General features: G+C 49.6%; 6 protein-coding genes across 9 annotated transcripts in view; 4 read left to right on the forward strand and 2 right to left on the reverse strand.

The window, feature by feature from the left end:
* The first annotated feature begins 10,611 nt into the window (after positions 1–10,611).
* LOC135829492 (uncharacterized) lies at positions 10,612–32,069 on the forward strand. The gene is made up of 10 exons (XM_065341897.1): positions 10,612–11,459; positions 15,657–15,825; positions 23,388–23,497; positions 23,862–24,922; positions 25,411–25,571; positions 25,883–25,988; positions 26,589–26,634; positions 27,062–27,144; positions 27,414–27,569; positions 28,318–32,069. Exons 1-10 carry the CDS (start codon positions 11,162–11,164, stop codon positions 31,222–31,224), a joined length of 5,097 nt encoding a protein of 1,698 aa, XP_065197969.1. The 5' UTR covers positions 10,612–11,161; the 3' UTR covers positions 31,225–32,069.
* An 8,788-nt stretch (positions 32,070–40,857) lies between these two features.
* On the forward strand, positions 40,858–45,571 carry LOC135830124 (tripeptidyl-peptidase 1-like). Its single transcript, XM_065342515.1, has 2 exons — positions 40,858–41,904; positions 43,859–45,571. The coding sequence occupies exons 1-2, from the start codon at positions 40,984–40,986 to the stop codon at positions 44,651–44,653; spliced, it is 1,716 nt and encodes a 571-aa protein (XP_065198587.1). The 5' UTR covers positions 40,858–40,983; the 3' UTR covers positions 44,654–45,571.
* Positions 45,572–46,819: 1,248 nt separating this feature from the next.
* LOC135829658 (vinculin-like) lies at positions 46,820–68,188 on the forward strand. Its single transcript, XM_065342049.1, has 20 exons — positions 46,820–47,121; positions 50,295–50,402; positions 50,665–50,836; positions 51,167–51,282; positions 51,618–51,752; positions 52,764–52,949; positions 54,025–54,130; positions 55,248–55,420; positions 55,683–55,775; positions 56,132–56,204; positions 56,811–57,025; positions 57,480–57,591; positions 58,276–58,337; positions 61,281–61,416; positions 61,931–62,019; positions 63,308–63,449; positions 64,035–64,218; positions 64,557–64,686; positions 65,115–65,205; positions 67,149–68,188. The coding sequence occupies exons 1-20, from the start codon at positions 47,065–47,067 to the stop codon at positions 67,298–67,300; spliced, it is 2,532 nt and encodes an 843-aa protein (XP_065198121.1). The 5' UTR covers positions 46,820–47,064; the 3' UTR covers positions 67,301–68,188.
* Positions 68,189–71,317: 3,129 nt separating this feature from the next.
* On the forward strand, positions 71,318–92,080 carry LOC135829495 (tyrosine-protein kinase ABL1-like). 2 transcript variants are annotated; one of them, XM_065341900.1, is made up of 11 exons: positions 71,318–71,862; positions 72,456–73,234; positions 75,977–76,030; positions 76,788–76,949; positions 77,645–77,691; positions 79,687–79,877; positions 80,101–80,253; positions 80,984–81,073; positions 83,325–83,357; positions 85,551–85,589; positions 88,633–92,080. In XM_065341900.1, the coding sequence occupies exons 1-11, from the start codon at positions 71,769–71,771 to the stop codon at positions 90,540–90,542; spliced, it is 3,552 nt and encodes a 1,183-aa protein (XP_065197972.1). In that variant the 5' UTR covers positions 71,318–71,768; the 3' UTR covers positions 90,543–92,080. The 2 variants fall into 2 exon arrangements, with proteins under 2 accessions (XP_065197972.1, XP_065197973.1); XM_065341901.1 differs by lacking the exon at positions 83,325–83,357 and having other exon boundaries at positions 71,319–71,862.
* Positions 92,081–93,628: 1,548 nt separating this feature from the next.
* LOC135830084 (protein Aster-A-like) lies at positions 93,629–97,552 on the reverse strand. Its single transcript, XM_065342472.1, has one exon. The coding sequence runs from the start codon at positions 97,274–97,276 to the stop codon at positions 94,580–94,582; it is 2,697 nt and encodes an 898-aa protein (XP_065198544.1). The 5' UTR covers positions 97,277–97,552; the 3' UTR covers positions 93,629–94,579.
* An 8,262-nt stretch (positions 97,553–105,814) lies between these two features.
* The window catches only part of LOC135829415 (uncharacterized), a 9,292-nt gene continuing 7,606 nt past the window's right edge, over positions 105,815–107,500 (reverse strand). For all 3 annotated transcript variants that reach the window (XM_065341826.1, XM_065341824.1, XM_065341825.1), the window contains one exon: positions 105,815–105,968. The gene's annotated coding sequence lies outside the window, so the exon portion shown is untranslated. The remainder of the gene's footprint in view (positions 105,969–107,500) is intronic.

Here is a 107,500-nt window from a genome sequence, read left to right on the forward strand (position 1 = left end):
ACAGGATGCTGAGGAGAGACACAGGTCGATAATTCGAAACAATTGACTTGGAGGACTTCTTGTGTATGGGGGACACATGGGCTAGTTTCCAGGAAGCTGGCTGGACCCCTGCTCTGAAGCAGCAAGAGAACAAGCGAGCAGCAGGCTCTGCCAGCTCCCTGTGGCATTCCTTGAGGACTCTAGCTGATATGCCATCGGGGCCAGTGGCCTTGTGCGGATTTAGCGCCGCTAGTTGACGACGGACATTGGCTGGACGAAAGTGGATGGCTGTGATCTGAGGTGCCGAGGCATCACGTTGCATAGCAGGGAGCTGATCAGAGGCAGAGAAATCGTTGGAGCCGAGGCTGCACTTCATGGCAAAGTATTGGGCAAAGCACTCGGCTTTCTCCCCAGCAGTGGTGTGCTCGTGTCCAGATCTGTCGACCAGGACATGGTATATTGCGTTGGCGGCTAACACCAGCAGCTCGCTTAATAGCTGTCCACCATTGCTTGTCTTGCAGGGAGCCAGATGACAGCTTTATACAATGTACATGTAGAAGCTCGCTCCTTGCATTGCTGTTGGGCAGTGGTAGCAGGTACATGTAGTACCCTCCAACATCTGAACACACGTACTATACATGTACATGACGTACAATGTAGATGTACTTGTACATGATTAGTATTACTTTTCTAATGAACCTTGTTTTTGTTCAAAATTAATACGGTAATATAATTATACAAATAATCTACGTGGAGATAAAAGTTTAATAATAGCAATGAAAAGTATGAATGCCGCAGACATCACCACGCAACATGACAATTTGTTCAAGGTTTGGTTTTGTGTGTTTCCAAAATCGATTTTCACGTTCCGATCATCAGTGGAAATACGGAACTAAAGAGATCAAGGGAAAAAAAAGTTAAAAATCCAAAGAAGTGTGACACATGACGGGTAACTTGTGGTAAGTTTTACAAAAAGTGAGAACTAAAATAAAGAGTAAGTGTGACAAACGGGCATGAACAGTGCAGAAACAACTCATGAACACGGGGTGCAAACTCACGAAAATAACCTAAGTGCTAAAACATGTTCTTTTTGCTTACACAAATCGGGCTTATGCGTACGAATACAAACAGCTTCAAGGACCTTCAACTGCTGGACATAACGGGCACGACACAGTACAGAGAAGTGGGAATCATCATACACACTCAAACAATCGGGACGAGATAACAAATGCAAATACACAGCTGACTTCTTACGAATTTCACCCTCATCAGCTCCATCACCTTCCCTGCCACCTGACTCCTCCTCGTCCGTTTTATCACCATCACCACCAGCCGTCTCACCGTCATCCGCCTCGTCTTCATCCGCCGCCTCGTCATCACCCGCCTCGTCGTCATCTGTATCCTCGCCGTCATCCGCCTCGTCGTCATCTGTATTCTCGTCATCCGCCGCATCATCACCCAACTCATATTCACCACCAGTCAGTCGTCTGATACCATCCATGTTCTCCTTCCTACGTCTGTCCCGTGCCACTGTCCTTACCTCATCTACGTCCCGAGATTGTGTTCCGTTTTGCCCCCGGCTTCCGGTCTCCTTCGATGCTCCGCGTGGGCCTTGGCCATTCCTAGCATATATTTCGGTTGAATAATTGGCGGTCGACCTCCGTGGTCTCTGGACCCACGGATCAAGCGCCGGAGGGTGCTGCGGTGTCCGCACAGCCGGATACTGTGTCAAAGAAATGGGCTCAATGTCTGTGATTGGCGGTACTGTTGTTGTTGCCGACTCCTCTTTAGTTCCGTATTTCCACTGATGATCGGAACGTGAAAATCGATTTTGGAAACACACAAAACCAAACCTTGAACAAATTGTCATGTTGCGTGGTGATGTCTGCGGCATTCATACTTTTCATTGCTATTATTAATATAATTATGTTGTTGGTTGACAGCATGTAACAAGGTGGAGGACACCGTGTTCGGAAACACAGTGACCTTACTACAACTACAACCATCCACGGTGGGTAGAGCCCCGGTCTGTTGAGACCATCCCAACTTACATGTATCTGAACGTATGGGTCTTAGACCCGGTTCTGACCCTCTTTCTTTTAGGGGAGTTTTTTTAGACTTCTCCTAACGTCAGTCGTGTATTCTGTGATCGCTCCTGGATGTCTTCTTGATAGTCATAAAAATAGTAGCTATTCTAAACCTGAATTGTGTTTTAACTCTTTTTTTCTTCCAACTTCTGCCCATGGCGTCCCTCTCTCAGCTCGTCAGCTGTCAACAGTCACTGTCACCACCATGACACTGTCGTGAGAAGGTGCTCTCTGTAGACGAAGTTGGTGATGTTCCGACGCGGCCATGGCCCAGTAGGCCTTCACCACCTCGGAACACCGCGGCTACACGTTGATTGTCCCCCGCTAGTACCACTGAGAACTAACTAATGTTGTTGATGTTTGAGGTACATGTACATGTAGTTGTTTAAAATTGAAGGCTAAAAAATGTACTTCGAGAAGTAGAAGAAATTGTAGAAGAAAATTCAAGTTTTTTGTTGAACAGTACTACAATGTAGATTACGTCACAGCAACAAAGTAAAGCACTTGACGATCAGCTCAGACCACCTGTAGTTAGACCGCTTTGTCAAATATCGTACTGGTCTCGTCATCGTCCAGTAACAATCGACATTCTTTGTTCCGTTGGGACTGTAGCTTTTGCTCGTTTTCGTTGCGCTTGCCTTCCCCTCTTTGGTCTTTCCATAACCTTGAACCTTCCAAGTTGGAAGGCTGTCGGTTAGCGCTACGGAGATGTGTTGAAGTTAGGTGTCAGGACGTCGAATGTCTCAGTACTCTGTCAGTGTTGTGCCTAGTTATTGCACTTTCTGACTGTATATAGTATCATGTTACAGTGATGGAGAGTTACTCTTAACTCGTATCCATAATTATGTCCTTTTCTCTTCTACATTTATTTATGGCTCAACATCCGAGTTTCAAATTATTATTATTATTATTATTATTTTGCTTGTTCGCGTTGGCATCAACCTGCATAAAGCAGGTATAATAGCCTTCGCTTAAGCTGCCATAAAAAAGAAAGCTCGTCGTAAGCGAGAGGGCTAGAAGGAAATATAACGATAACGAGATACAGAATACAAATAAATCCAATGAGTTCAACGTACAATTCAAAACAAGAAAGAAAGGGAAGAAAAACAGAGCCGAATCTACCGATTGATCCATCAATCGACAAAGGGGACTAATCCGTTAATGTTGCAAAGTAGAAGCTGATTATAGTTGCAGATCTCCAGGCCAGGGCCAGCATATTGCCGATTCTGGATAGGTCTCCGCAGCATTTGATGTGGTATTTATCATAATGTTTGATAAAATTGTTAGAGTATCTAGTGTAATTGCATCCGTTATTATTGTTAAGGGTATCTAGTGTAATTGTATAACTTCAGCCATTACACACAGCACACATTAGTTCCTTCCACTTTCGACGATCCTGGGCATATACATGTAGTACAGTGCTGCCAAATAATTTTCGCCCCAAATCGGACACCCTTCACCGCCAAAGCTGGCCACATGGTGCGAATTTTCTCCTCGGCAAATTTTTTACAGAGAATTCAAAATATCGCCTAAAACACCATGAAAATTCGCTTTGTTGCCATGGTAACCCCGGAATTGTCATGAATTTTGTGAATGACTAGAACATAACACCAAAAAATGAAAACAATTGTATGTGTGAAAAAAACGCAAAAAAAACAAACAAACAAAAAACAAGAAAATACTGTCCTGCCGGCCTCCCATCGTCTCCAAAACCTCACAGTCACAGCCGGCCCTCCGAGATTGACAACTCTCGCAATGCATTCACATTGAATGAATTTTGTAATGATGAGTGTGGTCGCACACTGACTCTGTACAGACTGTCAGCGTACATGCCATCCAGCCTGATCCAGGCATGTTACTTTGCACTTCCACAATCCACAGCCAAGCGCTAGCCTTTTTAGAAGCAAATGTTGGGTGATTTGTGCCTTCAGTTGCGCTGAAAAGTGAAAGTACAGGACTTCTGCATAGGGAAGTAATGATCTCCGACATTTTTGCTGCTTTTCGGACGTTTCCCTTTTCGGACCGGTTTTCGGAAGAGCCTTCAAAAATCGGACGGTTTGGCAGCACTGCTATTATTATCATTTTCTCTCTCTCTCTCTCTCTCTCTCTCTCTCTCTCTCTCTCTCTCTCTCTCTCTCTCTCTCTCTCTCTCTCTCTCTCTCTCTCTCTCTTTCTCTCTTTCTCTCTCTCACTCTCTCTCTCACTCACTCTTCCTCTCCTGGGAAGCTCCTCATGCTCATTCTCCCTTTCTCTGTCCATTTCCCCTTCCTGATGCGTAGACCAACAGTTACTGATGAACCCGAGACCGGCACTAGATCGGGGGAGGAGGTTGATCTACATCAGTACATGTACCTCATCGGCACGCATGCCAGGCTACTCTGTACTGTGTTGTCAATGTAACTAATTGTTCGCTTGTTCAATTAAATTTTGTCTACCTCCCCTTTTTGCTGGCCAGTGCTTTGTAGTGAAAAAAATAAAATAAAAATGTACTATAATAGTCAAGTGTCAAGTAAAGTCGGCGGAATAGCGCGAGCTCCGGTGTGGGGAGCAAACCCTTTCTTACAAATCATCGCCGAAGTCGCAACAACTACTTCATGTACTATAACCGCCATTGTATTATACATGGAATAATGTGGGTATAAGTTATGCGATCCAGTCCACCAGATTTTGAACAGTCAGACGTGCACAATCTAGCACAAAACTTTTCGGCACTAAAACTTGTGTCTCATGTACATGTATGAAACATCCAAGTAGCGCGAAGGCCGTTGGTTAGTGCTATTGAGCAGTGCTCAAGCTGACTTTCATGCGTGGAATGTCTCAGTACTCCTCGTCAGTTTTGTGCTAGAATGTGCACGCTAGTGTGTCTGACTGTTCAAAATCTGGTTTAGTTGGTGGACTCGATCGCCTAACTTGTGCCCATATTTTTCCATGTTTAATACTTAGTAGTACTTCTTATCAACCACCACACCGCACCGCGCGCTGCGCTCTCCGGCCGTGGTGGTGGTTGATAAGAATCTGGACAAGGCCGAATACTGCTACTTACTCCTCTTGATCTTAGTACCTCTTGGACACAATAATGACCGTCATTGCTTTGCTTTGAATCGTTTTTTTCTGTTTTACCTTCGTGTTCTAAGGCCCTGGATGAGTAGTGAGTAAGGGTGTTGAGCATGGTGATTGGTGATTGGTGTAACAGTACTCCGTAGGCTATGTGTAGTGCAGTACTGTACTCAGGCCGGTGTGTCGTGCATTCACTAGTCACTGACACTGGATGGAGTGGAGGGGCTACTGTGGAGCTGCTAGCTGCCACACCATTAAACTCCCTTCAACTAACTAACTGCTACTTCAAGGTAGCAGTACTGGAAAACGGGTGTCAGATTTAGCCAAAATATCAATTTCATGGGAACTGCTTCAAGTGTGATTTTTCTGAAAGAAGGAATACCAAAGGCTCTACAAATGAATTTTTTGGCATTCGAACCAGCCAAAGCAGAGATATGGCCCTTCAAAAACTGAAAATACCCGTCAAAATTTCAAAATTGCACTGATCAGCTGATCGATGTCAATCTATTTCGAGAGGGTTTCTGTACAATATCAGCGCATCTTTGCCAATCTCGGCGTGATTCACACTATCTGTCCAGCTAAAACCAGTTTAGAGCTGGGCCATGGGCTGAGTGTCGCGATCGCCACATGCAGCGCCTGCCTGGCCCAAGCTAGCTGGCCTGGCTGGCCTGCACTCAACCCACGCAATTGTATTTTCAAAAATGATAAAAAAATTCTTTGTTCTCAAACTGTTTGCCAATGCGACGAGCGTTTGTCATCGACGTTGCAGCTCCGCGCTTGAGTTGTTGTGCTGGCGCTACTTGGTCAGGAGACGGGTGATGAACACAAACGAAGGTCGCTCAGCAGGCCAAGGAAAAGCAAATTTCCTAGAGTTACGTCCAAGCTCGTTTCAAGTCCTGAAGTATTTGAGCCAATTGAGGGGAGTGAAAGCGAACACTCGGCGAGTCGCAGGCTGATGGAGCTGGTGAGGGCGTAGAAGATGACTCTGATCTTCCAGCTGATTTTGTATTCAGTGATGCCTCGTGTGATAACGATGGAGATTAGTCTGAAGAGGATTGCGATGATATTCCATCAGGAAATCGAATTGTTCACATGGAGAGCTTACAGCAATTGGTGACGTCAGCGTGTGTATGTAGTAATTATCAAGAGGGCAACCTGACTATCAAAGATAATTTTCGTCATGGCCTCGCCTCAACAATTAGTTTGCAGTGCGAATCGTGCTGCTCATCAACCAGTGTAGCCCTGGCAGAAAGACACCCACTTGCTGAATTGTACGATATAAACCGCCGCCGCAGTGTGCTTGCCATGCGCCTTATTGGTAGTGGACGAGAAGGTCTGAACAATATCTGTGGGATATTGGATATGCCGCCTCCTGTTAGCAAGTCCAATTCTGGGCACAGCGATGCACTACACACTGCTGTGGAAACTGATGCTAGGGACAGCATGAAGAGTGCTGCACAGCGTCTTCTTGTTCGGCGAACAACAGAACAGCATTCCCACCCGGAGCATGTTGCAGTTAGCACCGATGGAACGTGGATGAAGCGCGGATTCTCATCAATGTTTGGTATGCCAACTGTTGTGTCCTATGAGACAGAAAAGGTTCTGAACGCGGAGGTGCTATCAAAACACTGCAGTGGATATAAAACTTGGAAGAACAGATGGCAAGCAAGAAAGATTTCTAATGCTGAGTACGAACAATGGAAATGTTTTCGGCTGTGCTGGAAATGATGAGCTGCTCTAAGGGTTCACTTGCCAGCTCTGGTCTTCTCAAGTTGGATGAAGAGAAGCAGTATCACAGGAGGAGAAGGTCCAGTGAGGAGCAAAAGTCAGCCAGGAAGAGAAGAAGAGCCATTCGAAAGGGATTTGCTGACACGATACAGCAAGCAGAGGTAGTCACATACATTGCTGGAGGGTTCTCAGAGTGCCAAAAGTTAGTGTTTTTTGGCCTTCCGACCAAACTTTGGTACACTATATCTCCGGACTGGCTCATCACAGCCCAATAAACCTTATATGTAGATTGATCAGTGGAAAATTTCCCAGATGCTGAATATATTTAAAGCCATAGTTTTTTGTTTGGCGGATGTTAGCTGCCTTAGTAGTAATAATCTTTTTCGACGGTGACGGGCGTCTTCACAGATGATGTTGACTGGGTGGTGCTATTTGTGTCCTATCTCCAATCTGTTCTATTCAGCATCTGCTACTGTTGTAGACTGTCGCTTGTGATGCACTTTTAACACTTCAGCTGATATTATGTTGCTGCTAGCATGTACCAAAAATCTGAGATGACGGCATTTTTTTACTCTCCAGTGCAGTGAACTTTTGGGACGATGCGAAGTAAATAAGTTCAAGGTAGTACTTTTATTAGGTGGTGGCGTGAATCATGAATCTGTGCTCAAAATTTTGTGGGAAAAGATTCACAGACGCCGAAGTAATACCCGATTTTAGTTGTGTGTATTTGCGAATGGCATATTCCAGTACTGCTACCTTCAAGTACTAATACTAGTTCAAGTACATGTAAATAATTGTAGTTGAAGTGTCCTCTCAATCACTGGCTTGACACAGAATACTGTTATGTGGTTATGCCCAAGTCCATGGTGACAGTACACACGACAGTCCGTGCGAAGGTACTACTAATATACTACTGATAGTAATATTAATAGCAAAACTTCAGAGAAAGAAACTTTTTGTTTGTTATGTTTTTTAAACTGTTGGCCAGTACATGCTACTACAGTAGTGCGAACACTCAGGGACAGAGCAAGACTTCAGAGAAAGAGACTTTTGTGTTTGCTACGTTTTTTGTTGGGGGTGAGACATGGCCTTGTTAGTTGCCATACAGGCATACTGCCTGGGGTGTGAGCGCGCCTCTTAGTGGCACCGAACTGGACACGATCAGGCCGCAAACTAGGCCTCTCTAGGGTCCAGCGGATTCTGCCTGCAGCAAAATTGGCAGAATTCGGTACTTTTTCTGGTTAGTTTCATGCATGTTTGGTATGTGGATAAAGAAATGGAGCAGACGTCGAGGAATTGCCCGCCATAAGGTTTGTATGGTACTGCCAATTTCACTGCTTTTCGAGCAGAATCTGCCACCTTTTCGAGCAGAATCCGCCGGTCCCTACGGCACAAACTGTGTTCTGTTGAGTGGTGTTACTGTGAGTTTCATCATGGCAATGTGGCGGCCTCCTCTAGTCTTGGGTTGAACACCTTCGTAAAACGCTGGCAACTTTGCTTTGTGCTGTAAAACATCAGTTCACTTGTAAACTCTTCCATCAGTCCTGCTTACAGGTGCAAGGAAACCGCTGCAGTGGAGTTGGAGAGTTCGTAGGAAAAGCATAAAAAGCAGTACCGGTACATGTACTAAGAAAGTACATTGTACATGTAATGCTGTTGTCCATTTTTCACCCTGCACTTTATAAATCAGCGCCCTCAATAAACCAGCATACTAGTGGATTATAATACTAATTTTCAGTAACCAATTTCCAAATATCCCCCCTCTTCATGGCCATGATGACCGCTGCTCAGGCGCTGCACCAATACATCAGATTTGCTAACCCAGCAACCCCCTAATTCAGCAGAATGTCCGCAGCACAAGATGGTGCTGGGTTGAAAAGGGACCACTACTGAATACTGTACTGTCAAATTAATGATCAGTCGTAGAAATGAACTGCCTGAGAGAGAAAAGTGCTAGACCCACCAGGACTCGAACCCACGGGACATTGCTTGTCATGAGGAATGCTCTGTAACTGTAAGTCTAACCATCTAGACTGGAGCACCAGGCCCAACCCAGAATGCTGCCTTGGCTGAGTGACTGATTCTTTGAATTCGAAATCCTTCAAAACTTCAGACTAGTATGTACAGTACTTATTGTAGGTACGGAGCCAGAGGTAACACAATGACTATGTACATGTACATGTAGGTCAGGAGCACTACAAAAGAACGTTACTGTAAATTCACAAATTTTTCCGTGTACATGTACTTTTATTTTCGGTACTTTCGGTGCACCTGCTTCATGCCTACAATTTACAGTGTACGTACAAGTACAGTCATGTACATGGTGGAATGCGCTGCCTCCATCTTGTCGCCTGGCCGAGTCGCCTGCTTTGTTTCGCGCTCACACAAAGTCTCATTTAGGGTTCCCAGTAAAAAGGCAACATTTGCCTGTTGGGAAATCCCTAACAAAATAAGAAAAAAATAAATAATAACATGTACATGTACATGTAAATTTCAATGACCCGAACCAATACGAAAACACAGAATCCTACACTGCAATAGGGAACTGCTTCTCTGTACCTACATGTACAAGTAATATTTCTGTTCACCTAACCGATATTGCGATAACCGGGCCGTTTGCCCTCATACCGAAATAAATATTGAGCACCTAAAATTAATTTCTGAAATAAGAGTACATGTACATGACTGTTTCTCCTCGAGCCTCCTCTCCTGATTATGCTCGTTCGCCCAGGTTTGCCTTGGTTGAGCATCCTATCCGGTTACTCTCAAAGTAATTAGTTGATTTGTTGTTTTTAAACTTCATTCCGATCGGATCGGCCAGTGACTCTGAGCTCCGCCGAGGAGATCTAAACAAGATCGGAACAGCAAGCTGTCTAGACATGTGTCATGTACTAAGGGTCCTAAATCAAATTTCTCTACTGGCAAACAATTAGTAGCCTGGCGGGTAATGCTCGGAAAAGTAGCGTTTTCTGCTCGTATTCTGCCCCAGTCTGCTCGTATTCTGCCCCAGTCTGCTCGTATTCTGCCGGATTCTTACGTGCTTGTGACCACAATGGAGCCGTAAATAGGCGCCAGCAGCCCTCTCCGCACTTCGTAGTGGTTCTGCAGAGTATCTGCTCCTTCTTCTGCATTTTTCTGCCGAATTCTGCTCGAAATTCTGCCGGCATTATCATGATTATCCGCCAGGGCCTAACGCTGCCCAAGACGCCCACAGCTCTGGAAAAATCGGTCTCCGGACAGCTAACTGATTATCATAGGGGGCGCAAACCTCAACGTGAAAGCCCCTTCACAACTCCCAGCTACTAGTTTCATGGTTATCCTGGCACTTGACCGTTCACCAAGTCCGCGCTGGATGATGTATACTGCAGTACTGGAACTGGCACCTCCGTCGGCTCCGAACCAGGGAGTCGACCAGGTCGACTCCCTGCTCCGAACTAACGGAGTCTGTCCATCTACCCCACTGTATCCACTACACTATCCTACACCGCTAGTCGATCGGCATCGATCTGCCACTACTGTGACGTGTGAGTACTAGTACTAGTAGTAGTAGTAGTACTGTCACTAGTACTAGTAGCAGTACAGCGCGCTAGCGTGTCATCATCCGCTGGGCTGTGCGTGCACTGCGTGGCCGTGGGGCTACACACAGATCAGTACACTTGGAGGCTCGCGACGCGAGTGTCACAGCCCCAGCATGTGATCTGCCAGCTCCGAGTACTACAGTACTATCAGTAGCTTGATAAAGCCGTGTTTCTGCACTCGCGATTTCACATTTCGTTGTCGAGTGCCGTTGGCGGTGATGGATCAGAGAATCCAAGAAAGCAATAATTAGTTGCTGTACTAGTTGGCAAAGTCGGGGATCGCGAGGATTTGCAGCTGTAGACATTGTTGGTGCTTAGGACAGTAAAACGCTGATCTCAGGGCGCAGGTCTCTTGCCGACTTACCCAATATTGGCTGACTGGCATTCGCTGAACCTCCGTCGTGTGTGTTCCCGTATCGGCCGTGTACTTCACCATTGGACGTGACGACGCTGTTTTTGGCCTGGTTTACGTCGAGTAGATTCTCCTAGCTCTGCACGCTGATCTCTGTCTCTGCTGTGCAACCTTCTTGGACAGGGCTGTAGTGGAGGAGTACTGCCGTGTGATCCTGCCTGAGACGTTCCGTCTATCCTGCTCCTGCATACTGAGCAGTCTGCTGAACTGCACTGCACTGCCACTAGTCTAGAGCAGTGTGGCCTGTTGCTTGCTCTCAGGTGACTGACGGTGCACTGCCGTACTGAGTAGTAGTACTTCTACTAGCAGTGACCGAGATCATGTCCTCGCGACGAAAGAGCTCCTGCACTACTCCTGACGGCGAGGAGGCGAAAGCAGCCGTGGCCAAAGAGCAGCCCGACGGTGCCTCCTCAGCTGGCGAGGAAGAGTCGGATGAGTCGGATGAGGACTACGATTTTCTGTACAGTCTGAGTATTGAGTTGACTCACGCGTACCGAATACTGCAATGTTTGACCGTAGACAACACAGCGTGGCCTTTCCTCCATCCAGTCGACGTGGAGGGCATGGGCCTTGCTGGCTACCATGAGGTCGTGGAGCGGCCGATCTGCTTCAAAGAAAGTAAGTACTGCTAGTGCTACGAAGCACTCACTGCGGATATTTGCTTGCCTTTCTCGTCAGGTGCTTTCTGACACTCCGTGCTTGTGTGTACGTGTGTGCGTGTGTGTGTATGGTCGTGCCTACCGAGTCTGCATCGCCCGTCCACGCTCCGGGTTGTGTGGCTTTCTCTCCTTCTGTTTGTTGTTCACGCGTTGTTGCCTTGTTCTGCGTGTGTTATGAGAGATACACGGCGAGTCCGTAGCAGGAATTCCACCCGCAGTCTCCTCACCAGTTTTTTTCTTGTAGTTCATCGTCCTAGCAGCTGCAGCATTTGGTACTTGTGCGGGAATGTTCTTATGCTTGCCCTCTACTGGTGGACCATGGCGATGTTGAATTGCGTCTTGGACTGTGCGACAGAACTTACTTCAAAAAGTCCATCGTAACGCACAACTAATAATAATGACGTGGCGTTTGCTGATTTGGACCCTACACTGCATGATTGCCCCCCTCGCCCTGCTACGTGTGGCTGCGTTGTAGGACAGTTTAGTATCTCCTCCTCCGGTTCTCGGTGGGAGCAGCACTGCTGTTTCTCGCTGTCCTGTGCTCGGTCTGCGCCGAGTGGCTACCTTGCAAGTGCAGTGGCGATTGTTGTCGCGTATTTATTGTGGTGACGTGAGTAACTGAGTTGCTTGTGGCTAGTCCTCCACGCGTTTCGTATCCTGAGTCCTGACTAAACGTGTCCATCAGTTCGCCTCTACTTGTGGTAGATCTACGAATCGATGACTCTGTAAATCGGTACAATCATTTTACCAACTTTTAGATGTGGATATTCTTGTACTACCATATTTTGTATTTATAGCCTATAGGATTACCCAGAGGGCCAGAGGCTCGAGGCTTGTCGATCGAGGGGATCACCTATTCTTGCCGTCTAGTGTAGTTTGGTGCAGTCGCTCGTGGCATTGAGGTTGTACCTGACCGTGGTTCTCCCAATCCTTCCGTAGCTTTGCTACGCTTTATCTCACTCTGTGTCTGCGGAGATTGTGAGCGTCTCAAATAAACCTGCAGTCGTCAGTATCACTATCAGTTGTGATGTAGATAGGACTGTACGAGTAGTAGCCGGATACTCTTTTTCTTGGCGTTGAGCAAGAGGTGGTTTCCCGCAGTGCGATACATGAAATGCCCGTGGATTGCAACCAGGTGGAAATTGGCTTTGCCGTGACGCTGGCTTCTGCGTGGCTGCATGTTGTTGCAGGGAAAACTGTACAATCATAGTCGTTGTATTTTGGACAGGAGATCTGCATTGGGAGCCGTCGCGCGCACTACATGTGAAGGCTTTGAGGCTGGCCGAGTATCACCGGCCACTAAAACATCGCATCTCTCCTTGCTTTCATCAGTTCTGGTCTGTCGTCTCCGCGACCACCGGTTGCACGACCGTGCCTGGTGTGCGGCCAATCGATGGAGAAGTAACACTGAGTTTCCGCCCGTGGCGCATTGAGGGACGTGTGTCGTACACTGCACTACACTACTCTGTTCCTGATTTTACTCTACATACAGTCTATATTTTATCCACGGACACTGCGATTTGCTCTCTTCTGGGTCGGCGTTTACACCACGCTTTTCATTTCTTATTGACGCCGCGTTTTGCTGAGCAGTTCCTGTTCAGAACTTCTGGTTTTCTGCGCGGAATGTATTTCTTTCCTCTCTGCTGCGAATGTTGTAGTGTAGGTGGTTTTGGCCTACACTACATGTAACCCGGGTGCGCTTGCAGTGTCTACAGGACCTTGTCCTTGTTTGAGCCATCGAGCAGCAGGCATCTAGCTAACAACCTTCACTTCTAACGGGATTGTGTTGCTTTGAGCTTCGACTTTGACTAGACTCGGAGTCAGAGTGTTGGACTATCGTTACATGTTGGAGTGGTGTACAGTCATGTACCTAAAATCACCTTGCAGGTAGTGAGCAAATCCGACTGTGAGCTCTTTTCGAAATACTTAGTACAATGCACTTATGCTCTCGAAGTTTGCCTGGAGTTCAGTGTTGGGTGGCACGACTGCCGTCACAGACTCCACTTTACGCTTGCTCGTCTGTACTGTAGGTCGTGCCCGAGTCAGCCTTCTCACGATTAGAATTTTAGAGCGTGAATGGGTGCTGACAGTGCATTGTAGATGGTTGTCGCCTCGCGCAGTCTTGAAGTTTTACCGGCTGCGTTTGTAGTTTGTAGTCCTGCATCGCCGAGGCGAGAACGAGATCGAGAGCACAGTCAGTCACACTTTTCCAGCATTTTATCACAGATGTGTCAAGCGGCAGTGCACTTTTCGCTGTGGTTCGGGACCAGGTGTGAACTTTCAGACCAGCTTGGAAATACTCCTTGCGCTGGTCGAGCTGGAGAGTAGAAGCGAACAAAGAAGGAGAAATCCGTGTAGGATGTATGCACGATTTTGAGAGTGGTTGGAGTCTGCTTGATATCTAGATCGTAACCCAGCGCGAAGTAGCCCCCCCCCCCCCGCCCCCGTAAGTAAGTAAGTTGCGCTTTGTAATTGTACATTCTCGGCGTGAGCTGTGAGGACGTCCGCTTTTGTCAGTTGTTTTGGTGTTTCGCGCAGGTCCTATTTGGCATGGTGCTCGTAATGGATAGCAAAGCCAGTAAAATGTTCTGTACTTAGCCTAGGTACGCATGGTACATGTACCACAACTAACTGATTGAACCCGTTTTGGGGGAAGATCTTCGACTTCGGGTGACGTAGCGTAGGGCTGTAGTGTAGAAAAATGCAGCACACGTTCTCTTGATCTTGAACTTGAAGTTGAAGAATTCTTCGCTGACGCGTATCGCTGCTTCCTCCTTCAGTCAGTCACTTCAACGAGCTTTCTCGCGGCTTGGGTGCTGGATTTGTGCTATTTTTTATTGTGCAGCCAAACTGATGCTACAAAAGAAATTCGACGCTCTGGCTGGGACCACTCTCCCGTGACCTCCTTTATCTTCTTGTAACACATCCCACTAGCGGTAATAGTAGGTCGTACTTTTCTTCCAGTTGTAAGACCAGTTTGGACCCGTCGTCCGCTGCAGCTCACTGCTCAGCTGAGAGCATGGTCGAGTCTGACAGCTTCACTTCACCGCGATGCACTGCGTGCAGGTCTTGATCGCGTGCGCATCTGACACTCAGCTTGCAAGCTTGGCAGCAGAGCTCGAGTGTGTCACTAGCACTGTGTGTGCGTGCGGTTTGCTGGCTTGTCAGCCTTCGAGCTGGTTCACGCCTGTTTCAGCTCTAGCCTCTACCTCTACTACTGAGCTCTACTCTACCTCTTCACTTGTGTGAAGTAGTTGTGAGTTTTGCTTGTCTGATCAGCTGAGCGCGATGGAATAAAAAAAAGAAAAAGTGAAGTAACAGTTAGTTCGTGCATCTGCGTTACCACCGGCTTATTGTGTTGAGAAACGCAACCAGCTGCTTAGACTAGCTAGAGAAGTATTAGTTAGTTTCGCTGGTGCCAGGCCGCCACCATGCCTGATTACAAAAATACTAGTATCAGGGATGGAGTCAGACTGGTAATCCGTGTTATGCCTATCCTTTTAGACCTTGCGTGCGTTCGCCTGCGAAGATTATTCCGAATAATTGATCCGGATTCTCGACGCGCGTGTGTGGAGTGACCACGAAGATCAGCGAGTGAAACTAAAATTAATAAAAATTATTGTGTCCAGTTCGATCGAGATGGCCCTTCCAATCCAGGCTTATCTGCTGGCACTGCGCTCGACTGCTGTACTGGTATGCTGCGGAGGTGGCTTTTCACGCCTCGTTGAGCAAGCAGGAGTACGAGTGGCCTCTACTACTAGTACTGGTAGTACTCCAAGTCAAAGTACATGTAACATCTAGTACTAGTACTAGTAGATATCTACAAATGACTTAGTAAATAATTTAAATCAGATTCTTTCTCTTTACTGTCGACATGTCGAGTGTCGGTCTTCACTTTGAGTTTGAATGAAGCCAGCTACTGAGCTAGCTCCAGTGCCAACAACCCGCTTTTGGACTGAGTTCACTGTCTACAATGTCACGTTTTGTAATGATTGCAATTAGGCCATTTTAGGGCCTTTTTGTCCATATTCCTTCTGCATTACCCGACCTAGTACCTGACACTCACTTCAAGCGAAACCGATTGCTGGTTTCTTTTGATGGTTTTTCAGCTGATAAACCTGTCTCTCCTCCCCCGTGTACGCGTGTGCCATTGCAGTCGAAAACAAGTTCCGCACGGGCAAGTATGAGAGTCTGACGGAGTTCGTGGCGGACGTTCGCCTGCTGCTGTACAACTGCTATCGCTTCAACGGTGCGCAGCACAGTATCTCAAAGATGGCACAGCGCATTGAGCATATGCTGGAGCAGAAGATCGCCTTGCTGCCCAAGTAAGTGATAGTGATTTCTGTTCATGCAGTGCAGATGTTGTGGAGTATTGTTGATCAAAAGAAGTAAGTTAGTTGATGTGCGCGAGTAGAATCGAGCGTTCTACTGCTTAGTTCCTCTGTCGCTTTTACTGTTTTAGACCTACGTAGTACGTGTCAGAGAGACGAATGTTGTACTAGCTCTCCGTTGTTCATCCCAAATCTCGCGCAATAATCAGCATTGGAAATAATTCAAGAACTGTGTTGTCGCGAAGTCGGTACGATTACGAACCTCTTCTTTGGGAATCAGTCCTCTGTCGTTTGTACGTGTTTGACTTCGAGATCCAGAGACGAGTGAAATTTCATTTGAGTTACGCCGACTGTATGCGCGGTGAGTGAGTTGAGTTTGTGTTTGTTGCCGGTCCTTGACGCGAAACTCGAACTAGCGCTATGTACTATTTTGTGGCGTACACGGGTCTTGTCTACGCTGCTCCTCCGTGTCTGGCCTGAGAATGGGAGGAATGTGTGCAGGCGCGCGTGCCACAACCATCCGCTTTGTAGCTTTGATTATGCGATAGTTCAGCGATTTTGCTTGTATGATGAGTGGAGTTGTATTGTGGCTTGAGTTGAGGTTAGTCAGTGAAGTCGCAGCCCTGTCATCTGTGCAGTAGTGCATGGTTCCTCACACTCACTGAAGTCCAGCCCGAACGAGCCTGACGATGATTATGTTGTCTGTTGGGTGTTTGTAGTTGTACACCTAGCTCTTGTGTGTTGTCAATGCAATGCTGATTACAGTTGGCTGTGACTGATTGCTGATCAGTTTCTGTATTCTGGCATTTGATCAGCTGTCAGGCTTGTCAGCTCAGTATTCACTGTTAGGGTAGGGTAACTAGGGTCCCCACTCCCTATTCACTGTATTCAGGCTAGTTCAAAGTAAGGTTAGTTAGTTGTCACTGAGTGTGTGCACTGGTGTTGTCTGCTGGGCCCTGGACTCAGTCCTAGCCTGGAGCATGTGGTGCTGACTGCTGAGGAACAGTTTGAGGAACAGTTTGAAGTGCAGGCACATGTACAGCCTGACTCAGTATGTTATCAGTAGGAGGTTAGATAGTGCAGCTTTCCATTCAGCTTGGCGCGGGACACAGACACTGTAAAATCCACCATTGTCAATCAATGAAGCTTCAGAGCTTCCAAGCTTCAGAGCTTCCAAGGGATAAAAACCGGTACCTATTAGGTGAGGTATTTTATCCAAGGGGTGTGGAAGTCAGGGGAGGGAATACTGTGTGTCAAATCATTGAAAACGGATACTGGGGGTCCTCAGAAAAGTGCTTTATATCCAATGCGAAGAGGAGAACTCAAAAGTAGCGACTTCCGCAGGTATCAGTGCATGAAGTTGGTTGCATGGATGTAGCCAATAGGCCACTGTAGGAGCTGAATCTGGGCATTGTTCCTTGACGGTGGTGGCCTTCCTGCGCGGATGGCAAACCGAACCAGGATGGGGATGGTTTTTTAGTTGCTCCTAAGTGGAGCACATGCTTCCTGCCATGACTTGACACTTGACTGACTTACTGGCTGCAATCCAGCACATGCAGAGCCGGCGATAACAGAAGAGTAGAACTTTTATGTCCCAGGTACTGCAATTCTACGAACTTTCGGTGTACTTTTATTTTCGGTACTTTTCTCCGTGCATCTCTTTCATACCTAAAATGTCAATAGCTGCACAAACACTGACACGAATCATCCAATAGGGACCTAACCCTTTGCCTTCTCTGTACTTAAACTGTCTGTTCACCTAACCCTTTGCCTTCTCTGTACTTAAAATGTCTGTTCGCCTAACCCGTTGCCCTTGGTCCTTTGCACTTGGTCCTTTGCACTCATACCCAAGATTTTGACTTTTTGAGCACCTACTTGAAGAGGTCTGAAATTAGAGTACTCTGCAGTCTGCACTGAATTTCACTGTACGTTGCATGATGACACTCTTTGCTCTGGGAAACAGGAGGTCTCCAACACCTCTTGTCCCTACCCTCAGAATTGGCTATGAGCTATCTTCACATTTTCTTACTTTTAAACCCCAACCACCTAAAATCAGATTCCACCCAAACTAGTATTTCAACCTGGCTGCATCAGCCCCAGCCGGAAGTACATATTAGAGTAGTAGTAGATGAGAGTCCAAGCTATCAAACTGGCACAGTTTGGTATGAACTCACAGCACTGACTTTGAATTGAGATTTCACGGCCAGGACAAACCACTTCTGTAGCTGGAAGAAGGACACAGGTTGTATTCCCTACTCATAGGAAGTGACAGGAATTTCAGATACGTGTAGGTGTAGCTCGGAAAGTTTTTTTTTTGGGGGGGGGGGGGCTGCTGTGAATAGCGTAGTATTCCTTTCATGCAACAATCACATGGTTCATCAGTTGTTAGGTGTTTGTGCAGATGTGCGTGTGTGTGTGTGTGTGTGTGTGTGTGTGTGTGTGTGTGTGTGTGTGTGTGTGTGTGTGTGTGTGTGTGCAGATGTGTGTGTGTGTTTGTGCGCGCGCGCGTGTGTGTGTGTGTGTGTGTGTGTGTGTGTGTGTGTGTGAGAGAGAGAGAGAGAGAGAGAGAGAGAGAGAGAGAGAGAGAGAGAGAGAGAGAGAGAGAGAGAGAGAGAGACATCGATCTTCGCCGCGATCTCTTTGGCCAGGGTACAGAAACTAAAATATAGAAGGAAGAGAGAGAGAGAGTGTGTGTGTGTGTGTGTGTGTGTGTGTGTGTACGTTTGCATGTCTGTGCGTGGCATGTACACACACATGCGTGGTGTAGTAATGAGTATTGCACTATTGGCGCTGGAGAGGCTATTGACATTGACACTGAGAACTACACTCTAACAAGGTGGCCGATTGTGGAGCTGGCATGGGTGCTTAGCCTGCAGCACCATCTGTGCCTCCTTATTCAATTGTGACTAATTAATCATTAGCATTCCCTGTGACTGCAGAGAGTGGAGATGTGGGTGTTTTACTGGGATCCCGATCCTCCATCTTGAATCGCCTAATTGCTCCTTGTGAACGGGCCCTAATTGATTTAGAGCGAGAGGCCTGGTGGACACAGGTTTTTGTTGTTGCTGGTGCTGCAGCCTACACCCTGGGTCCATCTGTGTCTATCTGCGTCTCAGACTCTGTGTGTGGGTGTGGGTGTTTGTAGATTTCTGAGGACTTTGGAAAGACACAGTGTGAACTGTATTTGAAAGTATGGACTTTTTTTTACAATAGGAGGATGTAGGTAGGGAATCACAAATACAAAATTAATGCAGTTGATAAATCTTAGAGAACCTACAGAGTTCAAGGGCAAGAACTTACTTTTATGTGGCCTGACTGAGGGTTTAGAAAAAGCCATAGGAAAGTGAACTGGACCGAGTGCTCACGCTCACGGAGCTGAAGTAGAGCCAGGCCAGTGCCAAGGCAATGGAGAGGCACACATGCATTGTGTTTGCTGTCGCAGAAATCTGAGCGACATTCGATCCTTGAGATGATAAGTAAAGGATCTAGGAAGGACGGCGCGCGCTCAAGAAGAGACAGGTCAGTGCTAGTGGAGAGCCACGCATGCATTGTGTTTGGTGTCACTCAGAGAAATGCATGCGGACGTGGAAGTGGTGATGAGAAACAAAGGGCAGCACCGCTGCTCCAGGCTCCAGAAGGAGAAGGGAGACAGGTCAGTGGCAGTCACGGGAGAGTGACACAATGTACTCTGCTCAGTGTCAATGCCTGGGCAATGTTTGCGACTTGCGGAGGGGGGGGGGGGGGGGGGAATATGGACTAAGGGGCTGTGGCTCCACGGGCATGTAGCCAGGGCGTACCAGATGGCGGCGTTGCGGAAGAGAAACGAATTCTTAGCGTGTTTTCTCACTCTAGGGAGAGTTTAGGCAAGCTCATCGGATGATGGTGAATCCCCCCCCCCGCGGAAACACTGTGTATTGAGCAGGGAGTGGTGCTTTTCTGTTGTGGAGTCGAGGGTTTGATGGATTTTTGTGTGCTCTGGATCATGGATGGCAGCAATGAGTTAGCCTTGTGTCGAATCGATTCGACGAGGAGCAGACTTACTCACTAGCGGTCCTAAGGTAATGGACTCGCTCTTCGCCATTGTTAGTTGTGCATGTGTGTGTGTGTGTGTGTGTCCAGTGTAGTGTGGCTCCGTGTTGTTACGCGAACACAAGACACGAGCCGTTACCTGCTGTGTGCAGATCATGTAACTGCAGTATTGTACCAGAGCACGACACGATCAACCACCAGGCGCACCGGGGGTCCGCATCCTGTCCAATGCCCGTTCCACGATTGTTCATGTCCACCGCCGTGTGCTGCTGCTGGTGGTGGTGGTGGTGGTGAGCTCATGAGTGAGAGAGAATGCCGTGAAGTAACAGGTTGTGGCTGATTCGCTGATGGCTCCGTTCCGGCGTGCGCCCGCAGCTCAACGTGGAAATACTCAGTTTGTACCGGCCTTGACAGGTGTTTGTGGATGACTCGCATCGTAGCAGTGCCGTGTGTGGGCACTCTGCAATCATGTCGATCCAACCTGGACTATCATGTTTTGAAGTGTGCACAGAAGATGTGGCAGGGCTGCCTTGAGCAGTCTCAGCAGTTTTCACAAGGACTTTCCCAAGACACCATTGCATTCTTGAAGTGTGTACGGAAGACGTGGCAGGGTGACCTGAAGCAATCCAGGCGGCCTTCGCACGGACTTTCCCAAGGCCTTTTCCGCATAGGCGGTGGGCACGGACTTTCCCAAGGCCTTCTCCGCATAGGCGGTGGTTCATGGTTAGAGCTTTGAGTGTGCTCAGAGTGATGAGGGATGCGGAATTGCTTGACACCGCTCCCGTAAGTGTGGGTTTGGCAGAGCTGCGTGTCAGGAGAGTCCCCTTTGGAGAGACAGACACAGCATATATCCCGTGAAGGTACTTCACGAAAAATCCGCTCCACGCACATTTCGAATCCCCCCCCCCCCCCTCATGGTTTTTCGTCAAGTCCAGTGTACTTGGAGTAGAAAGGTATCATTCTGTATAGTAATTATAGGCTCTGAGAAAGCAGGGTAAGACGGAGAAGGGGGGGGGGGGGGGGAGAGACTAAATGAAACCACTTCCCACTCCAGGCCCACTCTGCTCTACTCTGCACTGGCTGTACTTCCCCTCACATGTGTTACCAAGACTTTGACAAAACACTGCTGTGTGGCTAGCATGTTGACAGGAAAGTGCTAAGTAAGTAGTTCACTACAGCTGCCGTTTGCACGCCTGCTTGACTGTAGCATCGGCATCAGGCCCATGGTGATAACGTATATCTGTGATTGGTACGGTCCTGCCTGCCTGCAATGCTGCTTATCAATGCTGCTTATCAGTGCAACTATAGCATCATAATTACACTGTCAGCACAAAAAAATAACGGGTAGCATGAGACTCTGCTGGGCTGAGTTCTCCACATTCGTAGGAACGCCACCTACCCCAAGGATCAAAGCGCAAATCCAGCTCCTAAAGTGGTGGGAGGTGAGTAGACCAGCCCCACCAACGAAGTGGTTAAAGCTCTGCAAGGCGGCGAACAGGTCCCAGTTTTAATTCGTCAGGAGCTGTGACTCAGTATGGAGAAAGACAGGTGGGCCTGCACTACGCAGGAGTTGTAACCCCCGAGCACACAAAGTGTGAGAGCGCTTCCAAGCAGAACTTGAACCTGGTACCCTCTGTTCCTCAATCAAGGTCTTAGACCATCCCACTGTGCCTGCCAGCCAGGGGGGGATGCAACATGTGCTAATGTGGGGTTGGTTGGATTGCACAGATGTAATTTTGTTGATGCCGTATGCCAGAGCAGAGGTTTGCCATGATGGAACTGTGCATTCCCAACCCCGGGCTGGCTCGACTGGGTGTGCAGTGCGAAAAGTCCCATTGGACTCTCACACAGAGTGATTGTGTGTGTGTGTGTGTGTGTGTGTGTGTGTGTGTGTGTGTGTGCCTGCCTTGAAATTAGTTGAATTTGTTGTGACTGTTACTTCAAAATGTGTAGTACTGTACTGTACTGGAGTAAGAGCAACAGCCTTGATTGGGAGTAGTGATTTCTAAAGTACATTTGCCACTATTAACCTGTGTACTTGGTGTGTAAATTCTGGTAGCATGGCCTGCTCAGTGAGTAATTAAGAGTAATTAAGAAGATAATGGCATGTGTGTGTGTGTGTGTGCCGGGGTTGAAGATTACTACTGACACAAGCCACTTAGCTGGGGTTGGGTTGTTTGCGGGGCACCTCTCCAAAAGAGTTCTGGTGTTGGCATGGGGGACTTTCCGCATGTAGAGAGACACCCTGGACTGGAGTACCTCCCGTCACGCTTGGAGCAAGGCCGTTTTCTGTACTAACTATTAGTGTCTTGTACAACAGCCTGTCTCGCGTAGAAGCCTGGTTTGAACATGAGCCTGATTTGCAAGCTGCACCGGCATCAGATAACTAGCCTGGTTTTAGTGTCGACTTACATAAAACAAATACCTGGTTCGAATAGAAGCCCGATGTGGATAGAAGCCTAGCCCTGACATTGGTCTTTTACGGGAATGAGCCCTGCTTTTATGCACGACATTACCGTTCATGATTGTACGCTGTGGCTGTGTGCTACGCTGTGCACGTGCGAGTTCTGAATTTTCGATATTTTTTGTCGGCAGCAACCCGCTGTGGAAAAACATACCGACGACGAAACCCCGGTAGAAGTAGGGCTGTCAGCACCGTGTCTATAAACGAGCCAAGTTCAGATGACGTGCTCCCTCGTTGCTTGGACATTTGCAGGACCGGCGGTGGAAGCAGTTTTTGATTGGTCCGGGCATACCCTAGTCTTTCATACAGTTTGTGTATGATATGTGGAGGGTACTGTAATTTCGAAAATTTTCTGTGTACTTTTATTTTCGTTACTTTTGGTGCATCTGCTGCATATCTAAAATTTCAAAACACCGAACAAACACTAACACACATACGCCAATAGGGAACTGCTTCTCCGTACCTAAATCTTCTGTTCACCTAAAGTCCATTCAGAAAAAGATGAGCGCTGGCCTTGGAGAGCTCCCGTGTTTGGTGATTTTGCCAGTGCCGCGAGATTCGAAACTTGAAAAAGGGGCCGAAAAAGGTACCTCAACTGGGGTTTGAACCGCAAATGTACTGTTCTGCAAGTGGAGCGCACGGGTTGGATTTTCATGGCCTTTCCCCAGTGCTTTGGGGGCAAAACCTGGCCGAAATCCTATTCTTGTTATGGCTTGCTTTTTGGAGAAATCGACTTCAAAAACACAATTGGAAGGGCATTCCATGGGGGATTGGCAAGAAAATTGTGACAAAAACTCAAAATTTGACCCATTTATGGCCAAAAGCTAGGATATAATCTTTTTCTGAATGGACTGTAACCTGGCTTTTTGCCCCGATACCGAAAATATTGAGCACCAAAAATTATTGAAAACAGAGTACACAATATACACGTGACCTCCTCAGCAGTAAACGCACGCTGCTAGCCGAAATGTTTGTCCGGCCATGGCGTGACCAAGCGGACCGGTTCTGTCGGGCCTGCATTGTACTGGTAATCATGTGTGACGATCTGCTCTGTGTTCTGCAGACAATATCGAGACAAAGCGTCCCTGCTCAACACTCTGATGTACATCGACCCGGAGCGATACGAGGAAAAGAAGAAAAGCGCCGAATCGGCCGCCGTGATGGAGGCAGCAGGTGAGGCGTGTGTGTGTGGTGTGCGTGTGCGCGCACGTGTGTGTGTGTGTGTCCCATATGGTGCAGTGGTATGTGTAGGCAATTTCCAATCGAGAGGTTGCGGGTTCAATTCCCGACGATTATGGTCGCACATGTCTCTGTTTGTCTTTCACATTCTCCTAGCTCTTCTTTCATTCTCCTGGGTGGCTACCAACAGCCAGTGCATGCCAGAGTGTGTGGTGTGGTGTGTGCGTCGAAAAGAATAGAAAAAATTGAAAATTAAAAATTTCGAATTAGAAACAGGGATAGGGATGTGTAGGTGAAAGTAAGTAAGTGTTTTTGTGTGTCTGTGTGTACGTGTGTTTTCCTTCTCACGTACATCCAGGAAAGCGAGTCCGTCAGTCGCGCACGTCCAACTTGGTCACTCCGCCATCGCACTCTCAGCTGCTGCAGCTGCTGAAAGAGTCCAACAGTCTTCAAAAGCACCACGGCCAGCACCACCACTACCCGCAAGCGCCAGTTGCGGGCACCAAGACCAGAAAGCACGAGCAGAAATCTCGCTCCACCGCCGCCTCCACTACTGCTGCTGCGGCCGCTGGCCCCGATTCAGGATATGCATCGGTGAAACAGGCGGGCGGCGCTGAATCGTGTGCAACAGTGCCCGCTGCCGCTTCGTCGTTGTCGTCATCCGCGCCTAGCGCATCGCGGACTGCTCAAACAGCTACGAGCGCTAGCAGTAGTCACAGCAGTAGCGTAGCCCACAGTAAGACCTCTGCTACGACGCCGGGCACAACCGAGCCTCAGCAATCCACCCCCGACAAGAAGACATCGTCGTTGTCCGGTGCCTCGTCTTCAGCAACAACGACTAAAAAGGAGGTGTATGGTAGCAAGAAGCGGAGCAAGCTGGCGACGGCAGACAAGGAGGAGAAGAAGACGATCGGTGCCACCGGAGGCACTGCACGCCGCACGTCTAGCGACGACGCCAAACCCAAGGAGGCAGCGGCGGCGGAAAAGAAATCGACCGCGGCGACGGCGGGAGGCAGTAAAAAGACCGGCGCGGCGAAGTCGACGGCGGCAACGACGAAAAAGCCGTCGACCGCAGCAAGCACGCCGAGTAGCAGCAGTATAGCAAAGTCAAACGAGACGACAACAGTAACAACCTCGGTAACCACGGCATCAACTGTAGCTAAATCGACGTCAAAGTCCTCAACTAGTTCCCAGAGCCAGAGTGTTGCCACGAGCGTGTGCAGCGCCAGTGAGAGTCGTACTGTGACAAGCAAGTCAATATTCACAGCTGCAACCTCTATATCGACAGCATCTCCAGCGGTAACAGCAGCAGCAATGACTGCAGCACCGGCCGTTCGCCGCGAGAAATCCGAACGCCTGGTGCAGTGGATTTCGCGTGAAGTGGAGCCACAGCTGGTGGTTCTAGAGGGCGTATGTAAGGTATGTATCACATGGGGAGCGCTGCTGCTGCTGTTGGTGTTGCCATTGCTGCTGCTGCTGCTTATGCTGCTGCTGCTGCTGCTGCTGCTGCTGCTGCTGCTGCTTATGCTGCTGCTGCCGCTGCTTATGATGCTGCTGCTGCAGGCGGCATGAAGTAGATGAAGACTTGTGCCAGATAGCTGCCTATTGGAGTTTACGGGGGGAGCCAAGTTGGTCGATCACATATGCACGCCTTGTGGAGTATGGCAAACACGCACGCGCATGCACATGCACCTACCCACACACGCACGCGCGCACACACACACACACACACACACACACACACACACACACACACACACACACTTACAGAGGGTGCGTACATGTGCAAACACACTCTGACTGACTCTCTCTCTCTCTCTCTCCCTCTCTCTCTTTTTCTCTCTCTCTCTCTCTCTCTCTCTCTCTCTCTCTCTCTCTCTCTCTCTTCCTTTTTCTCTCCTACACAGGTGTCTCTGATATCACTCTTCTTGCATAAGTACGGAGAAGTTCTCCAGTTGCCGAACATGAGCCTGTGTGACCTGGAGATTGGTCTGATCTTTCCGCAACAGTCGACACTGATGTCACGTCTTATGACCGCTCTGCTAGTTCACCCTCAGATCCGAGAACGGTGAGTGAACGATTGATCTAGGGGCACCCGCTGAATGTACAATGGCAAGACCTTAGAGCCAGGTGACGCCCGGAAGTGTCGTCATTTTTTTAGCTAAGGGATGTCCGGAAATGTGGTGACGGTTTATGCGGCTGCTCAGGGAACTCTCGACATGTGGTGACCTGAAGCAGTTTGTGATTTGGTGTGGACCGATTCCGCCGTCCCTGGTCTGTGTGTGTGTGTGTGTGTGTCTGTGTGCGTGTGCACGTGTGCTGTGTACATCAATACAAATCCTGCTGTCCATTCTCTCTTGCCTGTGTGTCTGTGTGCAGTGTGCTGCGGTCTCGGCAGCCAATGACCTATCGCCTGTGGAACGTCTGCGTCATCCGTCTGCTCCACTGCTGGAGAACGGTGGTGGAGCAGTACGGAGAGAGCAAGGTAAAGTGCTGGTGATGTTTCTGCTGCTGCCTGTTTCAAATCTTTATTCTCACGATGGCCTGCGGCCAATAAGAGATAGTTTTTTCTTTTTTTCTCTTTTTTTTACAAGAAACCACGAACCTCGAGAACAGAATACTGCATGATAGAGGTGGTTGCAGACGCAACTGTGGTGGTGAAACTGGAGCATCTCCGCCGACCTGAGGTCTCGGCTTCAGCGACGCTCAGTATAGCGAGATTTGCATCACATGGATGGTTTGGAATGCGTGATTGGCAAAGTTTCATGTTTTAAGCATTGGGCGGCAAACTAGGTGTACAGATGAGCGTGGCGCGTGCATCAGCAGATTGAGATTAGCAACGGGGACGAGTTATTTTGCCTTAGCAGAACTTGTGTTTGAATATCGCATTGTCGCGGTCGTTGTGTCTGTGCGCCGCGTGCAGAAGTAGAGTGCCGTGTCATCTTCAGGGCATGTGAATGCATTTCGTGTAGAAAGTGAATCACGGCATGTGGACAGTGGAACCAACTTGGCTGGATGCAAACCAACGGCTAAGGGTCTGTTTCTGTTTTTTTTTCTTCCTGTTGGCTGCTGTTTGCGTGTGCAGGCACGGCATTTGTTTCGAGTATCCTCGGCCGCACTCGCACTTGCAAGTACGTGTGTGTCTATGAAGTATATTGTTTGTCTGTATTTGGTTGCGAGTCCGTGGTTTTATGCATGCACGCGTGTACCGCTGTGACGTGCATTTAAAAAGCGCATGTGCCTATATCCGGGCATGCGCGCACCCTCACATACAAACACATAATGGCTTGTAAGTGAACCCCATCCTGCAACACACTGACGCCACCAAGATACTATCTTGACAGGATTTGGTGTGCAATTTCCAAACTCCATGCTTGTAACTCAAGTACAAGCGCATGCGCCTATATGTGAGACCAATTGATCTTCAAAAAATTCAAATATGCCAAAACTCGCGTATAAGCGCATGGGCTTAAATGTGGGTCACATGAATGCATCTTATCGTTTCTCACCGTTGATTTTCTGTACTTCTTCCCTGTTGTTGTTGATCTGTCTCTGCAGATAGTGCACTGACTAACGACTTTCACCACTCCAATCTGAGCCGGCGTGCCGACATACTCCATGCCCTGTGTGATTACGCACTGGTACGTGACATTGAATGTGTATCTGTGTGTTCGTGTGTGCGTGTGTGTGCGCGCGCGTGTGTGCGTGTGTGTGTGAAGTACAATATTCCCTGTGTGGCACTGTGTTTGACAGTACGTGTTCATCCCCCCTGGACAAACGTATCTAAACCCACCGTTCGCCGTGTTTTGTGTGTGTGTGCGTACGTCTGTCTGTCTGTGTGCCTATGGGCGTCTCTAACGTTCTGCTGCTCCTGTACACTTGACGTTGGCAATGATGTCACCACTCCCAGAGTTGTCAGCTTCAGTTTGATGGAGAGAGGGTCAACAAATACCAGAGAGAATCCGGGGAACCGGAGATCCTGGGCCTGGACAAACGCAACCGGATCATCTTCCACCTGCCGTCTATCACGCAGCAGGACATACGTCTTTATCGACAGAAAGCCGAGGTGAGAGCAAGCGAACGAGGGTGTGGAGTTGAGTTGTGTGCGTGTGTGTGTGTGTCCATGTGTGTGTGTCCATGCGTGTGTATAAGGCTTGCGCTGGTATTGACTTTGTCAGTCGTGCAACTGCTCAGGCTATGGTGTTGACCGTACCATTCTTTGTCCCATGTGCCCCTTGCATCAGTAAAATCCACAGATCTGGATTCTGATTGCATTTTGCCACCAGTTTTCCGTTATTAGGGAGGTTTCGCTCTACGTAATTACGTATGAAAATCCGTATGTCGTACGCGCCGGGGAGCGAGGGCAGCTTTCATACGTTAATCTCTCTACGGATTTCCGTAGGAAAGCTCTTTCCTACGTTGGGTCCTCCGTAGGACTTTTTGAAATATTTTTCGCATTTTCCGCATTTGTCCGTGGCAACGTTCAAGCCGCGCGAAACACAAGGTACACACACCGTACACCACGTTCAAAATAAGATGGAAAACGCGGTTTCGGTTCATGGTGCATGCGGTGGGCGCATGCAGCCAACGTGTCTCCAAAGCAACAACGCATGTTTAGCAGTCGTGGATAAATCACGTAGAGTGAAACCCAGCAGCTCTTATTTTTTACGTATGAAAATTCCGTGCAGTTCCTACGTTATTTTCATACGTAATTCCGTATAGCGAAACCTCCCTATTAGCTAGCACATCTTCGTCATGTTGACTAATGGTGTTTCTTGTGTGTGCAATGTCCACCATTCCCTGTCTTCTCGCAGAGACCGGCCTCGTCGTCTGCATCCTCAGCATCCTCTGAGTCCGACCTTAGCCTGAGCAACCGGGGTGGCAGCAGCAGCGACCGAACAATGGCTGTCAGCCTGGAGCGACCGTTCTCGCTGCTCTGCCGCGGCTTCAAGCTGCTCAGGGCGAACATAGCCGCGGCCGAGCAACGCGCCAGCACCAGCCGTCTCCACGGCAACCTGTGCACGTTTGTGCGCGACTGGTCGGCCGCGGAAGTGCGCATGGAAACGGAGCGCACGGTGTCTATGGAGCGTGGCATGGAGGACGCGGACACCTACGAACGCGAGGCCAAGCTGGACCGGAAGAGGGCGGCCGGCAGTGGAGGTGGCAAAGCGCCCGACCTCTACCACATCGAGCACCGCTCCCTGGCCAGCCCGTCATCAGGCTTGGTGTCCGCCGGCTCTGGCCAGGGCGGCAGGGCCAAGCCGAGCAAGGTGGCGGCAAAGGCGGCCGCTCTCATCGCGTCCAACACCTACGCGGGTCTGGAAACGGCGGCCTGCACCGGCACCGGGTTCATCCTGCACGTCACCACGCACGACTCATCCTCTTCCTCCTCCTCCGGCGCTAGTGCTGCTGGTGGTGGTATGTCTAGTCCATCCGCAGGCGGTACCGGTAGTGGTAGTGCTGGCTCCAGCAGTGGTGCCGCGCATCAGATCTGGGAGCGCGACGAGCGAATGTGGCTGTTCAACTCGGCGAACCCGGCCAGCGAGCGCTCTCTCAACGTCTCGTTTCAGCCGTCGTCTGCGCGCGCGCTCACCTCCACGGCAACGAGTGGCGTGTCAAGCAAGGTGACTGCCACGGCCACCACCGCGGCTGCTGCTGCGGCTGCTGCCGCTGCCCTGTTGCCGGTGATTACGACCGTGTCGCAGCGCAGCACGCCGTGCGTGTCGAGCAAGGCTGCGACCACACCTACGACCGTGACCAGTCCTGTGTCTCCCAGCATGCCTCCTCTGCAGCCGTCCTCCAAGACTTCTTCATCGGGCTCGCGCGGTAAGGCTCGCTCCAGCAGCGTCACGTCGGCTCAATCATCGTCCCTTCCGCCGTCGGTTGTACCGTCCCATATCGGCTCTATCGCCACCGCCTCTACTAGCATGCAAAGCATCTCTAAGTCGAGTTCAGCGGTATATGCCACCGCAGCAGCAGCAGCAGGAGCAACACCCAACGCTCGCCTCTCCTCCAGCGCCAAACCGGCAGCAACACCGCCGTCGTCGTTTCCGGGGGCAACCGCAGCAGCAGCAGCGCCACTGCGACACAAGCGCACATCCGTGGACTCGCGGGAACGGTCCCGGGGGACGGCGCCCGCAAGCTGCGGAGAGCCGCCAGTGCTGCAACCGTCCGCCTGCATCGTCACAGGCGCGTCGTTGAGTACGAGCATGCCCGCGTTTGTGTCGTCAGCTAGCGGCACCACAACAACCGCCGCGACCGCCACCTCTCAGCTGTCCGAGGTACAGTCTCGTCCCAAGTCGGTGCCCGCGGCGGAGGTCCGGCCTGTGAAGCGGGCACCAGTCGGCGGCGATGCGGAGGCAAGCGCTGCAGAGCCCAAGGCCAAGCGCGTCCTGCACCCGTCCGCAGCATCGTCCTCGTCGCACCACGGCAAGGAGAGGCCCGGTCAGGCTGCGGCTGGCGGCGGCGGTGGTCATGCGCCACCGCCACCGCCACTGGTCAAGGAAGTGGACGTCAATCGTCACGGTGCCGCTCCTCCGTCCGCTTACGACTACCACCACCCCCACCAGCACCGCCACTCGTCGTCAGGGTCGTCATCGGCAACGGCAGCGCCACCATTGGGCATGAAGCACGACAAGACGTCGTCGTCTAGCTCCACGCATCATCATGCACCGCCAGGTCACGGTGCTCCCTCGGCCGCTTCAAAGCCTGTTCCCATGGATACCGGTGGTCGCATGACTGGCGACTCAAAGTCGTCGACGTTCTCCGTGGCCGGCATCCTGTCGAGCAAAGCCAAGCCGGAGAAGGATGATATGCATGGAATGGCCGCCTCAGCTGCTGCGCCGCCAACCTCTGCACAACCTCATCCGTCTGCACAGCATGCACAGCTTGCCCAGCACGCACAGCAGGCAGTGCATGTTGCCTATCAACCAGCCTCCGCTCAGTACGCCGCCTACGGTGGCGCTGCGAGCGCGGAGGCACATGGACTCGTGCCCAGGGCGTACGAGGTGCAGCAGGCACGGCATCACCCGGGGCAGCAGCACGTTGTAGCTGCTGCTGCGGGTACGCCCTCGCAGGCGCAAGTTCCGCCGGGCGCCGTGCTGGCCTCCGCGGATCCTTCTGTTGCTGGCGGCACTGCGTCAGCGCATGCACCGCATAGCATGCAGATACTGGTGCACCCGTCTCAGCTAGGGGCGGCCGCAGCTGCCAGCGGCTCGGGGGCGCCTCCCGGCTGCATTCCCGCCGGCCAGCAGTTCTACGTGCAGCAGCAGCTGCCCAGCGGCGAGGTCTACCATATCCCGGTGCAGGCGGCAGCCGCCCCGTCAAGCGCAGATCAACAGGCAGCCATGCAAGCTTACCATCAGACTGCACAAGCAGCAGCCAGTGGTGCCACCGCCGCCGCCCTACAGCAGCATCAGCAGCAGCAGCAGCAGTACGCCATACCCGTATCCATGGGAACGCCTCCGATGCCGCCGCACGCCGGCGTCCAGTACCACCACTACCAGATGGCGTCGGGCCAGACCGCCACGGTTGCTATGGCGCCGCAGCAGTCGTCGCAGCAGCCGCAGCAGTACTACATGCAGGTCCCCGTGCAACAGCAGCATCAGGGTGGTGCTGCAGGTCCACCGGGGACTCCCACCATGCAGCATGCCATGGTACAACAGCAGCCGCAGGCAACGCCGCCGCCGCATCAACACCATGTGTCTCAGCGACGCGCATAGTGCTTCTCTAAGGCGTCAGATACGGACTTGCTTCTGTCAGGTGTCGGATATGGACTTGCTTCTGTAAAATAGATTGTCCTGGTGGAATGACTTGGTCGTTCTGGAGTCGGACTGGATTGTGGAACGATTTGAACTTGTGTTTTGTAAATACTTGCCGCGAGGCGTGGCTGTCTGCAGGCTTGCCTCCCGTGTGTCTATAACGTTACTGTCCATAGCAACAACACGGCTACGGTGTGTGCGTGCATGTGTGTGTGTGTGGGTGTGTGTGTGGGTGTGTGTGTGGGTGTGTGCTTTATTGAAGTGCGCTGTAATATCTTCGTTGCTATCATCCCGCTCGCTGCTGCTGCTACAACTACAGTGTACATGTACATAATGGAACAGACCCACTGGACTGCATCATCGTCGGAAAACGCCAGTGTCTGGTGTCTGGTGCCTGGGTGTGACGTTTAACCGCGACCCCTCTCCATCCCCAATGCTGCTGTAAATAGTGTTATAATTATTATTGCTATTATAGACCCCCCCCCCCCAGCTGCTACTGTAAATTTCAAAATTCAATGTCAATGCTCGTGTTCTCTTTCTGAATCCTCCTTTTAAAATTTAATCGTCCCTGTCAAGGCATGCACATAATTGTATTGTGATGTCATAGTCTGTGTGTGTCTGTGCGCACGCACACAGCAGATTTTGGCAACATTTACAATGGTTGCTGATGCGCTGCTACATGATTTCACTATTCGCTGTACCGGCCGGGCATTTGGTGTGTACTCCATGCTCCAGTGTGGCCTCTCTGCTGCTCCTTTCTTGTTCATATTTAATTTTTTTAACTTGAATGCGATGGTGAAAACGAGCGAGCAGTGATAATAATGATGATGGTGTCTGGCTGTAGAAGCGGAATGCTGACAGCTAGCCAGTCTTTACCTGTTGCAGTGTGTGGTCTTATCCCAACCACATAAGTCAACTTCGCGTATAACGACACTCGGCGGGGCATCAAAAAGGTGTCCTTATTCGCGAAACGTCGTTATACCCGAAGTCTCATCATGTATTACAGTGAGATGGGACTTTGCTCTGGGCATGGAAATTCTGTCGTTATTCGCGAATTGTCGTTATATCCGCAGTCGTTATCAGCGAATTTGACTGTCCTGTGTGTCTACAGGTGAGCTCGGTGAAATCCGACCCACGGTGTATGCCACGTAGTATTTGGCGCCCGAACTTGCACGGCCATTGACGCCCTGGAAGTGGTGCGAATGCGGCTGGACGTACTTGAAGTACGCATGAACAAGTATAGCGATGGTATATAAAGAGGGTCCGAACCGGGGTTTTCCCGATACGGTTCAAATGGTCACAAGACCGGGACTCTGCCAGCAGGGTTATGGTGGTAGCAGGGAGTCGTAAAATACCGACTCCCTGGGTGGTAGTCAGGAGCACTGTGCGTCCTCGCCTTGTAACCATGGTAACATGCTGTCGACATCGAAAGTACAGTGATGTAATTGGACCTGGTCCAGGGCGCCAGTTTTGGCACTTTGGGTCGGATTTCCTGCATTTTGACGCTTGCCATCCGTCCACAACCACTGAGCCGCAGACCATGCCAAACGCTCAAATCATGGTGATGGGAAGCGAACAACACGTGATAACATTGGCCGACACATGCAGTGGTATCACTGCGCTGGCCAATGGTATCACGTGTTGTCCTGGACAACTCACCAAAGAGTGAAGCACGCTAGTATCTTCCAACGGCCTTCAGTTCCCCCAGTTGGGGAGCAACCAGAAGAGAGAGCAGGCACATTAGAGAAAAAGGGCACCGAGAATCGCTCTCCAATATTGCGCGTCATGTCCACCAATAGAACGAAAGCAGAACCAGGGAGAATAATGTTGCACGTAGAAACACAGGGATGGGCATGGGCCATTAGAGAGGTACAACACGTTTTGCATGTTGAGGCATGTCTTTTTGAAGATAATGACAAATGGACATTATAGTAATAGGTTGTTCTACTATTTGACCGACCTATGGAAGATGGCAACAAAGAAAATTTTTAAAAACAAAGAAAAATGGACATATGTCAATATATAACGTGGCAGAGAACACCGATCAGCCAATTGTATGCAGTTTATACAACAGAGGAGAACAGCGATGTAAAAATTCATGAAATTTAGTTGTAAAATAATTATTAATAGTTTGGCGGATGGCATAATATGCAGCCCCTTCAGCAGACATCGTGTAGCAATACACTCAAACGCCTCTTATCCGGACGCCTCAGATACGGGCACGCCTCTCTACCGGGCACCTTCAGCTTGAGTTCCTATACCACAAATGCTTCGCATTTGAGGTTTTTGAACTGTTTTCCGTATGTGGAAGTGCTTATTTTTCACTGCCAACCTATATAATCCACACATTTTTACCAATGGGTTCCTTTTGTATCCTGAACATGTGCAATACGTTCCAAATAATCTTCTTCAAAAATGATATGATACATGGTAGATGAGTTATCCTGAGATACGGGCAAATCTGAGATACGGGCAGTGCCCGGTCCCAAGGTGCCCGGATAAGAGACGTCCGAGTGTAATGCCAAACACACACACACAGTCAGTGTGTGTTTGGCATATTGCTACACGATGTCTGCTGAAGGGGTTGCATATAGTCACAACAGTCACATGCTGGTCGCGTGAAAACGTCATCAATTGCAGACCGAAACGTGTAGTGTGGTTGCATATCGACTTGTACTGAGATATACACGGAACTTGTACAGTAAAAAAGCCCCCTCCTTTGCATTGGCTTCTGCCATTGGACGGTGAAATAAAATAAAATAAATAAATAATAAAATTTTAATATGGCAAGAAGTAGGACGAGCTGAAGCGACATGTGGACTACTTTATTAACAATGTAAGCGATGGAGACGATGCAAGAAACAACCTAAAGGGTAAGGAAAAAATACATGTAAGAAGAAAAAGGCAATGGAAAAAAAAGATGATTCGAACAAGTTTTCGTACAACACTCTTCAGGAATCACCGTTGTACTAAAGAACAAAATGAGAACAAAGGAAATAATATAGCAATCAAGGTATTACCCTTTAGGTTGTTTCTTGCATCGTCTCCATCGCTTACATTGTTAATAAAGTAGTCCACATGTCGCTTCAGCTCGTCCTACTTCTTGCCATATTAAAATTATTGTCTCCTCGTCGAATTTTTAAATAATAAAATTAATAAAGTTTTTAGGAAATTAGAGGCCACATGCCACGTACTGCTCTTTTCTCTCCGAAACTCAACACTTGCAAGCCAGATATGAAAGAAAGAAAAAATCATCAGTCACACCACCGGGACTCGAACCAGGGACCTTGCTGATCGCGAGCAATGCTCTAACCAACTGAGCTACAGTATGACTCTTATCCACAGTGATGGTAAATCTATCCTTCTTCGATCAATCCATATCTGGCTTGCATCATACTGGCAACTCACACCAATCAAGAGGGCCCTCGGCCATTCGCTTGAAATCATGGGGAGCGCATCAAATTATGTCCAAGTCAATTATTCCCTTTCCTTACCCATTGTGCAAGCTCAAGCTGGAGACAGATCTATTTCATTCCTTGGTGCTGACCGCTTTAATGCGCTTCCCGAATCCCTTCGCCCAAATCATACCCCCAATTCATTTCGCCAGGAACTAAACAATTTCATTTATCTTGGGCACCCTGTAAGAAGACCTTAGGGTCTGTTGGGAATGCCCAAGTAAAATAATAAAATACAATACAAAAAAATTTCCACTGCGAGCAAATACAAGTTGCAATTTCAAATTTGGACTTCACGGAGAATTTCAAAGTTTTTAGGAAATTAGAGGCCACATGCCACGTACTGCTCTTTTCTCTCCGAAACTCAACACTTGCAAGCCAGATATGAAAGAAAGAAAAAATCATCAGTCACACCACCGGGACTTGAACCAGGGACCTTGCTAATCGCGAGCAATGCTCTAACTATAATAAAACCTGGTTTAATTAAAGGGGAAGTTAAGGCAAAAATCAAAATTTCACCAGTTGTAGTCTTCGGGATGCTGAGTCGAATGGTCTTGGTCCGAGAAAGCTGAGACGCTCCCTTCCTACTTGAATCCCCATCGAACTCGCGCACTTCCACCGAAACTGGGTGACTGCGCCCTACTAGATGGGGATTTGTATGCAAAATGTCACTAAAAGCGCCATTTCCTTCTTATAAAAGCACGGATGACCGCGATTGGCCCATATTTCGTAGTCTTTTGGACGCTGAGTCGACTGGTTTTGGTCCGAAAAGGCTGCGATGCAGTGTTCCTCCTTTATTCCCAATCGAACATGGTTGAACAAGCGGTCACGTGCTCCTGCGTACACCAGTCACCTGGTCACCGTGCCTGCAGGGTACAACTTACTAGCCAGTTTGACCTTTTTTGGGTGCAGTCCTGTCACTCGAGTTGAACTCGAGTTGAACCTTGGTGTGAAAGTTGTCGCCTGCTGGCGTGGTGACCAGGTGATTTGGGCACCCAGGAGCACGTGACCGCTTGTTCAACCACGTTCAATTGGGAATAAGGGCCGAACGCTGCATCGCAGCCTTTTCGGACCAAAAACCAGTCGACTCAGCGTCCAAAAGACTACAACAGTCATATGGGCCAATCGCGGTCATCGGTGCTTTTATAAGAAGGAAATGGCGCTTTTAGTGACATTTTGCATACAAATCCCCATCTAGTAGGGCGCAGTCACCCAGTTTCGGTGGAAGTGCGCGAGTTCGATTGGGATTCAAGTAGGAAGGGAGCGTCTCAGCTTTCTCGGACCAAGACCATTCGACTCAGCACCCCGAAGACTACAACTGGTGAAATTTTGATTTTTGCCTTAACTTCCCCTTTAAGCCCCCCCCCCCCCCCCACCACGGTGCAAGCAAAACGGTCGTTAAGGTGGCAGACTACCCAAAAATTCGCTGAAAAACGAATTTGTAAATTCATATTGAGTGCTACATCAGTTGAAAGAGCATGAATAGCTGCAAATTCTCTGAAAATTGTATCCCGATCTGACCAGCCGTTCAAGAGTTATGGCCGAAAATGTGCCCTTGCAAGGAAAGATTTTTTTGTTGCACGCTGTCATTTGTTGGCAGCATTGTATTTGAATGTGAGCAGACCGTGCGCAACTTGTCGTATCATGGAAACACGCGAAAGTGTGCAGAATTTTGCTCCAAGTCCAAAAAAGTCCAAAAAATCACGTTAAAAACCACTTTCAGCAGGACTTTTGCCAGCACCCTCGTGACGTTGCAGATATGTGGCTTGATTATTGTAGTTGACGTTGATTTAGTGACTTTGGCAAGTTTTAGTCGTGTCAAGAAGTCAGGTAGGATTCAGTACTAGGCAGTAGTGGAACGTGAGTGGTAGTCTTTGCCGGTTTCTGAGGGTATCCTTGATTTGGTGTGCAGCGCTGTGGAAATGGCTTGCTGTGGAGGTCCCAGCACTGGATGTTGTATCAAAGGTACGACCTCGTAGCACACCCTAAACCTAAAAAAATTCAAAAATTGACTTGGGTCTGTGGGAGTCTGTCAGAGAACGCCCACTCGTTCCGTTGTGACAGATTCCAGGGCCACGTTGAGGGGCCCTACCCCATCACCCATGGCTGCTTCTGGACTTGTTTTAGGTTTGGGTCCCGCGCACGGACAGAATGGGCACGAAAATGTGAAAAAATTGTAAATGCATTTGTTTGGCTCCTGGGTGGCTCGCACACCGTGGCACTATGCTGGAAATTTGAGTTTTTTCCGGCCTGGAAAGCCTGTCAGTGAGGCGCAAGAACTTGTAAATCATGTCCTGAGGGCCAGCATAGTGGCAGGAGTGTGTGGTCAAAATTTCACTCAAAATCCATTGAGAAACACCAAAGTTACGGTCAATTGAATGCCATATGAAATTTATGGGTAGGCTGCCCCCAGCCAGGTGGTCTAGAACCAGGTCCCACAGTTTCTGTGTAGGACTGTCTATGCATGGCAAAAACGGTCGTTAAAAGGTAGCAGCCTACCCATAAATTTCATTATGGCATTCAATTGACCGTAACTTTGGTGTCTCTCAATGGATTTGAGTGAAATTTTCACCACACACTCCTGCCACTATGCTGGCCCTCTGGACATGATTTAAAAGTTCTTGTGCCTCACTGACAGGCTTTCCAGGCCGGAAAAACTCAAAATTCCGGCATAGTGTCACGGTGTGCGAGCCACCCAGGAGCCAACAAAATGCATTCACAACTTTTTCACATTTTCGTGCCCATTCTGTCCGTGCGCGGGACCCAAACCAAAAAAAGTCCAGAAGCAGCCATGTGTGGTGGGATAGGGCCCCTCAACGTGGCCCTGGAATCTGTCACTACAGCACGAGTGGGCGTTCTCTCACAGACTCCCACAGACCCAAGTCAATTTTTGAATTTTTTTTAGGTTTAGGGTGTGCTACGAGATCGTACCTTTGATACAACATCCAGTGCTGGGACCTCCACAGCAAGCCATTTCCACAGCGCTGCACACCAAATCCAGGATACCCTCAAAAATCGGCAAAGACTACCACTCACGTTTCACTACTGCCTAGTACTGAATCCTACCTGACTTCTTGACACGACTAAAACTTGCCAAAGTCACTAAATCAACGTCAACTACAATAATCAAGCCACATATCTGCAACGTCACGAGGGTGCTGGCAAAAAGTCCTGCTGCACGGCGGCGGGCGAAGCCGTGCAGTCCAATACGTGGCTAAAAAACGTGATTTTTTGGACTTTTTTGGACTTGGAGCAAAATTCTGCACACTTTCGCGTGTTTCCATGATACGACAAGTTGCGCACGGTACCGCGGTCTGCTCACATTCAAATACAGTGCTGCCAAAAAATGACAGCGTGCAACAAAAAATCTTTCCATGCAAGGGCACATTTTCGGCCATAACTCTTGAACGGCTGGTCAGATCGAGACGAATGTTCAGAGAATTTGCAGCTATTCATGCTCTTTCAACTGATGTAGCACTCAATATGAATTTGCAAATTCGATTTTTCAGCGAATTTTTGGGTAGACTGCTACCTTAATTAATTAATTAATTTAAGAGCAGGTGGTCGCTAAACCCAGAGGTCGCTTACACCAGGTTTTACTGTACTGTGATTTTATGTCCAGTAGAAACCTGTAACTAAAGACCACCGTGACTAGAGACCAGCCTGCTACTAAAGACCACTTTGCCAGGCACGGATGGTCTCACATTCATGGTAGTCACGGCCGTGCAAACCTCTAACTAAGGACCACCTGCCACTAAAGACCGCTTTCTCTGGCCCCAAGGGGTGGTCGTTAGTCACAGGTTTTACTGTAGTGTGGCTGCAGCCTAACATCATGCAACACTAGCTGTTCTGATTGGCCTGAACTAAATGATTTAATCCTATGCCAGAGCGCTTCGATTGCCAACTACTTGAAATTGTCTGACGATCTGACAAATCACTCCGCATTAAAGGGGAAGTACAGTCAGACCTCGCTTATCCGGTTCTCGTTTATCCGGATCCCTCGCCATCCGGAAGAAAATAGTTGGTTACAAATGTACAGCATATGCCATGCTTACATACAGTATGTGTGTTCGATTATCCGGTTCCCTCGCCTATCCGGATATTTTTGTGGAAAACGGATGTGTGCGGTTATGCGAGGTCTGACTGTATACCCTAAAATCAAATTTTCACCAGTTGTAGTCTTCTGGGTGCTGAGTCGAATGGTCTTGGTCTGAGGAAGCTGCGACGCTCCCTTCCTACTTGAATCCCAATCGAACTCGCGCACTTCCACCGAAACTGGGTGACTGCGCCCTACTAGATGGGGATTTGTATGCAAAATGTCACTAAAAGCGCCATTTCGTTCTTATAAAAGCACGGATGACCGCGATTGGCCCATATGTTGTAGTCTTTTGGACGCTGAGTCGACTGGTTTTGGTCCGAAAAGCCTGCGATGCAGCGTTCATCCTTTATTCCCAATCGAACATGGTTGAACAAGCGGTCACGTGCTCCTGGGTGCCAAAATCACCTGGTCACCGCGCCAGCAGGCGACAACTTTCACACCAAGGTTCAACTCGAGTTCAACTCGAGTGACAGGACTGCACCCAAAAAAGGTCAAACAGGCTAGTAAGTTGTACCCTGCAGGCACGGTGACCAGGTGACTGGTGTACGCAGGAGCACGTGACCGCTTGTTCAACCGTGTTCGATTGGGAATAAAGGAGGAACGCTGCATCGCAGCCTTTTCGAACCAAAACCAGTCGACTCAGCGTCCAAAAGACTACAACATATGGGCCAATCGCGGTCATCCGTGCTTTTATAAGAACGAAATGGCGCTTTTAGTGACATTTTGCATACAAATCCCCATCTAGTAGGGCGCAGTCACCCAGTTTCGGTGGAAGTGCGCGAGTTCGATTGGGATTCAAGTAGGAAGGGAGCGTCTCAGCTTCCTCGGACCAAGACCATTCGACTCAGCACCCCGAAGACTACAACTGGTGAAAATTTGGTTTTAGGGTATACTTCCCCTTTAACTATTATCGGATACTCTTACAGTGTTGTTCAATGAAATCCAGTCGCGTCGCTCGAGTACGCGCCGGACTTTCCGCAGCATAACACCTTCAAACACTGGGCTGCGAAATGATGCAAGGCGCAAACTTGAGTGACGCTACTGGATTCCATTGAGCAGCACTGCACATGTAGATACCTTTGTCTTTGACGTGGCATTCTCTTGAACTCTCTTTTAGTTTTATGAAAGGAATTACAGAAATCTACCGTACACATCTCACATGCCTACACAGTGTGTGTTTAGACAGCTGTCTTCTCTCTCCCACAGTCTACTAATTGATACTGTACACGCGTGTACACTGTACAGCATCAATTAGTAGACTGTGGGAGAGAGAACGAGAACGAGAAACACGTCCATTCAGATAAGAAGTGATCTTTTCAAAGCAGTCAAGGTCACACACCACACACACAGTACAGTGACACGCACACACAAGCGCGCGCGCATCACTTTACCTTGTTGTGATTTGGGACCAGGATCCTAGGAGCTGATGTAGTGATGGTGGAGTTTGAGCGGTAGCGGCAGCGGCAGGTTGAGTTTGTGTCGGGACGGTAGCATCAGCGAGTCTGGTAGTAAGTCGCGTCCGTCCGACGACACGACAACATCTTTGGAAAGGAACCTGGGGGAAAGCATCTTTGCTCAATACTGTGACACGTCTTCAAGTCGGTCTTACGAAAAACAAGAAATCAGTAGACAGTGATTCGAATCTCAGAGAGACAGAGCTAGAGGGACACTAGCACTCGACAGCATTATACTATTAATTTTATAGATTATAAACACAATGATAGAAAAGCTGACAGTGACAGGATCGCTTTTCTCAGTAGTAAATAATCAGGGAGTCGTAAAATACCCTGTATATTATTTATTATGATAATGCCCAAGCCCATATATGCGTCTCCACGGCACTTTCGAATTTCTCCCACGCATGCACCCGGTGACCCGGTGACCCCGGTGGACCCGGCAATGCGGACATGATCTTGCGCAAGTCACGTGCCGGGCAGCATAGGCGCATGCCAGCAATGCCTGACGTCAGAATATTTTCGACGTGAGTCACATGACCATTTACATGTCCAAAAATCAACAAACATGGCACTTTGGCACATGTTTTTGTTTTCTCTGCTTGTTTTGGCCAAAGTTTTTTCTGTCGTCTTCTGAAAAAGGTCCAAAAGACAAGGATCTGCTGTGGCTTTCCCTCTTTGAATGAAGGGTTGCTGACAATCGAACTGAAAGATGGCGGTGGTTCAAGTTATTCTCGCGTGCGTCGGTTTTCTTGTTTGCTGCGCCAGTTTGTCTGTCGGCACACGAGTGCGCCTGGAAGCTGACCAGCTACTGGCTAGGGAAATGTTGGACTGGAAAGTCATTGGACAGGCCAAGCCACACGAGCAGCACCAGCTGGTATTCGCCCTGCGCCAGAGTAACATCGAGCATCTTGAGAAGAAATTGATGGCCGTGTCCACGCCAGGAAATCCCGAGTACGGACGATTTCTACGCGCCGAGCAGGTGAACGATTTGGTCCGTCCGCGCAAGGAGTCCCTGCGAGCCGTCGAGCGATGGCTGACCAGTGCTGACGTATCCGCGAGCAAGTCCTGCCGGTACACGGCGGCGCAGGAGTTCCTGCACTGTGACGTCAGCGTGGCCGAGGCCAGCAGGCTGCTGGAGGTGAGGTTCGAGCGGTACCAGAAGGGCGCGCTGACGGTGCTGCGCGCCGCCGAACACTACACGGTGCCGGCGGAGGCGGCGGAGCACGTGGACTTTGTCGGCGGAGCGCACCGCTTGCCCGTGGAGCACGGCGGCATCAAAATGCCGAAGAAGACGTCGCAGCAGAACGGCGGCGGCGGACCGCCCAAGCAGATGCCGATGAAGCCAAGCATTCTGCGCGAGTACTACGAGGTGCGGGACGAGGTCGGCGCGGGCATGGCCAGCCGCAACATCCAGGGCGTGTCGCAGTTCGCGCAGCAGTACTACAGCGTCAGCGATCTGGGCAAGTTCATGAGCGAGTTCAACGGCAACGTGACGTCCTTGGCGAACGTCAGCAAGCAGATTGGCGAGAACCCCGGACCTTCCACGGAGGAGGCTAGCATGGACATCCAATACTTGATGTCGCTTGGTTCCAACATCCCCACCTGGTCCTACTACACGACTGGAGATCTCGTAAGTTGAAAAGTTGGTGTAGCACCACACAGCCACGCGAGCACCCCCCCCCCCACACACACACAAACGTGCGCACGTACACACACACACACACCACACACATACGTACATGCACGCACACCATGTACCATGTATACGCCCGTCGCAAGAGAAGCACGCAAAATCTGCAAATGCACTGGATGTGCACCCACAGATTTTCTCTTGTAGCAACGATAGCGAACAAGATCTGAATGAAACAGATCAAGACTTGCACCAGATAACTGTCTAATCCACACAACGCGCACTCACACACACACATACACACATACATGCACACACACACACCACACACACACAAACGCACTAGTTACGTCAGGGCCAGCCCTGGTGATGAATGCCCTCGAAAGGCATGAATTGGCTTGATTTTTTTAATTTCCGGGGTTGGTCCCCGTTCCCCTCTACTACATCCTTTGGGCGAAGCCGGACCATTCAAAAGTAGTTTCCGACGCCCATGCACACACACACACACACACACATACACACACACACATACACACACACACACACGTACACACATGGCATGTGCTGCACAAGCAACACGTTATGAATCTGCTGAGCATTTACTGTACCTGTTGCACACAAGCAAGCAGTTTTGAGTGAATGTACACACGCATACGCTCACGAATACTGAACGTGTGGATTCATAGATCTACACAAAATCCAATCGCGCCGATAATGTTGGTGCCCAACGCCCAGTTCCCATCCCGGTGTTTGCAGATCTAGTGACAAGTCCATTCGCCAACTTGGGGCTGCTGGTACACTAAAACTATGTGTCTGAAGAAGAAAGAACTCTTTGCACATCATGGCTATCATATTCGTTTTCTGACCTAAATATGTCATCGACTTCATGATCTTGAATAAGAATGAAATGAGACTCAGGACTCAGGCCCGTAGCAGCCTCATTCTCGTTGGTCTGGCAAGATGCAACCTCGATTAGCGACAACTACGACTGAATCGAAAAACCACCAGCACTCTTCTTCTTCGACCACCTTTGTCTCGAACTGATCGATTGCACTTGAGTCGCCACTTCCAGTCCTACCCGGTGCAGGCGCCAAGCACGCGCCTCTTTGGGTTTTTTTGGGATTTTTTCCCCCCGGACTGTTCGCTGCGGCCCTGAGACTGTACCAAACCTACGGGCCTGGTTGGGTGAATGGACTGTGGGGCAGCACAGCACCCGCCCTGGCGTTGACTCGCTCCATCGGATATCACTGGGCATTCCGGTGGTATGGGTGCGTAAGGCGACCGCTCAAGGGACCTTACAACATGTGGTCTCTGTTACCAGGTAGTCTCCTTGTCCAGGGTTTATTTGACTGGACATATCATCCATTAGTCCTGGTTGCATTGGTCTTCTTGGACAGGTGGTCGCCTTATCCGAGTGGTCGCCATGACACTTTTTACTGTACAGTGGTATGAATTTCAATGTACCGTTAAGTTTTGTATAAAAGCCGCGGCTTCTATGACTTTCTTGGTGAAATTTTGCAGGCTTCTATACAAGACAGGTATTTCTATGTATGTCAACACTAAAACCAGGCTTATGTGTGATTTGATGGGCCCAAAATTGCGGCTTCTATTCGAGGGCGGCTTCTATTCAAGTGCGGCTTTCATACAAGACTTAACGGTATTGAACCGAGAATGGTGGCAAAGAGTAGAACGAGTTAGCACATTGTCCATGATTGCTTGAAACGTGCACTGCTGGCTGGCTCATCTTTATCTCTCGTGGCCTGTTTGACAGTATGTGCTTGGTGTGTGTACGTGCGTGTGTGTGTGTGTGTGTCTGAGGTGTGTGTGTGTGTGCGTGTGCACGTATGTATTTGTGGGTGCATGTGTGTGTCCGTGAGTATGGTGTATACGTGTGTTTGTATTTGACTATTTGTGTGTGTGTGCGTGCGCGTGCCTGCGTGCTCTCGACACACAGGATTGCTACCTGAGCTGGATCATGACCGTGGCCAACATGTCCACCATCCCGAACGTGTTCAGCGTCAGCTACGGCAACTGCGAGGTCGAGTTCAGCCAGACGTACCTGCAGCGCATGAACGTCGAGTTTGCGAAGGTGGGCGTGCGCGGCACTACGCTGCTGTTCGCGAGCGGAGACAGCGGTGGCGGCTGCAATGGCACCCAGGACTGCCCCACGTTCCCGGCGTCGAGCCCCTACGTCACCTCTGTCGGCGCCACCAGTATTGGCGAGCCGGGAAACATGAACCAGAGCGCCCCTGAGGTCAGCATCTGGTTCTCGGGCGGCGGCTTCTCGCGCTCGTTCCCGCGCCCCTCGTACCAGGACGCCGTCGTCGAGAAGTTCCTACGGACGGCCGAGCGCCTGCCGAGCGCTGACTACTTCAACCGGAGCAACCGTGCGTTCCCAGATGTCGCCGCGATCGGCGCCGATTTCAATCTGGTGAGTGGCGGTGACGTGTTGACCATGTGGGGTACGTCGTGTTCCGTGCCCACGTTCGCCGGTATCATATCGCTCGTCAACGATCGGCTGGTCAACGAACACTCGGCGACGCCGCTCGGCTTTCTCAACCCGCTGCTCTACCAGGAGGGCGGCATCGGGGCCACTGCTCTCACCGATATCCTCGCCGGATACACGGCCGGATGCAACATGCAGCCGGCCTTCTACGCCCAGCGCGGCTGGGACCCGACCACCGGCTTCGGCTCTCCAAGGTTTCCCGCGCTTCTGGCCGCCGCGCTCAAAGCCAAGGGCATTCATTAACCATTATATTTCGGGAGTGCGCCGAGGACATACCGGCAGGGAACATTCTGTGCACATGGCGTGAGGTTAGTGCTAGTAGTCTTTCGTCCGTTGCCAGGCATACTTCCCGCGAGGGATTGATTTAGGTACTGTACCTGTTCATTTCAGTGTCCAGCTTGAAAGCTATATGCAGTGCGTGCGTTTCTTTGCATTCCTATTTTTCTTTGAAGCCCGGCCAATGGCGCGTCGCAGCTTTTCCGCAGTGATCATCATCTGAATTCTGTTTTCATGGCGATGTTTGTTCTTGGTTTCGGCTCCGCTTGCCGCGCCGCCACCGAGACTGGTCGGCGCCAGCTTTTCAATTCTGCTCTATTCCCGTTCCAAATCAGAATCTGTCCTATTCGGGTATTGTCCCTACACGAGTACATACTACTTGACGTCGAGCAATTATTTCACGTCTTTCCTCTATGACTATCTTGTACATGCATGTCTGTACGTGTACATGTATTTGACAGTTTTTGTTTGTTGTGTCTTTTCCTCTCTATCGTGTGGTTGTGTGCATACCCTGTATGTACGCTGTACATCATCTAACCGTTCTAGGTCATCCCGGTGTTATATTGTACAGTGCTGTACATGTATGTACATGTATGTGCGTTGTACATCTAGGTCTTTCCTGTGTTGTGTAGTCCATGTATGTGCATTGTACATTATCATGTATGCGCATTGTGCATAATATGTACATGTGTGCGCATTGTACATCTAGGCCTTTCCTGTGTTGTACAATCCATGTACATGTATGTCCATTGTCCATTCTTCTGTATGCGCATTGTACACCTAGTGCTGCTTAGGGCTGCCGCAAATAACTATCTTCCACCGAGACCTAGTACCTGCTGCTGCACAAGTACTGTACGTGAACAAATATATCTATCCTGCAATCGATTATAATCCTGCTCTCTTGTGGCGGACCGGCAGTCCAGGCAACTATAGGGGGAATGTACGAATGGTTTCACATTCATGGGGCGAGTCGGTTAAAAGCATCTCAACTGATGATGTAATCGCATAACCTCTATCGTACTGTACACGCGTAGTCAACCGTGCGACGGCGGATATGCAGCAACTCGAAGAATAACGATTATCTTCAGATCACTCGACTACTACAGTCATGTGATTGGAGTAGTCGAGTGATCTGAAGATGATCGTTTATACAGCAAGAGTATAAGCCCCCACGAGTACGAGTGTGCAACTCCTGATACTAGTTACCGTATTTCCTCGATTAATGGACCATGCTCGAATAATAGACCATGCTCAAATAGTAGACCCTCCTACAGGCCTCACGGAAAAATAGTAGACCATGCCCGAATAAGAGACCCGGTCTCTTATTTGAGTTCATCGCTTTGCGCATGCGCACTAAGAAAGCACGTGGTGGATCAAAAAAAGATGCGATTTTAGGTTGCGCAACTACAATTTTTGTAGTGGCTATTGCTTTCTTTCATTATTTGAGCACGGTACATTCTATATTATGACGTGTTAAAATCCACCATTTCCAGCGATGAAAACATAGTGGATCGTGCTCAAATAATGGACCATGCCCAAATAAGAGACCGGGGGTCCAACCCTCTTCAAAAAACAAAAGACCGGGTCTATTAATCGAGGAAATACGGTAGTACCTATTCTAGGGGGGGGGGCCTTGCTTACACCATTTTTATACAGGGAGTCGTCAAATACCATTATTTTTGGCGACTCCCTGGTTACCGGTTATACGTTAGTGGTTACACTCCTGGGCGGATCAGTCTATGGCCAGCACCCCCAGTTAAAGGATACTGCCACAGCTACAGCAGTACAGGCTGTCCAAGACTAAAGGGTACTCTTGCTTTAGTAAAGCAAGAGTACGAGTCCTGCTTTGACAGTTTGAGCAGGACATGTGTCGCGACGTCGACAGTCGAGTCCTGCTTTGGACCAAACAAAACATTTTGTGTACATTTTGATTTTACATGTACATACATGGGAGAAAATCGCCTGTGAATTCATTTTTATCGGTGTTCTGTCAGCTGCATGACGACTGTACGTGCAATACGGTGTATTGTGTAGATCTACTGTCTGTCGATGTAGATCTACATGACAGTTCGTTGGCCTCAGCCTCAGGCTCAGCCCACTCACTCACTGTTTTGCGTGTCAGTCCCTATCCGTCTCGTAGAGTCTACTCGATGAAAAAGTTCTTTCTGTGGATCGATCTGATCAGTTTTGAGTTGTGATTGCAGAGCGTAGATCTACTTATATTTGCAGCAGTCATAGCTGTCGAGGTTGCGTTTTAGTTCAGTTCGGAGCGCTACGGCTTGTCCTTCCCCTGGTGCGATAATATACCACCGTGCGCCCGAGCATTGCCCTATTTCGTATTCTAGCTGTGACTGGAAAGCAGAACAGCCGAAGCAAATATGCCGGTGTTTCACACGAAGACGATCCAGACCATCCTGGAGCCTGTGGCTCTGCAGGTAAGCAACCACACATGCGATACTTGTATTCTTGTGGCCTCTTGCTGATTTTCCCAGCGCCCCCAAAGCCCTCGGTTCTAGTCTGGAGCGGCTGGCGCGGAGGAAAAGTTCCAAACGTTTCGGATGTAGTTCTGAGCGCTTCGCCGATGCAGCGGAAATAGTGAACGAGCCCTGCGATCGATAAAATCGCTGCAGCGACTGCATGTAGCGTAGACTAAGCAAAGATAGGACTTGCCACTACCCTTAGCCTTTGCCTTTGGTTTCAGCTGCTGCGACTTGTGGTGTCCTGAGAGTGGCCATCGTAATTCTGTCAAGAGTCGGCCGCGACCATTGCCGAGTTGGATGAACTGAGTTCTGTCTGTTGTCGACTCGTAACTACTCACGCGGCGGGATTTTTGCCTTTGTTCCCTGTCGATGTCCTCCTGGCTTTGACAAGTAACTCTCTCAGTTTGAGCCTCTGGTGCTCCCTGCCTGTGTCACAATCATGTGTGCAGTCCTCGCCTCTATAAAGGATGAAATGCCCCCTGTTATGGCAGAGTCAAGACTATGTTGTGATTGTACCCTTGCTTTGCTCGAATCGGCTGTGTTTGCGTGGATCATGCATTCATGGCATGAGGTCGGAACCGCTGAGCTCGATGAGCCGAACCTTCTGCGTGGGTTTATGCGCTCGTTGTTTTGTTTTTGCGATCTGGGTGGCCTACATTGTAGTGTGACAATTTGAAATTACAATTTGATCCTGTTCCATCATTGTGACACACAAGTATCGGCCTTTGTCAACTCCATGATGTTGAGTGAAGTGACTATGACTTGCGGGAGACCGATTGCTCTACACACTCGCTGCACGGCAGCTATGCGTATGAAAGAAGAACAGTATGTTGTTACTCTTGCCTAGTATCGGTTGTTGCAGCAACTGGTGTACTGGTGGCAAGGAAAAAAAATGTATCGTCGCTGATTGAACCGGGACACGGGCACTGCTATGCGCTGTCACACGAGGAGCCTGACGCGAGGCGATGGGGCGCTGGCTGGTGCTGGTGGCACAGGTTGTCAAAGTCCTAAAAATCGCGACAAGTGGCGTGAATGCTCTGAATGGGCAACTAATAAAACTATTGCCACGCGCTCCGTGTTGGATAAGTACTATTAGTGCAAGCGCCCGCTGCATCATGAAGTCCGTGCCATGCCAGGGCGCATCGTTTTCACTTATTTGACTACGAATACAGTTCATTCCGAGAATGTCTACAATCGTAAACAGCTGTCGCACTTTGCAATCAGCTCTGGGAACTGTGTTTCCTCACATCCGGAGCTGTACATGTCCTTGACTTGTCTTTTTGGGATCATGTAACAGTCACAGTTACCATGGTTACTGATGTCGCAAAACGAAAAAGATTCCATTAGCACTAGCAGGCCAGACTTTGCAAGTGCATGGATGTGTGAATATGAGCATGCACATGATACAGGGAGCAATGGAAAAGTGATTTGCCGACGGAGTGGTGCAGCTTGCAGGGGCGTAGGAAGCAATGATTTCCACCAAGAGTACAATTGTTATGAACGCCATGAGCACTACCAGCATTCGGACAGAATTTCTAGTTGACATCATCTTTATCAGGGTTCTAGCCAGGGGGGGGGGGGGGCAGCGTCCTCTTACTCTGATTGAGCCCCCCCCCCCCCCCCCCTGTGAAAAAGTAGCCCCCCTTCTCTTTCGTCGTTTTCGTGGTTTTTTTAGTGATGCAACGAATGGTGTTTTCTTCGAACGAACATTCTTTCGAATACTGCTTTGGCGAACGAACAAAATATTCTATATGCTTCTGATGTGGCCGTCAGTCAATCACCCCACTCACTGAGTAGACCCAGCAGTTATGTTGCAAACAGATCACGTGGATAGTCAATGAGCAATGGTGAAAGAGCAGATTTGACCGAAGAACAAGATTCACAGTTCTAAGAACACAGCTTTGCACTATCATCTTCAAACCCTACGTGTCGATTTTCACATGTTTGGCACTGAAAGAAATAGATTAAATTGCTACAAGGCATGTGCATCAGTAGGCGATTGTGTAAGGAATATGCCATGCTTCCGATTACAGAGCACGCTCCTACATCATCGGCAAATTTACATCGTAGATAATGAGATTCCCTCGACGGGTATTTTTTCTTTGCCTGTGAAAAATCAATGACAGAAGATGAAATGAATGAATGAAGTGGATGCTAGCACTGCGTTGTCTCCCATGATGTATATTATTATTATTGTGTGTGTGTGTGTGTGTGTGTGTGTGTGTGTGTGTGTGTGTGTGTGTGTGTGTGTGTGTGTGTGTGCCAGCTAGTTCGGTTGGTAGGTACACTTATGCCTGATTGTGTTGGGTCTGTTGCCAACAGGCTCGGCTGCTTGAAGGTGTAATGTTGTACCTGCCACCTTTGTTGGTTCCAGGGTTCATATACTTTCTATTTGAAGTATACATACCTGTTAACCATGGACTGCTTCTGGCTAGATTAACTCTTGTGTAATCAATGGTGCTAGTGAAGCTTTTATCAGATCCACTCTGATTTAGCCACTCACATTAGTAGCACATATTACCTTCACTGGGGGCAGGGGCAACTGCAGTTGGATCCCGGGACGGATACCTGATGCCGTCAATCCTTTTTCTGCACCTTGTCCTCACCCACTTACTGAGGTGTGGTGAGCCCATAAGTGGGATCATTTTCAAGTCCACCCAGAGTTTTGGGGATTTCAGGGGGTGTCGGCCGTTGGGCGGTTCAATAACCAATTGAGTCATCTTTCCAAGATTCCTTTTGAGTCTCTCTCCCCTCTTCCGGGGGGGGGGGGGGGGGGGGGGGGGGCTCACGTGACCAGTTCTGGCAGTGAGCAACAAGTACAGTACAGTGTGTATGTGTGTGTGTGTGTGTGTGTGTGTGTGTGTGTGTGTGTGTGTGTGTGTGTGTGTGTGTGTGTGTGTGTGTGTGTGTGTGTATAGCCATTTAGTTGCTATGGCTGCTGTAGCATCGCTATCATCATTTGTGTGCGTGTATGTTTGTGTGTGTGTATGTTTGTGTGTGTGTGTCTATGTATGTGTATGCATGTGTGTGTATGTGTCTGTGTGTGTGTGCATATGTGTGTGTATGTGTGTGCGTGTGCATATGTGTGCATGTATGTGCACATGTGGCTCTGTACGCACACTATGCAGGTCTCCACCATGGTGGTTCTGGACGAGGAAGCGGGTCAAGGCGGGAGCATGCCAGACCTGTCAGAGCCAGTGTCCGCTGTCAGTGCTGCCGTAGGCAAGCTCGTCACGGTACGTCCGTATGTCCACGTGTGTGCGTGTGTTCGTGTGTGTGTGTTTGTGTGTGCGCGCGTGCGTGTGTGCGTGTGTGCGCTCTACGCTTATATTCTGCCGGATGGTGCAATAAAGCAGCTACATTTGATTATCTTACGTTTCATTGTCATGTTGTGCCCTGGGTTTTAATTTTTAACCGAAAATTCCTATAATTATGTGTGCGTGTGTGTGTGTACGTGTGTACGTGTGTACGTGTGTACGTGTGTGTGTACGTGCACAGGTGGGAAAAGAGACGGCAGAATCCAGTGAAGACAAGCAGCTGCAGCAGGATTTGCCCCGTGCCTGGGAAGCGGCCGAGGTCTCCTCCACGCAGCTTGCAGAGGCGGCCGCAACGCTCCGAGACAACCCACGCAGTGGTCCCGGACGCAGGCTGCTGATATCCGGGGCTAGGGGTAAGAAGGCATGGCTCTTCTGGCAGATTATCTGTATGTGTGTGTGTGTGTGTGTGTGTGTGTGTGTGTGTGTGTGTGTGTGTGTGTGTGTGTGTGTGTGTGCATGTGTGTGTGTGTGTGTGTGTGTGTGCACATGTATGCATGTGAGCGAGAGACTTACAGATGATGTGGACGTGTGTATGTGTATGTGTGTACACGTGTGTACACGTGTGCGCCTGTGTGTGTGTGTGTGCGTGTGTGTGCATGCATGTGTATATTATGTGTGTGTGTGTGTGTGTGTGTGTGTGTGTGCACGTGTATGTGTATACGCGCACGTGTGTGTACGTGTAGGTATCCTGGAGGCCGTGTCCGACCTGCTGCTGACGTTTGATGAGTCTGAGGTTCGCCGGATCATCTCTGTCTGTGAGAGTGTGCAGGAATATGTGAAGGTGGCTGATGTGATTGAGGTGAGGCACAGCACAGGGTTGTAGGGTAACACTGGGCGCTGCTGCGGACATGTATGCCTGTGGCAGCATCATAGCCACTATTTTGCCTGTGCCAGTGGAGCCTGTCTAAGGTGAACGCTCAGGGGACCTTCGAAAATGTGGTCCTTGTTACCAGACGGTCTCCTTGTCCAGGGTCACTTGACAGGAAATAGCATCCATTGGTGCTGGTTTCAGTGGTCTTCTAGGACAGGTGGTCGCCACTGACTCTACAGTGTGAACTACACGGCTGAGTAAAAGCGGGTTTCCTCCGTTTGTTCACCCTTTATGCCTGTATGTGTTTATTTTTCTCTCTTCAGATCATGTCTGATCTTGTGATCTTCATCAAGAACCTCACACCCGGACTCACCGGTTTGAACAAGCTGATCGACAACCGTGCCAAGGAGCTGACTAACCCCGTGCACGCCGCCAAGCTTGTTGAGCACTGCTCCAATGTAAGATTTGTGTCTACTCGTGGACATACACACACACACACACACACACACACACACACACACCGTTGGACCATTGGACGCCCATTGCAAAGGCGATGATAGCGATGCTACAGCAGAAGCCATAGCAGCTTGTGCTGGGATTGCACCTTTCGACAACTTGCAAGGCTGAAGAATTGACCGCCACTATTCAGCCTGGTCAACACCACACAGCTATGAAGTGGCTTTTTCTGGCCAGTGAATCCCTACTTTTTGGTCTTTTTCATTTTTTTTACACACACACGCACACACAACACTTACACACCTGCTCTTCTGCACTATCAAGCATGCGCACACCTGGATGCACACGTACATACGTATGCATGCCCGGCTATCCCTGGGGGCACCAAAGTGAGTACTAGTATTTTCTACTAACCCCACCCAATGTTGCTCGACTTATGGTGGTAAAGACACACCTGGCAACATGGCGGTTCATTCCCACCCAATGTTGCTCGGCTTATTGGCACTAATCATGAATTCATCATCCTTACCTGACACCGAGAAATACACGCACGCACGCATCTCCCCCCCCCCCCCACATACACACACATACAAATAAATCAACAAACAAACAAACACCTCCCCCTCTCCACACACACACACACACTATCAACATCCTTTGTTCCGTGCATGTGTGTGTGTGTGTGTGTGTGTGTGTGTGTGTGTGTGTCTCTCTCTCTCTCTCTCTCTCTCTCTCTCTCTCTCTCCCTCCCTCCCTCCCTCCCTCTCCCTCCCTCTCTCTCTCTCTCTCTCTCTCTCTCTCTCTCTCTCTCTCTCTCTCTCTCTCTCTCTCTCTCTCTCTCTCTCTCTCTCTCTCTCTCTCTCTCTCTCTCTCTCTCTCTCTCTCTCTCTCTCTCTCTCTCTCTCTCTCTCTCTCTCTCTCTCTCTCTCTCTCTCTCTCTCTCTCTCTCTCTCTCTCTCTCTCTCTCTCTCTCTCTCTCTCTCTCTCTCTCTCTCTCTCTCTCTACTTCGCAGGTAAAGAAGGCAGTGCCCATGCTGATTGCATCCGTCAAGCTGGTGTGCAGTCTGCGTGCCTCTCAGAGTGGCGATGCCACGGACGCAGCCAGCAGTCGCAGCTGGCTCATGTCCACGATCAACGAGGATCTGAACGAGATCATTCGCATTCTGCAGATCAAGACGAGCAAGGACGATCTTGCGCAGGTAACGTCCGTCCTCTCCTTGGTGTCGCGTTGCTGGATGTTTGCCGATTTTAGAGAGGATTTCTATGATTCGATGCTAGACCACCTCCGCAAGGACTGCCCACCGCCGACTCCTCGTACAGTACGGCACGTAATCGTCTTGTAATGTTCCCGTGTCGTCGTTGTTGCGTATACGGTCTGGTTGTTGTCTGTCTGCGAAGTGCCCCCTGCCTTTGTGGCTGTGGACATGCTACCGTTTTGTCTTGTATTTGTCACGTGTGTGTTGTTGTGTGTGGCTGTTGACATGCTACCATTTGTCTTGTAATTGTCACGTGCGTGTTGGTGTGTATACGATCTGGTTATTGTCTGTCTACGAAGTGTCCCGTGTCTTTGTGGCTGTTAATATGCTGCAGTTTTGCACTGTAATGATCACGAGCGTGTTGTTGTTGCGCATGCGGTCTGATTATTGTCTGGCTACGAAGTGTCCCGTGCGTTTGTGGCTGTTGACATGGTACTGTTTTGTCCTGTTATGATCATGAGCGTGTTGTTGGGGATACGATCTGGTTGTTGTCTGTCTGCGAAGTGTCCCGTTCCTGCCGGACTGTTGACATGTTGCCGTTTCGTCTTGTACTGATCTCGTGTTTGTTTTCACGTATACGGTCCGGTTCTTGTCTGTCTACGAAGTGTCCCGTTCTTTTGTAAACTCTCTGTGTTTGCGTGCTTATGGGTGTGGGTGTGGGTGCTGTGCATACGTTTTGTCTTATGCTATTCCACGCGGTCTGGTCGTTGTCTGTCTACGAAATGTCCCGTTTCTATTGTGGGCGGGATGCGTACTTGTGGGTAAACGTGTGTGGGCGCATGGTTGGAAGTACGCAGTGCTGTTGCTACACCTATCATCTCCAACCATGGTCATGTGTGAGCCGGGATTCCGGAATCACATGTTATGAAATAGCGCTCGCATGGTTGGGATCCAGATAGTTGTCCCGTGGTGAGAGATTTCCGCGCGCCTGCACTGTTGTGTCATGCTCATTGTCGTTGTTTTTGTTGTCATTGGGTTTGTCGTTGTCGTCGTCGCTGTTGTTGTTGCCTGTGTTCAGGGTGATTTCAGCGAGATGGTGGCTAAGATCATGGGCAAGGACGAGCCCTTGGCCCAGCAGGCATTCCTCACGGACTTTGAGTCGGCCAAGCAGTTCTTGGTGAAGCGTAAGTGCACCTTGCAATGCTACGACTCCTATATCCCTGTTAGAACGGTGTTCATGCTCCGCTACCCGGAAAACGACAAGAGAGGAGTGGTGAACTCTTTTAAAGGAGATGGCAATTCTTGAAACGACTCCACTTGGGCAGTTGGGGTCGTGTGTGGACGGAAACTGTGGCACATAGAGATTTCTTACTGCTCCTTTGGAGCTGGTGCACATCTATCACATGACCATACAGAGCAGCCATGTTGGTTACTACTCCACTCAACTCCTGCATCTGTGGGTCACATGATCATGTCTGCCATGTTGGTTCCAACTCCACTCAACACCTGCATCTATGGGTCACATGACGTCGGCGGCCATGCTGGTTCCACTGTCCACTCAACCCCTGCATCTGTGGGTCACATGACGTCGGTGGCCATGTTGGTTCCACTGTCCACTCAACCCCTGCATCTATGGGTCACATGACGTCGGCCATGTCGGTTCCACAGTCCACATGACATGATCACTTTCTGCACAAATTTAGTCACATGACCAAGATGCGGAGCTGCTCCCACGCCCACCTAGAGTTAAACCTCTTTTAATAGGACGAACACCAAGGGACCGATGGTATTTGTTTGCAATAGCGGGAACTCTTCTTATCCGTATTTTATACCCAGTGAATACACCGTGATTTATCCAATAGAGTCATGAATAGTAGTTCTTCTAAAACGAAAGTTTGTCTTACCATTGTTCTACGTTTGTGGACAATGAAGTCTGTTGTTGAAAAGTCAAGCGGGCGTTGGATGCTGGCCTTGGCGCGTACACGCACTGCTGCCTGTACGCACCAATGCAGTAAGGGTGTCGATCCCCCGGACTTCAATGGCCACAACTGTACTTTTAAACGAGGTTTCATTGTACATTTGAAAATACCGCCATTCCTTGATGATGCCCAATGGGCGAAATATTGGCAAAAAGTTATCTATTTGGTGCAGCTGAGAGCCTGTTGCCGGAATGGCGGTATTTTCAAGTGCAAGAAATACGCTGCAATGGAGTTTGGGAATTCTGAAGAAACGTTCATTGTACATGTTCTTACTATGCACCTCTTTCTCTCTCTTGTTCTGACACTTCACACACACGCACAGTTGATCCTGAATCGGCTGACGCTGGCCTCGAAGCGCTGGACAAGTGTCTGGCCAAAGCTCTGGCACTGGCAGATCATCTGCAGGACGCGGAAATGCGCGAGTCTCTTCAGCGGCAAGTGGCCGAGCTGAGACCGATGATTGCGCGTCTCCAGGCCATGAAGGATGCTGGAAAGGTACTGCTATGTTGTGTGCTAGTTTGTACTGAGACGAGCTTGACAGTTAGTCGAATACAGGCACGTACACAATTTCTGTCGTCTCAGCAGCAGTAACAGCTGTTCTGCTGGCTATTCTGGGGGCAGTTTGGGCAGTGGAACACCCTATTTGATCATGTTATATGATTCTCTCTCTCTCTCGCTCTCTCTCTCTCTCTCTCTCTCTCTCTCTCTCTCTCTCTCTCTCTCTCTCTCTCTCTCCCTTTTTTTTAATTTATTTTAGCTTGACACAGCGGAAGGTCGTGCCTTGGCCAAGGAGATCGCTGCAAAGATCGACGCACTGGAGGAGACAATGCGAGAGGCTATGGTTAAAGAGGTACGTATGCATGCATGTATGTCGAGGAGGTGTGTATGTGTGTGCTTCTCTGTCTCGTGATCATGATGCTGTACTGGCAAAGGGAAGGAAGTGAGTCATTTGTTGGGGGGGGTTCTACCTTGGGAGTCGCACAGTTCATGAGTGTGAATTGTGAATGCAATAACAGTGCTTTTCGGTTGCTATATGATCATTTCGCCAACTGTTCCATCATCACCCGTGACGTCGTCATCTGGAATCCCGTGTTCGCCAGTGCAGAACGAGGTGATCTGTTTCCGGAGACTATGATTGGCTTTCTTCGTGGAAAGTTCAGACAACCTCATCAGCAGCTCTACTGTATGTTCTGCTGTTTTGTTCAGGTTGTGGAGAACTTCATGGACCCGACAGGACCGGCCAAGCAGATGACAAACACAGCGCTGCTGGAACCAACAGGTACGCTGTTCTGCGCATGCTGTACCTGCGCTGTAGTCTGAGCCTCAGGAGCACCCCATGTCTATCCTCTGGAGTAGAAGCTGTGCTTGCTTTTGTCGGAAAGAAAAAAATCACGGTTGGCATTTTACTCGGTTGACACGGTGTCAACTCGGTGTAGGAACGCCACCACCCTCAAGGATCAATGCGCTGAAACACTGGGCCCAAATATACTGGTGAAGCTGTTATGTCCCCTTACAGACTAGCATACATTCACTAGCCGCATCCTTACGTGCTCCCGCAAATGATTACGTATATTAATATGATAAATGCCAAGGCTGAGTTTTTGTAGGGAATAAAAACCGAGGCGCAACATGTGATGCCCGAAAATGAAGTACCCCCCCCCCCTCCCCTGGGTTCCCGCTGAAATCAGGGTCTGGGCACGAGGAAATCTAGCCTCTTTCTCTCCGGTAATTTGCATATCAGGTTTCTTGTGATTTCGTTGGGCTGCCGTGCCATGCGCTCCCACTGACATAGGGGTCTGGGCACAAGGGAATCTTTCACCAGTAATCTACATGGCACTTTTCTCTTGTGATTTCATTGTGCTGCGTTGCGTTGTGTGGTGTTCAGTGGCCGATCGCGAGGCGCAGTGGTCCGCCAAGGCCAAGGCGTTCACCAATCACGTGGAGGCCGCGTCTCGCACAGCCCTGCAGGTTGCCCGCAGCGGCGGTGTTCACGATGAAGCCACCGTGCATGAGATCATGGACACCATCAAACACCTGCAGTCGCTGGCCCCGCAGCTCGTCAGCAGCTCCAAGATAGTCCTGAACAACTACGGCAACGAGGTACGTGTGTGTGGAAAGCTTGGTGGTGTTTGCAGCTCTGTGTGTGTGTGGGGGGGGGGGGGGGGGGTGCGTGTGTTTTGGTTGTGTGGGTGGGTGCATGTGAGTATGTGAGGGGGTGTGGGGTGTCTGCGTGTGCGCGTGTGTCTGTGTTTGTGAATCGATTTATTTGTGGAAACCTCAAGCAGCCTAACTAGGTTTGACAATGGCCAAGATTTTTATTTCAACATCGGCCAAAGTGTCCCGCCGGCCAATCTGTCGTTAAGCCATTCGCTGTGTTGTGCACTGTGTGTGCTCGCGTACATGAATATTTGCATGTGGGCACACGGGGTTCGTGTTTATGTGTGTGTGTGTGTGTGTGTGTGCATGCGTGTGTTTGTGTGCATGCGTGTGTTTGTGTGCATGCGTGTGCGTTCATGCACGCGTACACATGTGTGTGCATTATACCCGTATCCAGGTGGCAGTTGACTTCATGCAGACTCTGAAGACGGAGTACTGTCAGCAAATGGATCGTCTCACTGGCCTCATGGACCAAGCTACCGACAGTGTGCAGTTCCTCAAGGCTTCTGGTACGCCGCCACCCCTAGCTATGATCTAGCATGACTTGTTCAATCTTATCGGGAATCATTGGGCTCTCTGGGCTTATCAATTTCCTTCATCTTTCTGTGAGAACCGGACCTATGGGACGGTGGGAAGGCAATCATACCTGTGCATTTGGTGAAGTAAAATAAAAGTCAACAACAACAACAATTAAAACCCGATTGAGCCACGTGCTCCAAGATCAGATTCTCATAGGACCTGAAATGGGTTTAGACCTGCGTACCTGTATGTGTATTGTTGCTAAACTCGGCCAAAGCCCGTTAAAAGCCTGGCTGAAAAATGTCTTCGTTATGGTCCAATTTGTGGATTATTACATACTAGTATTTTACTTTGTTAAGGTCTTCTAAACGGAATTGGTGGAGCATTTCACACTCCGCTACTGAAAATAATTCTGAAATGTTCAAAATGATATTCTTCCCAGCACTCCTTCCTGGGTATTTCACGAGGAAGTCGACCTACACATAGTTGAATGTTGGAACGTTATCCATGTTGAACTTTCGTAGACCATTGCCGCTAAGTGTACTTTGTGTATTGTGTGTGTGTGTGTGCCTGTCTGTCTGTGTGTCTGTATCTGTGTGTGTGTGTGTGTGTGTGTGTGTGTGTGTGTGTGTGTGTGTGTGTGTGTTGTGTGTGTGCTGTGTAACGCCGTGCAGAGGCACAGATCCATGCTGGACTGGAGAAGGCCAAGGCATCCTTGGTCAAAAATGATACAGAGGTAGGCCTTGCGCTTACTTGTGTGTGTGTGTGTGTGTGTGTGTGTGTGTGTGTGTGTGTGTGTGTGTGTGCGTGTGCGCGCGTGCTATGTTGTTGTTGTGTATAAGAGAACATCGGTGGGTCACATCCTGTGCATTTGCAGATTTGCGTGCTTCTCTTTTGACGGGCATGTAATACACTGTGCGTGTGTGCGTGCATGTGTGTGTTAACCCTTTAGAGTTTCACACATACATGAACCGGTCGAAAACGACCGGTTCGACTGACGTACTTAGAACTATGCGGGATGCGTACTCGCTGGTGCTACGAAGCTGCCGCTATGGCCAAGTCTGCCTGACACCTCCGCGTTCCGCTTGAGTGCACACATGGCATGGGTTTACATTTGATTTTTTTTTGTACTGGGCCACAGGAAGTGTTCGAAAGCTTCCGCCATGGCGCACAAGAATTTATCTGTTGACGAAGCGCTTGCCGCTGTGTTTTCTCATTCTGGATCCGCCGCACACGATGAAGACTCTGATGGCGAGTCGTCAGGTGGCCTGCCATCAAGCGAAGAGTCAGAGCTAGACGATGCTCTCATCTACGACCATCCAGTTGAAGATTTGGTCTCTGACGGCAGCGCTGATGATGACGAAGAAGAAGCTTCAGAGGAACCGCTTTCAGCTGGCTTGTCACGCTCCTCAGCTGACTCGAGTGACACATCAGCTGATTCCAGTGAAGAGGACGAGGCGCGCCCGCGACGCGAGAGCAGAGCTCCCACACGGCAGAGAGGACAAACTCGAGCTCCGCGTGCTCCTCGTGGCGGAGTTGGCGGAGTTCGCGGAGTTCGCGCTGCAGGCGGCGGACGTGGAAGAGTTGTGCGCGGAGGTGCCGCAACCGCTCCTGTGCAGGGCGAAGACAATGTCGGCGACTGGGATAGTGATGATGAGTGTCCTGACCAGCCTGAGTTTCGTCCTGCCCGTGAACCTGGCTGCCATTTCCCAGCTGATTTTGCGCCTGTGAAGGAGTTGGATTTCTTTCAACTTTTTTTCACACTTGGCATCGTTCAAGCTATTGTGGAGTTTACTAATGATAATGCTGGTATCCACATCCTGGAAAAACCATCCTATCAAGATGACCATGGCGCTTGGAAGCCCACGGACACAGCGGAAATTTATGCTCTACTTGGCCTGACAATTTACATGGGTATTGCTCGACTGCCACATCTATCTCACTACTGGAGCACATCTACTCTCTTTCATGGGCTGTGGGCACGGCATATGATCCCGACCTTTATTCGCTACAAAGCTCTGCTGTGTTTCCTCCACATTGTCGACCCTACTACTGAGGATGCGGCTGACAAGCTACGGAAAGTCCGCTTGGTGAATGATCATTTCCAGCAGAAGTGCCGGGAACTTTTTCAGCCTTTCCAAAGTATTGCGATCGATGAACGGATGGTCAAGTCAAAAGCACGCTTCGCATTCAAGCAGTACATCTCAACCAAGCCTGTTCGCTTTGGATTCAAAGTGTTTGCCCTTTGCGACAGTGCCCTGCACTATCTTTATAACTTCAAAATCTACACTGGCCGTGAACATGCCGGCCAAGTGGAGCATGGCTTGGCACATAATATTGTTACAGAACTCCTTCAACCTCTGTCCGGCCAGGGATATAAGTTATACACTGACAATTTCTACACTTCTCCTCACCTGTTCTCTGACCTCTTTGAAAATCACAAAACTGCTGCTGCTGGAACCTGTCAGGTCAATCGACGGGGCTTCCCTGCTGTCCTCAAAAATACGAAAACGTTTCAGCGTAGAGCTGAAAGAGGGAAAATGCGGTTTGTACGCGGTGGAGACCTCCTTCACCTACAATGGATGGACAAACGTCCGGTGACAGTCATATCCACTATGCACAGCGCTGCTGACTATGTCAATGTTACAAGGAAGGTGAAAGAAAATAACATCTTGCGTGACCTGGAATTGAAGAAGCCAAAATTGATACATGACTACAATTTCGCTATGGGTGGAGTGGACCTGTTCGACCAGCACGTAGCGACGTACAGGGTGCTGCGGAAAACACGCAAGTACTGGAAGACTCTGTTTTTTGACTTTGTGGATGTAGCTGTGGTGAATTCATGGGTTCTCTTTCAGCAGTGGGTGGCTAAAAACCCAGGCGTCATCAAAATGCCGAAGGATTACAGTCAGCTTGACTATCGTCTTGCAGTTATCCGGCAGCTTGTGAACATCACTGACAAGACCAAGGTGCCCCTTCGAAAGCCTGGACCATCGACCAGCACGGCCAAGTCTCCGAAGAAGCACCATGGCATTGTCAGCACTGGTAAAAGGCGGGATTGCTCATACTGCCGAGATGCTGGAAGGAAAAGCGTGAAGAGTGTTTATGCCTGTTCCGTCTGCACAAATCGGAAAGGCAATCCGAAGCACTACTGCATCAAGAAGAAGCAGAATTGCTTCCAGGCCCACCTGGACGACCTGTAGATTGTGCAGAGTGCATCAGAGAGTAGAACAAACGGATTATCCCCATCAGGCTAACCAGTAGTTGACTGAGATAGTCAGAATACCGCATTTTTTGCTATCATCAAAATTCATTTGATTGGCATTCCATACATAATCGCTCTTTTTCAGTGCAGTTTTTTTTATCTAATGCAGTGTTCTTATAGCTTTCGGAAAAACAAAACTTGTATATACATGATATCAACAGGTAACGCGGTGTGTTATATCTCCCGTGGCATATGCATTCCGTATACTAAAAAGTCAAAACCTTAAAGGGTTAAGTGGGGGGAGGGGGGGGGGGGGGGGGAGGGAGGGGGCATGCATACTTCTATGTGGTAGACAGGTCTCTCATGTAGATTGCTTTTGCATGTGCTCGAGCTGCTTCAGATGAATCTCTCTCTCCCTGTCTCTCTCTCTCTCTCTCTCTCTCCCCCCCCCCCCCCTCTCATTCCTGTGAACAGACAGCCATGAACATGTCGACAACGGTTGCGAAGCAGGCACGGCGTGTCCTGGATGTTGCCAAAGCGGAAGCCGAGAACTCGGAAGACGTCGCTTACGTGGATAGGGTCACTGCAGCGTCAATGCAGCTATCACAATGTAAGACTCTCTCACCCATGACATCATGCATGACATCACTCACGGCATCAATCATTGCATCATACATGACGTCACTCATTACATTGTATAATAATAGTGATATAGTTTATTATTTTGATAGGGAAGGCTCCACAGACATCGCCGTCTTGTTTTAAAGAGCGAAACTAAATTCGGATAGATGCAACCTGACGACACGAGACAGGCAGAGAATTCCACCTATCAGCGCCAACTGCATCACTCATGGCAACGCTCAGGACTTCGCTTGCGGCATCACTGTTCGTGTCGCTGCGGACTTCAGTGTCTGGAAGGCTGCGTTCACACTTAGCGAGCAGTGTTGGGCTTTTTGCTGAAAGTGGCTTGTGTGTGTGTGTGTGTGTGTTTGTGTGTGTGTGTATGTGTGTGTGTGTGCGTGCATGCGTGTGTGTGTGTGTGTGTGTGTGTGTGTGTGTGTGTATGTGTGTGTGTGTGTGTGCTTGCACACTCACCTCACATTGTTTATCCCGTGCGCACACAGCCGTGAAGCCCATGGTGATGTCCTGCAAGAAGAGTTGTGCAGAGAAGAGCGAGGCATCACGGCACGAGTTCAACGCCAACGCAAACGCGGTAACTTACCTTTTTTCCTTTTTTTAATTAACTATTTGCTATCTATAACTTTGTATGTAAAGATGCAAATCCACACAATCAAGTAGACACTTCCTTTCATCTATCTAACGTTGTCTTTCCCTTCTCTTCAGGATAGTACAGGGAATGTTGGACATTTTGAAAGACACACTTTATTAATTTTCATTTTACAAAGACCACTAGAATGCCAAACATGAGCTACAGCAAGGGAGAAGCAAGCACCACATTAATATTCTTTACAATCATCATCATCATCATCATCATCATCATGTGACCAAGCCGCTTTTACGAGCAACAATATTATGAATATAAAACGCAAGGTATTGTAAGAGCAATTTTCTGAAATTAATGTTAAAACACGAAATATAAAAATGCAGTATCACACCGTAGCCACTTTTATGGGCAAATTCCAATACAAGGCAATAAGAAAACGAGGATGAAGTTAACCTTTTAACCCAAAGAAAAGACAAAAGATGTCAACAATAGAACTACAAATATAAAAAACAAACATCAGGTCATAAAAAATATTTTAAAACAGAACCAAATGACAGCAAAGCGTGGAGAGGGGGAGGGGGGGGGGCATCATCATCATCATCATCATCATCATCATCATCATCATCATCAACATCATCAGCCCTTTCGCGTTGGCATCGGCGTCAGCCTAGCCTTCGCTTGGGCCACACCCAATGTTAGACATGATACCAGAAAAGAGAAGGGGAGATAAGATAGAGAAAAAAAACCTCTCTAGACCGAAGCAACAGTCCACTGTACGCACTGCCATAACTCTGGAAAGGAATACCTGATTGCCGAGGAGCAAAAGCTCGTTTGAACGTTCTTACAAAAAAAAGGGCTTTACAGCGTTGTTTTGGTATCCAGCAGCAAATATTCGTACCGTGAAACGGCTTTAAGGGTTGTATGTATGTGTGTATGTATGTGTGTGCGGGGGGGGGGGGGGGGGGGGAGGGAGCGCAACGACATAGCTCACCATGGCTAACAAGTCATACTTCTATAGTCGGTGATCCCGGCACCAAATGTGCTGTGCAGCATTCTGGAACAAACCGATATCAAAGACGCCATCCTGTCGCCCCGATCCATAGAAGTGTTGTTGTACTGGGTGGAGTCTTCATACAACTTTGCTCTACTTCCAATAACAATCTCCGTCATCAAAAAGGCATTGCGACCATTGCGGGTAAATAATATTATTGAATCTTTTTTTCCAACATTTCTGCACCGCCATTGTTTGTTGCGTTCCTGTTGTGATGGTCATCAGACGGGAGCCGCTGTTACGGAGGTCCGTAAGGTGGTCGAAGACTTTCACGTACCGCCCCGTCCTCCGACGCCGCCATCACCTGACCTCCCCCCGCCTCCGGAGGACCTGGACATTGCACCCGAGAGACCTCCGGCGCCTGTCAGTAAGTATTTGCCCCCCCCCCCCCCCCCCCTGTTATGAAACGATGCACCGGTATTGTTTTCCTGAGTGATGACATTCCCCAAACTGTCTTCGTCTAGACTTGTTGTTCCATCATGTCCTATCATGTCCTAGTTCGAATACTTATGTAAACAAATCAAACTTGTCCTTTGTGCTCCTGCATCCCGGGGAACAGAATGGCTGTGATTCCATAACACCCCTGTGCCTCCAAAGCATGTCATGTGACCTACCACTCACCGCATGTCATTTCATCTACCACTCCATTGCATGCCATGTGTTCTCTCACTGTATGCCATGTGCCCTCCCACTCACCACATGTCCACCACTCCACTGCATTTGTCATGTGACCTGCCACTCGCTATACATGTCACGTGATCTACCACTCCATTGCATGTCATGTGACCTCCCACTCACTATTATGCCATGTGATCTACCACTCCATTGCATGTCATGTGACCTCCCACTCACCGTAGGTCATGTGACCTCCCACTCACTACACACTATGTGATCTACTACTCACTGCCTACTGCTGCTGCTGGTCTGTGTGTGTGATGTTGCCAATGTGTAGTTGAGGAAGAAGCAGTGCAGAGAATCGAGTTGCCCGTGGAGCACCAGTCGGTGGCATTTGACATTGTGGAAGCGGCCCGCGACCTGCAAGACGAAGCCATCAAGTGGTCCGTCAAGGACAACAGTCTCATTGCGATGGCACGGCAGATGGCGCTGCAGATGGCGGAGATGGGACGTCTCTTTGAGTGAGTGGCACCATGCCCTGTATCCTTGCATGCATGAATGCTAACACACTGCTCCGGAGTATACTGCAGTCTGTGCGTGCATGTGTGTGTGTTTGTGTGTGTGTGTGTGTGTGTGTGTGTGTGTGTGTGTGTGTGTGTGTGTGTGTGTGTGTGTGTGTGTGTGTGTGTGTGTGTGTGTGTGTGTGCATGCACACGTGCGCATGCATACATGCGTGCGTACTTGCACATGTGTGCATGCACTTGTGTGCGTGTTTCCTATGTGTTCATGTTTGCTGATGTGTATGTCCTTGTGTGTATGTGCGTGTGCCTGCATGTCTGCACGTTTGTTCTTGGTGCAGCTCATCTGGAGACCCGCAGTCGCGTAAGGAGCTCATCAACCTGGCCAAGGCTATTGCCAAGAGTACCAACGACATCATTCGTCTGGCGAAGGCAACTGCAGATGCCTGCACGGACCGTCGCTTGAAGCAGGTACGGCATATTGCTTTTAGTAGATAACAACCTTCATGCTTGGGATAGCTCAGGGGCGACGGACACGCTACGGTCACTAGGGTATTGACCGTAGCATTTTTCCCCAGCTTCCCTGCGAACTAATAGAATGCACTGATTTGGGTTCCAAATTTCGGAAAAAAACTCTCTTTCTGTCTCTTTCTCTTTGTCTCTCTGTCTCTCTCCCGTTCTCTCTCTCTCTCACACACTCTCTCTCTCTCCCGTTCTCTCTCTCTCTCTCTCTCTCTCTCTCTCACACACACACACTCTCTCTCTCCCGTTCTCTCTCTCTCTCTCCCGTTCTCTCTCTCTCTCTCTCTCTCTCTCTCTCTCTCTCTCCCGTTCTCTCTCTCTCTCTCTCTCTCACACTCTCTCTCCCGTTCTCTCTCTCTCTCTCTCTCCTTCTCCAGACGCTGTTGCAGTTGATAGACCGCCTACCCACCATCAGCACCCAGCTGAGGATCATCTCCACCGTCAAAGCAGCTCAGAGTGGCAGTAGAGGTATATTCACTTACAGTAACAACAATGAATGTTCCTGTAAATACTATGACTCCATTGATGCGTTGATCTATCCTCCCCCATTGTTTAGGAGCCGCATCTGACGCCTGATCATGGGGTGGTGGCGTCGCACGGAAGCGGAAAGGTGGTTCTTGACCAGGGAGTTGCACGACTCTTTGTTCTTGACCTGCCCGGTACGCGAACCCGTCGAATAAAAGAATAAAAATAATAATTGATGCGTTACTCTCTCCCTATATATTCTTTCTTCTTTTCGTTCTTTTTGTTCGCATGGGTGGCTAATGCAGGCGCGTAGCACCGCAAATAGGCTTGTCTGTGTGCCTTGAGCAGGCGCGTAGCACTGCCGTTGGAGGTGGTCCGGCTGGAGGGGGGGGGGGGGGGAGGGGTCGGGTCAGGTGGGGTCTCCCCCGGGGAAAAAAAGGCTTGTCTGGGTCAGGTGGGGGTCTCCCCCAGGGAAAAAAAGGCTTTTCTGTGTGCCTTGAGCAGGCGCGTAGCACCACTGTTGAAGGTGGTCCGGCCGGAGGGGGTGTCCCCCGGGACGTTTTTGAAATTAGGGTTCAAATTCCTGCATTCTGTGCAGTTTTGTCATTGTGAAAAAGTGGTCCTGCCAAAGCCGGCCCGACTGCTTCACCCCTGTGATGCCCCCTTCCTATATTGGCTGTTGACATTGGACGGTGAATGAATGCGAAGGCTAGTTTGTGTGTTTCTGAACATTCAAGCGATGCCGACGCGGATCCCGCGAATATTATTGTTATTGTATTTATGAAATGAAACCCAATCGTGCAAGTCGAGCATGGGCGAGGTCCCTTGCAAGCCCAGGCCCGACAGCACTGGCCTGTGGACTGGTGTGGGGGAGCTTACTCGTTCATCGGAACGAACTCACTTCTTTCAGCAGCACTGTCTATTATGTGTGTGTGCTAACTTCTCTCTTTCTTCGACTCCTTGAATTGTTCACTGGTTTGAGGGAAAGACGCAAACGGGAAAAGTCTGAAGAAAAATATTGACTGTCACCACCAGGACTCTTAACCCTTTAGTGGCCGATTAAAATACAAACAAGCCCACGCAATCTACAAACCTGGACGTAACTTTAGTTTGCATTGGTCAAATTCCACGATCTTGGGCATCCTGGAAAGGCCTTGGCGAGAGGAGCGCAATGAGCACACACTCGACTCCATGGGATGCACTGGCCCAGCGCTGCAAGCCAGGGAAGGCCTACCGGCGCTGGGCCCACGCTCGAGATCTATCTCTATCCACCATTTCATTCCTGTTGCTCGTATCAAACTCAAATTTTTCGTAGAGACTCCCGGGAACCTGCTTTTGAAGTTGAACCGGTGTAGTCTTGTCAACAAGTGACGTAAGCAGGGAAAACCCCGGCCGTTGACCCACGCATCGCGCTCTGAGCGCAAATTTCCCGGGACCAAAATTACGAGTGCTATAACTCAAGAACCGCTCTTTGTATCGCTTTGAAAATTATTCGAGGCGACAGCTGAGAGTTTTCTCTTTGACATACATATTTCGATCTCTCCTAAAGACCGAGATTTGACCAAGTTACGATAATTTCAAAATGCCTACCCCATCGAACATCGGTGTTCGATCAATGTATAGGCCAGCCAACAAAGGGTTAACCCTAAATTATTCATTCATAAATTTGGAGGAGTTAGCTAAGTCAAGGTCTGGATTAAAGGTGGCTGTTAATGCCAGGACTCGAACCAGGGACCCTCGCTATAGGCCATTGATAGTAAACAACTACTGTAGAACCGGAAAGTCTAAAGTTTTAACGACCAGTTATTCTCGTTATCTGAAGAAACGTTGCCCTTGTTGCACCCCCCCCCCCCTCCATTATCCCACATCCTTTTGTTTGTCTGAGCCACGTAAGCAGTGCCTGAGGCTGTCTGTCTGTGCAATTGTGTGTGTGTGTGTGTACGCAGATGCCCGGTCGGATCGCGAGGCCAGCGAGACCCTTGTGCTGAACGCACGTAACCTGATGAAGTCCGTCAAGGAGGTGGTCCAGGCTGCCCAGTCTGCCACCATCAAGCTGAAGCCTGGCAGCGCAGCCGAGCTTATGTGGAAGCTGCGGTAGTGAGATATAACACGCTGCCGCTGTTTTCTCTTCGCTCTGCCTGGATTTTATCAGAGAGAGAGACGAGAGAGAGCGTGTGTGTGCGTGTATGTGTGTGTGCGCGTGTGTGTGTGTGTGTGTGTGTGTGTGTGTGTGTGTGTGTGTGTGTGTGTGTGCGTGTGTATGTATGAGAGTGTGTGTTACTTACATTCAAGAGCACTCTTTGAAATTGCGTATGCCCCCGAAATGAAAGGGCTCATTGAACAAAAACATGCCAGTTTGTGTGTGTGTGTGCTTGTTTCAGGGCAACCATTGGCTAAATCAGTGTTGTGTTGCTTGCTACTTTGATGGCTTATTTTCTGCATCTTCGTTCTTTTTGACGCGCAATTGACCAGCTCACTCAGCTCAGTACTCAGCCCCCCCAGAAACCTACTCCTGCATGATGTAATGGCCAAGCTGTTCTATGCAATCGCAAAACAGTGGGTGCGTGTGCTCGCCACCGGTTTTGCCTCCCGGCGGCTTGAACGATGGTAGCCTTGTACGCGCACACGTGTGTGTGTGTGTGTGTGTGTGTGTGCGCGCGCGCGCGTGCGTGCATGCGAGCGGGTCTGCCCACCGCTTATGTCGCACCGGGAAGTTCAGTTCAGTGTGAGGCATTCACACGACCGCCACACGTCTACACTGTTTTTTCTAGACAGAATTTTCTTACGTACTAATTTTGGAAACTCACAAATACCGATGCTTATGATTATTATAGACTAGCAGTTTTAGCAGACACGATTCCATAGGCACTTCAAGTACACCTTTCGACTTTCTCGCTGTGAACCTCTTCACGCTAAAACCCTCAGCATTTTCACAATTCACCTCTTCCTATCGCTTCAATGATGAGCTCATCTTTTGCGCCTTTCAGAGGTTGGATGGTGTTGGAGTGGTGGGCAGCGATGCCGACAAGAAAGTTACAACTTACAACAGGTATTGGTGTGTAGTGGTCAGTTTCTTTGGCAGGAAAGCTGTGTGGGGGGGGGGGGAGTTGCATGCATGCATGTATATTTTGAGGGTATTCCATGGATGGGTTTTGTGTATTAAACTAAGTTACTTTTGTGAGGATGAAGCCCATATATGGGGACTTTTAAAGGCTTACGTAATTACCCGCACGTTACCTGTCAGTGGTTGGTGCTGTAGCTTTTCTCCGGGGACAACGGCGCGATGATACCGCGCGTCCGAGTTGCTAGCGTTGTTTTTCGTCGCCCCGTCGGAAGCACACCCAACGCGACTCGGCACGGTAGCTCAAACCCCACCACAAACAAAAATTCAAAGCTGCACCACCACAAAGCAGAACGAGTAACATAACAATGAAGAGGAGAGAGCGGAACATTACGGTACTACCGTAAGGACTGTAAACCAAGCCTTACCGGCAAGGCGTAGCGAAGTGTGAAACTAACGTAGTTGCGGTCAAGGAAGGTGAGAATTATTTACTTACTTGCGGTATAGAAATATATTCGGTACTCTCGGTCGGTTAGCGCTACGGAGATGTGTTAAAGCTAGGTGTCAGGACGTCGAATGTCTCAGTACTCTGTCAGTTTTGTGCCTAGTTATTGCACTTTCTGACAGTATAAAGTATCATGTTACAGTGATGGAGAGTTACTCGTATCCATAATGTCTTTTTCCTTTCTACATTTATTTATGGCTCAACATCCGAGTTTCAAATTGCACACGTACACCTGATGAGCCGTCACGAACCATACGGCGAAACGTACGTCACACGACGTGTGTATATCAGCATCACAGTGAGATGTGTGCATGCAGCCAGTTCTGTGGCTTGACTCACTGCAAGGAGTTGCCCAGCTCAAGATGACAAGAATGATGTGAAACCCTCGTTTCCATTAAATTTTTCTTTCCAAAGCATTTTTTTCTAGTTTGTGAAACAACTTGTTTTGTAGTCAACTAGTCCATCACAATGTCATGCATGAGGAGTACTGTAGGAGTTTGGCTTTCGGCTTGTACAATTCGTTTTCGCAAAGCTTCCCATTTCTTTACTTATCTTTGATATTTATGACCCACCCAAGTTGGGTGGGCTTTGCTGCTTCGAATTGTAGTTAGACCGCTTTGTCAAATATCGTACTGGTCTCGTCATAGTCCAGTAACAATCGACATTCTTTGTTCCGTTGGGACTGTAGCTTTTGCTCGTTTTCGTTGCGCTTGCCTTCCCCTCTTTGGTCTTTCCGTAACCTTGAACCTTCCAAGTTGGAAGGCCGTCGGTTAGCGCTACGGAGATGTGTTGAAGCTAGGTGTCAGGACGTCGAATGTCTCAGTACTCTGTCAGTTTTGTGCCTAGTTATTGCACTTTCTGACTGTATATAGTATCATGTTACAGTGATGGAGAGTTACTCTTAGCTCGTATCCATAAGGTCTTTTTCCTTTCTACATTTATTTATGGCTCAACATCCGAGTTTCAAATTACTTGCGGTACATATGATGTACAGTCATAGTCATTTGCTTCGAAGAAAGAATAATGTCATGAGACATGAGCTCTACTCCTCTAGTCGACTAATTATTATTACTTTCACAAAGAGGACTGGAGTAGTACCATGAGTACTGTACAGACAGACAGTAGTATTACTAGTAACAAGCATGTTACACAATGTAAATGTGGACATCTCTGATCAAACGGGATCGGAGTTGTGAGTCACCGTGGTAACCCCTGGATCATCTGGGTCGAGACTCTAGACGTCTGCGCAGTCCAGTCGCGAGTCGAGTCACGACCGGTACGCGCCTACGCGGCGTGCTGTAATGTCGACATGTCCACTTCCGTCGCCTACATCACACTCTTCACCCACACCAAAAATAATACAATACTACGCTGTACATGTACTACTAGTACTAGACACAGACTGCCGACTCCCCGAGGTGTTACTGTGTGTTAGCGCCTTTTGTTACAGTGAGCAGCGTGTCAACTCACTGTCATGTCTCACGAAAACCACGACTCCAGTCCAGTCCGCGTAGGCGTAACGTGTTTGATACGTGGTGGTGGCGAACATCTACAATCAACAACCGGCCAAGAAAATACGGAACTAGCTAAAATTAATGTAGATAGTCTACAGATACCTATACTGGCTCTACCGACACCATCATGGGTTTATGGTCATAACACTGGTCAGTGGTCAGTGAGGTAGCGCCCCGGCCTCACTCCACTGGCACCACTGCCGGCACTGGTCACACCAGATTGTAGTGCAGTTCACTTCAACTCCAATGTACATGTAGACCTACCATTATTTTTTTCAGAAGGCTTCAGTTCACCAGGTTCAAGAGACACTCAGCTCAGAGTCGCTGTCATTGCGACTGGTGTAGGTTTATCTGGTCTACCATGCATGGTCTACGACTTTGTAGGTTCACTTGGTCTTGGGTCGCCTAGCTCGGTCAGGATTCACACATCCGTCAGCCATCGGCATCGTGCCTTCATCACTCAGTCTACTAGTACTTGTAATCATGTTCATGCCTTCTTATCTATCAATCATCTGATCATGCCTTCTTCATGGTCATACGTATACGTACAGTACTGTTAGTGTTACGTTAGCGTAAGTACAGTGCTGGCAACTGAAATCCGACCACCTGAGCGGTGGGTTCACATTCTACCGGTCTCTGTCGCGTACTTTTACCATTCCGTGTTGGGTCTTTGCGATGTGAGCGCACCGCTCAGGGGGTCGGATTTCAGTTACAAGCACTGTAGTACTAGTAGTACAAAATAATGTAGTACTAGTAGTAGTGTTACAGACGCCAGTCTAGTCAGTAGTCCTGACACAGACACTAGTACTCGTAGTAGTAGACAGTGACAGACGGGCCAGTAGCACGCGCAGTGTTCGGTGTTACTGTTGCCGTGTTGGTCATACAGCCGGCCTGGCACCCCTGATCTGGGGTGGAAAACCTGTGCCTGTGGAACTCATGACTGACATGAGCTCAGCTGAGATGAGCTGGATGGAGTTGACCTGCACACAGGCACATGCATGCACATCAGTCATCACTCATCAGCTCAGGCTTCATGCCACGCTCAGAGTCATACTGACTCGCAACTGAGTCATAATCGTACCGGCCGTGTCCTGAAACGAGCCTGATATTCGCGATATGCTTTATGAGGATGATTGATGATTTTGAGTTTGTTTGCAGGAAAAATATTTGAGCATTTTGGAGCCTGAAAATCGTCTTGCAGAATCCGTTCTTGATCTTCCTCGTGCGCTCATGGCGTGCGTCCAGCGGAATGATAGTAGCGAGTTTGTTCCTTTGTGAAGGATGTTGCGCGTAAAGCCAACCCATTGCTAGATATAGAGTTGTGATCGTGCTGCTAAACAGCCAGTATAGATTTTGTGTCCGCTAAAGCGCACACCGCTGTAGTTATGGTGTTACGACCAACGCGGTAGTTGTCTTTACGCTCGGTCCCACAGCTCCCTAGCAGTCCGTGTTCTCGTGGGGTTTTCGCCTGGGGCCCTTGCGAGCCATGGGAGCGGAGCAGTCGGGAAACAGAACTAGTTCTGTTAGCGGTCGTGCATTGAGCGGACTTGGCAAGAAGCTCCAACGAACCAAGGACACAGGTAAGCGCGAATATGGAAATGTCAAAAATGTTGTGCACATGAATTCCGTAAAGAGCTATTATTTCTAAATTATTGTGGTTCGTCTTCAGCTGAGTGGTTCTTTGTGGAAACCCACCCTGTACTATCGAGACACATTCCTCTCTTGTAGTAGCCGATGCTGTCGCTTCAGCCGGGCCACGGGTTGACGTACAAATCGACTGAGCGACGAAGCGTGTTCATGTTGTGTGGAATATTGGAACCAGAGTCGTGTTTCTTCTCTAGCTTACCCCGTCCGCTGTGTTTTATTCTTGTAACCTTCCGCTCCTGTTGCAGTAGATCACGCAGAGCGCTGTTTGTTTCAATGTTCCGCAATGTTCCTATTGTTTTCTTCACAGCGTAGTCGAATGTAACTTGTCCACCTGCTGCTGCCTGGATTGAGACGCCAGGTGCGTCACGATTTCGAGCGAAAGTGCTTTTCTAGGCCATTGTTTGCGTCGAGTGTCGCGCTAACTGTTTTCGTAGGGCCGTTACCGGTGTGCAGTGTCCACTATAATATCAGTATGTTAGCGTGCTGTCTGTCCGTTCTGCTGTTGTTGTTGCTGTATCGTTCGCAGCTTCGGTTGTCGGCGACGATGTTCACGCAGAGCGCCCGCTACCGTCGACACCTGGTGGCGCGGGGATCGACGCTTCGCGCGACCCGTCCGCAGCGCACCTACCTGCCGACGGTGGCGGAGCTGGCGGAGCGGGCAGCGATCAGATGGTCATTGTGCTGCACGACTTCGTGGCAACGGACGAGAGCATGATACCGCTGACCGCTGGCGAGGAGGTGCTGGTCCACTGCTACGACAACAGCGGCGGGGAGTGGTGCCAGGCGCAGAACCGCAACGGCATGATCGGCTGGGTGCCGACCAACTACCTGACGAAGCCGAACAGCCTTGAGAAGTACAGCTGGTACCACGGGCGAATATCACGCAACGAGGCCGAGTACCTGCTGAAGAGCGGCATCAATGGCTCGTATCTGCTGCGCGAGAGCGAGAGCATCCCCGGTCAGCACTCGATCTCGCTGCGCTACGAGGGCCGCGTCTACCACTACCGCATCAACAATGACCAGGCGGCGAAGACGTACTACATCACGCAGGAGGCGCAGTTCTTCACGCTGCCGGAGCTCGTCCAGCACCATTCGACGAACCCGGACGGCCTGACGACCACCCTGAAGTACCCGGCCCCGAAGAAGGACGCTCCGCCAGTGTTTGGCCTGCCGGACGTGGACCGCTGGGAGATTGGCCGCACCGACATCGAGATGGGGCAGAAGCTCGGCGGCGGACAGTACGGCGAGGTCTACAAGGCACACTGGAAGAGCTTCAATCGCGTGGTTGCCGTCAAGACTTTCAAGGTAAGCTTAACCGAGAGAACATGAGCTACAGTCGACACCACTTACGATGAATCCGCGTATAGCGAATGTCGTGACACAACAAACCATTGTCCATGTCCCCGGTCGAGCCCATACAAAACCGACCCTTTGTAGCAAATCTTTTTCGTAGATGTTCGTTATTCGTTATAAGGCCAAAACAAAAAATAGGCTTGTTTCCGGTCGGCAACCCCTCAAAAAGGAGACTCGGTCGGCCGGAATGAAACTTTTTTGGATACTTTTTTTGGTTCCTCAATCGTTGTGGCATTGATGGACAAGAGCACCTACACATGTACATTGTACATATATCATGGCAAGGATCAATGGCATAGTTGACTGACTCACTGTTCTTGTACAGCATGTGGTGTATTCCTGTTTTCGTACATCCTGAGAAATCAAGCAAACATTTCGAGTCCTTACAGCTCCGTTATTCTAGCTCGTATCGACCCCGGAGGTTTTCGAGCCGACAGCTGAGAATCTCTGCTACCTTGTAGGTGTTTCGATTGTGGAATTCAGTTGAGATTTGACTTGAGTTATGACTCGTTGAGTGCACTTGCACACATGGCATTGCCACCGTTTGCATACATTTGGGACAAAAAAAGTTTCAGAATTTGGGAAAAAGTGGCCCGATCGGGCGACCGGAAACAAGGTCATTATTTGTTTTGGCCTAATTATCAGGAGTCGACTGTACTAGCAAGAGTGTGCAGCTCTGGATACCCTTTCCATGGGGTCCGCCGACGGCAAAAACTCATATCACGTGGTGTACTGTTCCCCCTTTACGTACAAAATAGCGCTCCCTGACAGCGACCCATTCGGCTTGTGCGAGTCATCAGCATGATCCATGGCAGATATTCAGACTGCACGCACGCTGCAGCGGACTTTGCTGTACGTAGTACAAATCGTACTTGCCAACTACAGTCGTCGCCAAAAGAATCCGCCCAATGCTATGCCAGCTACCGGTAGTTGTACGTGGCGGCCTCGTGCACTGCCGCTGCTAGTGCTATATTAGATCTACTACTGACTGTACTAGCCTCGTGCACGGCACATGCTCTGCTGCCGGGCCTGCACTCTGAAGTGCATGCACTGTCCGTACTGCACAGACTCAGTCGATGCTGTGCTCGACTCGACTGCAGGAGCGCAGGCAGAGCGCAGCACGGACTGTTTTAGTTCAGTGCTGTGTTGGTAGACCCTATACTGTAAATGCATGTGAACGCGTAGATATACCATAGCTCTGTACATGTATCCATGGCATTGGCCGGATTTTTTTGGCGACGACTATACTACTTGGAGCACCTGATGCGAGTTTTCGCTGTCGGAGAGTGGCACGCTCTTGTGAGCTTATTTGCACTTGGTAAGCCGTATCCATAGTACATCTGTGATGATTGGCTGGCCAGACCCTTGCTGGGTGCTGGCCTGCTATTATCAATGAAAGTTCGGCATGTCTCGACTGTTAGGACTTTTGTGGAAATTCGAAATACCGTATTTGCCCGATTATAAGTCGCACTCGATTACAAGCCGCACACCAATTGTCAGGTTTGAGCAATGTACTGTTTCGATATATTCACTTCAGTAGTAAGCCATGCTCGATTGTAAGCTGTAACCCCCTTGTTGCCCTTGAATTTTAGTTTGAAAATGTGCGATTTATATTCATGGAAAATAAGGGAGGTGATATCTTAGTGCAGTTGCAACACCACCACCACCAGCAGTAGCAAGTTGTTGATTTGCTGCTGCCGGTGAGTAAGAATGTTCGAGCGCTTCGGCCATTTTCTAGCTACAGGTCCCCACCCTTGTTACAGTAGATACCATCTGGGCCATCAAATGTGTTATCTTATAAGGAGACTTATCTCATAACAGGACTTGCAACTGTAGATGCAAGGACTGTTTCGTACTGATACGGGGTACCCTCACTACAACATAAACTGTTGGCATTTCAACTTCAACTCGTTATTAGATAATTGGAAATCTCCGATACGGCTGTTCCTTGGATTTCCAAGGGTCGTATGTTTCTAGAACTTCACAGAAAAGTACCTTGCATTTTCTGCTTGATCATCTGGGCTTTGATCTTGTTACTGCGTAGTCAGTTTTATCTCATACTGAGGTTTGGAACACCCGAGGAACATTTTTTCTAGCGAACACAGCCCTAATAATAAAACTCAAGGAAAGAGGACAACTGAGGTGACACTGGACAACAAGACAAAGGGGAGTGTGTGTGTGTGTGGGGGGGGGGGGGGGGGGTGAGCCAATGTGGTTGGCGAGGCTCATCCAACCAGAGGTCTCGGAATCATAGCCTACGACCAGAGGTCTCGGAATCATAGCCTCCGACCAGTGGACTAGGTGTAGTGTAACGAGGTTTATGTACGGACGAATTGTGTTGTAACCGGTAACCGGCGCTGCATCTGCCACCCTGGTACAATCAGGCATGGCGGTGGCCTGGCACGAGCGCAACTTCTCTAACCAGGCTGGTTGTGCTTTTCAACAAAATTGTGCGAACTTTACTTACGTAGGGCCTTAGGCGGAGGGAAACATAATTATATATGTAGGCTCACAAAAAGACGAAGCCAGTTGTGAAGTTGATGAGGTAACAAAGCCAGGTTCACTGCTGGCTTCATTTTCTTGTGCGATAATGTAAGCTACTTCACAATATTGATGACAACCAGTGTGTTCACGCCACACACATGATGATGCAGTTGTCTATCTGTATCTGTGTTATGTTGCCACTCTGTGCAGGAGGATACAATGCAGGCCGACGAGTTTCTAAAAGAAGCCAGCGTTATGAAACAGGTAGGGGAAAATCCCTTTACTTTGGTAGGGAAAATCCATTTACGTTGGTAGGGGAAATCCCTTTACTGTGGTAGGGAATATTGGGAATTCTAACAGCCGGCACGTCACAGCCTCCTAGGAGCAACGCCAAGACCATCGAGAGAGCATCGGCTCTTTGCCACCAAGTTTGCTGTCCCTGATGTAGCCGTTGTAGAGGGAGCTTTGTCCAACACAAGGCAGAATATGCCATATTGCGGCATGGCCTGGGGACATTCCCTCCTCTCCCTACCCCCCCCCCCCCCCCCTGTCTCCCTCTCTTTCTCTCCTGCCCACCTTTCCCTCCATTGCTCACACGTCTCCCACCCCTGGTCTCTAAGTACTGGTCAACGGTGTCTCATTACAGAGCGGAGCCCTAGGTGTCGTCCATGATTATTGATCTTTTAAACGGAACATAAAAGTTTCGTTGTGAAAAATATTGATAACTGAAACACCAACCCATTCTAGCTGCCAAGTCAATATATTTTTCGTACAGGGGTATGTGGGTGGGGGTCACAACTTTTTCGCTTCGTGAAAATTATCGATAATGCTGACTTGGCTGTACCAACTCTCTCTCTCTCTCTCTCTCTCTCTCTCTCTCTCTCTCTCTCTCTCTCTCTCTCTCTCTCTCTCTCTCTCTCTCTCTCCCTCCCTCTCTCTCTCTCTCTCTCTCTCTCTCTCTCTCTCTCTCTTTCTCTCTCTCTCTCTCCTGTCTGTCCTACTGCCCCGTGTGTGTTCACAGGTCAAGCACAAAAACCTAGTACAGCTGCTCGGCGTGTGCACGCGAGAGCAGCCGTTCTTCATCGTCACCGAGTACATGCCCAACGGCAACCTGCTCGACTTTCTGCGCGCCGACGAGAACTCCAACCTGGAGGCGGTCACGCTCATGTACATGGCAACGCAGGTACGATGTGTGCAGTACTGTGGTGTGCCGAAGATCCGGGGAGGGGGGGGGGGGGGCACGCTCATGTACATGGCAACGCAGGTACACAGTGTGTGCAGTACTGTGGGGTATCAAAGAACTAGGGGAAGGGGGGGGGGGTTCAGGGTCGTAACCTAGGCTGGTCCTATTTTCACGCTCATGTACGTGGCTACGCAGGTGTTAGCTCCCGGCTAAACACAGTCCCCTCACACTTGCAGAACACAGGGGTTTTATGGTATTGAATATGGAAGAAGTATTTAGACAAGAGAGTAGACAAGAACGAAGTTTTCTGCCTGATCTGAATGATACCCAGCCAATTTGTACGCATTTTCCTTACCTGTGCCAGAACGTAGAGAACTTCATCTCCGCGCAGAAATCTGGACCCAAAAAAGACGCGAAGCCTTTCCGTGATTTTTCTACGTTTCACGTAGAGAAAAGCCTCGCTATTGCCTGCCATTCCGCGATTGATGTGCTCCTTCCTTACGAAGTTACGATGCATACTTGTGTGTGTGTGTGTGTGTGTGTGTGTGTGTGTGTGTCGGTGTGTGTACATGTGTGTGTGTGTGTGTGTGTGTGCGTGCGTGCGTGTGTGTGTGTGTGTGTGTGTGTGTGTGTGTGTGTGTACATGTGTGTACATGTGTGTGGGTGTCCGCGTGTGTGTCCGCGTGTGTCCACAGGTTGCAGCAGGCATGGCGTACTTGGAATCGCGTGGTATGATTCACAGGTGAGAGCACGGAGCAACTCTGGCTGCTGCTGCTGCTGCTGTTGCTGCTGCTTCCGGCTCTGACTGAGGTTTCCACGTCAGTGTGAACACCACCACCCAAAGGAATCGAGGCGCAGATGCAGCTTCTCCATACATGGCTTCTAGTCCCGTTATTGGCACTTTATCCAAGCTAACTAACCTTATGGAATTGTATGTCGCTCCCTACATGGGAGCTCGCGCTTTTTCTGCCGACTTGAAATCTCTCTCTTGACTTGGAAAAGCGCGAGCTCCCACGTAGGAAGCGACGCACAGTTTCCCAAGTATGGCCGAAGTCGCACCAACCTCTTCTTTTGACAAATCTAACAGTAGGTCAGCAGATACGCATATTTATTTTTGGCTATTTTCGGCCTGGTCATGTCTGGCCGAAATCTCGTTTTGCAAGTTTCAGCGGGACAGTGTATACAGGCGGCAGCAGTACAGGCCGAAAATTTGATGCGGCCAAAATGTGCTTTAGCCCTGGGAGGACGAAATGGGTTTTAGCCCTAGGAGGACGAAATGGGTTTTAGCCCTGGGAGGACGAAATGGGTTTAAGCCCTGGGAGGACGAAATGGGTTTCAGCCCTGGGAGGATGAAATGGGTTTTAGCCCTGGGAGGCCGAAATGGGTTTTAGCCCTGGGAGGCCGAAATGGGTTTTAGCCCTGGGAGGACGAAATGGGTTTTAGCCCTGGGAGGACGAAATGGGTTTTAGCCCTGGGAGGCCGAAATCGTCAGGCGAAATTACTGGTCAGTCTGCGACACGCATTTTTCACAAAAATTTGCGTTTCACCTGCTGGGAGAGTATGCGTGTACTCGAGTCTCATCCTGAGCACGTTTTTTTCTTCTTTTTTTCAGCTCCAGTATAGCTGTATTTTTCATTGCAAAGCCGTCCTCGATTGTTGTGTTCGTTGTTCAAACGAAGTGGACATTCAATCATGAAGGCAGAGGACATAGGAGCCTGATTGGAGTTTCTCGTGGCATAGGACGGCCACACAGAGACACTTTGGGATTTTCTGAATATAAAATACCGTACGCACGATGCTGAGATCAATTTGTGCGATATCAAATTGTTTGTGATCTACCACATCGAGCAGAACGGGATCCAAACACAAGCTTTCCGACTGTTAGGCTGCCGACCTGACTGGACAAATGATCCCTGGCTTCACCAGACGCCAGAAGTCGGACACCATGTCCTTTGCCGCGACGTCCATCTCCAAAAAGAACTCCATCTTCATCGTGAAAAGGCTTGAAATACTCAATATTCAACCGAGATTCGCGGTCTCACCCTTTCTCAGATCGAATCATTTTTTGTTGTAGCAGTTGCAGGGCAGATCCCCGCCACTACTTCAACAGAAGATGGCTCCAAAGCATGCCTGGAACAAGCCATATCGAGGTTGCAAGCCACCCCTCTCAGCACTTTTTTTGAAGAAATTCGAAATTTCAATGGTGGAAGATATACTATGAAGAGAATTTCAAAAAGTATGTTTCGCGGAGCGATCGCTCAACCTACGTCATTCAAACTTTGCAGGATGGTTCAGACGTACATGCTAGGCATGGAACCACAGAAGATGATATCATAGCTGACACACAGAGTCACACACACAGCAGATTCGTGTGCACAGATACTAAATTAGTGGACGTCGTCATCTTCTTCCCGCTGATCTCAAATGTACTATGACGTGCTATTTCGTCTGACGAGATTTTAGCCCTGGGAGGGCGAAATTTTAACGGGCCGAAAATGAGTAGACTTACAGTATCAGGGGCGTCGCACACGGTACGTTCACTACGGTATTGACCGTACCTCTCTTTGCGCCAAGTACCCCATGAATCAATAAAAATCACTGATTGGGCTCTGAATTTCCAAAGTTTTCAGCTCAGCCACCCCTCTCTCACGAATAAATTATACTTCAGATAGCTGACTGTACCACGCTAAATTAACTTCCGACGCCCCTGAGTATGTGTGATGCTTCTCTGTTGCAGAGATCTGGCAGCCAGGAATTGCCTAGTCGGCGAAAATCATCGCGTGAAAGTGGCAGACTTTGGTCTGTCTCGTCTCGTAACGTCCACGAATGATGTGTATGTGGCACACGAGGGTGCCAAGTTCCCTATCAAGTGGACGGCGCCGGAGTCACTCGCGTACAACACGTTCTCGTCCCAGTCAGACGTATGGTGTAAGTATGTGTGTGTGTGTGTGTGTGTGTGTGTGTGTGCATGTGTGTGCGTGTATGTGGTGTGTGTATGTGTGTATAACTTGCTAGTCCGAGTTTAACTCTCTCTCTCTCTCTCTCTCTCTCTCTCTCTCTCTCTCTCTCTCTCTCTCTCTCTCATTTCTCATGCTGTCCTCATTGTCTCTTCTCATTTATTTCTTTGTTGCTCTGCTGTTCTGCCGTATAGCTTTCGGTATTCTCCTCTGGGAGTTAGCAACATACGGTATGTCACCGTATCCCGGGATAGAGCTGAGTCTGGTCTACGAGAAGCTTGACAGTGGCTATCGCATGCCATGTCCCGATGGATGTCCGGCCGAAGTCTACGAACTCATGCTGAATTGTACGTTTCTCCTGTGTGTGTGTGTGTGTGTGTGTGTGTGTATTTTTGTACATGTGTGTATGTGTATAATGTGCGTGTGTGTACATGTATGTGTACGTGTGTGTACGTGTGTGTATTTGTGTATATGTGTGTGTGTGTGTGTGTCATATGGTGGCTGATGCGATATCGAATGCCAATAATGTACTCTCTTGTCCTTATTCCCAAGGAACTTACAGCCGGTAAATCTAGCGGCAGATGTAGCGCCTAATGGTGTGAGGGGTGAGGGGATAAGCCTCACAGCTCCTGGCAAAACTGCTGAAAGCTCCACTAGCCGCATCCCGTGTACTTCTTGTGTCCCTGGCCGCAATCCCCTGTAGACTGTGAGCAGCAGCATCAGCAGCAGCACATTGCTGGAAACCCGCTCGCAGGCAGGACTTGAACCAGGCACCTCTCCTATCTCAATCATGGTCTTTGACCAACCCACTGTGCCTGCCTTGGTTACTGACCACAATGCGACAGTGATTGACAGCGGCACATTGGCTGAATGATTTGTCTTGTGTTTTATGTGTGTGTGTGTGTGTGTGTGTGTGTGTGTGTGTGTGTGTGTGTGTGTGTGTGTGTGTGTGTGTGTGTGTGTCTGCGAGTGCATGCGTGAGCTGTGGTACGTGGTGTGTCGGCACGTGTGGGTGTGCGTGCATGTGTGGGTGTGCGTGCACGCATGTGCTTGTCCTTGTTCTGCTGCACTTGATAGGCTGGGAGTTCTCTCCTGATGATCGGCAAACGTTTGCACAGATTCATCACAGCCTGAATACAATGTTCAGCAACACCAACCTTCAGGAAGGTAGGCGCTTCACGTTTGTGTGTGCGTGTGTGTGTGTGTGCGTGCGCGCGTGTGTGTGTGTGCGTGTGCGCATGTGTGTGTGTGGGGGGGGGGGGGGAGAGTACTTGTTTGTTTTGTATTACAGTGACACTTGGCTTTCCGACCACCTCATCAATCCGACCATTTTTCCTCAGTCCCGGAGTTTCCCTCGTGACGAATACAAGATAGACATATTCATGCAACATATAACCTTGGAAATTAGACCACTTTCCCGGTCAGAAAGGCGGTCGGAATTCCGATATTCCACTGTATCATGATTGTAGTGTGTACTGTAGTGATTGTCCCAGCATTGTCTCTCTCCGTATTGTCTCTCTCTCTGTATTGTCTCTCTCCGCGTTGTCTCTCTCCGCATTGTCTCTCTCCGCATTGTCTCTCTCTCATCTGTATCATATATGCACATGCTCGTTGTGAACAAATCAGGCCCAACACAACAATGATGATGCTACATATCACGGCGTGTATACCGTAAAGTACTGCCAGAGCGCCCCACTATCTCATCCTTTCGTGGTCGTATTGTGGAGGTGGTCTGCTGTCTGTAGGTCATACGACATGAACCTTGTACACATATAGCACGTTGTGCAGTCAATCCGTACCTTCGAGCGGACACAAGCTCCACACAAAAACCTGCTAAGTGCGACCTTAGTACACGAAGAGTCTTACATCGTACAAACTTCGTTGCACTCTGCCATACGATTTTCCGTTCTCTGGCTGTAAACTCAAGGTGGGGCGCTCTCGCCAGACGGGGCGCTCTGGCGGTACTTTACGGTATTGCTACACGGTAGTGCTCACACAATATTTATTTTCTGGTTTTGAAGTTTGAATATGGCTGCAAAAGCACGAAATCCCAGTCAAACGCATGGCTCTGAATAGCGAAAGCAATACTTTGCTGCCAAATTTCGTTTTTTTAAGCAGAAAATGTGGGGTGGTGTGAGCAGAAAAATGCTGGAACATTTCATAACAAAATTTTAAACTTATGGATAACCCGGGCAGTCCCTCAAGAGTAAAATAGTTTGTGCTAGCTGCTTCTGTTTGCGGCTTCTAGGGTTTTTTAGTTTTAGTTCCTCAGAATTGACTACACTGTTTTGAACTGGCTCTAGACAAGAAAAAGTGGCTGATGCTTGTGGAGAAATGTGCTGCGCTTGCGTAGTCCTTACTGCGATACGTTCTAACAATATTGAGATACCTTTTGTTGGCTCTTCTGCCTGGATTTCATTGACAGATGCGTTAAACCCATGGACCCTTCCATGGGTGACATGCGAACTGTAACTATTATTAGTAGTATTATTACCGTATTATCTCTATTATAAGCACAGTCTCCAATAATACCACGTCTCCAATAATAGAACATCTTGGGGTGGCATTCAAAAAATAAACTGCTCAGTCTCCATTATAAGCACACTGTGTAAATTCATTATCTGTACTGGCGAAAAACCCTGAAATGTGTGTGTTTGACATGAATTTGGCATGGCAACATGCCTCTGAAATGAGGTTGAAATAATAATGGAACAGCCTCCAATAAAGGAACGTCTCCAATAATAGCACGGGGCGGAGGTACATTGAAAAATAAAGGACCGTGCTTATATAGGGCTTGAAAGTGATGACGTCAAAAACGGCCAGGGAGTAGTAAGTTGACATCAGATTTCTATTTTGGATCCACTAAGGTGTGACTTTGCCATTACTTCAGTATGTGGGTGCATAGCAACCCACTCATGTCGTATGCAGGGGTGACTTTTACTTCGCCATCAGTTGTAACCCCGCCCCCAGTAGCCAAATCAGTCAGTTTCACAGGTTACATCACCTTGCTGTGAGTAAGACGGCTTGAAATGTGCTTGGATCCATACAAAAACTGGATCCAAGTGGATCCAGTTTTTGAATTTTTGAAATTGTTGCAATGCTGTGACGTAGCATATTCAAGCCCTATTAGAGATAATGCGGTATTATTGACTACACTGTACTGCCCTGGCTTCGCTAACACTCCTGCTTTGGTATTGACCACCTGACCGACCCCTCCAATCCCTCTCTGTAGCTTCTCACTCCCCGCATCGCAAGCAGTGTGTTTAAGTTAGTGTCTGCGTGCGTGCGTGCGTGCGTGTGTGTGTGTGTGTGTGTGTGTGTGTGTGTGTGTGTGTGCGTGTGTATGTATGTGTGTGTGTATGTGTGTGTGTGCTTGCTTGCATGTGCATATATCTGATGTACTGATTATCTGACTTAGGTGATACCTGCCCTGTATATGATGACGCTAATGGTAAGACTAATGACTCATAACTGCTAACCGGATGATGTAATCATAATTATAATGACATAATGATGATGTAATGATGAGTCGCCGATAATGTGATCAATGACGTAGGTACAATGGTGGTGATTTTTATGATGTTCACGATGTGAAATGGAATAACGTTGATTGACATGACGCTTTAACCTCACACTGTGCTCACGTAACTGATGGGCCTGGTTAATCACTGCAAATTGTAATCTTCGAACAGCTACCGTATTTCCCCGATTATAAGTCACACTCGATTTTAGGTCGCACCCTCACTTTTCAGGTTTGAGCCGAGTTGTTCCAATGTAGTGACGTAGATATGATGTCACACTCGATTTTAAGTCGCACTGCATCCCCTTCTGTGCCCTTGAGGGTAAGTGTAAAGAGGTGGGGCATATATTTGGGGGGGGGGGGGGCATACGGTAGCTGATTAGGGGCCGTCCGTAAACATCAAACATTTTTCACCAAAACAAATTATTTTAGTTTAGACCCAACCCCTCCCTCTCTCCCCCTCAGAACGTAAAAAAATGTTGATATCCATGCATATACATATACATGTACATGTACAACAACAGTTGCAAGTGTGTCATTGCTCCATCGGCCATGTACATGCATCAGTGTTTTCTGAAACGAAATTGGTCAGCCCCCTTCCACCCCATTACGAAATTATTTCGTTTTGTGAAAAAACTTCGATAATTATGGACAACCCCTTAGACCCTGTAGGTCTTATTTCTCTAGGGAAGTCCCCATAGACCTATGGTCTCCTTACGGGGTACCCTAGCCGATCTAGGATTGCGGTACGAAATTGACTTGGTGAAGCAGCAAGGCGGACCGATGCCGGAAATGAGTTCCAGCGGTCAGTGGCTAAATAAGAAAGAGAGGAATAACCAAATCGAGAGGAGGCTCGTGGCAGTACAAGTCCAAGCGAGACTTGAGACCTTTTGCAGGTGCGGCTTCGTGCCTCAGAATTGGCACAAAGGCAGAAAAGGTGGCACAGAAGTGCACTGGCAGAAGAATGAACGCATCTGAATACAAGAAGATACAGTATATGGGAGAAACGAATTATGATGGGTGTCGGGTTGTTTTGAGACAGGATACACAGAACATCTGCGCTGGGCGGGTAGCCAAAAACAGTACGTAATGAACGGCGAGAGATTTTTTTATTCATTTTTATACGAATGTCCACTATATTGGCGAATATGTGCGAGAAGTGGTGGCGGGGCCAGGCTGCTCTGCCGACCTTCAAGGTCTCGGCGTCTACAAAGCGTGCCATAATACAGTAAAAACCATGAGGAGGGGAAGAGATGCGGGTGAGAGAATCATAACCATGTTGTCGCAGACTGTGCACGTAAGCATTGCTAGCATATTCCAGTGTAGACTGGACGAAAGAGAGATGGAATGTGCGCCTGGTTTGCATTGGTCAACATCGTGCTGCAGCGCCGAAATGCATTCACCTTTGCACTGACCTTCTTCCGGATTGCATCGACTTGCTGACCGAATGTCAAGTGCTCCTCAACAAAAGGTCTCGTCAGCGGTGCTCGGAGTAAATGTCGTTGATGTCTTGAATACAATAGAGACTTTTGCGATTCTCATGATCTCATTGATGATGTCATTGATGATGTCTTGACATAAGGCCATGGTAAATAATAAAGTTGATTCTCAGGTCATGAGCCTGTGAAAATCGGTGCGAGCGAGCGATTTTTTATTTTATTTCCCACATTTTTTTATTTCCAAAGATAGGGTCACACATATGTATATGGTCACATGTTCATAATATTCAGGCCAGGGAGTAGAAAAATACCGGTATTTTATTACTCCCTGATTCATGCCTTTCGCATTGCCCGTTTTCATGCGCGCATATGCATGCATAGAATTAAAAAATTCGTTGGTGCGCCGCCAAAAACGGTGCGCGCGTACTTGAGAATCAAAGATAATTTTACCATGGCCTAAATGAGGTTGACCCAGGTTGACCTTGGTCGTGCCAGAGTACCTCCGTGCAGATAGAAACCAAAAAAGAAGGCAAGAATGTGAGCTCGAAAAGTGTCAGATGCTTTCACTGAGCACAAAACAACACCACGCAAACACGCACGTGCACACATGCACACACGCATTGAAATTGCTATTCATTTGGTGACTGGGCCGTTTGCTTGTGTCTATTTTTGTTGTGACCATCAGCTCTTTCTGGTGCAAGGCTCAGTCAAGTCTTGGACATGGGTAAGAGAATACCTCCATGTCTTCGATTTTCTTCTTCATGCATGAGTGTGTGTGTGTGTGTGTCCATAATTATATGTATATATATATGTGTTTGTTGACATGTGTATATATATATGTGTGTACGAGTGTGTGTTCACGCATGCGTTCGTGGTTGTGTGTGTGTGTGTGTGTGTGTGTGCGCGCGCGTGTCGTAGTGAAGGTCGAATCTTACCCGCCGCTATGCACTGGTTAGAGTGTGAGCTTTGGCCGCTGTGAGTATGCTGAGAAGCCCATGCAACAATAACATCAGCAGAGAACGCTGGCCATGCACACTGTTAGATAAAACCAGGCAGATTTCCACAGATGTCAACAGTGCGCTGCCACAAATTTCTAAGGTACCAAAGGTATCATGGAATTTCTTCATAAACTGGTGTGCGAGGTACACGAGTAGAGCCGACAAGAATCGATAAAATCAAAATGAGCCAGAGCACGCTAAAATATGACCACAGACCAAAAATTCGATTTTCAGTTTTTTGTTTAACCCTTTCAGCACGGCCAGGGTGTGTAACTGACCCGCGGAGCCAAAACCAGTGATTTTCGTGATTTTCCAAAAGTAGTCCTATTCACTCACAATTTTTCTGCGGAATGCATGTTCGCACGCGACATCTATGTACTAGTACGCGTGCATAGCGGCACACGTGGGCCCGTCAGAACTATCGTAGAACAGTCGACGTTCATCCAGCACGTCACTGGTCCACGTAGGGATAAGATCCGTCGACCACGGATGTCTCGAGAGTACGTTCATTTTCACTGTACGCATCACGTATATATATATATACGTGATCCGTGGGCCAGTTACATGTACCATCACGTACATATACGTGATGCGTGCTGAAAGGGTTAAAAATGATCTAACACACCTAATGGTCACTGTATGAAAGTTTTGGATTGATCGGACATGTCTAAGTGTTGCTACAATGGTATTATATGCAGCACTGTTGAAATGGTGAAATTCTATGTACAGCAATGGGATTGTCATTTTTGCACACAATTGATATGCCCCTTGGTTCATCCTTTCCGGGTCAATTCCTCTGTCCAGGGTCTTATAGCATGAGCTGACAGGTACTCGGCCACCTCCAAATTGTCTATAGGCAGCTGAGCTGGGTGTCCGAAATACCTCCTGTTTGGAGCACCACTGGAGAACCGCCAGCGAAAACGCGGTCAACATCTGTAGCTGGCCGAAGAAGTTGGCACTCCATGTCCTCTCCATCACACTCCACCTGTACTTTCAGATATACAGTATACACTGCTGCACACAGTCTTCCTCAACATACTACATAATTATTCCGCACACCAAAGCCCATCTGCACACGGTTTTCTCCGCTCGCCAGAGAGTACTGCTTTCGCTGCATACTGCTGGTGCTAGCGATGTTCCGCATAAGGGTACTCAAATTATCGACTTGAGCAAGTTGAGGGAGCAGCAGAGTCCATTGATTGTTTTTCCACTTGCAACCAATACTGGCATTGTCCCGGATATGTGCAGCGATGTCCACTCTGGCCAAATCATCGGCCGACTCACCTCCCAAGTCAGTGTCGATGCCAATCGCTTGCCATGTTGTCATCAGAGTAGAATTCCTCGTCACTGCAGATCGTGGGACTACCAGCATCAATTCTTTTTACGCTCGATGAAAGTGTCGCCCTCAAATGACTCGTCGCTGTAGACATCATCGTCTTCCTTCTGTTTCCGACCCGAATCCTCAAAATATTTTATCCTGCGCATGGAGTGCGATGATGTCGTCTTCTTCCGCTCCGCAGTACATTACTACTACTAGGCTCTTCTGTCGATACATCGATGACGATCAGTTTTAGGCGACTCAGCGCAACATGGAATACAAACTCAAACAAATAAACTTACTTGCAACAAAGAATTGCATCCGGAGCAGTCCAGTCGACCGAGGAGAACAACAACAGTCAACAGCGACTCGCGTTGCACTGCACTTCGTATTATTTGCCGCTGAATTCAAATCGCGATTTTCTCGACTTTTTCGAAAAAAGCTGTGGTCATGTTTTAGCGCGCTCGGGCTCATATATCGATCGTTAATGATATTGGTTGATCGTTCGGAGTTATTGAATGATCGTTTCAGCCCTAGTATGATGTCCATGCAACGAAAATGTGTGGCAGATTCGAGTCACCTCGTCTATTTTCCGTACCGTATGGCACCACAGTCCATTTCACTCTCATGTTTCCGCCAAAGACGTAGGAGCTTGCCCTGTCTGTCATGCGTGACCATACACAAGTGGTTCCGCTGGAGAGGCACCAGTCTCGCTGCCGCAGAACCTCGCTGCCGACGCGGAACCCCAGACTGCATGCGCGACCGGGCCCCTAAGGGGCTGTAGTGCTCCAAACTACAGTCGGCCTACCCTGATAGCGATATTTGCGCCCGACCAAGAAATATTGTTATAAGGGTAACTGGCTCATTCATACACATACGTCATAATGCATGAATTTAGTTCATTTTGTACACCACACCACTCGCGTATGCTACTGTATACGCAGAAATATTCGTCTGGAATTTAATTTTGTCTTTTCGTCCAAGGAGCTTTTGGACTAAATTAAATGCCGGACAAACGTCGATTTGTCCAGCTTTTCAATACACTCTCATGATCCATGGACGAAATTTACAACCGGACGAACTCCCTTTCTTTGGAGTTGGACGAAATTGTTGACCGACGAAATTTTCTGCCGAACAGTAGTTCCCCAGAGTTGTAAACATTTCACTACTAAATGCTAACTGGTAGTTACGGAAAATCGCTTGTTTCGATGTTCAGGCCGGGCGTGGTGACGGCTGTGACTCGCAGAGCTTGATGGTGTCCGTGACAGGGCAGTGTGTAACGATAATGTTTGATTTACATGTGTTTGGCGTTTGTGTGTGTGTGTGTGTGTGTGTGTGTGTGTGTGTGTGTGTGTGTGTGTGTGTGTGTGTGTGTGCATGTGTGTGCATGAGTGTGTGTGCGTGAATATGTGTGTGTGTGTGTGTTTGCATGTGTTTCGTTGTTTTTGCAGATGACCCGTTGGAGGGTGCCGACGACGAAATTGAGCCACCATTCCGACCGCCGTCGCAGCAGCAGCTTCCGCCGGCATCACACGAGGTCATTGCGCCGTCAGGACCAGCCGGTCTTCCGTCCCTACCGGGCTCCTCTCAGCCGCCAGCACCTGCGGCCAAGCAGGAACGGAGTCCCAACCCGGGACGCCGCCTGCCGGACAAGCCGATGCGAGCGGCCAACACGCCGACACCAACGCCAGCGCCCCTGGGCCACCACCAGAAGGCGGGGGACGCGTCCCTGCCTCCGCTACCGTCCAGCGCTCAGTCACACGTCTCGCACGTCTCGCATGAGGACAGCAAGGAGCTGCCGCCGCTGCCGCAGGTTCCCGGGGGTGGTGACGCCGGGCCAACCGGCTCGCCCGTGCTGACACCCTCGCAGCAGTTCCAGTCGCAGTCGTCCACCACGGACAAGCGGCCGACGCGAGGGCCACCGCGACCACCACCGGCCCGTCACTCGACGCACCGCGTGCCCAATCGCCCAGTGCCCACGCCCCCGCCCAAGTCACCTAGCGGCGCTGGTGAACAGCCGGCCGCGTCGACCTTGCCCGCACCTCCCGCCAAACCGCTGCCGCAGCACGCCGGCGGCTCATTGCCCGTACCACCGCAGACGTCGTCACGGTCGTCCACCGTTCCCTCACCGGCGTCAGCCGTGGATCAGCGTATGTACGACGACGAGTCCGTTCTCTCGTCATCGCCCGGTGGTCTCCGGATGGACTCGCCCGCACTGCGTGGCACTCCGCCTCTACACCGTGGAGGAGGTGGTGGCGGGGACAGCTCTGCAGAGGAGCAAGTTCAAACGTCACGCTCCCACCACCACCAGCACCACCAGCAGCAGCACCTGCACCAGCAACCGCAGCAAACGTCAACCCTACCGCCTCTACCCGGTGCGGCAGTGACGATGACGAACAGTCGAGAGAGTCCGGAGCGGCCGTCAAGCCTGCCCGACGAGCGTCGGCCGCCGGCTCCTCGGCCGCAGGGAAAGCGCCTTCCTCCCGCACCGGCAAGCAAACCACTGTCATCATCGTCGTCGCTGACGTCCGCGGAGGACGTGAGTCCCCCCGGAGTCGGAGGTGGGCCGCCCGGCACGGCGTCCAAGCCTCTCAAGCGTGCCATGATGCCTCCGCCACGGCCAACGTCGCAGCATCAGCAACAACAGCTGCAGCAGCAGCAGCCGATGACGGTCAGACGCGAGGAACCGGCCGTGACACCCCCACCCTTGGCCTCCTGTTCTTCCTCCGACGAGCCGCTGTCCAACGGTGGAGGGGGTGGTGACACCATGGAAACGACATCGTCGATGGTGCGTGCGCCCGGGCCACCGTCGCGCCTCCCGCCGCAGCCGCAGCGCAAGCCGAAACCTCCGATGGCCGCCAAGCCCTCCACGGCCAAGAAGCCGCCCATGGCGCGCGGCAGCTCCACCAACTCCGTGACCGGGCAGTCAGGCATTGGTGGCGGTGGTGGGAGCAGTAGTAGCAACAGCAGCACCAGTGGCGGAGGCGGAGGTGGCTACGGCGATACACCTGCGGATCAGCTGGCCGCCATGCTGGACGACATCCAGAGCAAAGACCCTCTCTCTGGCGGCGCCGGAGGACAGCGTGCGTCGTCGCATTTGACCGCCCGACGCCGCATCGACGCCTTCTGCTCGGCCGTCTTCGGCATGGCGGACGGCGCGCAGGCCATGATCGACAGCGGCGAGATCACCGCCAGTCGAATGAGCCTGATACAGATGCGCAACGCCGCGTCCTCCGCCCAGGCCATCGCCAGCAGGTGCACGGGAGCGTCGGTGTCCGAATCCGACATGCCCGCGCTGGAGAAGGCCATCACCAACGCGGTGACAAACGCACAGAAGGTCGTCAAGGCAGCACGGCTGTGATTCGTACCACATCCGCACTTGTCCGGGCCATCTCCGCGAGTGACGATGCACTGAACAACAGCTGTTCGTGCTGCTAGCTTGTTATTGGTAGCACTGTAACGAGATGCAGCAGCCATGTGTTTGTGTCTTGTGCTGCCGCTATGCGCTGGTTCCTAGCTGTAGCCACACACACACACACAAAATGTGCATATGAGGACCGGCCGGGCATACGGCGAGAACTTCGCAAGTCGTTATCGTGGCGTGCGCCCTGCTGCTCGCACTGTCGGCGGACTACTTGCCTGCTGCCATGGTCACCAGGATGGGCTCTAAGTCGGCATCACCATGCCAACCCAGTACACACACACACACACACACACACACACACACACATGTACACACACGTACACACACACACAAAAAAACACACGAAAAACACACACACAAAATACACACACACGTACACACTCGCGTACACACACACACGTACACACGTACACACAAAAACACACACATAATATCTAATCTAACGGCCATGTGCACGGTTGTACGAGAGACTCGCTTTGAAGATAATTTTTCTCCTTTTTCGGACTGCTTCCGACCGCCCTCATTGATCATTTCCATGGTGATATTTTTGAATTCTTGTGCATAATTTGACGCATGTCCCCGACCCTTGCAGTTGATCCTGAGCTTTCCAGCCCTCCCCCGAGAGGCGTGATTTTATAAATCGTTTCACCCTCACCCTCGTGGCAATTTTCAATTTCGTTTCGTGTCGTCAGTGTTTGTTATTCTATGCCCCCTCCCCCTCCGCCAGTCCCCATGCCGTTTTCTCCCGATCACGACCAATAATTATGGGATTTTTGTTGCTGTTTCTCTAAATGGTCAGTGCCGAAAGAGTAGTATTTTTCCGTTTCGAGTATGAAGGGTGTGTGTGTGTCCTCATAGTAAACAAAGTGTTGCATGCTGAAATTGAGATCCTTTTGAATTCTATTTTTTTTGCAATTTACATGATTGCACTCATCTTCTTCTTTTTGTCATTTTCCTGCACCCCCCCCCCCCCCACACACACACACACACCTTACGTGACAGATTTCAGGAGTGCAGCCTTCAAGAAAAAAAATTAGCATCGTGATCTTATCGCGGCGGGATATTGGCTCCGTCAGTCGTACTTGCTTCCCCAGCGCCTTGCTGTGTGTTCGTTGCTCTTTGTCGTGTGCGAGTGGGTCCATTAGAACCAGGGAGTAGTAACATACCGGCATTTTACTACACCCTGATTAGAACTCTCCCCATAGTGGTGGTGGTGTTGTGTGACCATTCGTTGTCGCAGTAAATATTATTCTTTTTGCAGATTGTACATAATTATCTATTAAAACTAACCCAGTGTTCCTCCCAATCACAGTTCCCACGTATTTTTTTAACGTTGTGCTGTGATGTGTGTTGGATCTAACACCTGAGCTCTTCTTCTGTTTTCAGCCCACATGATTTCCTTTCCGGCGTGTCGACCGGAACTTGCATTTAATATGCTTTGATATTTTCTGCTGAAAAATGAACGCCGCGTTGTCCTCGCTGTGCCTTTGTGATGTGCGGTCTGGAGTCTCTGCTGGGACTAGCTTGACATGACACGTTGAGTACGGGATCCATTCTTTGGTGGGTTCACATCACGGAAGCGGAAAGGTGGTTCTTGACCAGGGAGCTGAGTTGTACGACTCCTTGTTCTTGACCTGCCCGGTACGCGAACCCGTCGAATTTTAATTTTTTTCACATCAGGTTGTACTCGTACTGTAAAACCGGAAAGTTTAACGACCAAAAAGTTTAGTGTTTTTTTGTAATTTTTGCATGATAACGTGCAGAAGCTAGGTTTAACGATGGCTACCTGGCCACCCATCTGTATGCTTTACACAGACATCTCAAACCGGGTTCGCGATAACGTTTCGTCAAATAACGAAACAAACTGGTCGTTAAAAAATGCTTAGACTTTGTGACTCGTTGGACTTTCTGGTTTTACAGTACTCGCTGGTTCACATGGTCGTTTCACTTTTGGATGAAATTTGAAAAGGCCTTCATGTCAAATTTTCAAGGATGCCTGCTAGTAACCCTTGCCAAGGGTGTTCAAGGTGCATGTGAGCAACTCGCTTTATTAATTGCGTTGCTTTAGTTATGAGAGAGGGGTAAGATTGTGCTAAGATACACACTATTTCCGACGTGACGCGAAAGCTCGGGTCGCGCGCATCGAAAAACAACGCGAGGGACCTGCGGCTCACGTCGACATTTGGAGTTTCACGCCAGATTTGACGTGAAATTGCGCGTCACTTCGGATATAACGCGCGGGGAGTCGTAAATACCTGTATTTTACGACTCCCCGCTATAGAGTGATTTCACATGGTTGTCACGTGACCATGCATGGGACAGCCATGTTGGTTCCAACCAGGGACACAGGTACATGTAGTTCGAACTCCACATCTATAATGGGTCACGTGATGTTGGCCATGTTGGTTCCAACTCCACTCAACCCTTGCATGGTCACATGCTGTCGGTGGCCATGCTCTTTCCACTGTCCACTCAACCCCTGCATCTGTGGGTCACATGACGTCGGTGGCCATGTTGGTTCCGCTGTCCACTCAATTCATCAACCCCTGCATCTGTGGGTCACATGACATCGGTGGCCATGTTGGTTCCGCTGTCCACTCAACTCCTGCATCTATGGGTCACACAATGTCGACCATGTTGGTTCCACTGTACACATGACATGATCACTTTCTGCACAAATTTAGTCACATGACAATGATGCGAAACCACTATATTCCAACTACTGGGTATGGGCGAACAGTATGTTTCGCGACGCGGGATTTCATACCACTTTCGTACGATATGTACCATGCCAATGTTGTCTGACCATGCACAGTCCCTTCGCCGCAGTGTCTGACCGTGCACAGTCCCTCCGCGCAGTGTCTGACCGAGCACAGTCCCTCCGGCACTGACCAGCCATGCAGCTACAGTTCCACACTCCAGACACACACGCACGCGCACCCCCCTCCCCCCCCCCCCCCACATACAGACTAGAGCCTAGTAGAGGGACCAGCTCGCGCACACACACAGAACGAAGCAGTACGTCAAATACCAGACACAACCTAATGAGAGAGGACGATCTAAGCACCACAAACATCCCTAAGTTAACTAACAAGACAGTGCTCCTAGTACATAGGAACTACACAGACAAGGGAACAAGGAGATGAACGAAAATAAGCAGCAACAAAAAACCAAAAAAAACATTCGTACTACAAGGTATACAAGCATATACCGGAGAACAAGACGGAAGAGAAAGTGAGTTCAGAGGAGAAAAGACAAAAAAAAACAAAACAAAAAACAGAACAGCTTCTGGTACGGATCACAAGCAGAACGAAAAAGGTGACGCCGACGCCGGTTAGGCGACCGGTGAGTGTTAGCCCCACGGGGCGATGGGAGAGGAAAAAATACATATATGGCGGTATGAAAATCTGGTATGAAAAAATGGGCTTCCCATAAAGTGCAGAATCGCGAGGGAAGCTTTCATGGAGGAAGTCTTTATTAAAGCGGCAGACTTATGGCAGAAGAGCTGAAACGTGGTGATATGACGGGTTACGGCGGAATACCTTGACTGTAAAGAACAAAAAAAATAAAACTACGCGGAGTGGACATGGAAAAAGCGGAGCGACGAATTGTCAGTGTGAGAATCACGCACGGAGGTGTAGAGGGTGAGTCTGGCGTGAAGCTCAACCTCCTACAGTTCTGAAAAGACAAACAAGCTACATAACACCTACAGGGATAGTGTAGAAAAAATACTCTAGAAGTAGGACTCTTTTTTTCGGAAACGGAGAAAGCCAGAAACAATGTCTGAGATAACGAAGTCATGAACTGCAGACCAACTAAAACTAAACCTCGAGAGAGAGACAGAGAGAAAGAGAGAGAGAGAGAGAAAGCGAGAGAGAAAGAGAGAGAGAGAGAGAGAGAGAGAGAGAGAGAGAGAGAGAGAGAGAGAGAGAGAGAGAGAGAGAGAGGGGCTCAAGCGGCTCAACGTTTCCGCGTCACTGCTTGCCTTTCAGCTGCTCCTGGAGGCGCTGCACAGCTTGCATGGTGTCCTTGAGCGGCGATTCACCACTACTAGCACAGTCCACGCCGGCGTCACATGACAAAGGCGCTGGCTTCATCACGCCGGGATCACCGGCGCTCTTTCCGCTCATCGTGGTTGACTTGATAGCCAGCAGGGCCTGATCGATGTGCACGTCGAGAGCGGCGACAACATCACCAAGGAGTTGAGATGACGTTGCCATCACGCCTCGCAGCCGCTCCAGCTCCGCCTGGTGGCTGCGATGCTGCATGTCCAGCAGCACTCGCCACTTGTCCGGCGTGTCCAGAGCGGCCGTGTCCAGAGTGGCGGCGAGCTTGTTGAGCGTGGCCGCGCGGCACGACCCGTCACCGTACGCGCACGCCGCGCCGAGTGTCGCCCCCGCCGACGCCTGGGAGCTCGGCTTGTCCCAGTACAGGCAGACGAGGAAGAACAGGTTGACGAACAGCAGCAGCACGATGACGGTGTTCATGATCACCGGTGAACACAACAACGACGACGACGACGATGGCGTCGATGACGACGCGGACGCAGTCGTTGGCATAGTCTTGCCGACAGTCGGTCCCGTCGTCGCGGCGGTGGCGCTCTTGCCAGCGCTGGCATTGCTGATGCTGCGCTGGTGACGCGACGAGCTCTTCGCCTGCCCCAGCGACGGGCGACGCGAGTGCGTGCGAGCCGCCGGCGACTGCAAGGCGAGAGGCGAGCCGGCGCGCTTAGTGGACACGGGGGGTGACCGCAGCTTTTGAGTGGCCTCGTGAATAGAGCTCAGCAGGCGAGCGTGATGCGCTTTCATGCCGTCGACGGCCGACTTCTCGATGAGCGTCTTGACAAATCCGAAGCAGGATTTCTTATAGTAGACGCCGCCGTGGATACGGAATCGACAGCGGTGTGCCGAGACGCGCGTCAGGCAGTAGCTGAGGCGGACGCCAAACGTGTCGGCGTACGGAATGCCGCCGTTGCTGACGTCCACGTCGACGCGATACTCTCGGTCGGCGACCGCACGCCGCTGCACCTGGTGCTCGGTGACGGCGGACGTCTTCGGCCCGATCTTCACCTCCATCGGCATGACAAACGTGACCGTGCGCTCTCTCTCCGCCGCGCCGCCTCCGTCGACCGTCGCACCGTCGTCGCCGACCGCTCGCCACGGCTGCTGCGAGAAGTCCACCAGTTGGCGCCACTCGATGCAGGACTGCATGAACAGCGACGGCTCCGTGCCGTCGGCGAAGAACATGTCGAACAGGCGCGCGGCAGGCGCGTCGAACACCTCGTCGATAAGCTCCAGGTTCGCGTGCTCCGCGCACTGGCACTCCACCGGCTCTTCTTCGCCCTCCGCGTCCTCTTCGTCGTCAGCTGCGGCTTCGTCGTCGGCTGCGGCGTCATCGGTGGCGGCGGCAGGTGCGTTCCGATGGTCGTCCTTATCGCCGTCGTCACGGTCCGACAGACTGTCCACGTCGGACGCCACCTCGCTGACGTCGCCGTCGTGTGCCCGCGTGTCCTCCTCGGCACCGCTCTTCAGCACCTCTGACTCGTCGTCGGCGTCGTCCTCCTCGTCCTCGTCCGACACGGTCGCGTCGATGCCGTAGCGATCGCAGACAAAGCGCCGCAGGTCCGCCGACGTCTCGGGCCCGTCCAGCAGCTTGTTCTGCCAGATCTTCATCACGATGGCGTGCGTCAGCTCACGGCGCACAAACGACGAGAAGAAGTACTGCTTGACCTCAAACTGCTGCGGCTGCTGTGGCTGCTGTGGCGACGGTTGCTGCTGCTGTTGTTGTTGTTGTTGTTGTTGAAGCACGTGCTCGCCGTTGGTGCTCGGCGTGCGCACGGTGACCTGCAATGCGTTTGGGAAGAGCATGGCGGTCTTCTCCCTCGTCACCGCCTGCACGTTGTCCCAGCGCACCACGATGTTCGTCTCGAAGCCGAAGATGCTCGAGTGGAAGCAAAGGTGCTCGCGCGAAAGGTACAGCCGGCCCTGCATGAGTATCTCCTTTTGCAGGGCGCACGCAAAGTCGTCTATGAGGACCTCGTCCGGCGCCGTGAACTCGCGGAACAGCTTGTGAAACTCATCGTTGCGCGAGTTGTAGTTGGACGAGTGCCACTTGGCGCGCCACGACGGGTTAGGCCGGCGATTCGTGCCCGGACTGCTGCCGTCGGAATCCTTGCTGCCCGACGAGCGCTGCTTCTTGATGCGCTGCAGAAAGCCGCCCTTGGTGTTGCGCACGCCCAGCTGATTCTGATTCGGCGGTGACGGCAGCAGTGGCCCAGGTTGTGCACCGCCACAGCTGTTTGCTGTGTGGCTTATCGCTGCTGCCGTCACTGGCTCTGCGTCGTGTGCCAGCTGGGTGGAGTGCTGGACGGTTGAGGCACCCTGTGTCGCCACCATGCTGCTGCCGCTGGTGGTGGTGATAATAGCACTGCTGCTAGCACTAGCCACGTTCTCCGCCTTGTCACCGCTCGCCACTGGACTCGTGCTGCCAGCGCCAGTGACCAGATTTCTGATGTCTCCACTCTGCTCAGCACTCAGCTCACCGTGCTCGGAGAGCTTTGAGGACGATCGGCGAGAGCGGTTCTCCTGCGCCTCCAGGGTTTTGTTGCTGCTGCTGCGAGGAATAGACGGAGATGCAGACTCGTCTCCAGAGTGAGAGGTTGTTTCTGGCATTTTTGCTGACGGATTTGCACTTTGCTAGTATTATTATTTTCAAACACAGTGTCCAATTTCGATCTCAATCGTGGGATGTTCCACGCTTAGACGCTCATGGTAGGTCATACAAAACTCGTAATCCTTGGCGTACTGGCAATCATTGGAGACCAATGATGTCGAAATCACCTCTCCACAATAGAATGTCGCCAAGGCCAAGCACCAAACATGCCAAAACAAAAATTTCCTCTGTTGAAGTAGTTTTCTATCCATGACGAATCACACGTCATGCACAATCAATCAATGGCCAAAAAAGCGAGAATGCGTCACATTTTTCGTTTGAAAATGACAAAAAGAAAAGTGCGAACGCATTTGAATGATCACGCCACACACCGATAGGGCTGTCGTCGGATACTAATATCGACAGGACAAGAAGAAGCTATCATGAGGAGAGCGTGGGCGTTCGTCCGACTCGGCCTTTTCCAACAGAAGAAGTCAGAAGGTCAGTCAGTGGCTCAGTGCCCATCAGCTGACGGCCATGACTCAATTGGTCACAGTTGGTGTCAGTAGTACGTATAGTCAGCTCATGAAAATTTCACTTTGTCAGAGTCGTTTTATGACCACGGATCGTGCAGATGGTCTTGTTATGTACCATACCGGTACGCGTCGTGCTTGGTACACCTCCCTACAGAGTACAGAGTCAGTCCATTCATTGGAAACTGGCACCCTAACTTTTTGGTGTCTCCCACACATAGTTGAACTGTAGACAGTTGTCTAAGGTCCCTAGGCTGCTTACAGTGCTCAATGTCCACTGGACAGAGCAAGTAATACAAATATTACACAGCAATGAATCAAAAACGTCTCATTCCGCTGTAACTCCGAGTTTCGTGTCAGAACACTTCATCAGACAGCATATGACCAAGACTAACAATCGCTAGAATATATACGGAGAAGGGGAGAAGGGGGCAAAAGTGATGGAGGTACATTTCAGTAGCGCGAGGAAAAGGGATGACAAAATCAGCGTGATTATAAGAGGAAAAAGATGTTGAGAGTATAGAGCATAGCCAGGGTAGAGAAACAGCGCGACTTTCTGGTAACACATCAATACAGATTTGTGCTGCATTGTTACATATCAAATTGTGACCTAGGGTGGTAAAAATGTTGATGGGGATTGTGTTGTGGGAATCACTCACGCCAGGCAAGGGGGTGACTACCACACCCGCCAAGGCATCGGAAAACCGGCGACAGAAGCCAAGATCCGCCAAAAGCGCGTGAGCCATGAGCCCTGGTGAGTGCTCACCATTCCCGCGCCCCGCGGAACCCAGCCCCGACCGCCACCTCCCCGGCCCCGACGGGCAAAACAGCCACCCCCAGTCTGGCGTGGCTCATGTATTTTGTTGTTCATCACGTTACCCTGCTGAGTTGAAACTTGTTGGCGTGACGACATTTGGAGATTAACTCGCTCCTCTTATTCAGGCGGGTGCTCCTGTCGGCGGTAATGATGCGGAATTTCTCCGTCACGCATAGGTTACACCGTTTGCTTACGTTGCTGTATCCTTTAGCTTGCTCAGCAATCCTCCACTTGATGGTGACCGGTGCGTTCGTCTCTTTTAGCCGCCATACATGCTTGGACAGCTCCGTGTTGTTCCTCCTCGACTCGATGTTCATGTCCGATTTGTGGTTATAGTGTCGTTTCTTAAATGGTGGCTCAGTTGATCCAATGTACACCTTCTGTTCGTTTTCTTTCCCCACGTGCGCTTCATAAACGACCTCTTGCGCTTGGCATCGGCCGTCCAGCGGGCACTCCGGTTGAGCTCGGCAGTTGCATGGTTTTTCGATGCGTTTCGGCTCAAGAAGCATCTTGTTATGCCCGTTAATCACTGCGGCTACGTTGGGCATACAACTGTAGCTAACCTTGACGTTATTTTTGTTGAATATTTTTTGCAGCTTTGAATTCGCAGGGAAGTGCTTCTGCACCAATCGCAAGAATGTGGCCGCCACATTCGTGCTCACATTCTTGCTGAAAGGCGGGTTAAACCATATCACTTTCCTCCGACGGTTCTTTCTGTTCCTTCCTGTAGCACGTGTCGCCTTCTCCTGGTATTCAATCGTTGAAGCGAATCCACTAGATTTCAGTGCGTTCTGGTACAACGGCGCCGCCTCATCGAACGTCTGCTGATCAGCCGATATATCTGACACTCTCCGCTCAATCGCCTTAGGGAGGTTTCTCAGTATCATTGGGGGATGGTTCGACCTCGTGCTTAAATACAGTGGTGTGTTGTTCGGCTTTCGGAACGGCTTGTACTTTCCAGTGTCAAGATTCAGTGTGACATCTAGGAAGTCCACCACTCTCATGTTCACGTCGATCGTTATTTTCAAGCCATGTTGTTGGAATACAGTAGCTATGGTCTTTCTGAGACGATCAGCAGCACTGCCTGACATATCGCGTACGACAGCCAATCCATCATCGCGATAAAGGCCAACTGAGCTCTGGTCTATGTGCTGGCTCAGCTCAGAGAGGAGAAAGGCGCCGACCAGCTCGCACACCTCGGCGCCATCGAAAGACCCCATAGTCACATCAAACGCACTGTTCTTCTTCTTTACCCACTGCCTCTCGCCGCTGAATAGCAGGGATCTTCTCGAGTGCATGATAGCGTCTTCCTCCCGCTGGTCTATGTTAGCGTACTGCTTCGCGAATGATAGGGCACGGGTCAACAGCTCCTCAGTGATTGTTGGGTAAAACTCCACTATATCAAAGCACACAAATGTCATCCGTTCCTTTTCCTTGATCTTTACAAACCAGTCGAGAACAGACGCCGTATTCTTCCACAGGCTAATGGATGTCAACTCGCGAACTTTCTGCGTCATTCTTTCGAGAACTTGCTTGCTAATGATGCCCATCTCCGGCTTGGCAGGATTTATTAACCTGCACGGCAGATCATTGGCAAAGCGCGGCTTATGGTCCTTCAGTGTAACGAATGCGTTTGCCTTGGGCAGTATCTCCATGCGCTCCCCAGTTCCCAACGCTGTTGCGATCTCCTTGGCCTCACAGTTAATCTCATCATATACGCCATCAGGGGCTGCCTTGTACGTCCTTGTGATATTGTCGTGTAGGAGCTTATGATACTGGTCCTTGCTGACTTGATAAAGATTCCGTGTCTTATCAGCCTTCACGATGATGTGCTCGGTTTTCTTGATCTTCTGGATGTCCGTCTTCAGCTGGGCTTGGAAGTCATCAGATACTCTTCGGAATCTCAGGTTCTCGATCATCTTCGTGACGTCATCCTCAAATCCCTTCATCTCTGGTACCTTCGGGGGGCAGTTTTTGGTCTTGAGGCCGAAGCGTTGTATTCCAACAACATGGCTTGAAAATAACGATCGACGTGAACATGAGAGTGGTGGACTTCCTAGATGTCACACTGAATCTTGACACTGGAAAGTACAAGCCGTTCCGAAAGCCGAACAACACACCACTGTATTTAAGCACGAGGTCGAACCATCCCCCAATGATACTGAGAAACCTCCCTAAGGCGATTGAGCGGAGAGTGTCAGATATATCGGCTGATCAGCAGACGTTCGATGAGGCGGCGCCGTTGTACCAGAACGCACTGAAATCTAGTGGATTCGCTTCAACGATTGAATACCAGGAGAAGGCGACACGTGCTACAGGAAGGAACAGAAAGAACCGTCGGAGGAAAGTGATATGGTTTAACCCGCCTTTCAGCAAGAATGTGAGCACGAATGTGGCGGCCACATTCTTGCGATTGGTGCAGAAGCACTTCCCTGCGAATTCAAAGCTGCAAAAAATATTCAACAAAAATAACGTCAAGGTTAGCTACAGTTGTATGCCCAACGTAGCCGCAGTGATTAACGGGCATAACAAGATGCTTCTTGAGCCGAAACGCATCGAAAAACCATGCAACTGCCGAGCTCAACCGGAGTGCCCGCTGGACGGCCGATGCCAAGCGCAAGAGGTCGTTTATGAAGCGCACGTGGGGAAAGAAAACGAACAGAAGGTGTACATTGGATCAACTGAGCCACCATTTAAGAAACGACACTATAACCACAAATCGGACATGAACATCGAGTCGAGGAGGAACAACACGGAGCTGTCCAAGCATGTATGGCGGCTAAAAGAGACGAACGCACCGGTCACCATCAAGTGGAGGATTGCTGAGCAAGCTAAAGGATACAGCAACGTAAGCAAACGGTGTAACCTATGCGTGACGGAGAAATTCCGCATCATTACCGCCGACAGGAGCACCCGCCTGAATAAGAGGAGCGAGTTAATCTCCAAATGTCGTCACGCCAACAAGTTTCAACTCAGCAGGGTAACGTGATGAACAACAAAATACATGAGCCACGCCAGACTGGGGGTGGCTGTTTTGCCCGTCGGGGCCGGGGAGGTGGCGGTCGGGGCTGGGTTCCGCGGGGCGCGGGAATGGTGAGCACTCACCAGGGCTCATGGCTCACGCGCTTTTGGCGGATCTTGGCTTCTGTCGCCGGTTTTCCGATGCCTTGGCGGGTGTGGTAGTCACCCCCTTGCCTGGCGTGAGTGATTCCCACAACACAATCCCCATCAACATTTTTACCACCCTAGGTCACAATTTGATATGTAACAATGCAGCACAAATCTGTATTGATGTGTTACCAGAAAGTCGCGCTGTTTCTCTACCCTGGCTATGCTCTATACTCTCAACATCTTTTTCCTCTTATAATCACGCTGATTTTGTCATCCCTTTTCCTCGCGCTACTGAAATGTACCTCCATCACTTTTGCCCCCTTCTCCCCTTCTCCGTATATATATATTCTAGCGATTGTTAGTCTTGGTCATATGCTGTCTGATGAAGTGTTCTGACACGAAACTCGGAGTTACAGCGGAATGAGACGTTTTTGATTCATTGCTGTGTAATATTTGTAGTTGAACTGTAGATATCGTGAAAACAACAGTCACATCCGTCATCCTGCATCGCCATTGTGCATGTGTGACCAACGATTACTCCTTGTCATGTTTGAGGCCAGAAAAGTCACGAACAGGGAAATAGAAATTCAGCCAGGTTTTACCAAAATAATTAATTAGGACAGGTACATGTATGCCATGGCGCAATGTACGGAGAAGCAGATCCCAAACCCAGATTTTTGAGATTTAAAGTGGGGTTTGATCCTCAATTCGGCCCAAATCGGACTTTCAAAAGCCAGCGGGACTGTTTCCGATGAATGGACAGACTGAAATACCAAGAATACTCTTGCCAGGGAGTCGTAAAATACCGGTACTTTACGACTCCCTGCTCTTGCTCATACTTGAGAACGGGTTCGTTCCGGCACAACGTCAATCACGTGAAACCATGACGGCAGAACCACGGACCAAAGCTAAAACTAGTAAAAGACAACCCACTTCGGAAATAAAATAGAAAATGAATTGAAAATGTATAAGATTGAAGAGAAAAGCTTGATAAGAAACCGTTGCCTAAATGGCCTACTGGCATGCAGAGGCGAAGTCACGCCTCTGCCCGTTTCAGCACAGCCGGCGGCAATATGCTTGCTAATACTAGCAAGAGTCTCGATATAACCGTGGGGTTTACCTTGTATATACTGTTGCTAATAGTAATAGTTAGTAACCGTAGTAGTAATAAAGCCTCTTGGACGGGCAAAATGAATTGCACAATACATTTACATTTATTTACAGCCATTAATCTCCTTTCTTCTCTGTTGTAGAACTGCTGTCCGGCGCGTATTTACCGCCATATTGCCAGGTGCGTGTTTACCACCATAATTATGAATAAAATACTCTGGATTTTTTAATTGCACATACTTAGTAACTAGTACATGTATCATCAAAAAAATTCAGTAAACTACTTCGAAGTACACTCGGAAATCAGTTTAGATGCTAGTAAATCAATTAGAATAGTGGTCCGCGGAGTGTCTCTGTAAGTTTGTATTAGGGTCCGGCAGAAAAATTGGCAGAATTCGGTACTTTTTCGGGTAAGTTTCACGCATGTCACTTGGTATGTGGATAAAGCAATGGAGCAGAATTCGAGGAATTGCCCGCCATAAGGTTTGTATGGTTCTGCCAATTTCACTGCTTTTCGAGCAGAATCTGCCACCTTTTCGAGCAGAATCCGCCGGTCCCTAGTTTGTATCCCTGGCGATGTTTGTGCCTGGAGAGCACTATATAAGTGGTGCTTTTCAGGCACAATCTTCCTCAGCCTACTCAAGCTCAACTGATGAGGGGTGAATTCCCCGAAACACTGTGTATTGAGCAGGGAGTGGTGCTTTCTTGCAGGTTTGCCGAGTCGAAGGTTCGATGGACCAGGACCGGTGCCACTGGTACGGCCGGTACGGCCATGGCCGTACCAAAAAAGAAAAAAGAAAAAAAACTTCCCAAAAAGTCGGTCCACGTGCCCGTGAAACGCGCAAAACCGGGGAGAAAAAGTTTCGATGTATGATTTTGTACAGGGAGTCGCCCAGAGTTCTGGATTTGCCGTCTAAATTCCCAATTTTTTTGGGGGGAGGACCCCCAGACCCCCCCTTAAAGATGGCCCTTCGGCCGCACCACTCTGCGGAAGCTGCTTCCGGCCCTGTGGACTTCTCGTGTGCTCTGGATGGCAATCGTGAGTCAGTCAAGTGTTAAGTCAATTCGGCGGAACAGCGCGAGCTCCAGTGTGGAGAGCAAACCCTTTCTTACAAATCAATTGGAACACAAAATAAAAAAGGAAAAATCAATAGGAGAAAACCATTAAGTATACGGGTAAAAGAGCCCACAGAAACATTACTCTTGCCAATAGTAGATCCACTGTAGTACTGTGTATATTTGGTTTTGCCACTTCAGCGCCACCGTTTCAGCGCGATACATTTCTGCGCATGATTTCACAGCGCAACTCAGCGCGAAAAATGAAGGCGTGGTAATTTACAGCATGAAGAAGTTCAGCGCGATCAAGTACAGCGCGATCAAGTACAGCGCGATCAAGTACAGCGCCGTACAGTTCAGCACGGTGCTGAGTGCAGTCGCAGGACTACCGTTTTCTATTAGCAGATTTTAAAAATCTTCCATCACCCGTTCCCGAGCATGAACCGGGGCTCAAGTTACTAGTAATATCGAATGAATCCAGCAGCGTCTACCGACCAAATAGGTTTCTACTCTCATTGAACAAGCAAAACCTCTTGTGCAACGGCTCCAGCAAGGGTCTTTTCTTCACAAAAAAATGTTCGTGGTGTCGGTCATACGATGAAAGTTATTGCATTGCCGACAATACGAGAGATCGCTTGACAACATCAAAGTGTTGTCAAGCGATCTCTCGTATTGCCGGTCAAACATTCTCAAGGGACTTCAGGAGAGTGATGGCACTGCAACAATTTTGCACAATGCAAGCCTGGATGATCAAGATAATCGGCATTTCCACTTTTGCAGTACCTGAGAGTTGACAAGCCATTGCTCATAATTTTTGATGTGTGGAGCAGAGGGAGCGGGCGTTCAAAATGCGTTCCTATCATGCCAGTACTTCTCCGGGGCTTTTCATTCAAATCAAAATATGAATGAACCAAGGAGTCCTAAAATACCAAATCAACAAATCAACATAATACGCGTCCAGCCGTAGCATTCGCTCAGGCCGCTCAACAGAAGAGAGTAAAGAGGAGAGAAAGCGAGGGAAGGGGCACAGAGCAGCGGGGTCGATAGAAAAAAAGAGGAGGCAATGGATATGGAAGAAAGATATCAGATTGTCCATTCCGTTTACTTCGTACATTACGCATCCTAACATTTAATAACGTTTAAATCTAGCGATGGATTCTTTGGAGAACGAAATAATCGAAGAATTTTCTTCTCTAGCTTTTAAATTATGCCTCGCAAAAGATTGCGACAGTAGTCAACGTTGGAAGAGGTAGGATTACAATATTGTTATATGAACTCCTCGATAGGCATATTGCCTTTGCGTCATTTCATAATAATAATAATAATGATTATAATGTACACGTAGTCAGAAAAGAGGACACACTTCAGACTCGTGTGTCCTTTTTCTGAGTATTATCGCATTCTTGTCTCAAAGGAAACTAGTCAGAAAGGGTATTATACTATTGAAAGCAGGAGCGGTGAAACCAGCGTTTGCCGCCGGGTTCAGGGAGATGCTTGCTTGCGTTGGGCCGCGGGGACAAGTACGATGGCACTGGTACGCTTGCAGCACACGCACCGAGTGTGTGCGTCAGCCATGACAGTGTCGGTTGCCAACGGCGATTCCAAGCCGCTTGGGTTTCGGAAAGTTGACGGGCTTTCGCCGACACAACCCCTGTGCGTAGTAGGTACTGTAGTGGTTATCAATAATACCCCATTTTTTGGGGCAGGGCCATGTACCAACCGCAGAGCCGACTACACACATACCACCGTGCTGCACTTTGCAAGCACCTTTCTTTAACTCCCCCGACACTTAAGAATAGTATCCGAACTCATCTTTCCCCCGCAAAGCGACTAGTGAGGCGTAACCGCCAATGTCCTGTGCTGACAAAAACACTAACAGCTTGTCGGCTTGCACTGCAGTCGGCCGCCATTCTCGTGCCCATGTGACTGCAGTCGGCCGTCATTCTCGTGCCCATGTGCGCGTCCGTCTTTCAGCTCCCGGTCACCTTCCCACCTGGTCTTCGGAATCGCTTCATCGCAGTGGCGTCTCTTGTCCTTTCGAGCATTCCCAGTTCCGTGTCTTCTCTGCCCAGGGAATAGGGCGAACTGCAAGGAACAGTGCACAAAGAAACGCTTTGTCAAATAATTGAAATGACAGTGGCCGGAATTATGATAATGCGTTCTGTTTCCAATCAGTTCACTAATTAAATGAGAGAGAGACGGGGGGGGGGGGGCAGAGGGAGAGAGAGTGTGTGAGGGAGAGAGAGAGAGAGAGAGAGAGAGAGAGAGAGAGAGAGAAGAGAGAGAGAGAGAGAGAGAGAGAGAGAGAGAGAGAGAGAGACAGACAGAGAGAGAGAAAGAGAGACAGAGAGAGAGACAGAGAGAGAGAGAGAGGAGAGAGAGAGAGAGAGAGAGAGAGAGAGAGAGAGAGAGAGACAGAGAGACAGAGAGACAGAGAGACAGAGAGACAGAGAGACAGAGAGACAGAGAGACAGAGAGACAGAGAGACAGAGAGACAGAGAGACAGAGAGAGAGAGAGAGAGAGAGAGAGAGAGAGAGAGAGAGAGAGAGAGAGAGAGAGAGAGAGAGAGAGAAGACAGAGAGAGAGAGAGAGAGAGAGAGAGAGAGAGAAAGAGAGAGAGAGTGAGTGGGAGAGAGATTTCCAGTTTGGCCTGTCACTGCGATACACTCCACAATCGTGACCAATGCGAATAATCGGTGCCACGCATCCAAGGCCAGGTGCACAAGGGCGTTGTGGACGGAGGATCCGCACGAACATACCAGGGGCGTAGCTGGTCCCCTCCCTTTGGGGATGGGGGGGGGGGGGGGGGTGGTGCACGGCCACATAATTATGTGTATGATGGCTGGTGCATGTCATTCATGGTCATTATGTGCATGCTGAACCTAGGTCGACATTTTTAGGGGGGTGCACATGCCCCCCCCCCCCGTGCTCCATGCGAGCTACGCACCTGCATACAAGAGTACATGAAACCCAGAGTGCGCAGCTCTGATGGGTTGCTGTCACGGCGGAATTCCAGGATGGCATCATTTTAGTGATGTAGTGCGCACAGGCAGGATCCAAGCAGGTCTCTTTCTGCACAAGTGATGTAGTGCGTACGAGCAGGATTCAAGCGGGTCTCTTTCTGCACAACTGCAGCTCAGTTGTACGCACCACACCACGTCCCGCCTCAGATCTGCACCAAAGATGATGTATCGTGGAATTTCGTCGCGACAGACACCCATGCAGAAGAACGTCAGAAGCTGAACATTCTGGTTTTCAGGTACAGTCAACTTGGCTAATAGCGACTGCGGATATAACAACAATTCGCGAATAACGACAGAATTACCGTGCCCAGAGCAAAGCCCCATCCAACTGTAAAACATATAATGAGACTTCGGGTGTAACGACACTTTGTGAATAAGGACACTTTTCTGATGCCCCGCCGAGTGTCGTTATAAGCGAAGTTGACTGTACTCTCGCTACCTGTACTAGCTACACACACCATCCATCACTGCAGCACGCCACAGTACCATACACATGTGTGTGGGCCAGTAAGTACCATGTCAGACAGGCGCGTAGTGCATGTAGTACCACCACCTCTGCTCAGACCAGGGAGTCGTAAAATACTGGTATTTTA

Source organism: Sycon ciliatum, chromosome 13 (assembly GCF_964019385.1).
Source record: "Sycon ciliatum chromosome 13, ocSycCili1.1, whole genome shotgun sequence".
NCBI classification, from domain to species: domain Eukaryota; kingdom Metazoa; phylum Porifera; class Calcarea; order Leucosolenida; family Sycettidae; genus Sycon; species Sycon ciliatum.

What these genes read in the sequence shown, in the direction of transcription:
- LOC135829492 (XM_065341897.1), top strand. Translation starts at nt 11,162, where the DNA reads ATGTCCTCGCGACGAAAGAGCTCCTGCACTACTCCTGACGGCGAGGAG. An exon ending in TTCTAGAGGGCGTATGTAAG is followed by an intron (nt 24,923 to 25,410) that starts GTATGTATCACA and finishes TCTCCTACACAG; the next exon opens with GTGTCTCTGATATCACTCTT. An exon ending in TTTATCGACAGAAAGCCGAG is followed by an intron (nt 27,570 to 28,317) that starts GTGAGAGCAAGC and finishes GTCTTCTCGCAG; the next exon opens with AGACCGGCCTCGTCGTCTGC.
- LOC135830124 (XM_065342515.1), top strand. Translation starts at nt 40,984, where the DNA reads ATGGCGGTGGTTCAAGTTATTCTCGCGTGCGTCGGTTTTCTTGTTTGC. An exon ending in ACTACACGACTGGAGATCTC is followed by an intron (nt 41,905 to 43,858) that starts GTAAGTTGAAAA and finishes CTCGACACACAG; the next exon opens with GATTGCTACCTGAGCTGGAT.
- LOC135829658 (XM_065342049.1), top strand. Translation starts at nt 47,065, where the DNA reads ATGCCGGTGTTTCACACGAAGACGATCCAGACCATCCTGGAGCCTGTG. An exon ending in GAGATGGGACGTCTCTTTGA is followed by an intron (nt 64,219 to 64,556) that starts GTGAGTGGCACC and finishes TTCTTGGTGCAG; the next exon opens with CTCATCTGGAGACCCGCAGT. An exon ending in AGCTCAGAGTGGCAGTAGAG is followed by an intron (nt 65,206 to 67,148) that starts GTATATTCACTT and finishes GTGTGTACGCAG; the next exon opens with ATGCCCGGTCGGATCGCGAG.
- LOC135829495 (XM_065341900.1), top strand. Translation starts at nt 71,769, where the DNA reads ATGGGAGCGGAGCAGTCGGGAAACAGAACTAGTTCTGTTAGCGGTCGT. An exon ending in CCAACGAACCAAGGACACAG is followed by an intron (nt 71,863 to 72,455) that starts GTAAGCGCGAAT and finishes TATCGTTCGCAG; the next exon opens with CTTCGGTTGTCGGCGACGAT. An exon ending in TGTATATGATGACGCTAATG is followed by an intron (nt 83,358 to 85,550) that starts GTAAGACTAATG and finishes TGTGACCATCAG; the next exon opens with CTCTTTCTGGTGCAAGGCTC.
- LOC135830084 (XM_065342472.1), bottom strand. Translation starts at nt 97,276, where the DNA reads ATGCCAGAAACAACCTCTCACTCTGGAGACGAGTCTGCATCTCCGTCT.